Source organism: Myiozetetes cayanensis, unplaced genomic scaffold (assembly GCF_022539395.1).
Source record: "Myiozetetes cayanensis isolate MyiCay16 unplaced genomic scaffold, myiCay2020 scf5-8, whole genome shotgun sequence".
NCBI lineage: Eukaryota > Metazoa > Chordata > Aves > Passeriformes > Tyrannidae > Myiozetetes > Myiozetetes cayanensis.
The window spans coordinates 36,636,727-36,746,358 of NW_026087742.1; the positions used below are offsets into that span (position 1 = coordinate 36,636,727).

At 39.5% G+C, this 109,632-nt stretch overlaps 4 protein-coding genes and 9 non-coding genes across 19 annotated transcripts; 4 read left to right on the forward strand and 9 right to left on the reverse strand.

The window, feature by feature from the left end:
• The first annotated feature begins 26,565 nt into the window (after positions 1 to 26,565).
• On the forward strand, positions 26,566 to 70,433 carry CEP295 (centrosomal protein 295). The gene is given in 30 exon segments (XM_050334083.1): positions 26,566 to 26,639; positions 28,214 to 28,347; positions 30,643 to 30,843; positions 32,605 to 32,729; positions 33,546 to 33,639; positions 38,751 to 38,858; positions 39,901 to 40,041; positions 41,170 to 41,353; positions 43,151 to 43,342; positions 44,263 to 44,487; positions 45,671 to 45,819; positions 47,263 to 47,475; positions 48,563 to 48,660; positions 48,782 to 49,841; positions 50,796 to 50,967; positions 51,113 to 51,177; positions 51,179 to 51,266; positions 52,376 to 52,597; positions 56,887 to 56,993; positions 58,530 to 58,644; positions 60,130 to 60,363; positions 61,929 to 62,083; positions 62,319 to 62,478; positions 64,692 to 65,332; positions 66,038 to 66,208; positions 67,296 to 67,413; positions 68,169 to 68,375; positions 68,678 to 68,786; positions 69,299 to 69,398; positions 70,182 to 70,433. Coding segments are annotated over 29 exon segments (5,610 nt in total). The 5' UTR covers positions 26,566 to 26,639; positions 28,214 to 28,239; the 3' UTR covers positions 70,230 to 70,433.
• LOC126649805 (small nucleolar RNA U2-19) lies at positions 58,197 to 58,280 on the forward strand. Its single transcript, XR_007631185.1, has one exon. It is a non-coding gene; the product is annotated as a small nucleolar RNA U2-19 (small nucleolar RNA).
• Positions 70,434 to 70,762: 329 nt separating the features above from the next.
• Positions 70,763 to 84,582, reverse strand: TAF1D (TATA-box binding protein associated factor, RNA polymerase I subunit D). Of its 4 annotated transcripts, none has more exons than XM_050334088.1 (16): positions 84,504 to 84,582; positions 84,094 to 84,166; positions 82,628 to 82,879; positions 82,058 to 82,523; positions 81,677 to 81,852; positions 80,110 to 80,167; positions 79,583 to 79,809; positions 77,893 to 77,950; positions 76,545 to 76,681; positions 76,151 to 76,198; positions 75,265 to 75,302; positions 74,659 to 74,733; positions 74,171 to 74,311; positions 73,876 to 73,932; positions 72,224 to 73,150; positions 70,763 to 71,581 (listed from the first exon to the last, which is right to left on the reverse strand). In XM_050334088.1, exons 3-7 carry the CDS (start codon positions 82,864 to 82,866, stop codon positions 79,654 to 79,656), a joined length of 1,095 nt encoding a protein of 364 aa, XP_050190045.1. In that variant the 5' UTR covers positions 82,867 to 82,879; positions 84,094 to 84,166; positions 84,504 to 84,582; the 3' UTR covers positions 70,763 to 71,581; positions 72,224 to 73,150; positions 73,876 to 73,932; positions 74,171 to 74,311; positions 74,659 to 74,733; positions 75,265 to 75,302; positions 76,151 to 76,198; positions 76,545 to 76,681; positions 77,893 to 77,950; positions 79,583 to 79,653. The 4 variants fall into 4 exon arrangements, with proteins under 4 accessions (XP_050190045.1, XP_050190043.1, XP_050190044.1 ...); XM_050334086.1 differs by having other exon boundaries at positions 79,535 to 79,809; positions 84,504 to 84,581; XM_050334087.1 differs by lacking the exon at positions 73,876 to 73,932 and having other exon boundaries at positions 79,535 to 79,809; positions 84,504 to 84,581.
• Positions 72,052 to 72,180, reverse strand: LOC126649798 (small nucleolar RNA SNORA25). The gene has a single exon (XR_007631179.1). It is a non-coding gene; the product is annotated as a small nucleolar RNA SNORA25 (small nucleolar RNA).
• Positions 73,266 to 73,404, reverse strand: LOC126649797 (small nucleolar RNA SNORA8). Its single transcript, XR_007631178.1, has one exon. It is a non-coding gene; the product is annotated as a small nucleolar RNA SNORA8 (small nucleolar RNA).
• LOC126649803 (small nucleolar RNA SNORA18) lies at positions 73,981 to 74,112 on the reverse strand. Its single transcript, XR_007631183.1, has one exon. It is a non-coding gene; the product is annotated as a small nucleolar RNA SNORA18 (small nucleolar RNA).
• Positions 75,027 to 75,099, reverse strand: LOC126649795 (small nucleolar RNA Z40). The gene has a single exon (XR_007631176.1). It is a non-coding gene; the product is annotated as a small nucleolar RNA Z40 (small nucleolar RNA).
• LOC126649799 (small nucleolar RNA SNORA1) lies at positions 75,799 to 75,930 on the reverse strand. The gene has a single exon (XR_007631180.1). It is a non-coding gene; the product is annotated as a small nucleolar RNA SNORA1 (small nucleolar RNA).
• LOC126649796 (small nucleolar RNA SNORA8) lies at positions 76,316 to 76,454 on the reverse strand. The gene has a single exon (XR_007631177.1). It is a non-coding gene; the product is annotated as a small nucleolar RNA SNORA8 (small nucleolar RNA).
• On the reverse strand, positions 76,773 to 76,899 carry LOC126649806 (small nucleolar RNA SNORA40). Its single transcript, XR_007631186.1, has one exon. It is a non-coding gene; the product is annotated as a small nucleolar RNA SNORA40 (small nucleolar RNA).
• Positions 78,070 to 78,141, reverse strand: LOC126649810 (small nucleolar RNA SNORD5). Its single transcript, XR_007631189.1, has one exon. It is a non-coding gene; the product is annotated as a small nucleolar RNA SNORD5 (small nucleolar RNA).
• A 151-nt stretch (positions 84,583 to 84,733) lies between the features above and the next one.
• Positions 84,734 to 95,728, forward strand: CUNH11orf54 (chromosome unknown C11orf54 homolog). Of its 4 annotated transcripts, none has more exons than XM_050334090.1 (11): positions 84,734 to 84,799; positions 85,636 to 85,721; positions 86,366 to 86,419; positions 87,355 to 87,478; positions 89,504 to 89,602; positions 90,507 to 90,580; positions 91,497 to 91,598; positions 92,546 to 92,722; positions 93,448 to 93,597; positions 94,188 to 94,304; positions 95,448 to 95,728. In XM_050334090.1, the coding sequence occupies exons 4-11, from the start codon at positions 87,421 to 87,423 to the stop codon at positions 95,619 to 95,621; spliced, it is 951 nt and encodes a 316-aa protein (XP_050190047.1). In that variant the 5' UTR covers positions 84,734 to 84,799; positions 85,636 to 85,721; positions 86,366 to 86,419; positions 87,355 to 87,420; the 3' UTR covers positions 95,622 to 95,728. The 4 variants fall into 4 exon arrangements, with proteins under 4 accessions (XP_050190047.1, XP_050190049.1, XP_050190050.1 ...); XM_050334091.1 differs by lacking the exon at positions 84,734 to 84,799 and adding an exon at positions 84,835 to 84,885; XM_050334092.1 differs by lacking the exon at positions 86,366 to 86,419 and having other exon boundaries at positions 84,740 to 84,799; positions 87,354 to 87,478.
• Positions 95,729 to 96,074: 346 nt separating this feature from the next.
• Positions 96,075 to 108,386, forward strand: MED17 (mediator complex subunit 17). The gene is made up of 12 exons (XM_050333160.1): positions 96,075 to 96,327; positions 96,651 to 96,817; positions 97,205 to 97,424; positions 98,768 to 98,904; positions 99,003 to 99,087; positions 99,701 to 99,853; positions 100,683 to 100,813; positions 101,829 to 102,013; positions 102,544 to 102,681; positions 103,636 to 103,753; positions 104,947 to 105,106; positions 107,010 to 108,386. Exons 1-12 carry the CDS (start codon positions 96,096 to 96,098, stop codon positions 107,213 to 107,215), a joined length of 1,932 nt encoding a protein of 643 aa, XP_050189117.1. The 5' UTR covers positions 96,075 to 96,095; the 3' UTR covers positions 107,216 to 108,386.
• The last annotated feature ends 1,246 nt before the right edge of the window (positions 108,387 to 109,632 follow it).

The following is a 109,632-nucleotide window of genomic DNA, read 5'->3' on the forward strand; positions in this document are numbered from 1 at the left end:
GCTTAACCGCGGCGCCCCGGCCGCCGGGACGGAGCGCTCGGAGCCAAAGTCCGCGGGAAGTTGTCCCGCCCTGGAGCAGAGCCCGCTGCCCCCCGCGGCTCCCCCGGGACACCGCGGGCTCGACCCCGCGCCCCGTCACAGCGCTCCCCGCCGCCCCCTTCCCAGCGCCTCCCGCACCCACCGGCCTCTCCCGGGACAGCGGGCGGGAGCGGGGCCGTCGCGCGCCCTTACTTGGAGTTGCGCTCGCCCGAGGGACGGGGAGGGACGGGCAGCGGCGGGAGAGGGGCAGAGTCCGCAGCGCCGGCCGCCGGCAACTTCCCCGCTCCGCCGCCACACGTGGGGCTGAGGCGCGGGGCTGGCTCTCCCCGCCCGCCGCTCGCCGCGGAGGACGTGGCAGCTCCAGCCCTCCCTCCTTCCCTCCGTCCCTCCCCGACCCCGCCGGAGGCTCCTCCCGGCCCCGCGCTGCGGAACGCGGGGCGCCCTCTGCCGCACGCCGAGGGACCCGCGGGCCCCGAGCCGCGCCCCGGCCCGCGTTCCCCCGGCGGGAAGCGCCGCGGGGCTGTGAGCTGGGCCAGGCACACCCGGCCCCCTCGGGCGCCGGCCCGCTGGCTGCGCGGGGCAGGAGCGCAGGAGGGCTTAGGGAGGTTAAAAAGGAGGATGCCAAAATAAGGCGAAATCACAGAGGCTGCCTTCTTGCAGTATCAGCAGGGTGGAAGCGCCTGTTGAGTTGATCAATCTACGATTACGGGACTAAAATAAAAATGTAGAGCAGGCTCCACGTCCTCCACTAAAAGGGACATGCTGCGGAGAGCAGGAGGACTGGGTTTGGTGAAGAGCCCTGTCGAATGCAGCCTGAATTGCTGTTACCTCTGTACCAGCAAGACTCCAAAGCACCTGCAGCTGCTTCCCAGGTCAGGCTCACTCCACCACAGACACACTTTGCTTTCTTACTTAGGAGGAACATCTCACTGTGTACCTAAAACAGACACTAGCTGTAACTGATAGAAAAATAGAAGACCTCAGACATCTATTTGCATTTTCTTCTTGTCAGGATTACACATCTTGAAAATAAAAGACATTACTTGGTCTTCATGGTTGCAGAGTGCCTGACACATGGGTTTTCACTGAAAAGGTCAGTTGGTAGGAGTCTCACCCTTCTTCGAGGTTAATAACAACTACAAAACTGTTTCCAAGCTTAGTGGTTTTCGTCCTTTACGTGTTTCCTGTGAGAGTGTTCATGATAGGCACCTTAGTGTACCCTTAATATACCTTCTAATAGAGTGATATTAGGCTGTTGTGTTGTTAACTCCTATGGCTCTTCTTTCTGCTGAAAACATCCATTTCTTACAGTGCTGGGCAGATTTTTAATCTCGAGGTGCACTGCCAATTTGAGGTTAGAATCTGACTTTGAAGTCGTAAAGAACTGCTGTTGCTGATGTTCAAATAATGCTGAACTGCTTAGGGCTAAAGCAGAGAAGAAATAAAACTGTGTCTTTCTAAAACATCTCTCGCACTGTGGTTATCTCAAAGGGCTTTATGAAGTAATGTCAAGTAAAGGTGCACCTTTAAGCATAGCAGCCATTCCATGCACAAATGTACCTTTGAATGCAGAAAATGTTGGCATTAGAGCTATCTACTCATTTAGTATGGCTATTATGTATGTTTAATGATGACTTGCAGCACCATGACAAATGTCCAATAATGGCCACCGCTTAAAACCATTAAGGAAAGATAAATTATGTGTATATATTAAATTCCTCCTTGGGCTGACTCTAGGTAAAAAATGCAGCCAAGTAGATTTAAAGTGAACGTGTGAATCTTTGCTACATCTTTGCTACATTTCCAGTAAAGCTGCTAAACTTAGAAAGTATGTAATTTGTTGGCTATTAAGTTATGTATGTACGCTAAAATACTCCAATAACAGACTATACCTGAATTCAGGTTTGAGCAACAGATCTGTCTAATGCTAGCTGGCACACAGCTGATTGCTACTGATCACTCCAGCTTCAGTGATGCTCAGCAACAGGATGTTGCCATTTAGGAAACACAATATCATTTCTAAGCTTTAAGCAGAAGGCAATATGTGGACCATGTAGGATTTTCCAATCTGCATCTGTCCAGAATAGATATGATTAAGTGCATTTTTGTTTAGCTATTGATTTATTTCACCTGGCTTCCTCAAACGTCAGATATATGTATGTTTCTTGTTCAAGAAAAATAGGGCTCTTTGGAGTATTGATTGCAGAAGTGGAGTCTGCAGAACACCTTAGTAAAAGGTTTGGTTCACATTTAAGACATTGGACTGTTCTTTAATAAACTGTGGTGCATTGACCTTGGCTGGACACCAGGTGCCCACCCAGCCAGACAGGGGAGAGAGTAAGATGGAAAACAACTTGTGGGTTGGGATAAGACAGTTTAGTTAAAGCAAAAGCAAAGTGGAAGCTCACATGCGCAAAAGCAAAGTGAAAGACAACATGGTTTATTCTCTACTTCCCATCAGCAGTGATGGTTGGCCACTCCCAAGCAGCAGGGCTTCAGCACATGTGATGGTTTCTCAGCAGGCAGCCATTGGAGACAATGAATGCCCCCCTTCCTGCTCCTTACCTTAGCTTTTATACCTGAGCTGATGTCATATGGTATGAATATCCCTTTGGTCAGTTCGGGTCAGCTGGTCTATCTGTGTCCCCTCCCAGGATCTTGCCCTCGATTGAGGAAGGAATGTTACAATGCTGGTGCTATGCTCAGCAGTAGCCAAAACACTGGTTATCAACACCCTACAAAGGTGCTACAAGGCCCTTTCCCTTGAGAATTTTTCCTTCTCTGAGAACTTGGAAGGCAAAACATTCCAGGTTATATCTTTCCCGATTTGCAAAATAGTTCCTAATAATAAGAAACAAATGTTGTTTGCCAAGGCTCTTTAGATTTGTGATTTTCATAAACTCCAGCAGTTCTGGCTTCTTTTTCTCAAACTTGTGCTGGAGCCACAGCACTCTTACCACAAATACTTTCCACCTCTGTGTAGTTGCACCTCTGAGTTTTGCTGGTGTCTTTGCCTATTAGGAACTCCTTTACCTTTCTTTGATTTCTTTTTGGATCTACTTTTTTCAGATTTACTCTGGACTCTTGCTTTCATTATTTTCTTTTCATACTGTACTTCTGTGGGATGTCCCCTAAATCTCATCATCAAATAGAGAGATTTAACATGGAAATCTCATAGGCAGTTACCTCAAACACTCAGAGTAGATGATCTGTCAAGTTTTGGGTGAGGTGGATGTGCCATTTATCTTTTACTGACAAAAAAAGTATATAAAAAGTAGATCAGATTTAGATATTTAAAGCAGGGTGAGATGAATTCCATCTTACAAGACTTCTCAGTTGCCAGTAAAGTCAAAGACAAATTCTGAGTAACTTCAGTACTGAAAGATAAGGCCCAGAAATTTTTATGTCCTGTTAACAATGGTACCTGAGATGATGGACAATGAATGCCTTCTTTTCTAGCTCAGCAGCTACTTCAGAACACAAGTGACAATTAGTTATTACTGTCTGAAAGTAGTTTGGTAGTCTTGGAAAAATGAGAAATCCACTTGGCTCTTAATCTGTGTTCTCAGAGATGGTTTCATGATAGATATCACTTACTCTATGGTCCCAGAGACCATAATATTCTTTCTGTTCTGGAGAGAATATCTTTGGAGCTCAATCTAACTGTGGTAGAGCAAGTGTATCAAAGAAATGCTTTATGGAGCGCATCAGCTATGAACTGGAAGTAACTATGTAGGGAACAAGATCTTAGGAACAGACTGTTTAACTAAAGTTAAAGCTCAACATTTGCACACTAAGAACGAGATAAAAAACATGCAAGCAAATAAAGAAGGAGAGTAATATACATCTGATATGATTTTAAAATTGTCAATACTAATAATGCCTAAGTTGAGACAGGATGCTTTCCTGATTTGGGCCCAGAAATTATGATGACCTCTACATATACAGAAAGCAAGAGTAAATGATCACAGCACTCTTTTCTGACTTTGCAAACTATGGAAAAAGCTCTTCAAACAGAAAGCCATGCCATATTGACAAGGTTAAAAAGTTGGTTTGTACCATCACCATCCTGCAGAACTCTTTTTTTTTTTCTGGATAACAGTTTCGTAGTCGCAACAGTTTGCTCAGGGTAGAGCCTCAAACAAGTGTTAGAAGAAGATGTGATTTTTTATAGAAAGCAAAAGACTGGATTCATCTGCTGCTGTTAACTAGGCATTTGAAACTAAGACTAAAACACACTAAGACACCATCCTTTTTCCTAGTGCTCCAGATCACAGCAGAACTCTTGGACTTCAGAATTCCTTTTTCATCAGGACATGATGTGTAACATTCTGGAAGACATTATAGAAATGCAAACTTTGCTTAATCTTACCTGAAAAATATAAAAATATTATTCAGAAACTCCTGACAGATAATTTACATTGTGTATGTTGGATACACTACAGTAACTATTATATTTTGCAGGCTAATTCTGTAGTGCAAGTTTAGTCTTTTTACATTTCATCCACTGTCACAAGTGATCAAATGACAGATAAAAAATTTACTTGATAATAATTGAGTCTGTCATCTGCTTTCAAAGGCTCACAGTTCCAAAACTGAGAAAGACGGAAAAAGGAGAAATGTACGGTGTGTCATTATACTTTATCTTTCAGGTAGCTAAATATTGTGACTAAAAGTCAGATTAGACGGTTTCATCTAGTGTCATGTTTTGCAGAAGTAGAAAGATAAGTCACAGACGTTGACAAAGCTTTCTTCAGTACAGACTAGTGAAAAAAAATGCTTTAGTAGATCTGCTTGTAATTTTTCACGCTGTGTCCTCTTTTGGCACTGAACCATATGAAATTTACAAAAGCAACACCTGCAGTTCTCTAAATCACAGCCATTTGGAAAGTTGATGTCTACATATAACATTCTCACATTCAATCAACCTAAATATGTTAACAGTTAGGTGATTTACAGTGAATCCCTGAAGACATACACTTGAGAAAAGATTTTCTTTGTTTCAAGATGTCTTTCTCTCTGAAGAACCTGTCATACCAGTCAGACTTTCAAACTCTGCACTATAAACACTGTGGTGTAGTGCTGAGCAACTTCCTGAAAGTTACTAAATGCTTTCAACTCTTATTATCTTTTAGGAATTGAAGGAAGTTGACTATTTACAGGAAGAGCCAAGACCTTTAAAGAATAAAGTGCAAATTAATTCTTTTAGTTTACATGCTCGTAGTTACTTTTAGATATATTTTGACATTTTCTATTTTTTCTTCTTGACATAAAAATATACTTAACTGGCAAACACTTGCTGTCACTTCCTTTAAGATTCTCACACCAGCCATCAACTTTTTCTGTTGCTGTTGATGTTAGAGGACAAAATGTTTTGGAGGAACTTATGTGTAAAAAGCTTTAGTTCTAAAAGTTAATGGGAAGCTCGATGTATTTCAGTAGATAATTTGCCTTCCTTATGCATACAAACGTACTAATGCTGTGAGCTCTTTTATATTTTTCCAAAATCATAGCAGCCAGATATCCAGAGGACCAATTCCATTGTGGACTTTCTCTAAACAATCAACCTATTTCCAGACCAGAGCTGTTGACTGCTCAATGATCTGCTGAAAGATTCAGTAGCTTTTGGCACATAGATGCTTACAGCATGTCCTTTATTCTTTCTGGCACATAATAGAGTCTTCTGCTTCCTCCTGCTTCCCTGATTATCACCTTACAGTGACTGGGGAAGTAAAATAATATAATTAAAGGGAATGTGAGTATCTCCAGGTATCATTAGAAAATCACATGGCAGTATTATCCAGCTCTGTGCTTAGTATGTTTAGCAGAAATAAGGGTCCTGTGCTTTTTTGACATAGATGTCCCTATAATTCTTTGTGATGGGTCTTCACATTTGATGACATTGCAAAAGTAGAGTGGGATAGATTCAACCTTGAAATAAAATGCACTCTGTGAGAATAATTAAACAGTAGAGTGCTTTAAAAAGAAAGTGGTAGATCATTGTAACTTAGCTTTTATCAAAGTGGGAATTAACATCTTTTACAAAATAGGCTTAGATCATCTGGAAGAAATTTACAGCCCCTGTGGCTGAGGTTATCACCTGGAGACACTGCAGCTGCTTTTGGTCTCAGGAACCATGAATCTGTGAGGTGTTTCCTTTCTTTGTGGGTCATGGCATAGAGAGCAAAATTGTGTCCACAGTCCTTTCTTTGCTCATACTACTTGCAGTTCTGTAATAGACCAATGTCTGTAATTAAATGTCATATCTCAGTGTTTCAGATGATTTTCTGAAGTGGTTAGGAAGTTTTCTCTTCCTTGCCTCTCACTTGCCTGGGCAAAACTGGACAGATGTATTTTTATACATATCTTTTCCTCCACCAAAACTATCAGAAGTGAGATGCTGGATAGTGTGGACTGGTGGCTAGAGAGGGTGAAGCTTCTGGGCTGGCTAGTGGAATGTCTTGTTTATGAGCCAGCTTTTGGCCTAGGAAGAGAGATCGGTCAGGCTTGGACCGTAAGGTGGATATATGCGTTTATGTCAGAAGGGAAGGGTTGGGGATTTATGCTTACATTTGGGCGGAGTAGTGGAGTAGATTCTGGCTGTAGATCAGCTGGTTCCAGTTATATCATTAATGATGGCACTATAAAACATTTCCACACATAACATGATAAAAAGAGGATGTTTGTTTCCTGTTTACCTGTCACTGAAAAGAAGTTTGTAAGTTGACTGTAAAGACCTTCTCCACTACCACATTTCTTGAAAGCAGTGTGAGGGTTATACTGCCATGCAAATTGAACTAGACAGTAAAGACCTGTCCCTCATAAAACTATGTAAGTTTAATTCCACCCCCAAACCTTTTTATTTATTAATATCAGACTTGGAGATTTTAGGAGAAGCATAAGGAACTGTCTTGTATAAGCAGCTCTTTCTGGGCTCAGTTCCAAAGTCTTTCTCCACATTCTGTCTCTGAATATAGTATCTAACATTGTATCTGTGGCCATTCTTAATAATTCAGTTCTGCAGATCCTAGAGGCCAAGTTCATAACTTTTATTTCTTTCCCTCAAAGTTCTTTACTTATAATGCAGAGATACACATTGCACTTCTTGTTTTTCAGTGTTGTGAGAAGTGAAGAGGGGAGATACTCTTACCCCCTTTTCCTTCAATCTATTAACTTCCATGAGCAGGTGCTACTCAGCATAAGGGACAACAGGAGCAATCTCACCAAGCTGAGGTGGGCATGAAGTTCTGTTTTGAAACTGGACCCACATGGAAGCCCACACTCAGGGGTGGGGATATTTGAAATAGTACATTTCTAATGGCTTGAGATTTAGAATTTTGGCTTTGGATCTTTTTCCAGTGGAGGTAAACATGATTATGCATCCTAGCAGTTCAAATAATCTCTAGTTACATATGGATTCACTGCTATGTATGTTTCATACTTCCTCTCTTGCAAAATATTAGGGATTAGTTCTCTTCACCTCCATCTATATAGCTGGGGTTTTTTCCTATAAAATTCAATAACAAGAAAAAAACCAATGCATTTATACTCACAGAAAACCAGTTATGCAAAGCATTCATTTATGAAAGAGAGATGGTTACACTGAGTCAATACCAATACAATTACCTACTTGAACATGCTCAGCTACACAATGCATTACCTAATTCTGCCTTTTGAGATTATTGCTGGGGTTTTTTTTCTGTAAGGTTCTCTTTCTGTATTCTCTTATTCTTGTGTTCTCAAGAACCACCAGTAGCTGGAAATGTAGAAATACACACTGTTGTCATGGAAAACCTGACTTACCTAGACAGATACCTTACCATCACTGTAAACAAAAAACAGCTGCAAGATTTGCAAGCTGTATTTACAGCTCTGAGACACAGTAGTCTATTTGGTAGAGCTGGCTGGGAAATATTTTTTTCAGTCTGTGAAAATCTTGAAATAACCTTTTCTTATTCCAAATGGGAAAGAAGTTTTCCTTATTCCTAGTGGGACAAAAGTTTCTTCTTTTCCTGATGAGCAGGGAGATGAGTGGGATGAGAATTGTCTCTGTTAAATTTTTAAATTAAAAAAAATCGTTCTAGATGACTTACCATGTTTTACCTTACTGCATTTCAAATATTTTGTTTCAATTTAATTTTTTCAAATGAGCTTCATCACTAAATGGCATACAGTATTGAAGTCAAACATTTCTAATTTGAAGAATACCAAAAGAGGAAGGTTTTCACTCTTTCCTAATAGAAATTGTTTTCAAATTGATAATTTGCCATATCTTGACATTGTTCCCTAGCAGTGGAACAGGAGCTGATTTAAATGACTGCACAACCCTCTGTGCATCCAAGAAGCGTGGAGTTGCCTGGTTCTTCCCTTTTAGTTGTAGTTCAAGGAAAATGCTCCACTGCGCAACACCTCTGTGGTTGCACTTGCTCCTCCAAAAATGTGCATTACCCCAGAGTATTGCACAGATCACAGTTTGAAGTCACTTCAGAAGGCACCAGAATCCAGTTGTGATCCACGTCAGAGAAGTGAGTGGTAAAGATGCTCCTTTACCACAGCAGTTCACCTTTGAATAGTGTTATGAACAAATTTAAGAGTGTGTCATTGTACATTGCCTGCCTAGCATTCATCTTAAATTTTCAATAACATACTTGCTAAATTAAAGCTCATATACTCCCTGGAGAACAGATAAGAAACCCCATGGTGTCTCTAGTGCTCTCCTTAATCACTAAATTACAAGTCATACTCTCTCAGGTCCCTGTTAATATCAATTATTCTATATACAGTGGAATAGCTTCTGCAAAGGTGGTGAGACAGACATTCAGAGGGCTCTCTGACATTATGGCACTTCCAAGGGAAAATAAGCACAAACCTCTAAGGCAAAAGAAACAGCTGGGGCATTTCTGGCCTTGGCTGCATTCAAACTCAAATCCTTATCAGTGAGCTGTTAGGTAAAGCACTTATCAGGAGCATCCAGCAGGCACAGCAGAGCTTAGCCTTGAACCTAATCTAAAGCAGTTTGTAGCAGTGCAGTTTGTAGCAGTGCAGTCGTCACAAGACCATGGCTGATATTAGCATGCCTTCCTCTGGTGTTAATCGTTATTTAGAAATAATCACTGCAGTGGTTTGTCTTTTATTCACGCAGGAGGAATGAGGGTAGATCAGCCCTAACACTCACTGTGTCTCGAGGGGAACGTGAAGCAGTAGCTCTTTAGGAAAGCATACTGCTGGAATTCTGCATCACCTCAGTCACTCTGCAGCTCACCACGGTGAAATGGCCCGTTTTGTCGAGCTTGTCAGCGATGTGCATCATTCAGTTGACAACACAGAAAGCTGGGGTTGGCTCATGCGCAGAAATTTCCAGATGATGAGTGGGATCAATTGATATATTCACTTTAGGAGATACAGTAGGAATATTCTCAGTTTGAGCAAGGCTACACTGCATGAGTATCTCCCTCATCGAAAACAGAGATGATGTCTGCATACAAGACAAGGCATGATTAGCAGGAGGGAAAGAAAGAGAAGTAATATGCCTTTTGGAGGGAATTGATTCATTCATTATTCGTTGATCTTTTTGAAGGAGATTTTTTTTTCTATTATTGTCATGTATACCCTTTGAAGCCAATGGGAATCTGTGCTTCCACCCTTTTCCTTTTTTCCACATACACTGCATAGACTGCACAGCTATGGGTATAACTTAACAGTTGTGCACAGATTGTGTTTCTTCTCTAAAAAAGAGGGCCCATTACTTTGCAAATATAGAATTAAAGACTTAAGAACTAATGACTCTTTTTGAGAGTAAAAGAAGTGCAGCTGGACGTAGGAGGGGATCAATCCCTATAAGGCTACAGGATACCAAGGGCAAAAGAACAGGAATGATGGATCAGGTGCCTAGCAGTAAGCTTCACTCCACTGCTTAGATTCTGAGCCATCTGGATCAAAACAGGTTGTTTGGGGTTTTTTTAGGGTTGCATGATATAGCATAAATAAGAGCAATTCATGGTTTAGTACTGCACTTCTAGTTGGTATCTAATTTTTTTTGGTACAGGAAAACAGTGAGGTCTTGGCTGGTTTTTTATTTATTTTTATTTATATGATGTGCATAGAAGGAATTCTTCATGTTTTATATATTCAATTGCTGCTAGTTTTTTTCTGCCACTAGCATTCAGTCTTCTTAGTTGTTGCTACATCTGCCACAGGTCTAAATGCATAATAACAATGCAATATCTATTAGCAAAAATATAGTGGCCTGTCACTATATAACTTGCTGCTATAGCTGCTGCAAGAACTTTTCTCTTCCTGTTTCCGCTATGAGGAGAAACCGTTCACTGGGCCCAAGGGCTTGTCCCAGATGTTGTAGCTGATGTCATCTTCCCATTGGGCCAGCTCTTCATCTGTCTTATATTCCCCTTGGGGCAACTCTGGGTCTCTGTTGGCTTCCCACTGGGACAGCTCTTGGACTCTCAATTTCCTCATTGGGACAGCTCTTGGTATCCCTTACCCACATATTGGGACAGTTCTTGGTATCTCTCATCTTCCAGCTGGTACACCTCTTCAACTCTCATTTCTTCCCACTGGGACAACTCTGGGACTCACATCCTCTACTTTGTACAGAGTATATGCCATCAGTAGCCTTGCAATCCTGCAGTATTAATCAAACCACCCAAACAAAGGGCTTATTTTTTTTCCTAGTACAGATACAGATCCTTAATTACTCCAGTATTGTTTTAACTACCTCAGCAAATTCTTATCTGTTTTGCTGCACTTCATTGCATATTACACATTTCCAGTTGGAGACTTGACAGGAGGCAGAAGCAATCAAACCATATTGCCTTGCATAACAGTGGGGAAACTGCCATGTCTCTCATGCAAAAGATTAATCATAGACTGTGTGCTGTCCTTGTAAAACAAAAACATGTCTGGCTTAAACAGCTTAAAAGTTATGACCCGTGTGATGCTGTCAGCGTAGGGACCAAAAGTCAGAGATCTAAAGAAGTCTAATCTTTGAAGGAGCAGCTTTTTATTTTCCTTATAAATCATACCGTAAGTTCCTGCAGTTGATCTCAGAGCACGATGTTTACATGAGACTGTTGCTACAGATAAGAAGGGAAGAGACAAACTGTTGCTGGGCAGATTAGTGGGGAAAGCCACAGGTACCACAGGAGGAGAAGGAATAGCCTGCTATTGCCAGGCGAGGGAGCTGTTTAGGTGCAAGCTTGAATTTTAGATCAGACATTATCTCTGGAATATAAGGAGCCTGATTGCATTACTGCTGCCCTAAAATACCTGTGAGGGCCAGGCACTTAACTGCTATGTCTGACAATAGCTTGGAAAAACCTACATAGGTGCTGTCTCCCTCTTTACTGTGTTTAATCTGAGGAGGTAGGGATATGTCCAGAATTATTAACTGGAAAAAACAGGAGGAGTAGCGATACTTTAAGAACAGGCAGCAGAAGTTTTTTGGGGAGTCCTACTCACAAATCTGTTAAGAAATACTTTGGAAATTCATGAAGTCATTCTAGGGACTGATTTTCAATCCAGGAGTGTAACTACTCCATATTGCATTTACTGTGAACCAGCTTGTCATAAAGATCTGAATTGAAGGTAATGCAGCACAGAAGCACTGGATTTTATTAATATCACCAAAGTACAGGGAAATGGCTAAACATAAAATTTGCAGGTGGTGGGGAGAAGGCAAATAGAAAGTCTCTGGTGCAGGGATTTTTCCTATGCTTGCAGGGAATGTATAATCTTTGTTAAAAAATTCAAAGCCTGTTTGGCGTGCATCCTAGCTGTGTAGCAGTTTGTTTAGAGATGATGGAAAGCTCACTCTACAATAATTCCTAATGGTTTATTACAAAATGTTCTATAATGATGACGTGCTTGAGCTGTTAATTGATTATGAAATGCCTTGAGAGCTTTATGAAAAGCATAAGATAAAATTATTATTGGATCTTGCTGCTCATTAACTTTAAAGAAAATAAATGTGCTGTAATTCCAACTGGCCTAAAAATCTCTTTTGTTTGGAAAGAAATTCACGTCATCCTTCTTTTCCCTGGTAATATCAATGTTTTTTGCTTGTTTGAATGGAAGTACATGCAGGGAGATTAAGGGGCCTGAACCAATCTGACTGAAGTCAACCTGAATTGTTCCCATTGACTACAGAAGGAGTTGGAGGAGTCCTTGTTTGGTCTGTCCAAGTCCAAAATGAAAGTCTATGGAAGAGCACAGCAGCCATGAGAATCTCTGAAGAGAGGGGATGTGAGACTTCTTGTTTCTCAACTGGCAGATTTACTTCATCCTACAGCTGTTGTCCTTTTGTTGTCAAAATAAATTGTCATCTTTTGTTGTGAAAATAAATTCTGCATAAATGGGAGGTGCAGGAGACTTGGACCACGTTTGGAGTGATAGAGCTCCATTCATTTGGAGACTACTGCAAACCACTGTCTTACAGCACTTTACATTTTGTTTTGTAAGGAACTGGTAAAGTAAATCCTGTGAGTAAGCTTAACTTGGCAGCAAGCATTGTCCTCTGTTCCTGGTCTGTGCTTTTGAAAGCTGCAAGGTCAACTAAGAGAGTGCAATTCTGAAGGATTCCAAAGTCTATTCCATTGGTTAAGCACAGGCCTGATCCTGCCATATCCCTGACTGACATTTTATTTTATGACAAGCGTCTTTTAGAAAGCAAGCTTAACAGGAGGCTGAGTGCTTTAGGTGTGGGTGAACGTAACCCCAGGGAAGGTTATTCATGCTGCGGATCTGGTGATACACTGACAATGAAAATGAACAGTCTCTCACCCTGTGTCTCTGTGACAAGTGGGGGGAAGAAGGCAGAGAATGGACAGAAAGTGGGATACTCCACTGATCCCCATAAGATTAAAAATCCAAATGTAAATCATAGGTTTCCCCTAGAAAGACTATATCTCATCATCTGTATCTCTGCTTTTAGCATCTAACCTCCACTGTGTTTTACTAGTGCAATAATTGAAAACAAAAAAGGGGATATGCCTTACCCTGAATAAGCAAAAATCAGCCAATGAAATAGAATTTACTTCCATGGTTATTTGATAATAAATTCTGTGAACTAGTAAATTTATACGTTTTTAATGTATTGTACAGGAGGGATGTTATTGGTGTTTAAAAAGGAAAAGTTTTCCCCACAAAATCTGTTAAACTTGCCAGCATCTCTCATGCTTTCAAGTGCTGCCATGGGAGACAGATAAAAATTACCCCTGATGGGGTAAGCTGTACAATGAAAGAGGCATTTCTGAAAGCTTCTCCATGCTTTTTTAAATGTTGCCTTTGATTTTTGAGATTAGTAGAGTTTTCTCAACCTCTGTGTCTTTGTAGATTTTTGGAAATGGACTACAGCCTCTAGAGTTCAGCTAAAATCTGAATGGATTTAATTTTCTGCCTCAAAGTTGGTCTTGCAAAGACTTTTACATAATGGGTATTCTTATACTCTTACCTTTGGAAGGAGTTCCATGTGAAAAAAACAGTTTGGAAGAAATAAATGTTTTATTTCCTATATAGATGTTCAGATTTTAAAGATTTAATTATTTTAAATTTTTCAGAAGATTATCAAACCCCAATGGAATATTAGTTTTAATTTCAGCAGACCAAATTCTGTAAGAATTTACATTTGTGTACAGTCAGTGTTCTTTTGCTTTCAATTAAAAAAAAAAAAGAGAAGAGAGAAAGAAAAAGTAAGAACACCCCTCCAAATATAATTAAGTATTTGCATACAAAAGACCTTTAATTTACCTTTAATTTACCTTCTTTGCTCATTGGCAGCCTTTGGAAGCCCATTATTCTTTTCTGCTGTTAAATTTACCTAGAAAAAACCCCACACTTTTGGATAATTAGGAGCTAATAAAAAAAAATTTATTGTTGTGAATTTATTTCCATAGGATGCAGACCTTTCTAGACACAACAATCATTTCTAGACACAAGTAGGAGAAAAATGTAAGATTCTGTGGTGTGTGTGGGTTTTTTAAACATCCTAGATAAAGGTTTATAGATGCTGTTTCAGTAGGAAGTCTTATTATAGCAAAGGAAATATGGATGTCATGAGTTTCTCATCTTGAGTGTGCAGCTTTGTGACTGGATAACTCTGAGCAAATGACTTATTCTTTTGAGGACTAATGTTAGTCTTATTTCTACTGATGTAATTCTGGAATAACTCCACAGAAGTCAATGGAGTTACAATACTAATCCAATGTTGCCTCCTCATCTGTAAAAGAGGTTAATGACATTATCCTCTCTTGGGGAATATGTCAAGGATATTTAGTTAATGTTGACTCTGTAAAATGCTAATTAATTTTTAGTGCAAAATTTGTACTGCACAGGTGAAAGAAACAGCGCACAAGGTACTCATGCTTAACCTACTCTGCTAAAGACACATCATGATATATTGGCTTTCATTATAACATTTCAAACAATTTTCCCATTATCACTTTCATTAGTGAGGGAAGACTGCTCTATTCTATTAGGAAAGCAACCAGATGCATGTAAACAAATTAACACCAAAAGATTACCAATGATGACATGTGCATATGTCCTACACTGTGCAGCTTTGCTTATGCACAGGTCAAAAGAGAGCATCGTAAGTTTAAAATAAGCAGTTTTGATTCTGCTGAGTAATTTGTTGTTCCATATAGACTGAGAGAGAATAAAATATACTAAGACAAAATGGTGGACAGATAAATAATTATTGCTTGAAGTGATCTGCAGCTTTCAGGCAATCCTTTTAACATTTTTCTATCTCATTATTTATGTATATGAATGAGAAATGTCTTCATAAAAAGTAGCAAGGATATCAGGCGTGGAAGCTTTGGTATGTGTCTATCCAATGCAAACAGGAACATAACTATTATTCTTAGTAACTCAGAATTAGCAATTTATGAAGTCATCATGGGACACTGTCACAAAGCAAGTAGAAGCATGTAAAACTGCAATAACAATAATTTCCACTCCTGTTCTGAAGTTCATGCTGGTAATTCTTGATGCATTTTTCAAAAATGGGTGCATTATTCTCATTTTGCAGATGTGGAAAGTGATTACACTAGGACAGGTGCCATGCCTAAACAAAACAGCCGCTGAACGAGGTGTGAGGAAGCCGTGCAGCTGAGGGTAGAGAAGACAAGGCTAGGAGCGGGGGCTCCCATTTCCAGCAGCAGCCATCCCATGGATCCATTCCCATGCCTGCTCTAACATTTGGAAGGAGAAACTTGGCCTACCAGCTCCCATCATCTATTCACTAAGATTAAAGGTAGAAGATCAGAAAGATACCACATAAAATAGTATCAGCTTGTTAGAGAACTCTTCCTTGTGAATGACTGTCTCGAGTGTTTGGATCTCCTGTTTTGTTCCAGATGTCACTCTTCTCAACAATGTGTTAGCACTGACTTTTTGCATTCCGCTTTCAACTATCAAGTTAGCAGTCTGTTTTGTTATCCCCTCTACTAGTGCTGCAATGATGAGGAGGCTAATTGAAGTCCTTTCATGTTCTAACCTTTCCAGGGGCTCAGCTGTGGTCTCCTGAATTACAGTACACACCTTTCCACTGTGAACCAGCTCAGGTTTCTGTTCAGCTTGCAAGGACTGGTGAAATCAGACAATAAAGGTTAAAGCTTCCTTCTGTCCTAGCCAGCATGACTGTGTCCAGTGAGATAATTTTCAAGAGAAAAACATTGTTAAACCAGTTCTATATAAACCAAGAATGTTTTTACACTGAACTCTTGAGCTGGCAGTGTAGCTACAGTAGCTTGGCCACCAGCTGCCAAATATTTACATAGGATTTCAAGCTGGCTTGTTCAATCATGCTATGATAGCTATGTTGCTACTGGTTCCTCAGTCATCATGCTACATAGCTTTCTTTTAACAACGTGACATGAGAATATGCTAGACTTACCTTTCTTGACAAAACATTTGCAAGAAAAAACCAAAGACATTACCACAGTCATTGAAAATCACACACTGAGAAAACATTTTATTTCCAAAATTAGGCTTTTGTATATTCACATGCTAAAAGAAAAAGAAGCAACAGTATTTCCTATAAAATTTTAATTTAAGAAAGAAAATAATCAAGTAACTTTTTCCGCAGCCTTTATAAATTAGCAATAGCATTGGTTTGGCCAACTTGTCCTGAAAATGAGTTCATTAAATCTAATTGCACACACTGTATAGCAAAGAATCATATGAAAAAGAAACCTATGAGTTTTATGTCCAATCAGGAAAATACTCTGTGGTGTTCAGCACTGATTCCAATGGATGTCTGCCAAAATAGATTTAGCTAAAATTGACACGTTTTAAGATAGCATAAGTCCTGACAACAGGGAAATCATCTATTAGAGGCAATAACTCAAAGATCATAGCAAAATTGCTTGTTGAAAGAAATCATAAACTAGTGAAAAATATCAATGTTTATTAAAATTTATTATCTCTGATTTAAATAGATGTCTTAGTAGAAGAGATTAGGATATTCTTAAGATCTTGTAACTTGACTATAGTGAATTCAAATGAATGAACACATGCCTTACAGATAGAAAGTAGGGCTCATACCCTCCGCTACAGTCAAAAGGCAAGGGAAAATGCACACTTAAATGATGTGAGGATGCGATCCAGAGTGTCTATTTATACATCACAAAGTCTGGGCTCAGCAGAGTGCCTTAAAGAACTGAAATGATGCATATAAGGTCCATAGTCTCAAAGAAAATAATTTGACGCTTTCCAGAGGAGCCCAGAATGCTGCACAATGGGCTTAGTGGCTGGCTGGTATGAAATACTGAGGATAACGGGTTTCTGAGCACTTCTCTTTCCCTGGATCTTGGAGCTTCTTCCTGCTCAGAATACTCAGTACAGAGCCTTAATCAGGCATTGGAATTGGCTGCCCAGGGAGGTGGAGGATTCTCTGTCCCTGGAGGCATTTAAAAAGAGACTGGGTGTGGCACTTAGTGCCATAGTCTAGTAACTGTGGTGGTAGTGGATCAAGGGTTGGACTTGATGATCTCAGAGGTCCTTTCCAACCCATCTGATTCTATGATTCTATGATTCCCTCCACTGCAGTGGCCTAACTGTGCAGGCTCATTCTTTCTAGGTGAATGTAATGGCTGAAGGACAAACTTAACCTGGAGTCCCTACTCATTCATTAGCTTTGAATGTTCATCTCATGATTGCCTAATGTAAAGTGCAATGACAGATCAGAGCATAGCAGAGAATTCAGTCTTTGCCTGACTTCCAGATCCCCTCACCTTTCTCTCTGTGGGACCACCATCTGCTTTCTTTCCAGTCTCATTCCTGGATTCACAGCAGCCCAGCTGGCACAGGTTGTGACCCTAAGAGACCTTCCTAGCCTGAGACAGGGCATTTGCAAGCTAAAGGTCACCCCAAATCTCCACTGCCCTGGGCAACTGCTTTGACCACTAAGTAACAGCACTGAAGAAGCAATAGAAGCACTACTATTAAATGGGCCAACTGGCTGTCATGCTTTATACTGAGAAAAATACAGTCCTTGTGCAATATATATTTAGGTTTATAGCTCACTTAGTCATTTCTGTTTGCATCATGGTGGACTTCTGTTTTCACAGAGTTGGCACCTACTTTCACAGAGAAGACCAATACACAGAAGTCGCATTTGAAGCATCGAGAGAGCTTCCAAGTCAAGTAGGGGCATGCCATCTCCAAGAGTAGGTTTTCTGAAGAACACAGGATTTTGAAGATTAATTTCTTATGTTCTACCCAACTTCTTGTCTCTAGGCACTGAAGGGATGTCCCTAGAATTCCTCCGAACTGCAAGGCATGAGATGTCCTAACAGTCCAGGATTTGTTTTGCACAGACATTCAGAGTATTGGATAGAAGGAAATGGCTCCTTGAGATCTTGGCACAGGATAAGACACGGTGAAGTAGATCTCTCAAATGGGACAGTTGGTTGTTGTTGAGATGACAACATGAGTTGCCATTGCAAGGAGTCTTTACAACAGCTTCTTAACTGGATCATGCAATCCAGCTTATTAAACCACTATTTTGTTCAGTTCTCAGATGATCTGACTGTCCTGTGATGCAATTTGACCACTCCAGTATATGATCCATTTCTACACATTATGTTAAACTCCATACAAAAGATCTGCTAAGTGTCATTAAGTATCTACAAAGGTCCTATGTGACTGTTTTTATATATGTAGGTAGAGTTTCTACTGCTTATTTACAAATGTCTATGTAAAGACATATCAGTTCTGCAACAAAAACCATGTAAGGGTGTCTCTTGACCAGATTCTCCACTCAGAATGTTAACAAACACACACATATAAATTAATACAGGGACAGCAGGAGCTGTCTGGGAAAATCTCTAGAACTGTCCGAAATTCCTACCTGGAGAGCTGCTGTGAAAGTCAAAATTTTAACTGTGAAGGTGGCTGGAAGTCCAGTCAATTAATCACCTTGTCTCAGGTTGGACCATTGTTTCAAATCAATCTAAATCCTCAGTGCAGGTGACTACCTGGGAAGCTCCTAGGCCACCCAGGAAACTCAGGACTTAAGGGCTCTGGGTGTGCATACAGGTATGACACCCAGCTACAGCGCGGTTGCAACTAAAGGACAAATTTGAGTTTCATACAACTTCGGCTCCATAGCTCTTGTCATATTTCATTAGCTCAGTGCCCAGTCTGTATGGCCAGACATGGACAGTATTCTTCAATATACTTCCCAAATGCCTTCTTTGCTGGATCAGGATTTCTCAAAACAAAACCTCATATTAAATCTTTAGTAGGGGACCCATGTATTTTAGAATAGAGATTAAAATACCATATCCAGTATGGAAGCTAGCAAACAAGTAGGAAATTTACCTTTTCGGTAAATGTAGATACTTGTGCATCTCCTATCACTAGAGTACCTGAAGGATTCATTGCCTTTATATATCATTAGTATTAATCTCATTTTATACTTAGGTAACAGAGATCAGATTTTTTAAGTCCCAGTCCAGTGTCTTCCAGTAGCTCAGGCATTCTGTTTTTACTGGATTGTTTTTTCTACTAGTGTTGCTTTTACAGATAAGAAATCAAAAGCATAAAAGTTGTCTGTCTCCTTCATTCTTAAACCAGTGTTCATTCACATGGCATAAAATTTAACTTTCAGCAGAGGGCTGAGCAGTGTACCAACAAATACTGACAAGCGCTGATTGGCCTTGCACGCATAGAATTTAACCTTGGTCAGTCTTTTCCATCCAAAGAATATCACTGTCTGGCACTGATTCGTGCCTAGCTGTTCTTTGCCATCTGCAGTGGAATAAGATACCTGACCAGCCAACCCAGCCTATTTGTGAGGAAGTTAACAGATAATCTGCAATGGAGCTTTATTGTTACCCCAGTATGTGTTTACTCTGCATCACAGAGAATCCATTTGTCAAATATTAATTGAATTCTCCAACATTTGGCATATTTGCATAACTATTATGAAACGGAGCATTATCTCCCCTGGTATTATACCCATTTCCCTTAGATGGTGTCTCTTTGATCCATTAATCATGTTTCCTGTACCCTCCCACAGAAACTTAATTGCTCACATCCTGCACAGCCCACTCACAAAGAAAGAAATTAGCTCTATGTAAATCTAAGGTTATTACCTTGCCTCTATAAATGTAAAACAATTAAATTATCCTCTAAAAAGGACAGTGATAAAATTCCAGATGAGCACTGAACACCCAAGGAAGCAGATTGAGGCAATTTTATTACACCAGTGGGAAAAAAGTGGTTTTGCTCTACCAAGGACATTACTGGGGCAAATGATACTACTGTCTATGTCTTCCTCCACTCCTGCTGCTGTCCCCTTTACTGACTTCAGTATTACTTTCATATCTGAAACAAAGGGTTAGATTCAAGAGATACCTCCAATTTTAAGGCTGATGTAGGTTTATACTAATGGGTACATCACTTAGGCTTTACTGGAACCTCAAGGTATGACCTAAAGATGTGAGCACACCATTAGGCAACCACGTAAAGTCAAAGTTGCAGCTACCTAGCACTAGCTTATAGGAAATACTGAGAAAAGTAATATATTTTGAATTCCACCTCTCAGATCTATAGGGATAGAATTTTCAGAAAATATATCCTTAGCCTCAAATCTCTACTAAATATAGCAACCCAGGGTAAAAAGGCTGGGTGGAAAACTGGAGACTTGATCTCCAACTGCCTCTTCTCTCCAACCACAGAAGAGAACAGTAACATGTTTTATACAGAACTCTGTGCAGTTGTCGTGTTGCATGTCCTTTGAGTACGCTAAATGTTGACATGCATTTAAAAAAAAAAGTAATTCCTGAATTTCATTCAGGTTTAGATTCTGAACCATTCAGTCCTGTCAATATTAGAACAGCTTAAGCATGTAAAGATCAGAAAATATAAAAGCTTAGGGATCTTAGGGATTAAAAAATTGCAACAACTTCTAGACTTCAGTAGCTTAGTGAGGCTGTTCAGGATCAGGATTCTGGGACTAAGCTCAGTTTATCAGATCAATCCCAAAGAGACTAAGCCAATATCAAAGGGACTAAAATCTGTGATCTTTCAGAAAACTGAAGCCAAGAATCCAATTTACCAAGCTAGCATCTAAGTCATCAATAGCTTCCCTTCCACATTTGTTTTTCTCAGACTTGACTCTAAGTTCACTTCTTAGCAATCATTAAAGACCCTTTGTTCTTTCATTCCTCTTTAGTTTCTATAATAATTAGTAAAATCATGACAGAAATGTCTCCATGTCTTTAGAGAGATTGGTTTCTGTTAAAAGGACAAAATGGGAGCAATAAGAACCAGTATATCACTGTTCCAGGTTCACTGATTTGTTTTAAACTCATTTGTTCACTCTAAAGCTTTTCCTAGTTTCTCCTCTTGATACAGATTCATTCTCTCTTCTTGTAAATCTTCCTTCACCCTCCATTCCTTTCGTAAGGTTCTCTTTGAAACAAATTTCATCCATAAAGCCTTTTAATGACTTCATCTTTATAATCAGTTTTTTTCTACTAAAGAAAACATCAAAGTTAATTTGCAGTATAATTGTAATCTGGTATATCATAGGTCTGTCTGATCATATAGTCTCTTTGATTTAGACTGTGAAGGTCTTGATCAAACCAGGATCCACTCTTTTACAGTGTGAACGTTTTTGCTGGTATTCCTTAAACTATATTAAGATATTAAGAGGTATCCAAGAATAATGGCATGTACTTTTCCAAGAGAAGACCCACATCCTTTATTTTATCCTGTTTGTCACTCACTGTGGAGGTAAGTTGTCAGAGAGATAGCAGAAGCCAGCATTAAGGAAAGGGAGTATCTGACACACATTTTTAGTTGCTTTATATATAAATGATTACTAGGGCAGCAAAAAGGATCCTGAGATTCTATGATTGAATTGGTCATTAAGTTGGCAGGACCTGAACATTTACTTCTTTATGATTTCATCCAGAACCTTAAACCTCTTCTTTGGAGACTTACAGACTTAAAGCCTTACGCTATTCTTCAGGATGATTTTTGCATTGATTTTATTGCTTATGGCATGGTATTTGGATGCTCTTGTATAAGATGTAATAAACATAAGCCACCAAATGGAGGAGGTAAACAACACAAAACAAGCCAAATTATACTGGAGAAAAAGTAATCATTTTAAAATTAAAAAGAAATTAAATTTCTCCTTTCATCTGTACTACAACTGAAAATACAATGCTTACTACTAATACAAGACTTAACTAAAAAAGCATTTTTAATCACATAAGGAGGGCTTTTTCTACAAGGTAAAATTTGAAGCCATTTTAAGCCATTAAGAGATCTTGCTGGAGTAGAATCTGTTATTTAAAGGAAATGTCAGAAAACCCATCACGGTTCTATCTTCTGCTTGAAACTACCTGAAATAAAGAATGTTCAATATAGTTTCTAAAATTGAACAAAAGTAGCTATTACAAGAAGAAACACGGGAAGGGTAGCCAAACAAGATATGGCACAGTAGTTGAGAAAAGCTGGCAAAGACCAGCTGTAAACTCACTGAACTGAGCATAATTGGCCTATTAGTGCACATAGTTACTAGGCATATTTTTTAACAATTGAAGAAAATTCTATGTGTGGTTCCCATATATTTTAGAAGGCTGAAAGCAGGTTACAAGAATTCTACCAAATTAATGTGCACACACCAAGTCTGTGTTGTAGAATTCTACATACGTTGGCATCACTGAGTAATTAGGCAGACTAGGTTCTGAGGACATGCAACAGCTACACAAGGTTCTTTTTTGTCTGTAAAAACCTGAATCCAGTTCAGTTCTGTTGGCTTCAAGCTTTGGGAGAGTTCATTTTTTTTGAGAGTTTGGGAGCCCATTTAAAATGACCTTAGGCAGCACCGTGGTTCATGCATGAATAATAAGTTCTTAATTACTTGTTTTTGCTCTTACCACCTCAAGGCTGGTTGTTTTCCAGAGACCCAAACCATTAAGCTGGGCTAAGGATGCTGGGAGAAGTCCCAGGAGCATTCGTGACAGAGAATGGGCATTGCTTAGGGTTGCTGTTCATTCCCTAATAAGAGCTTCTGGATTAATGCCATAGGATGGCATGGGTTTTTTTCTGTAAAACAACACCATTTATATCTAAAACCACATCTGAATTTACAGCTATTTCTTTGTCTTTGCAGGACAATAATTTTAGGATGTCCATTGTATTTAATTTAATTACACATAATTATCCTTTTTCCAGCTACATAGCTTTTTATGCCTCATATTTTACTTTCTTTTTTTTTTCAGCTGTAACATCTTTTTTTATTAATAGAATCTGCACATTGAGAATTTATACAGGCACAGTTCCGAATACAGCTGCTTTGGTACTGGAAAGTGTAGCTTAGCAGCTTTCTATTACATGACACAGAGCATAATAACAAAAGCTACCCTTCCACATCTGTCAAGAAAATTTATCTCCAAATCAGTCTCAGGCAGAGGCTATTTCAGGCTGGGCTTGCACAGGCTGACCATAGTAGATTAGTCAGTCTCAAAGATAAAGATTAACCCTTTTTCCTTCTTAGGAAACTCCATCTCTTTTTGCAAAGCTTACACATAAATGCACTTAATGCAAACTATTTAACGAAAGCACTTTGCAGTTTTGAAAATGTATAAGCTGGAGGATTACTAACATTTGTAAAACCACATCCTGTTAGTTCCTGGCAGTCACAATAACTAGACACCAGTGTGTTATGTGACATTGAGGAATGCTGCATGCAGAGAAAGGCCAATTCAAACTGAGATAAGTTCTCATTTCATTCTGATACTTCAGTTATGAGCAAGGAGACGAGAAGCAGAAAACTGCAGTACTGTCTAATGAGGTGTTAGAGGACTCAGGGCAGGGGGGTTTAGTGTCTGAATATGACACTTTCTTTAAAGCTCTTCCTCCACGGTTTTTCAAGGAGAATACTTAATTCATGCAGGATGCCAAGTCCTGCACAAGGGTGAGCTGTCAGGTGTTTGTACTGTTCCATTACTAGATCTCAGAAAACCTATAAAACCAGTGCCTCCCTGCTGAAGATGCAGAAAAGTCTGCAAGGTCATTCTTCCCTTGTGCGAGTAAGAGACATGAGTGGACAGTGAAGAATTTCTAATGAAGAAAGGAGCAAGTGCTTCTCTGTGGCAGTAGGAAATACAGGTTACATATGTTTGACCTGCCCATGAGACAGGGAATCTTTTCTCTCAGGCCACACAAAAGCCAACTCCAGCCTCACTAATCTTATACTCAGGCTAAATGGTCCCACAGAGCACACCAAGGTAACACTCCTGCGCCAAAATCTCTTGTAAAGGGTCATCTGCTGATGGAATAAACATCCTGTGATAGGGAAGTACAGATAGGCCTGCTCTAAAAGGCCACTTTCTGGAACAGCGCAAGGCCGGCACTGCCATTTGAGCTCCTGAGTGCACACTGCAGGCCAACTCAGCAGCAGGCTTCACAGTCACACGACCCCTCTTAAATTTCAAATGCACGAAACTAAAATGATTTCTTCCAAATCTGTGTTTTCACGTAGATTCACTCTGTGAGATGTTTTTTATGTATGGAAGGCATTCTGTTCCCCCAAAAAATTCAGATTTTCCACCTGCTATCTTGGGACTTTGTAGATAACTGCTGCAAGTATAATTCTTTTTCCCCAGGAGAAAGGTGACCAGCAATTGAAGTTCAGGGGAGCCAATACCTTCATTTTTACACATGCCTAACTAGATGCACTGATACTGCTGCATCAATATTCACCTTTTTATAAAAAGAACACTGTCTACTTCACAAGGGGAAGGAATTAATGCAGGCTTGTAATACTGTAATTCTAATGGGTGTAGTAAAAAGTAGAAAACATTACAGTATTAAAATCCCTGTTTTTCAATATATGAATGTAAATTATGTGGTAGCAGAAATAATTCTGCAAGACAATGACAGAAAACATCCTTGAAACAAAATTCTTACCCAGAACATGTAGATTTCATAATATCCCTTTTATCCAATAGTATAATTAAGGAGCACATATTTGACCTCTTTCACATTTTATAAGTAGAGGATTCTAAAATCCATAATCTCAATTACTCTTTTAATGGGCTATCTTCAATTTTTTTTTTTTTTTATCTGTTGACCTGCAGGATAAAGCTATTTAGAAGAGATGTTATTGTGGAGAGCGCTGCCATAATGAAAATGCTGAAGGACAAAAAAATCCAATAAGGAGACTGGAAAACAATTTGAAAGTGCACTCCTCAAGTTTAATTTATTCAATATGCATACTGTGAAACATCTGGGTGTCTAATGTACAATCAGGTATTAACTTGGTACCAGCTATTACAACCAGTAGTTTGCAGCAAGTTGCAAGTCTGTGAACAAGGAGGCAGTTTAGCAGTGAAATGCAAAAGGTGGGGAAGAAAGCACATAAAGCTGCTGTGTTACCTCTTCTCCCTATGCTCACTTTTTTTTTTTTCTTTAATAAATCTGTATTTTTTTAGCCTATTTCCTGTGTGGCCATGCATCTGCATGCACCAAACCACTAAGTTTTACCAAGCAATCTCATCCCTCCTGGTTTCAATCCTGTAGGGCACAATTTAGTAGGTTACTATGAGAGGTAGCTCCTAATACAAAATTTGTTTTTTCCTTTTTCTATAAGAAAGAAAGGAGCCATAGAAAGGAGCTACATTTTGCACTCAAGTTTCAGCATGAGACAACTAATTATCTCTTTGTGCCTGGTTGGTTATGATTACAAAACATTTCTTCTACTTTTGCAGCAGTAGCTCAGAGCCTGGGAAGGTGCTCTATGCAAAGAAACAGTTTAGCACAGCCTCTCTGTCTTCATCTATACGTGTGGCAGAATTATTTCTCTCAGTGTGAGTAAAATTTACATTCTTCATAAATCAAGGACATCACATGACTCCACTTTCAAATCCCAACTGTTGCAACTCTCACACATATGATAAATGGTCTCTTCTAGCAAGAAAAGTAATTCGTGAGGAAGAATCATAAGATTCATAGAATAGTTTGGGCTGGAAAGGGCCTTAAAGACCGTCTAGTTCCAAGCCCCCTGCCACGGGCAGGGACACCTTCCACTAGACTAGGATGCTCAAAGCACCACCCAACTTGGCCTTGAACACTTCCAGGGATGGGGCATCCACAACTTCTCTGGGCAGTCTGTTCCAGTGCCTCACCACCCTCACAGCAAAGAACTTCCTCCTATTATCTGATCTAAACCTACTCTCTCTCAGTTTGAATCCATTCCTGCTTGTCCTGTCACTATATAATCTTGTAAAAAGTCCCTCTCCAAAACAAAGAAGTACGCACAAAAGCAAGCATCAAATTTATAAGGAGCATACTCAGTTGAAGTTACATTTATAATGGTAATATCAGCGCTAGTTACAAGGTTGAGACAGCAGCAAAGATCTGCTCATTGTAGAAGTCATATGCAAGCCTAGAAGATGAGCAAAGCAGCACTGCAAGTCCAGGGGCACTGCCATGACCTAAACAGGTTTGGAAACAGGTGATCTTCAAGGTCTGCTTCCAACCCAAACCATTCTATGAATCCATGATACTCCTTCTACTGATGCAATGCATCCAAAGAGCGTTGAACAGGGAAGCTACACGGAGGTAAGATCAGTGAGGTAGAACTAGCAGGTTCAGTATTATTATGCTCCCTCAGCACCTCAAGCTTAGCCAGTGCTCCTCCCACGCGAACCCTTGGAAACTCCGTCTGCGAGCTGCTGGTGCAGTGCTGTGAGACAGCTGGGGTGACAAACCCTTTCAGGTACGTATCGAGGTTGCACGATTAGGGGAGCAAGGCATTGCCCCGGTTTAGTTCTATCCCAGGATGGAGCTGGCAGAGAACAAACCGCACAGACAGGAGGCACAGAGCTCAAACGCCTCCCTCGCCCACAGCGCCCGTTTTATATTCGGCGCGCGCGGCCCCGCCACCGCCTAGGGCCCCCATTGGCCACTGGGGGAGGGGGCGGGGCTCAGGCCGCCGGGGGTGGGCGGGGCGGGCGGGCCCGCATGCGCCCTTGGCTGCTCTCGGCGGGCGCGGGCTCACGTGGTGGGGCTGGCGGCCGTTGGCCCCACGGCGGCCGGGAGGGCCCAGGCGGCGGCGGGTACGTGCGCGCGGCTCCGCTCCGTCCCTCTGTCCCTCCCTTCCTTCCTTCACCGCTCCCGCCTTCCCGTCCGCGGCCGCTTCCTCTCTGCTCCCTCCGTGCTGTCCTCCCTCGCCTCTGGCGGACCCAGCTGCGGCCCCGGCGGGGGCTCCCGTGACCGAGCGGGCCCTGGGCTTCCCGCGTGCTCCGTCCCCCGCGTTGTGCCGCGGCCGAGCCCGGCCGAGCGCGGCGTTTGCGCTGTGCTCTGGCTCTGCTCCTTTCGGTGTTGGATCTCGGCTTTGTGCTCCTCAGCCAAGACGTTTTTCCTCTCTTTGGGACTGTGTGCGCGCGAGAATCTGGTTTGCTGCGTAGTTACCTTGAGAAAGTTCTGCTTTGTGGCTGAGGGGCTGAGTGAGTTTGTGCCCCTCTATGCTGTAACAAGCTTGGGATTCATTGCATTGATAGCCCTCTACCAACAGTACCTTATGGATTATTACTTCGACCTTACACCTCACCCGATTTCTTTAGAGTTTTGCTCTTTTATCTGTGATATCGTATCTGTGTCTAAATATACACTTATCTTAGTACATTTCGACGTAGGTGCAATATACATGACACTGAAAATAAATCTTCCCAGGTGTCACATGTGGGTTAAATCGTTAGTGCAGTATGACTTATTCATTAGTAAAAACCTTCTGTTTTTTAGAATTAAACAGTGGCTTTTGAAAGTGTTTGTCACAACCAAAGACTTTCAAAAGTCTTGGGTTTGTTTTGTAAAAGTATTTTCAGGGTTATAAATATTTAAAGATACAATAAAGATATTGGGGAGGGGGTGTGAAATTTTGGAGTAGACTGCATATCAGATGAAGTCCTTTTTTGTTGTTGTTGTGGAGATGAAAATTATGATAGCAAGGAAAATGGGAGGCAATCCGTAGAACCAGCAGATTCTGGTCTCACAGTGAAATCTACAGGGAAACAGAATTTGAAATGGCTGCGTAAGACAGCTTGAATAAAAAGATTGTCAGTAAGCAATCTCAGCTTTCTAGCAGACTGTTGTTAGAGTTTCACAGTCTTCAAAGCAGAAAACCTTGGACTGCAGCCAGAAACATTAACAAACTCTATATAGGGGCTGTTGAGAGTATTTCAGTACAAATCACCTAGGTGACCAGTCTGCTTTACTCTGTGGTGTGCTTCTCAGTAGTTTGTGGGTTTGTTTTTTATATCTTGCCAGGAATGGATATGGTGTTCACTGTTCACTTTGCAAATGTGCATGGCTGGTCCACAGAGTAGAATGTGATACTGCTGCAGTTTGGTACATAGCTCAAAATAGTTCAGAAAACGTACCTTTTGTGACTGTGACAAAGACAGTGCCAATGTTGGTGATTATAATTAGAATCACAGAATTGTTAAGGTTGGAGAAAACCTCTAAGATCATCAAGTCCAACTACCAGTTGGAACAGATGTGAATAGTTGTAACTCAAACTCTTAGGTACCATGATAGATTTGGCAACATAATGGCAATGTCTGTTTTTTGTAGCTGGTTTATCTATGTAATTTATACACAATTTCTGTTTTTCTTTGTGTTGTTCTCATAGAAACTGTTTATTCAGCATATCCAAAGATGAAGAGGAAAGTTACAACAGCTGGAAAATTGAGGCACAGTCCTAATGAAGAAGCCATGCTTCTGAAAGAAGAATATGAAAGAAGAAGAAAACTGAGGCTACAGCAAGTATGTCTGTATTTTTCAATGTTTTGTATTTCATTTAATGCCGTAACAAATAATTTAGAAATCATCTGAAAAGGTCATTTAATATAAACTAAATTTCAGGGTAATAGTATTGTAGAATCATGGAATTGTTTTGGTTGGGAAGGACCTTCCAGATCATCAAGCCAACCATTAACCCAGCACTGCCAAGTCCACCACTAAAATGTGTCAGTAAGCGCCACATCTACACGTGGCAATTTCCTTTCATCTTGATACCTTGGAGTTTTGATGTTTTAATTTTTTTTGTTTTTGTAGACCTTAGAAGTAGTTATATAGTAAATGTAGATTTTAGAGTAGCAGCATATTATCCCTTTACCCTTAACACACCAGCTCAAACCCCTGTTACCCATTCCCATATCAATTCCCTAAATTCCATAGCCTGTTTAGTCTCTTTTTCAAGGTAGAATTGTAGAAGAACACCCTAACCCTACGGAACAAGATATAGCCATAGACCCAACAACCTTCAGGTCTAGAATTCTGGAAGGCCTCCAAGGACATTACGTGCTCTGAGGAAGATGAAGATGAAGAAGAGGGGGTCCCGAAACGCCCCCAGACCCAATTCCCAAGAGGCGTGGCGGGGGCAGAACCTGGGTGGTAACAGGACGGGGATTGGGCAAAAATCATTATAAAAACTGTGGACATCTGTATTTCGGGAGCGCGCGCTGGGGGTATTCCAGAAAGCCTGGGGGCTCATTAAAACTTTTGTATCCTTATCTTATCTCCTACCTAATTTGGCTTGGAGTCTTTTTTTCCCACAGCCATTTAGGCAACAATCTTATTTCTTGTTATTTAGAAAAAGAGGCCAACCCCTACCTAGCTACAACTTCCTTTCGGGAGGTTGTAGAGATCAATAAGGTCCCCTCCCTGAGCTTCCTTTTCTCCAAACTAAACACCCCCAGCTCCCTCAGCCACTCCTCGTCAGACTTGTGCTCCAGATCCTTCACCAGCTCTGTTGCCCTTCTCTGGATGTGCTCCAGCACCTCAGTGTCATGGAGTGAGGAGCCCAAAACTGAAAACAGGACTTGAGGTGTGGCCTCACCAGTGCTGAGCACAGAAGGACAATCACTGCCCTGGTCCTGCTGGCCACACTAGTGCTGATACAGGCCAGGATGCCATTGACCTTCTTGGCCGCCTGGGCACGCTGCTGGATCATGTTCAGACCCCATTGACCGGTATCCCCAGGTCCAGGTCCTTTTCCACTGGGCAACTTTCCAGACACTTCCCCAAGAACCCCAATAATGCAATTTGTGAATGATTTTAATATTTTTGTGTTTATTTACCACTAAGTGCGTATTTTGCTGGTGATACCTTCTCTGTTTGTTAGTTTCACTGGGATACCTGTTTCAGAAACTTTTGCCCTACCATTTTTATTTGGCTGTGAACACACAATTGTCTTTCTTCTGCTGATGTGTCATTTGTGTTAAAGATTCCTACCCGTTAAGAGTGTTACAGGTGTCTTCTCAGTGACTATACAGAAGAAATAAGATAACTACTATTAATATAGAACTTCACAGCATTCTGCTAGACAAACTGAATTCCTACAATATGTCATAGCTCTAAATGCTTTAGGTCCTGCTTCTTTTTAAAGAATATCTGAGCAAAGTGAGTACCTTTGCATGGTTCAGAACATGTCTGTTGATCATTTCGTTTTTCTTCCATTTCTCTTCTGTCCTGCAGTTAGGCCACAGGGCTATTTCTCCAGGGTTTTTTCTTGTTTTTCTTAACCTTCTTCTGCTTAGCCCTACACAATCTGTTAAGGCCTTTCACATCTTTGAAACATACCTGTCTCCAAAACATTTATTATGTACTAATCTTTAACTCCTCTTGGGCTGTTTTCCCATGTGCTCTTGTCTTTAGCAAAGAGAATTTTACTGTCAAAGTGGAAAATAAAAACTTAATAGACAGACTTTTATTTATCAGTGTAGTTGTTGATTTTCTGTGTTGCATTGTAAATAGGAGTCTTTCATTAATTACTGTGTTGTAGTTTTGGAGGGAAGGATATTCCAGGCAGATTTCGCAATTTATTTATCAGTTGTGTGTTGCTCTTTGTATTTGAACTGAAGCATTTAACTACGATTACATTTATTATATGTTATATTAATTTTTGAAAAAGAGAACAGAAACTTTAAAGTATTTTCCAGGAATAGTAGATGAGATGGAAAGCTGGAAGGAGGGTAGACTTATGTTGTGGAAAGTCTTGCTGCAAAAAGTATTGTGTTTTTTTGAGTTGCTGACAAAGCATAAATGCTATTTCTACAGGTTAGAGAGCAGCAGAAGTATATTGCCTTGCAGATAAGGCAGAAGGTGAAGCAAAGGAGAGAAGAACAACTGCATCAGTTAGAGGAGGCACTGAGAGCTCAATGGCAGAAAGCACAGGATCAAAAGATGAAAGCCCTGGAAGAACTGTATTTATCAAACTTAAGAGCAATTGGTGAGGGTCACCGACAGGCCAAGGAGAATGTAAGTAAATACAGTATTAAATTATTGTGTTGTGGTTTAACCCCAACCAGTAACCAAGCATCACACAGCTCACTCCCCCACCAGTGGGGCAGAGGAGAGAACTGAAAAGGGAAAAAGGTAGAAAACTTGTGGGTTGAGATAAAGACAGTTTAACTGGGAAAACAAAAGCTGTGCACATGGGCAAAGTAAAGCAAAGAAGAAACTAATTCACTGCTTCCTATGGGCAGGCAGGTGTTCAGCCACATCCAGGAGTGCAGGGCCCCATTACATGTAATGGTGACTTGGGAAAGACAAACACCATCACTCCAAACATCCTCATCTTCCTTCTCCTTCCCCGAACTTTATGTACTGATCATGGTGTCATGTGGTGTGGAATATCCCTTCTGTCAGTTTGTGTCACCTGTCCCATCTGTGTTTCTTCCCACTTGCTTACCAGTGTGGTAGTACAAAAAGCAGAAAAGGTCTTGGCTCTGTGCAAGCACTGCTCAGCAATGACAAAAACATCACTGTTATCAACCCTGTGTTCATAACAAATCCAAAACACATCCCCATACCTCTCCCAAAACCAGCACATATTGTCAGAGGAATTTTTTATGTTCTTAAAATAGCAAGATTACTGTTTGGTCTTGGTTTTTTTATAGTCTTAGTCTTGGAATTCTAATACCTAAACAGACAACTTTTTTAAGAATGGAAACTTTTTAGAAGTGGTTATGTAGTTTTTGCAGATGCCTTTTCACAAGACTGCTATGCAGACCTGTCTGCAAAGACTTTGGCTGTGCAGACTTTAAAGGTTATTTTTTTTGCATTAGGTTGTATACATATTAATTGTAGTGTAATTATAATAGTGTAATAAATTATAGTGTATGCTTGTGCTTGACTAAATTGCACATGGTGACTCCTTGTCTCAGTTTTTCTCTAACTTATGTCTTGTCTGTGGTTAAGATAATACACTTAACATTTTTTTCCCTTCAGTGCTCAAGTGACATGGAAAGCCTTGGTAAGAGCTTCAGAGGTCTTTGCCTAGACTACAAACTGAATGTCACTTTCTTTAAAATCCTGTAACTTGTGTAGGCTCTGTTTGAGAGATCATTGTGGCTGTTGGGTAGAAACTTTGTACAGATTCGACTCTGAATCAAATTTATAGAAATCAGCCAGTGGTCCCACATATTTCTTACATGAATTTTGCGGAGTAGCTTACGTCCTAAATTGGTCAGGATCTTTAACACAAGTAAAATAGCATTATGCTTTTCCATATCTGTGTCTTTAAATCAACTTCTTTGTAAGGTGCTTTCCAATGCTAGGATGGGTGAGTTTGTGAAAGACTGTGGAAGCAATGTCATAAAAACAAAATTAATGATAAAGAAATGTTTCTGTTGATACATGATTGTAGCAGTTAATGACTGAAAGGTAGTAACACACTTTTTCTACACAGTTTAATCTGCATTTGCTAAGCTGTGTATATATGTAGCTATATTTATATTATCCTCTTTATCAAACAGATGCAGAGAGAAACTAAGGTCTCTACATCAATATTTGGTTAAATTGGCTTAGGAACGTGGCAGGTTCACTGTTGCTGGTGGTAGAGAGAAAGAGAATAAAGACGGCAGAGAAGGAAAAGTTATTATTTTTACCCTAATACAGTTAGAAAGTCATTTCTAGCTTGTGCTTCTTATCAGCAATATGTAATTTGAAATATTACACTGACAGTATGAGAAGTGAGTAAAATCCTGTATTAAGTGCTTACAATATTTTATTGTTAAGGAACCTGACTTAGAAGCTCTGGCAAAGCAAGCAGAAGAAAGGAAACAAAGAGCAGAGACAAGACACAGAAAAGCTCTGAAAGAACAGAAGTACCAGAAAGAAAAATTACTTCATGAGCAAGCCCGGTATGCAATAGTTATTTAGTTTTATTAAGAATGTGTTTTACAGTGTCACAAGGTGAAAGGCAAAAATTTTGATGCTTAGAGCTTTTTCATACTTGAAATTTTATGGATTAGAGAATTAATGCTCATGGACAATGCTTGTGGATTTTGAGAAGAACTGTAGCTATAAAACCAAGACAAAAAATGTATTGTATACAAGCTGGCCTTATAAACTCTTCATGAGTGGGGGAGCTTTCATCCCTGTGTCACTATTTTCAGTCCAGCTTGTTGGCTGACAGCTGTTCAGTGACATGAAGTCAAATGTTCTCAGGCCAGTTGAAGAAAGACCTAGTGCATTAGTCATGATCTTCCTCGTTAGGGTTTTTTTATGGAGCAGATTGGACCAAAATTGAGCTGGCATGAAAAATTATCTATGTCCTCTTGGGTATAGTTGTGCTTGAGTAGAGCTGTTGATTACATAGTTAGTTTTGTCTACACTTGAGCATTTAGAATATGGTGAAGTGACATGAGTACTTCCTGTAAAAGTGGGAAACAGGGATTTTGCACTGTTCTTTAGAAGTTTGTGTGTAGTAACGTTTTTGCATTACTTGAAATTAATTTTTAGTGGTGCCTTCCAGCCTAAGTTCTGTTGACTTTTCATTATGCTTTTCTTTATGTCTCAAACATTCAGTGCAGGTACATGGAAATCTGTTTGGTTTTAGGTTTGCTTTTTATTTTGGACTGTGCTCTCACTGTTGCTTGAATAATTTTACTTCTTTTGTTTGTTTGTTTGTTTTATTTTGTTTTGTTTTGGTGGGGTGTTTGTTTTTTTCCCCCAAGACGAACAGATGCACGTAAACATGCTCTGGAAGTGGAAAGACAAAGAGCAGCCAAAATTGCAAGCCTGCCACCCCCTCCACCACATCCTTTTGAGGTATGTATCCATGATGCAATAGTGATCACAATTTCAGGGTACCACGTAATGTAACGATTTATTACTGGTCTGACTCCTCACAACAGGTTATCTAAAATTGGTATTTGTATACTATAAGGAAAGTGATTCAGCAAAAACAAAAAAGAGAACTAATGAATTATGTATTAACAGACTTTTTACTGCTAGGTTTTGGTATTTTATTTCTGATCACTTGTTATATGTGATTTTTATTTCTTGTCATCTGAGATCTTATTTTTGTGGTTAATGTGTTTTTTTTAAACTTTTATCATTGCCTCATTTTCACTTAATAGCCACAGTGGTATTAAACTCTGCAATGATCTCTCTCAGCATGTACACACCTCCTCAGCTTTCTGTCACAATGATGCAATAATAGCTTTTTGTTTAGTTCTGTAATAAAGACATTTCCACCTTTTTAGCTGTGGGGGTTTTGTTCGGTTTTTTTGCCTCCAATTTCTTTGGTTCTAGTAGGGAATGCTAAATATAGGGTAAGGTGTTAAATTTTGATAGGAAGCCAGCACCCAAGGCTGTTGGGGACGCTGTAGCCTCTTTAGGGGTGACTTTGTACCTCCTTCATGCTGCTTTGATTTCACAGAGATTCTACATAGGTGTAGAAGCTCCTGTAGGGTTGCAGATCGATACTGCAGAAGGAATACTACTTGCTTTTTTACTTTAGGGTTAACTTTTAAAAAGTTTAATTTAACAGAACTAAATTAATGCAGAGTTTTAAGTTGCCTTTGCTGCTCTGCCCTTTCAGACTGTTGGACTCAGGAATTTTCAGACCACTGAAAAGGAAAGGAAAGAAAGGATTGAAGTATAGTTCTGCCTCTCACAGGCAGTGAAGTTACCAAAACTTTTTCCAGTGACATCCAGCACTATGTACAGGTTAGGGTGTGGCATATTAGGAAGCTGGTATTGTATTTTGAAGAACTGATTAAGGTTTGATACTCAGTTTTCAGAATGTCTAGAAGGAGTACCTGTATACTTTCATTTGCATCCCTCAGTACTTGCTTGCTTGTAGGTCTCCTTACTGTCTGCCCAAGGATTTTCATGTTGTGGAAGTTGGATATGAGCGAGGATTAAAGCAAGTGTTGGAGTGGTAAAGTTTGGGGTTATTTCTGCTGAATTAAGTACATGCAATATTGAAATTTAGAACATCTGGAATAAGAACCTGTATGATACAGTTCAGGTAAATTCACACACTCTTTCATGCTGCTGTTCTCCTGTACATTGTTCCACGTGTAGAGGAACATTCTCCTCTACATTGTTCCTGTTGTAGTGCAGCTGAAGTCTGTATCAGTCCAAACTTTATTTCCTGTGTTTCAAATGTTTCTGTTGCTCAGTTTGGCATTGCTGGAAAAGCGTGAGGTGCTTCAGCATTGCTTTCTAGAAACTTTTGCAGTTTAGGATATGCCTTCTGTTGCATTCTATTTTAAAAAAACCCACAGGTAGTCACTTCCATATTTGTAGATGATGTAACAGCTAAAATGACATGGTAGTTACTATTTAATACTTTTTATCTAGCAACATCAATGATGCATCTCTGCTTCTGTTTTATAAACACAGAATTTTCTCCTAATTCTTTAGTCTCTTTTCACAACGGTAGCATTAGACTTTGTTTTCAGGTTTCTCCAGGTTCTGGTACAATTGAATTTGTGATTGTGTTGGATGACAGGTCTGAGTCAGGACTCTGTTTAAGTATTGCAAATTCATAACTGCCTTTCCTAAAATGAACGTGAGAAAAATAATGCATTTCCACCGATGAGCAAATGTCCTTTACTTGCCTTTTCAACAAATGTGATTTTAACTGGTTGTAGCAGAGTTGCAAACATCTGGATTTTCTACAATGTGTGGGTTTTGTTTCTTTTATGAAGTTCATGCTCTGATAAGGGCAAATTGAATCAGTAATTCTGCAAACATGTTTTGTTGAGGAAAGAGATTGCTCTGTTTTGATATATCACAGTGTGTCAATTTGTTTCATTTAAAGACTGGCTGACTGGGAACCTTTTTCCTAGTTATTGTATCTGTGTGGATTTTAATCCTTTTGTTGTGGGCTTGTGTTGCTGGGAGGGCAGAGGGTGAAGAATAAAGTTATTTTCTTCAAAGAGTTATTGGGTGCCTTGTACTTCATAGGATAAAATGCTAAGTAATTGAAAGATGAGAGATTTTATTCCTGTTTCTGTTTTGAGAGAGAGAGAGAAAACAAAAGAAATTGACTGTCAGTTTGGGAGAAGGTAAATCTGGGGCTTTATCTTGTAGATGCATTACTGAAAAGGCAGTGAATTTGAATTGCTTAACTTTACTCTAAATCCTGTGAATTGCAGCAAATTACAGGGTCATCTGCATAAGCACACTTGTTTTCTTGAATCAGTTTGCATAAGGAGCTTATTAAATATAACTATAATCATAATCTGATGCTTTGTTGCAAGAAAATTGACTAAAATTTTGTAAAATGGAGCTAAGGCAGTGCTGTTCACTGGATGATTACGTGGAATATAAGAAACACTTTCTGAAGATACTCCTATTATTGTTACTTTACCCAGTTACAAAAGAAGTATTTTTACTCTGTTGTCATTAACAATTTTAGTTCTCAGAAAAATGGATTTCAGGAATTAAGGCCATATTTGTTCAGACTAAATGAGGAGTTACTTAATTGAAGTTAAGCTGTAAACACCACTTTATTAACAAGTGTCATATAGTTCTTGTAAACTTTTTAGTATGATCTATTACATTTTTATGTAATGGAAATAAAACCTAAAAAGTGTCACTATACTCTTCTTGAGTATCAGTAGCATATGTGGACTTGGGGTTGTGGCTTTTTTGTTGGGTTTTTTTCCCCATTTCATGATACATTGCTGCTCCGGTTTTGCCAGATTTGAGTATGGGATTCCTTGCTTTTTTGGGGGAGTGAGGGGAATGGAGGGAGAACTTACAAAACCTTGATTCAAAGTATGGTATTGCATTTGACATTAACTGGAAAATTGCAGCCTTCAACATAATTCTCAAGTCTTCTTAGCTTTTGAATAAAATTCTGGAGATTTGATTGATTACATGTAATTATTAATTATTGATTTGTTAATTTTACATTTTTTAGATAATTCAGAAGACAGGTTTAATTGTACATTCTGAAAGTAACACAGTACAGGGCAAGCATGTGGTGATCTGGCTAATGAGGCCTAGGCATGGGACTTTTCTGTTTTCAGAGCTGTAGTCAGTATCTAGAAGTGTTTTGATTAATGTAGAACTGCTAAAATTCTATGGTTTTTATTGATTAAGAAAGTTAGCAATTTTTTTTTCCTGCTAAAGTAACGTGCATTTGCTAAAGGACCGTAAAATAAGTTACTGGAATTCTTTTGTGAAGGCAAAAAAACCCTAGTTTTACGAGTTGAGGGCCCCTACTCAAAGAAAGACATTGAGGTGCTGGAGCATGTCCAGAGAAAGGCAGCGGAACTGGTGAGGGATCTGGAGCTCAAGTCTGATGAAGAGCAGCTGAGGAAGCTGTGATTATTTAGCCTGGAGTAAAGGAGTTTCAAGGGGACCTTCTTACTCTCCACAGCTGCCTAAAGGGATGTTGTAGCCAGGTGGGAGTTGTTTTTTTCCCCCAGGTAACAAGTGACAGGACAAGAGAAAATGGCCTCAAGTTGCACCAGGGGAAGTTTAGACTGAATATTTAGGAGAAATACTTTTATAGAAAGAATTGTCAACCACTGCAACAGGCTGCTCAGGCAAGTGGTGGAGTCACCATTCATGGAATCATAGAATTATAGAATTAACTGGGTTGGAAGAGACCTTCGAGATCATCAAGTCCAACCCTTGATCCAACCCCACTGTGATTACTAGATCATGGCACTCAGTGCCACAGCCAGCCTCATCTTAAAAACCTCCAGGGACGGTGAATCCACCACCTCTCTGGGCAGGCCATTCCAATGCCTGATCACTCTCTCTGTAAAGAACTTCTTTCTAATATCCAACCTAAACCTTCCCTGACAGAGCTTAAGCCCGTGCTTGTCCTGAGGTATTTAAAAGGTGTGGTGCTCAGGGACGTGGTTTGGCAGTGGACTTGGTAGTGCTAGTTGGACTTTATCATCTAAGTTTTTTTCCAACCTAAATGATTCTATGATTCTTTGATTTTAATTTAAAGACTTTATTTTCTACAGTCTTTTTAAAATAGTAAGTGATCATCAATACAAAAATTTGTATGCCTCATCTTATGCAGAGATAAGTTTAAGATATTCCTGAGACTTACTGCTGCTCTTTGTGTGTATGCATTTGTTTACAGTCATGTTAGTTTTAAACCACTCAGGCTATGAAACTCCCTGTTTTGGTTAATGTGGACCAGAATCCATTTTAGGGGAAAATCTAAGGAAGAGGAAGCTGAGAGAAAATTAATGGAGGGGATGTTCAGAAGTACAGTGGCAGGTCCAACAGAATACTGAGAATATCTAACTAGCTATCTCACTACTGAGAACATGAGGCTGAGCCAAAGCTAATAGGGAGGGTCTCACCCATTGTTCAGACTTTCAGAGGAGTTGAAATGTGTACCCAAAACTTTAAAAAAACACCAGCAACTTAGCATTATATCAATTGACACTTTGCAGTGAAGTTACAGAAAATGCTCTTTGTTCAACTAATAATTGGACATAATGGCTCTTGTGTTTCCTAAAGCAAGTCTGAACTTGAGAACGGTTACTTTGCTGTTAGGTGTAATTACATTGTGGGTCAGTGGTTGCCTTGCTCTTTGGTGAGTGTGACAGGTGTTGTAAGTGGGATTTCTATTAGTGCATTAAACTCAAATGCTTTCGAGTTAGTGCTATTGAAACATGGCACTGATGAGTGTTAGTTTGTGTGGAGGGATATACCTAGGACTTTTAAATGCTCTCAGTTGTTAAAACCCTCTAGACATACCTTGTGCTGATGTGGTTTATTAATTATTACATGTATAAGTTTTAAACAAAAATATTTTCAGGAGAGAATTTGGGGGTGTGGATTTCTTTTAATAATAATCTAACTTTACAGATCACTTATTTTGTGTTTAGTTGCTTTTCTAGAGATACTGTTCTGTGATACAGCTGTAGTTGTACTTTTCTTTGTAGACAGTGAAAAAGATTCCTCTGGTGAAGCCCTGTGGTGCTGGCAACTTTTCTGTTACACGTTACCATATTTCTGGACCTTATGTGGACAGAGAAGTGGATGAAGAGCAGGTGATTAACTCCAAGTGTTTGTGCTACAGGCTTCCTTATATGTTTCTCTATATTGCCTATATTGGATATCACCTATTTGGTTTTCTAGAACTTGTTTAAAGCTATGAAGTTATTATATAAAGCAGCCACTATGCAATTTACTAAACAGAATCTTAGGGCAAACTTGTAAAGCCTGGAGTTTACAGTACACTCAGACAAAGGCTAAAGTCTAATCAGATGAAGGGGAGGACCTGGAAGAATGAGAGATGGAGCAAGAGCTTAGCTTTTAGAGGTGATTTTTGAAAAGTAAACCAAATAACAGTTTGTTTTATTAGCGATGTGAAACCACATTCTAAGTTCCTGTTCTTGATGAGCCTGTTTTAGACTAGAAAAGCTATCAATTTTTTTTTAATATATATTCAGTGCTTTCATGAATTTTTCATTCATAAACTTTTAGATTTTCTTGATATTTGAAGGACTAGGTCTAAGCAATAACAGGGGATACTGTAGTTTGCTCAGCTTTGTCATGGAAAATTCCAAAATGGTAATCTTTTTAGCCTTGCTTATGTGGTATGGTTTTTTTTTTTTCTTAAGTGTTTTTTAGTTTTCATGTTAGTTAAGATTTTCCTCCTTTAAAAATTGCAGATAGTTTCTGGTCTCCAAAAAGTGTTTGAAAATGCTTCTGGATTTTTTTTTCCCTTATTTAAAACAAAACTGTGAGGATAGAAGTACTCAATCTGTGTTATTGACTGTATTATTCATATTTACCATGAGGGAAAATAACCACTCTAGTATAACAAATAGTACAAATGGTCATCCCCAGTATAGCTTGAAACTGGAACACTTGGACACCTAAACTTATGAAGTATATAAATACACATTTTTTTCCAAGGGTAAAATATTAGTTCAGTCCTGCTTTCAACTGAGAGTTACAAACATTCAAGGGTGGCATTGTATGTCTTTTCTAAAGTGCTTTTGCTGCAGAATTATTCATTTATTTATTGTTACATATGCTTTAAACTATCAAAGAACTTCGTGGACTAAACTATTGATTGACTGCCAGCCAGATGCTCATTTAGCTGCTGAAGAAGAAGGGAAACGTTTGGAGGAACTACACAGGGAGGCAGAGAGGGAGCGAAGAGAGCAGCTTGAAAAGGCTCATCTTAGAGGAAGTCATGCCTTGAGGAAGGTCCACTTGGCCAAGGTAGGCAAAGTAGTTATGCCTCGTTTTAATATCAGAATGACTTCTGTTAAGTTGTATGTACATGTAATAAAGGAATACATTTACAGGATGAGAATTAAAGGATTAAATGAAGTTTGCAGAATATCTTAGAAAAAAATCAAATACTGTTTGCTTCTTTTGGCATCTGGAAGGAGTGAGAATGAAAGAACTCTAATTTTTGTTATCTGAATGTTTGACCAGCTGTTAACCAATAGGTAATAATCAAGCTAAACTTTCTTAATAGCTGATGAGTTCTGCTTTTCTACATCTGTTTTAGTTGGAGTTGGTTGTTCTGTACTTCAGGGAAAAAATAGTTTATTACTAAGGAGGTAACAGACTTTTTTATTTTTCAAAAACTTCTCAAAGTTTTTAGTTAAAGACTGAAGTTCTGTTAATATGCAAGTCTGGAAATGTTGAAATTGTTTCCTTTAAGAAGGAAAAATTAAACGGTTGGGAAAGATCTTTGTACTGAGAACTACACTCAAAAGTTGTTTGTTATCTTCTCACATGTTTTTGGTGTCATGAAATAGCAAAAGTTTCTTGTTTTATCACTTGAAATATGATTGACCCTGAATGAGTAACCGAACTAAAATGGAGAACTGTGGAAATACTACTGATGCTCCTGAAGTTAACAGAAAAGAAACAAAACAAAATCCCACCAAACTTCACATACAGCTTTTTTTTTTAAAAAAGCTCTCATATATCATCATAGTGTGCCAAAGAATACTTAGTTCACATCTTAAAAAGTAGCAATTGCTGAAGTATATACTAACAAAAGTAATTTGTCAAAAGAACTATTTGCTTACCTTGTAAAGCAGGAGATGTACTTTTGTTGAGGAAAGTTGGCCTACAGGTGTACAGTCTGATCCTTTATTTAACATTAGATATTCTAGGTATTGATTAGACACAGGAGTCATCAACACTAGAATCAAAGGTCAGATACAGCCTTTTCCTGACGAACCACCTTCTCACTAGAGTAAGATTAACTTTGAACATTAAGGATTAAACAGACATCGTGGTAACCAAAGGGATGCATTTTGTCAGTCCTGATATATGACTGTCTGATTGTGAACACTAAAGGTTTATTTTATCCCTTCTTTATACTTGAAGGACAGGAAAAGGCTACTGGAAGAACTGGAACAAATGCAGAGTATGGATCGCATGCGCAGAAGGCAGGTTGTCGCACAGATGCCACCTCAGCTTTTAGTGCCAGCATACAAACGTATGGAAATAAAAGAAGAATGGCAGAGAGAACTGGAGTTTGCATTTGAAGAAATGTACAGTGAAGACAGGAGTAAGTAATTTGTTGGAGGTTGCTCAATCTGGTAACCCAGTAGAGGAGAGGCTGCTGCAGCTGCCTGTTCCCAGGTCCAGCTGGTAGCAAGGTCGTGTGTGCATTACAGTTGGCACACACACAAACAGGCTTGCAGTACACGTACAGACAGCTGGCCATGCAGGCCAGCATAGATAACACAGCATTCATATTAAACACAAACAGCACAAATGGCCTCTTTCTGTTTACTGCTCTGGCTGATCAGGATGAAAGACTCTTAAGGGATATATGTCTGTACATGCAATATGGATCCCTCCAGCACTTAGTCTTAGACCCTCAGTGTATCCAGTAATTGTCCCTTGCATCCCAGATCTCTATCTGCTGCACTGTTGATCCTTCCAGTAACAGGTCTTAGACACCCAGTCTGTCCAGTAGTTCATCCCGGACCCTGTAGCCTTCCAGTTACCTCTCACATCCACATACGCACTCAAATGCACGTGTTCAAATATGTGCTGTGGATCACTCAGTGAGTAGCTTTTGACACTGCCTAGCAACTGGCCCTTGATCCTTAGTCTCCCAAGCTGCCAGCTCCCGGGGACATGAATCCCCAAGGTCTGCTGCTCCACTCCTGTTGCTGCTGCACAGGCCCAGTTGGGCATGTGAGCAAATGCACAGACATGCACATGCTATGAATCCCTGTGGGAACTGACTGTAAAAACTTGGTCTACCCAGTAGCTGACCCTGGATCATCTTCTTGTTTCGCAGAAGCACACACCTCTGCTGACAGGTTTCTTAGGATCTCACAGTCTCCCCGGTAGCTGGCTTGAATGCTGGGATCTCCTGATCCTTGCCAACCCATAGATCCCCTGGCCTCTCCAGTATATAGCCCAGTCTTATAGGTGCTTGATACATAGCTCATAAGCCTCTTACCATTCTTTCTGGCTGGTCTGGCTAGTGATTTGCTAGTCACTACATGATGATACTCATGCCTACATAACATGCCCTCATTATGGCCTCTGCAGCTAGCAGTGCTCTGGATGCAGATGTGCCTGTGACTTTTGGTCCCCACTCCAGTTGCTGACCCTTTTACATCCATGCACATGCATACAAAATACAGGGTTCCTCACCCAGCTAAGAGTGGAATTTAAGGAGAAGACAGCATAGACTGTCAGGCGCAGTGCACAGACAAGTGCACTGATTGTCTCATTTTATCTCCTTATTCTTATATTTTTTCACACATTTTTTCTTCCCCAGACTAATCTGATCCTTTCTTTTCCTGCCTTTAGTTCCTCCCCTAAGTATGTATAAGCATGTAATCCTAAGGTGATCTTCCCATGTATCCCACATGCCTTGTAGGCAGTAGCACCCTTAGTTGGTAAGGTAATCATGGGAGAATTTCTGTTGTGTATTCTGGGATTTCACACCTGGGCTATCTGATCACTCTCCAGTGCCAGCCTTGTGAGCAGCTAGGTCAGGATGTGTCTTTTCCTTGATAAAGATACTGGGGTCCTGTGTAATTTTTCCTGTGAGCCGTTTTTTGTGTAAAGATGAGCCTTCTTTCACATCAACTTTTGTTTTGAAATACAGCATACTCCAGTGGAAACCCCTATGGAATTTCTGAATGAATAGATGGCTAATGATCTAAACAGTTTTGAATCTTCTACTTTGGGGAAGACAAAAAAAGGTGGATTAAATCTGTTGTGAAAGAAGATAATGATACTTGAACTTCTTGGGGATATGTATATGAGCATAGTGTTGCAGTGTTGTTTGCTTTGTATTCCAGTTGGTCATTCTGTGTCATTGTGTTCTTTTAATTAGACATGAAAGGAGACCTGATTTTGCGTTTTGAGCCACAACCTTTGCCACCCCCTTCTGACAGAGCTCAAGATAATGATCTTGATATCTCTTTGGAGCAAGAATCTGCTTGTCACAGTCAACCAGAGCCTGCTTGTGATATTCAACGAGAATCAGAGCATGTAATAGAAGAGGAGGTCCCTAGTGAATCAGAAAGTAAATCTTCTAAACTTCATATTTAATTTAAACTTTTCATTTTATATTAGAAGATATTTAGTTCAATATATTAAATAAATTATAGTATTAACTAAAATGTCTTAAAGTAGTAAAATTTCTGTGTCTGAAATATTTCAGTATCAAGTGGTTTATGATATTTATCTTGGATGATAATACCCTAATGATGATGAATTTATAATGAAAATGTGTCTACTTTTTAAAATATTTTTCAATTTGTTAGTATACTGAGAATAACTTTTAATTGTTCTAAGAACTAAACAGCTAGTAACCATAAATATTCCAGTATAATTAACATAAATTATGGAATGATCCTGGTGTGTGAATTTAAATAACTATTTTCTCTTTTGTGTTGTGAAATATTTCAAAGTTTAAGCTTGACTTTGTATGAAAGTCTACCTATGTCCTTTATGTTCAGGTTTGTGATTGAGTTGCTCCATATTGTGAGTAGGCTGCAACAGATGCATGTGTGTGTACTGTTTGCTTGTGGCATGTGCAGAGTAACGTGATGTGAACAAGAAGTGTGTTACTGAACTTTGCTGCTTGGCCAAGCATTTCTGCCATGTGCCTTTGTTGGCACAGTCTGGTTTATGGTCTGTGGTGCATTGTGTTGCCAGTGCTACTACAAAGGAGAGGGCAGGATCGTGAATGCAGGTGGGGGGATAGTACTGCTTATTTCTGCAGTAGTCTGACTGTGAAACCCTGCAACTGGCTTAGCACTTCTTTTATAGCTTGCAGAGACAAATTACTGCTTCTCTCTTGCAGGTAAGAGAAAACATTGTTAAGCTTTTAAAAATATACCTGAGCTATTTGTCTGACTGTGTAAGCAATAAAAAAAAGTTGGGTTTTTTAAATGAAAATATTCATTACCTAAAACTCTTAATAGTGTATATTCTTAATAGATCAAGAAGAGGCAAAAACTTGCCAACCTCGGTCAAAACATGCTTTAAAGAAATTGCTGAACAAGATTAGAAGCCAAAAAGAGGAATGGACATCAAAATGTGAGAAGGAGAATCAAAGTGAATTTGAGACTATCGAATCAGGCACAATTGCTAGTGAAGAGAGACCATTACATGATTTAGAACTTGACAGTGAGCAACAGAAAAATACAGTATGTAAAGCCAAAGGTACGTAGTACATACTTAAGGGGGGACTATGACAATACTGTTTAATGAATTTCTGGTGTTAGTGTTTTGGCACATTGGCTGAAAATACAGTTTTCCTGTTTGTGCCCACAAAGCATTGTGGATTTGTTGAAACCACAAATAGGAGAGGTCTTATGTCCAACTTGCCCTTTAAGATCTTGTGGAGAACAAATGTCCAAAATACCTTTCTGTCTTTTAAGTCTCACCCAAATTGTTGTCACAGTTGGTGTTGCCATGCTTTAATAGGTGCTTGCCTCCAGGAATAGGATTCTTAGTTCAAAACTGGGCATTGAAGTTCTGTACCTGTTGAACTAGAAAAGCCAGATTCTTTGGAGAGATTCACAGCTAGAAATGCATAAGATAATCATGAGCTGATGTGTGGGGGTTTTTCTGCTTCTAGGCACCAATCTGAAAAGGCTTTTTGTAAAATTGGAATTCATAGCAATTAGATGTTCCAATTTGTTTGGCAGCCAGATCATCTTGGAGTTACTTCCCATTTCTATCCTTTGTGCTTTTCTGGTTAGGCTAGTGCTGAGGTTGGTGATCTTGTATGCCAAGTGGGATTTCTGAAGTGATCAAGTTGTAACATGTTTTTTTTGCCTTTTTTTTGCTTTCATAGTGTGCTTGTTTTGTAAAACACTCCAGAGAGATTTAGTTAAATCATGTACATGGATATGCCAGCATAATACCTGGGGATTGGAGAGTGCAGCATGAGTGAAAACATGCCTTGGAGGAAAGCATGCTGCTATTTGAAGCTAATAATACAAGATTAAGACTTGCTTTTTGTGCAATAGCGAAATGTTGGATAATTTATCCAGAGAGTGCCAGTTTTAGACCCTCTTTGTTCCAAGAGGGTAATATGTGGCTTTTGATTCTTAGGATGCTCTTGCTACCTGGGCTCCCAAGTAATATGTTAGAAGTCATCTTCAATCCCACTGTAGCTGGGCCATTACTGTATATTCAAGAAAGACACATGATAAAGGACCATTAAAACTTAAATAATATAATTTCTAGCTTGTGGAGACAGGTAGAGTAGTGGGATGGAGATATTTTTGAGAGCAGCTTATGCATTTTGTTTAGAGATAACTGGGAAACTGTGAAGCAAGATGTAAAGAAGGTCTAAGGCTCTTTCTTGACTGCCGTTACTGTTAAATGTGTATTTTAGACTCTGTGTTGGAAAATATAGTTGCAGATGAAAATTCAGTTCTAACTCATCCTCAAGAACAAGCAGCTAAAATCAGAATGGAAGAGGCAGCTAAAATCAGAATGGAAGAGGCAGCTAAAATTAGAATGGAAGAGGAGAGACGGAAGTGGGTAAGTGTGTCTGTACCTACTACTATCTCAGCTATGGTGTAAAAAACATGATTTACAGAAGACTTTAAAATGCTTCAGGTTATACAGCAGTGATAGGTGCTTTTAACACTTAAACTTTTACTGTAACTTTTGGTATACTTTTTAAAAATTACAAAGCTGTAGCTGGAATTTAGAATACAGTGGAAAACCCCAGTTTCTTAAAATCTAGCAAGTGCTATAGGCAAGGGATGTAACCTTGTGGTTAAGTGAGAATTTCAATTGCACGTTAATACCTCTGGTTTATAAAGGAGGATATGGTAAACAATACACAACTGCAAACTGCACTGACCCTGTGTAATACTGCAGGAAGGTCTAAGGAATTGTGTTTAGAATAGCAGGAAAAACATACAAACCTTGAGTCATTTTTTAAAAATTAACTAGGAAACGAATGCAGAAAGCTTTTTGTGTCTCTGGAAATGCGATATTTATTATATTTAGAAAATAATAACTTTGTGTATTACTTCATTATATGTATTGTGTATGTGTTTCATTGTATTTTCATTTTTGTTATATCCCTAGAGACCTACCAGCTGCTATGTGGTGGTTTATCAATTAAAAGTTGAAATTCGGGTCTTAGTGCAGAGTTAACTTGTAGAGTTTTAAGTTCAGAAATAAAGGAAATGAAAACTTAACAAAATATTAATATTTTGGAAAAAAAATGCAACAGCAGATCCTCTATGAAAGTGTGGCTACTTTCTTAAACATCCATTTGCTCCCCTTTGCACCTGACTTGGTGTCTTACTGTGTCCACATTAACTGTTCTCAGGTCCAGCTTTTCCCGCGTTGCTCTTCCTGATGTCCCCATTCAGACTGGCTCATTAAAGGCTGTTGTCCTCTTCATCTTTGCCAGTGCTTTGAAATTTCTCTTTACTTCCATTCTAAAAGCATATGTGCTGTTGCTGTGCGTGGATCTAAGTGAATTGTAGCTGATAGGTACATGGAAAGAGAATAAACAACACTCAAAACAAACTACTTCAGAGATTTATGGAGTGCTCTCAAAGCTATTTCAGAAGTTTTGTAAGGCTTGAATTAACACATTTAAATGTGATGAGAAGCTCTGTACAATGCAAAATAGATTTCTGAAAGTCAGTTTTAGAGAAGGACTTCTTTTGTAGTCTCTGGAAAATCATAATGTATTTTGAATGGTGAGATTCTGATTTTATCCATTCTGTTAATATGAGGATCCAGGGACTGTTAAAAATATTGAACCAGTAAAATAAAATCATTCTTGTAAACTTCTGAACTACTTTTAAAGGCCTCTTGTAATTTGGAAATGCCTATCACAAGCAATAGGATTTCTGTTGTAATTTGGAACAAAGTTTTGTGTGTGATGGGTGTGTATGAGGAGTCTGATTTCTTTGTCATTCAGTTCTAGAGATTCACCCTCATTTTTCTTTTCAATAGAATGAGGAAATAGAGCAACAGAAACAGGAGCAGCTGGCCTTGCTTAAGCAAATTGAAGAAGAGAAAGCACGCTTGGAGGCCGATTTTCTGAAGATCCAAATGCAATCCTGCTTGGAGGAAGCTAAGAAAAAAAAAGAAGAGGAAGAGCAAGGTCAGCTGGTACAAAGCCACAGTCTTCCTTCTACAGATCAGCAAAACCAAGTGGAACATGAGGTGAAGAGTTGTAGAAAATTGTTTGTAGGTTCTTAATTATTATTATTATTATTATAAAAATCAAGAACACTATTTGTCAATTTTAAATTATATCAGTTAAGACAGTTTTTATTTCTCAGGCTGTGACAGAAATTTGTACATATTAAAACTTCTTTTTCTAATGTAGAGCCTTGTATTTCACATGGTATCACTGGACCTGAGGGAATGGCATGAATCTGTGTCAGAGAAGGTTTAGGTTATATAGTATGAGAAAAGTTCTTCACCCAGAGGGTAGTTGGACACTGGAACAGGCTCCCATAGAAGTGGTCACAGCACCAAGGCTGACAGAGTTCAAGAAGCGTTTGGACAACGCTCTCAGGCACGTCTTGGGGCTGTCCTGTGCAGGGCCAGGGGCTAGACTTTGATGACCTTGTGGGTCCCTTCCACTCAGGGTATTCTATGATTCTGTGACTTTGACTATTGTATTACCTATGCATAGTCCCAGGGACAGCATGTGTGTTTAATATACTTGTTAATAAAATCTGATTAGAGTCACATAATAATTATGCATGTAGTCATAATCTTTTTCAAGAAGGAAAAAAGAAATTATAATAAAAGGACCAAAAAGATCCATCTCTGTGTTTTTGTCTGTCTAAATCTCAAGCAGATACTTAAAGGAGAGGAATTTATGGAGGATGTTGAAGGAAGGTAATTTTTTTTAATAGAAAATCTTGGATCATTTGCACAACCTGCTCTCCTCTGAGAACCTGATTGCCCTCGAAGTGCAGCTCTGTTGGATTGTTGCTCCCTGAGTTTGCTGGATACATTTACTTCTGTAAGCTAAGCTGCTGCAAGCACCGTTGGCTTTGATGGTGTATGCTCTAGTTGCCAAGAGAGACAGTAGCTGTAGGCCATCTGTTCCAGGAACTCATTTAGCTTCATTGCCTCAGGCTGAAATCTCACTGATTTCAAGTGATAGTACAGAGTGGCTTCTGTAAACTTAGGAGAAAGAACATACAGCTTAAGACTGTTCCTGTAATAAACTTTTGTTAGATAGTTTTGTATGTGCAAAATTAAATTAAAATTATAATTACTTTATTTTGATTAGACTGGAAATACTACTGTATCAGAAATTAGGAGTTCTAGAGAAGACAACCATTTACAGATGATTCGTAATTTTCAGCAACGCCTTCTACAGCAAAATAGGTAAATAAATGCTGTTATGAAATGTAAACCTGTTTCAAAGTAATTTGAATTTCTTTGGTTATTAAAATTAATGTTTCTTTTTGCATCACTCTGAAAAGATTCATGTTGTGTTTTTATTGAGGCTGCACAACCAGACTGTTGAAGAAGCTAGAAGGCATCTGCAGGAATATCAGAATACACTGAAGCACAGATACTTGTCTCCTTCTGCAACACCTTCGAGCTCAATGGAAACAAAACCAATTAATTTAAAGCCTGTCTCAGAACCACTCCTACAGAGGCAAAGAGTGCCACCAACACAATACCAGGCATTGGAACAAGTTAATGCCCAAGAATATGCACAGTCATTACCAGCACTTTCAGGAACATTGCATGTGTCAGAAAAACCATCTTCACTGAAACAGGAAGTGCATAATACTTGTCCTGGCAAACCTGTGCAGTTTTCAGAAGCATCGAAATTGAAGCACGGAGAGTTTCGCTTGCCACGTTACTGCCCTTCACAGGAACAAGTGGGAATGTTCGAAACCTCCAATAATCGCCTCACAGAACCATCTCAGTTCCCGTTGCCTCCAGGGTCAGTCACGAACGATGGCAGTGCAATCAGAACGCAACATGTTAGATTTTTGTTGCCTGCAGAAGGTTCCTCTGAGTCTTCAGAAACAGTACCCTTTAAAGAGTCTTCTCAGAAGATATCTTACCATCAAACAGAGGTAGAAGCTGGAGAAAAGCCTCCACTTAAGGTACCCCTCATACCAACAACAAAGGGATCTTGTATAGTTAAGACAGCCTCAGCTGATTCTTTGGCCTATCAGCAGGGATCTGTAGAGAGCACCAGCAAAACAAGCCCTGAACAACCCCTCAGTCTTTCTGAACCCATGACTTTAGTGCATGATGAATCTAAAGCCCAAGGTGTTGAGGAATTCTTGATACCAAAATCAGGAGATGCATCTTTGTTAAATTATTCTGGTATATTGAATTTAAGGGACAGAGTGTTGGCGTCATCAGAAAGCATCCAAGCTCAGCAAAAGTATTTGAAAGACTTGCAAGAGAAGCTAAATGCACAAAGAGAAGCTCTTCTTTCTAGGCAGAAAATACAAGAACAACTACTTTTACAGAAGCAAGATGAATTGAAGGAACAGATGCAGAGACAGCAAGAGGCTTTGAAAGAATTTTTGAACAAGCAGGTAAACTTTATAAATGCTTTGCATGGGGAATTGTGCAGTAGGTGATCAAGCTTAGGAGGGAATGCTAGCAATTAGCAAAGTATCCCATAGAGTGTTGATAGTTTTAGGTGATTTACCATAATGAAAATTTTAATTAGGACTTGTGATTTGTAATCAGTAGTTCTTCTCTGTAAGCCCCAAGAGCGCAGTTTTGCTCAGTCTAACAAATACTGTGAATGCCCGTGCTTGGTCTCTAAACATAATGCTTGTTAAAATTGTTAGATTGTCTGAATTATCTGCAGGTACAGTCTTCATCTCTATAAATGCAGCTCTATGTGAAAGGCAGCTCTTATATTAAAAATACTAAAGCAGTACCTGAAAGGATATCATAAGCATCTTGAATAAATTATTTTTAAAGCTTGTCTTCATCTGTACTCGCTAGGAAATGGGTTTGGCAGCTGCAGTCTCGACTTGTAATTTATTTTTTTTTCTCAGTAACTGAAGAAAAATTGAAGTTTATTTTTGAACTTCTAGAGAGCCTCCTTTTGCCTCCCCATCTTTTTTTTTTTTTTTTAAGGAATCTTAGAAAAATAATTGTTCCCTGTACTTCCTGTCTTTTGATTTTGCAGTCTCTAAGCAGCTAAAATTCCGGAATTCAGGAGCTGAAAAACTAAAAGCAGACTTTTCAGAAATTGTTTCTGTTAAAAATGCTGAGTATTCTGATCTAACCTGATAAAGGCCTTGAACATGTAAATAATTGTGTTTTAGCACATGGAGGTTGTAGAGCCAAGTAAAATACCTATACATCCAAATGTTTCTGTTAGCTAAGCAAATCTGTCTGGTACCTTGCATACTTGAACTACTTTCTCGACATGTTCAGTATTATTCTGCATGAAATACACACACAAGAAAATTTGTGTTTGATAAATGAATATAAATATAATCTTACATACATTTGTCTCCTCCTCTTCTAAGGTGAGACATATATGCCCAAGTGAAGAAATGACAGAGGCACAAAAGCCTGACTGGATTAATAGAACTGACTTTTTCCAAGTCTCAGAAAACTACCAGCAAGAAAATGGCAGCAGGAGTAAATTTCATGGAAGTGAAATGATTTCGCAGTGCAATGGTCCAGTTGAGCAAACTGGTAAGGCTGTATGTTACATTCCACTATAATTTTTATTGCTTTACAGCTCAGATGGAGTTCTCTTCCATCTCCCCAAGTTAATTTTATATACACACACACACACACATATATATATTATTACAACATACAAAACTTTGTTTTACAGAACAGTCTGAGAAGATTCTCTGTAGAGAACAGAAATGGAGATCTTCCAAACCACCTGTGACAAAGAGTCAAGTTAGGGCTTGGTTTGGAACAACATGAACTTAGTATTATACCAGAGATAGACACACCGAAGAGTTGCAACCTTTCTTTTGCAGGTAATATACAAAATATGTAATAAATGCTACTGTTACAAGAAGTAGATTGGAGGAATTTAATCTTTCTTGAAGAATCTGTGAGATGATTATGAAATAATAGCTGAAGTTGATAGATAGCATTTAAACATTTAGCTTTAGAGCATACTAAGAAAGTGACTGTGAAGTTTTTCAAATGAGGAGTTAGTATCAAGTTTCTACATAAATTTTTATACCATCTTTTTTGGGTGGTTTTTGTTATTATTGTTGTTTTGTGGTTTATTTTGGTTGGTTGGGGAGTTTAGGGGTTTTTTTGTGAGTGGGTTTCTTTGTGTGCTTTGTTTTGTTTTGGGTTGTTTTTTTTTTTAATTACAAAACACTATAAAAAATTTTGGAGAGCAACTACACAAGCACTTATCATTTTATAAATATATTTGTCACAGTCTACATGCAATGCTTTGTAAGTGTGTATAAGGAACATTAATTAACAGGTACTGCCAACTGATGTTTTCTAAATGTATACATTTATTTCTTGTTGGACCAATTTGGTATCTTGATTAGACAGCAAGTTTTGTTGGTGAAGGTTTTGATTGAAGAATATATTTTCTTAAAAGCACTTGGTTTAGTAATCTACTCTTAGCTGTATAATCCCATTATCACAATCCACAGGTGATGAATTCCTGTATTATCAAACCATTAGTCATGATAGGTCATGAGATTTTTATTGGATGTGCTGTTGTATGGGCTGGGTTGGGGAGAAAATAAGTCTTTAAACCAGAGCAAGTGTACAACCAAAAGCTGTAATACCTCTGAATATGGAGAAATTGCTGAAAGTTTTGGTGGATTGGCTCTGTGGAAAAATTGGTTTTAATTTTTTTGGAAGAAATAATTTGGAGGAGCTATAAATTATTTTTTGAGAAGTCTATGACCTGTATAATCTTTCAGCCTGTATAATTCTTAGATTGTGATGCAAAAGTGTTTACTGACCTGATGGGGCTAATTTAATTAAAATGGAGAATGTACAAATTCAGCAGGTTGTTTCTGTAGCATAGAATGTGCATTTTAATGTTCCTCATTAATTGCAAAACACTTCCTTTCTATTCCTAAACTGATTACAAATATTTTAAATCCAGATAAAGCAGATTCTGGTGGTGGAGAACCTTCCCCCATTTCAACTGTTGGGGAGTTTGCTTGCCTGAAATGCTGCAGTCCCACCCTTTGTGAGGGCAGTTTACCCTCGAGTATAACAAACTATGAAGAACAAACATCTAATGGAAGTCCAAGGCAAACTAAACCATCAGGGAGATTATTACAAGAGTTGCTAATGATGGCAGCTGAAACTTCGTATGATTCAGGTGAGGAAATCCTCTTCATTCAAGGGATTATATGAATTCCTTTCAGCAGTGCTGATTTTACTGCTGTTTATTTGTAGAATATGACCTGACTTATTAAAGGACATGCAGTGCTGTTTAAATGCTGTTGAATTTTAAGTGTAAAAAAGGGTGTTTCAATAAGCACATCTCAGAACGAATGAGTTTTTGTCTGTTTTTACCATCCCAGTAAAAAGTCTGCACTGCACTACTGTTCATTGCTAGCCAACAGTTTCTTGTCCAAGGCATGTGCTTTTTATCTTTGATTTGTAGAATTGTCTGTAAAGGTTTGCAGGTGGGAGCAGATTCAGTACCCAGTGATTCTCTGTATTGACAAAAAGGAAATTAAAGCTTAAAAAGAACTCTGAATGTTAATGTGATGATGTAGATGTCCACTAAAAGATTAGTGCATATAAGAAATTACTTAAAAATACAGTTGAGACAAAAAATAAAAGGCTGAGGTCATCATCAAGCTCAAAAAACAGCTTTGAAAGAATGATCTGTTAGGTTTGACAGACATGAAAATTGAGAATTGTAGAGTATCTCAAGTTGAGAGGGACCCATAAGGATCATTGAGTCCAACTCCCTGTTCCTCATAGGATTACCTAAAACTAAACCATTGCTCCTTGAACTCTGTTGGGCTTAGTGCTGTGATCCCTTCCCTGGGGAACCTGTACTGGTGACTGGCCACCCTCTAAATGGAAAACCTTTTCCTAATGTCTAGTCTGAATGCGCTGGTGCAGCTTCATTCCATTTCCTTGTGTCCTATGGCCCTGCTTAGTGAGAGGTAATTATTTTGTATATGCAGTTCTTGTTTTATTGGGAAGTTCTGTCTACCAACTTACAATGCATTAGCCTTGACTGTCAGCTTGTGAGACTAGCACAGTGCTGGAGTTGAGCCAGACACCTGGAATTTTCAAGGGTCTAGTCTACCTGAATTCCAGACAGGTCAATTCTGCTTTGGCTTTTTTAGTAGCCACTATACCTTTTTTACATGTTCTGCTGAGTATGTCAAAAAGAAAGATACTGCAATAATGTAATGATTACTTCAACTCTGTTCTTGTCCCTTTGTCCATTAAGAGCTCTTATGGGACATCACACCTTTGAGGATAGCCTGTATTCACCTGTGACAAAGTCTGATTCCATGAAATAAAACAATTTGTTCAGTTATCAAGAAAAAAGCTTTTGTTAAAGTGGTTTGGGAATGTTCAAAATAATTTTGTTACAGGGATGTTGAAACCTACTAAACATGCTACGGGTAACTTGACTGGCTTTATAAAGGGACAAAGATGATTAGTCTTAAGTAAACGAAGAAAGCAGGTTACTAAGTTTGTCAAGAGATTGGACTAACAAGTGGATATTAGAGTTTTTATTTCCTACTGGTTTTTTCCCTATTTATAACAATCTAGTTTGTCTCTCCAGTCTTTTAATTCAAAGGCTCCAGTACTTTCAATTGCAATGCACTTGCTTCTCTTCGAGTTTACTGCATATTGAAATGCAGTTTATTGTCACTATAACTGAAAAATACTATGCCTGACTTGCTGGGAACTGTTAGACAAAATTTGTAAAACACCAACTAAAGGAATTTGAAGCTGATTACAAGGTGACAGCGTTGCATGGTCCAGGACAGTTTTCAGTATCCATTTAAAATGAATGAATACATTACTAGAGATGCAGAGGAGTTTTCAGAAACTTGGCAGCATTTATATGCACACTCTTACAAGCAGTTACAGCTATGTAGTACATATCTGGTTTTGCTAGAGATTTCACCACTGCCCCTGATCTTTAACTGTTCATTTAGTTTGTATTCAGACATCCATTTCCAATTCAATCTGAGTTTGCTTGGAATTGAAGTTGTTTTGAATAAGAACATATAAGCTCATTTTCTTTCAGCTGCTTTTTTTGTTTCTCAGAACAGTCCTTTTGAAGTATATCTATATTTAAATTTAAATTACCATTGAAGAATTTTGTCCTTTGACAATATTTGAAGAAAAGGCTTGTAATTTTCTGAGTAAGTTGTAGATGCATTGCTAGAGCCACTGGTATTGAATTAATATAAAATATCTTGGTGTAGTGTATTTTTACGTTAGAGCATATTATATATGACCAGTGCAATGGTTTATGTAAGAGGATTAGGAAACTTTATTTGAACATCTGTATTAAATGCTTTCTGTGATTTTGTGTAAGAGGATTGTCCTCTTGAGCAGTTCAACAACCAAACTACCAGTAATATCTGTATAATTTGTAGGCTGTGAGACTCCCTGTGGTACTTTCAGTAACTAGTGTGGTATTTCAGCAAGAAAATCTACAGTCCCTTGTGCTTTAAATCTAAAGTTTCTGAAGGAAAAACTTAAGGTGCATTTTAGGTTGTTGTTTATGATAGTAACTTTGATTACTTTTTAATTTGGTTTTTTTTGAACATTTTTTTGCTACTTGTTTCTAACCAGGACGTGTTTGCAGTTTTCCCATGTTTTCAAGGTGTAATTGTGTCTCTAAAGGTGAGAGCAAATGAGTGCTTTGTGTGTGTGACCTTTGATTTTATTCTTTGAAGTTATATTCTTGGTGGTTTCTAGCTTTCACCAAATAACGTGGGGCTCTACAACTTAGGAGTTGTACTGCTTTTGTGATTACAGAACCAATAGATGAACACAAATCCTATTAATCACTGCTCATATGTTTTTTCAAAGTAAACATTAAAGATAAAAAGGTAAAATTGGCAAATCTTCTTGGATGCTTTGCTAGCACAGGTGACTTTGCTTTGATATGAGACTTGTCCTTGGGTAACAGGCATTTTTTAAAGAAACTTCTATAATTAACTGTATTTCTTTCTTCCAGGAAGAAAGATAACTTCAGCCCTCTAAAATTTAGATGCAGATATGTCTGAATGTAAAATGTCTTAAGGACTTTACTGTGAGGATGGTGAGACACTAGAACAGGTTTTTCCAGAAGAGCTGTGGATGCTCCATTCCTGGAAGTGTTCAAGGCCAGGTTGCATGGGGCTTTGAGCAGCCTGGTCTAGTGGGAGGTGTCCCTGCTCATGACAGGGGGATTTGGAACTAGATGATCTTGAAGGTCCGTTCCAGCCCCTTAGCATTCTGTGATTCTATGCTTCTGTGGTTAGGGAAGGACGAATCCCTGTGCCCAGTACTGAGTGGTTGCGAAGTGGTCAGCTGGCTGCAGACAGAGAGGGCAGGTAACTGCTGAAGTGATGTTGCCATAAGTGACACCAGCGAGACCAAGATCCAAACTGCTCTCTTGTACTGTGCCCCTAATGCATGATAAAATGAGTTGGGAACTTTGGACACTTGATATTCTTTCCAATCCAGTTTGTTAGAACTGGCTAATAGAGTCGAAATTGTAACTGGAAATTACAGAGTAACCCTGCAGATGAAATGGACAGTTTGATGGCAGAATCCTAATTTCCTTAGGAAGTAAGCTGGAAACTAGTGACTAGGTTTGATACATACATCTCTCGCAGTTCTCCTTCATTACATATCAATATGCTGGTCTGTCCTTATTCATCCTTAGCAGTTCCCTTAAGCAGTGTTCCAGATGTGATTATCTTCATATCTCTGTGACCCTTTTGGAGTTCAGAGAAAATACTTCAGTTTCATTTCAGTTTCATACTTAGCACTTCTTTCTTGAAAATTCTTCCTGGAAATAAGAATACATATTTTAGAGTTTTTGTGGCAATCTACAGTCATAGAATTGTCAAACTTTGAAGGTGCTTGTCAGCACTGAATGCAGAAATTGCATTTTGGGGTGCTACTGTGGTGCTTTTTTGCACAGATACTGATATACTTATTTTTATGTGTAAGAGTATTACAGCAAAGGTGATTCAGTTCTGTGGTAATAGTCATGCTGTAGTTCAGTAGTTCAGTGTTTCTGATTTCACTGATTTACTTGGGAGTGTCTGCTTTCCTTTGTAATCACTGTAATGGTAGATTGTAAAAGTTCCCCCCACCCTAATGAAATTAACTGCATGAATTTTGAGCTTTTCCTGCCTGCTCTTCAGAGAGCAGTCCGAGGAGTTAGAAATTTTAGGAAGGCTGGTCAAGGAGAACTACAGATTGCTGATGAAATTGGTGATGCAGTGGAGCTAAAAGCGTTGTAGGTGAGAAGAAGGTGGTTAATGATGGGCCAAATTTGTGCCCAAAAGGTGAGACAAGCAGCAGTGGAGTGTTACTGCCCTCTGGTGTGCCACAAAATATTGCTCACTATGAACTCAAAACCTGCTTTTTGTTCCTTATTGCTTCTGTTACATTTGTGTTCAGCCCAGTCCCAGGATTCTCAAGTGTCTCAAGATTCACCAGTGCTTGCTGCTGAAGTTGGAGAGGGAGTTACAGCATGTTCTGGACCATCATTCAGACTTGCTAATACGGTTGGTCATATCAAAATAATCATATAACATAACCCACTCTTTATTTCGTGATGTAATCTTTCTTTCTCGTGTTGGGGGGATAAGATCGGATGCACTGCTCTAGGTGCAGCAGCATAACAAACACCAAGTAAAGAGAGGTAATCACTGTGATGGATCTGCTGGCTCTGTTTCTGCTCATACAGCACAAGATGCCATCTGTTACCCCTCTGCTGTCAGGGCACACCATGAGCTTACACTCAGCTTGCTATCTGAGGAGGCTCCTGGGCCCTTTTTCACAGAGCTGCTCCCTAGGCAGATCCCAGCTGGGACTGGTGCATGGGCTTCTTCCTTCCAGGTGCTGGACTTTGCATTTGCCCTTGCTGAGATTCACACCATTCCTGTAGGTCCAGCCTCACGAGGTGCTTCTGGATGCCAGCCCTGCTGTTCAGTGTATGGCTTGGTCCTCCCACCTTAGTGTGTCTGGAGACCTGATTAAAGTATGGTGTCATCTCCTCTGGGTCACTGCCCAGGGTGTTAAAGAGGACAGGTCCTAGGACAGAGCCCTGTGTGCTCCATTTGCTCCCCACCTCCATGTAGAGTGTAACCCTTTAATCGCTGACCTCCGAGCCTGATTACCCAACCAGTTTTCATTGTCTATCCATTCAGGTTGTGACATCCAAACTGGGATCATACAATATTGTGAGTGTTAAAAGCCTTGCCAAAATCAACACCAATCTCCTTCTGTTCCCTCGCCCAAAGATCCTGTCATTTTGTCAGGAAATAAAAACAGTATTTAAAAAATGCCATGTGTATATAGAAGTACTTTAAAATGTGCATGTTTCATATGTAATATATTTTGTATAAGGTAGTATAAAATGAAAAATGTAGAAGGGTTTCTTAGATTTTTATTTTCTTAGTCCACATTTGAAGTCAGAATTTGAGAAGAACTGTTCATATCTAATTCTTCACATTTTGAAGTTTTGAAGAATTTTTTTTAAATACAAGAACTCTCATTCTCTGCTTTGTGACTTTGTAGAGCTTACCTTAAAATTAAGGAAGGTGATGTTTTAGGGTATTTTGTACATTTTTAGTGTAATTTCACAGAATTAAATTTTTAGTCAGTAACTTGTATGCAAAAGGCTCAGTATTGCAAGTACTTGTAAAATTCTTGTTTTTGATGTTTTGCATATATGTTCCTCTGAGATCTACAATTCTGCTGAAGTGGGTCTGTGATGAGAAATAGCCAAATCTGATCACCAGAAGATAAAACAATCTTCCAGGTGTCATGATTTGTATGCAGTTCTGAGAGGCTTTATAATTTTGTGTGTGTGTGTGTGTGTGTGTGTGTGTTGAGGGGAGGGGGCTGGTGGGGAGTGAGGTATCTGGGACGTGGGGTGTGAATGTGTTGTACTGAGCAAGGATGAACCTTTATTTGCCTGACTGTTCAAAACATGAGGGCTTCTACACTTGAACTGAGCTCAGAATAAAATGTGTGGGTTTAAAGCTTTAATTCTGGACATCTGAGTACTTTGTAATAGTTGTGTTATTTCATCCCAGGAAGTACTAGTTTCAGAGGCTTTCATGCAAGGAATACCCTGTGATTTAACTTCAACAATTTCCACTGGGAGCTTTTCAACTAGTGAAATGTTGGATGCAAGCCCTGTTGGCCCTGGTAAGTGTTTGGGGTTTGTTGTTGTTCTTGTAGAAGGAAAATTGTGGTTTCTCTTTATTTTATGGCAGAATGGGTCTAACTCACTGAATGTAAATTCTTCTGAAATAGGCTAGTGTCAAACTTCATTTAAGGTTTATTAATGTGTCCTACAGAGTTGAATGTTTTGTTAAGTGCTTACAATTTTTTACTTTTATCATAGTTTAACATGATAATACATCTGCTTTGGCAAATTAGATTTTGAGTTTTATTAAGCAGCTGTAACACAGTTTTCTAGTGGCAGTTTTTATTTTAAAATGATCTTCAAATGATACACTGATAGAAGTTTACTAATCAATACATATCATGGATTCTTACAGAGCTATGACTTCTGTCTTGCTGTTAAGAGAATTGTTCCAGTATCTGCTTGTCACCATAGTAATTCTTAATCACTTATTTGTGAAAATATCACTTAAATGCCATATTGACCTGTAATAGTTTTCTGAAAAATACATGATCTTACCCCTTTTTATTTGCAGTCTGCCTCTTGATCTTGTTAGCTTGTTGTAAGATCAAAAATAATTCCTTTATAATAAATATATAGGTGCTCCTGACATTATTACTTGTGAACATGGAAGTGAGCTTCAAAGTGATTAGATAGTGACCTGTAGATTTATTTACACTAAGGCCTAACATTGTATTTCTTAAGCAACCTACCTGTATATGAGTTATTCTATGCTTATAAATCAGATTTGAAGACTGCAGTTTTTACAGCCTGAGATTTCAGTGGCTTCTTTGAACCCTAATGATATAACATAAACTTCATAACTCACGTGACAAATCTGTGTTTTATTGATGTAAGAAAGCTAAAGCAAATTCTAAGATCATTTGCTTGTAGCTTTTCTTCTCTATTATATCTTAGTTGTGGAAGAAAAATATCAGAAGTTTTGGTTATTCAGCTGCATGAATAAATTTTACAAGTCCAGCTATGTCTTCAGCATACACTCAGTGCTCAGTAAGGACCTTTTCTGATAGCTTTGTGCAATTCTTCTGTAAGCATATAGACAAAGAAGGGTTGGGGCACTAACTAGGAACATGATTTTGGTTGCCTTGATCCCTTGGATTTCTTGTGTTGGTATTAAGCAATTTCTCTTTAATCATGAATAAAACTCTTGCACGGTGTCATAAAGATACTCAAGATCACATTAAAGGATTGACATATTTATATGCAGTAGGAGGTAAAGATATTCTAGCTAGCATAAAATAACAGTATTAATTCTTTTCTGATTTTATAATTTCAGTATTTCCAAATTCTGTAAAAGCGCTGAGCTGTACTGGCTGCTACCTAATTAGATCAACTTGTATTTGTGAAAGTGTTTGGTAAGATTTATAGGAGCAGTGACAGGAGACAATTAAAAACAAAACCGCAGAACTCTTTATGAATATTTCAGATGATGTAATGTCAGTGATTTATATGCAAAACTGTGAACATCTAATTTAATATTTCAGGATTGTCTTCTAATGGTACAGAAGGTGGAATTTTGAGAGAAACAGCAAGCCATCCTTGGAACTCCTCGCTGTCTTTTACCTTGCAACAGAGGCAAGAGAATTTGTCTGGAGCATCTGAAACTCCACTGCCTGAAGGAGAGATGCACCTCTATAAAGAAAGTCAGACACAGCAGATCTTGGGGAGACATACTGGGAACTTGAACTCTTACTCAGATGACAACACCTGTTTCCAAGGTATTTGCTATTTTATAGTATTTATGTGCTATGCTTTCATCATACAGAATGAGGAGTTAACTCGATGTTACATACTGGTCTCTGCTCTTTATAGCTTACATTTTAAAATTAATTAGGATTCTGTGTGCAAGAATTTAATACTCTGATGTTCTTCATCCTTTGTGTTAGATATATATTAATGAAGCATCATCTAGTGCAGAAAAAAAAGACAGTCTGATCAGGTGTCTGTCAGTTTTGTGCTGTCTCCTGCCACCATTGCTCAGCTCTTTGCTACCTTTGCCATTTTTATTATTTGTTTATGCACAACTTTCACTTCAGGAAGATAGAAAAATAGTATATAATACTGCATTATTTACATGGAGTAACATAGTTGATGAAACACTCACTGATTAACAGATTGGTGGGGGTTTTGTACTGTCTAGAAAAATGTAACAATTCATCAAAATTAGGAACATCATAATTAGCTATCATGACGATAATGTTAGTGTTTTAATTCAAATTGTTTCCTCCTGGAATGTTTGAACACCTGGAATCACAGAATTATAGATTAATCTAGACCAGAAGTACTTGTGTTTATGGGGCCCAAATTCTCCTTGCTCATAACAGAGCCAGCTTAGGTTGCTTAAGGCCTTGTCCAGACAAGTTCTCAATATTGAGAGCCTAGGACAGAGATTCTACACCCCCTGGGCAACATTCTAATAAATGTTCTTTTCCTCCTTTTTTTAAAATTTTTTTATTGTATCCAACCAAAATTCCCTGTGTCTGTCTCTTTCTGTTTCACTGAACATGTTCAAGCACACTGACTGCATTTTCCCTAAACTGAAGGAGGATAAGTTTAGTTAGATATTAGGAAGAAATTCATCACTCTGAGGGTGATGAGGCACTGGAACTGGTTGACCAGAGAAGTTGTGGATGCCCCATCCTTGGAAGTGTTCAGGGCCAGGTTGGATGGGACCCTGAGCAGCCTGTGTAGTAGAAGATGTCCCTGCTTATGGAAGGGGGATTGGAACTAGGTGATCCAGCCCAAATGATTTTAGGATTCTCTGTATTGTCTCTTAGGAGGTAGTAGGCAGCAGATATTTTTGTGCCATTTCCCCGAATTCTTCTCTTGAGATTGAACAAACTCAGTTATTCAGCTTGTCTTTGAACATCACGTGGTAACCATTTGATCATCCTTGTGGCTCTTCATTGGTCTTGCTCTGCTGTGTCACTGATTTTTGTTCTGAAAAGCCCACACTACTTCTGATGCAGTCTCACATGTGCTGAACAGAGAACTTAAGGACTTCATCTTTTGATTGGAAAAGAAAACCAACATTGAATCAGTGTAGCACTTTCTTACTGCTTTTTACACCTGCATTGTATAAGAGTGGAAGAATTGAATGCTGTAAAGATTTTGGTTTTAGCAGCTAGTATTTGTATACCTGCAGAATTCTAAATACTTTATTTACTGCATATAGAAAGAATGTGTGATATGACTATGACTGTTGTTTAGGTTCTTTTTTTGAGGAGGGTTGTTTTGGGGGTGTGTGTGATGTTTATTTTTAAAATAACCTCTTTTCTTACAGCTCTAGCAGCTGAGCTTTGTTTTCCAGAAAGAGAGGGACCTTTTCCAAACTTCCATCACCATCTCTTTCAACCTTTGGAACCAAGTGTTGACTTTGATACGTCATCATCATGTTCTCAATACGAAATTTCACAAGACAGTAGAGAATTTAGCAAGGTACTACACAAAAACTCTGGTGTAGGAAATACTCTAGCATAAGATTTTTGTAAGATTTAAATATATAATCCCCATGCTGTTTTTTATCTAGAAGAAACACAACAGTGTATTTTGATATGCATAGAGCTGGAAGTGTTTTTGCTGGTTGTAGCAGAAATGTGATCCAAAAATCAAATCCTGCCTTCAACTTTTTATTCTTCACATTTCTGATAATTTTTTTTTTTAATGCCACTAGACTTCAAAATTTTCAGCAGAAAGTCCAGACATGCTTACATTTCTAGAAGTGGGAAACTCTGGTCTGAATGTGCAAAGCAGCAGTCTGCCTTCTCATCTTGAAGCAAACAGGCAAAACAACATTCCATCAGAAGAGTCCATTACAGAAAACCTTATTCCAGGTATGTACAATGTAGTCAAATCTGTGCTTTCAAATTCAGCCTATTGCCAGTATGTAAATACCAACCCTTAGGATGGGTTTGCCGTGTTGAAATGAGGACAGATCTCTTTGCTGCTCTCAGTCCTGCTTTGAAATGTTTTTAACTCTGCTGTTTCTCTCTCACACGGTCTGCTCCACCACCTTTAATGGGTAGAACTGCTAAATTCTGTGAAGTTTATTTCCTCAGCAGTTATGACTTTGGTACAAAAGCAGACCTGCTTATTCAAGTCACTGTAATGGATATTCTGTTACTTATTCCTTCTGCAGTAATTATGTTGGTGAAGCAATATCAACTCTGGCTGAAACTGTCAGTTTAAGTCCTTTTCCAGATTTTTTTATGCATATCCATTACTTTTTTAAGTTTGAGTAAGTTAAGGAAGTTCCAAAAGTGGATAAAAATTTTATGAGGTGCATGTATTTGAGTCTCTGAACTTACTCGTTTGTCTTTTATATACATTGTGTTCTTCAAGGAACAGTTCAATTTTCTTTTCCCACTGTTAAGTCACAGCAATGTACTGCACACTGATATTTGGTCTGATTATAGAATTGCTTAATCTCTCTATAAAGTAAGGGGGAGGGACAAGAGAAGAAGAAAGGAACTTTTAAATTACAATGTTGTAATTAACTTAGTAGATTAGAAGTTTATGACTGTACAGCAGCATTACATTAACTGTGGCTCATAGGAGGAGAAATATGTTTTAATGTTTTGCAGTTGAATTTAACTTGGTATTTCATGTATTCTAAAGAAAAGGACCAATCTGAAATTCAGTGTTTTAAGGTACTCCAACAGAAAGCTGAAAAGTAACAGGAAATGCAGCATGATATCTTAAGTAATAGATAGATGTATTTACAATGTAAACATTCCTGGTCAATTATGTTTGTGATTTGCATATGTATACACTTAAAATTTTTGGACACACATTATTCATGTTTAAAGCTGCAACCAAATACTCAGTGGCTATTATGCTTTTCTTTATCTCTACAAGAAAAAAAGGAAAGTAATAACAGATACTAGAATAGGTTTACACTTTACCCTTTGTGACTGTGGTCACAGCAACGAGGATTTAGGAAGCTCCCTTCGAACTTCAAAACACTCTATTTCTAAATTCCTTATAGAAACAATCTTTGTGCCTTGAGTCTTTACTGCGGTATCTCCCCATGTCTTAAGTGTTTTTATAATCCCAAACTAATTACTGTTGTGCTTTAAAAGGATGGAAAAAAATAACATAAGCAACAGGCTAAGCAAGTAAAAACTATTTTGAGTTTTCAGCTCAAGGAAGGTTGTGATAAGCAAGTGCATCATCTGGAAAATTCTCTGTTGATGGCTGATGTTGCAATGCAGTTCTTCCCTCCCCATCAATAGCTATGTATCAGGAGATAATACTCTTTACACATGTAAAACTAGATATTTTGTGTTAAAGAATGCAAAAAATGTGTAAAGGAAACCATTAAAGGTTTCTGTGGTACATTCTGGTGTGTATAAAAAGCCTAGTGATAACATGATGCTGGAGTCTGTGTAACTAACTTTATCAAACTTAGGTCAGAGGCATGTTTTAACAAAAAAAAAATAAAATTAAGCAGCCCTGTTGTTTGTTTGGCAGTGATTAAAATGTTAATACCAAATTTTTATCTTTTCCCAGCCTCTTCTGGGGGAAAAAAGGTAACTTGACTTGTATGTGCAGATCCTAAGGGAAAGATAGTTTAGGGTGCAGTGCTGTAACTTGTAGGAACAACAGTTGTTATTCCAATTTGAGTGTTGTCTTCTACTGTGAAGAATTTCTGTAATGGTGTTTTGGATTGTCTTCATTGTGGTTTAGAGACTTTGTTGGAGGTGCCACAGGGACTCAGAGGACTTCATTTACAGAGTGTAAGTTGTAAAATGTATGGCTGTCATTATGTCACCACCATCACCAAGTCCATCCCTAAACATATTCTGAGAAGCAACAAAAAGTGTTGTTTCTCAAAATCTTGTGTACAGTGATGGAACCATTTTCTCTAACATTAATGGTACTGTGTTTAAGGAAACTTAAGCAGACTTTTTAAAACAAAATGTTTCTTCCTATTTACTAGACTTTTTGTTATTCATTACTGAAAAGTGTTATTATGAGGAGACTTTTAAAGTGAAAATTCTGTTTTGTTAGCAAGCAGTTTGACTTGTGACAATTTTTGAAACAGGATCTGAAGAATCTTTTCAGCCACTTCAATTAGAATCTGCACTAAGTGATACCTCTCAGAATACGGATCAGCCAGTGGATCATAATGCTGCGTTACAGACATCTTTTGAGCAAGCCCCTGGAATTGAAGACAGGGGCCATGAGAACTGTGTTTCACCTGCAAGAGAATATGAAGAACTGTCAAGAAGTGTGGAAGGTATTAGTCTCCAGTGTTCAGTGGAAGGTCTGCGAAATGAAAGTCTGATTCCACTGGAAGAGCAGAAATCATTTTATCAAGTAGATACCACACCAGTTACAGTGGAGGAAATTTATTCTCCACACTTACTAAAAGAGACTGTGTCTTTGGAAAAATTACCTTTGGAGGAATTTGATAAGAAGTATGTGAAGCTTCCTGAAAAATCCGTTCCTGTACGTGAAGTAAATAATGCTGAGGAGCTGGATTCTCAGTGCAATATGAACATAAAGGAGCCAGAGCAAAGCTTTCCAGAAGGACAGGAATGTTTGAGGGTTCTCAGAGAAACCAGCTTGGAAGACTCAGACATCCATTTGCATGCTGTTGTACAACAAAACAGTTCTTTCCTGGAAAGACATGGAAAACATTCTCGTTCTGTGCCCAGAAGCTCATGTTGTATTCCAGTCTGGGTGAGTAAAACAGATTTCCAAAAGCAGGGGTTTTCGCGGTTGCACTAAGTTATTTTAGACCTTTAGTATCTAAAAGCTTGGCAAATATTGATTTTACAGTTCTGGTTCCTGTTTTCTGGACTTCTGCCCTACTCCTTCTTTCAGATCATAGCACTGAAATAATTAGCAGTAGCTAAAATGAGCTGAGTTCCCACAATGGTTTGAGGAGCTATTTCATCTCCCTCTCTTGCTGTCAGTTGGTAGAGCACATGCAGCTGGGTTTCATGTCACTGTTACCTCACTGTCCCCATTTAGAAGCCTGAAGGAGGTAAATAAATTAAACAAAGTGTAAGCACACTTCAGGAAATAGCTTTGATGTGTAGCATTAAAAAAAAATTTGCCCTACAACTAAGTAACTTAAACTTGAGGAGAGTGAAGGAGTTTTTGTTGTTGTTTGCCTGCTTTGGGTTATTTGTTTCAGGTTTTTGAACTCTGATATACATGCATTCTTTCTGTATTTCATGTATTGCTTGGGGCAGGTTTTCTTTCTTCTTCCTCTTTAATGAGCCTCTTCTTTCTAACAACAGCTGTTCCTATTGCTGGAAAATTTTTTTTATTTTTAGGTTTGGTTTTGTTTTTGGGTTTTTTGTGTGTTTTTTGTTGTTGTTTTTTTGTTTGTTTGTTTTTCTGTTTTTACACATTTGTTGTGTATATTTTATTTTCTAGGAGACTGAATCAGGGCGTGGTATTATGGAAGAACCAGAACTCACTCTGATAAGCTCAAATGACATCAGTATTGCAGAATCAGACATTGGACATATTAACCAAGAGAAAATTGAGGATAAAATCGATAACCTGGCACGTGTGGATCAGTCGGAATGTAATGATTTTACTGAGGTGAGCATTATAATGTAATTCTAACTTAGTATTAATCATAATAAAGAGAGGCCCCACTGTAGCAGGTAATCCACTGTTGCAAAACAAGAGAATGTTGGGTTATCTGATATTAGTAATTGCTTGGATCATCCTAGTTTGATGTTAGGCTTTCTGGACAGATCTAATAGATCTTAAATTTGGGCTATTCTATGAAATTAGTACCTTGTCATATTGGCCTAGACAGGGTTTGGAAGACTTACTGCAAGAAACAAACCATCTTGGTGGTGTTTGCAGGACTAAATTGTATCCCACTAGTTGAAAACTTGAACAGGATGAGAACGTAGGACAAAAAACAAAAAAAGAAAAATTCCCCTACCTAGCAGATGGAGCCATAGCAGGCTCACACAGCAGTTTGAGCTTTATGGGGAAAACATAACCAGCTTGTCATTCTGCCACACTTAATTAGCCTGTGGTGTGCTTTTTGCTGTTTGCTTCTATAAAGCAAAGGCTGTAAATTACAGAAGGGCTGGGTTTTAATGAGACAATAATTTGGGTGCTGAAGCAATAATGTAGAATCAAATAATCTGTGTCAGTTAGATGAACAGATTAGATGAAATCATGCTTTATTGCAGGAGGCATCTACAGAGGATCCTAAAAGTGTCTAAGGATGGGTCTTTGTAAAGTAATTGATACGAGGGAGAGGTGGAGGTTGACAGCTGGAGGCTGTACTGCTGCAGTGGGTGTCACCTGCCACTGAGAAAGAGACGAAGAGATGAGTGGGGTGAGAGTAATGGGGGAGAACTAGAGAGAACAGCAGGAAATGAAAGCAGATGGAATTATGCTGCCCTGTATTAAGAACAAGCAATTGAACCTGGTGGGCAAAAAACTCTTCAATGGATTTTTTTTTTAAGCTTTAAAATGTTTTTAGAAAGTAGATTTTTCATAATTATTACCAAGATCCATTTCTGATTTTTCTTTGCATCTGCTATAAAGGCAAAAGAATGTTTATTTATTTATTTATTTATATACTAGTGGTACAGTAGTACCGCTTCACTCAAATTGGTGATATATTTTAAGCATTTCCAGCCACTGATTCTTTATGAAACAGGAGAGAGAACTTTTACCACTAGCTCCAGGTGCAGATTATTCGGTGTTCACAAGGCCTGACAGCTCTCCCAAAGCCCAGAGTCCCAACAACAGTCACTGTCCGTCGCATCGGACTGCAGGTAATTATGTGTAACTTGAATATACTGAAGTTGAGATATAGTAAATTGTTTTTAGTATTAAAATAATCAGTAAAATGCACCTCTCATCTTGAACGTTTTTTAGAGCTGCTTTTACTTTGGCAAATACATCTTTCTGTTCAGGCTTGGTTTGTTGTACATTTGACCTGGGTTTAGTGTGTGTTGTATTGCTTGTCTCTTCCTGTCCCAAGTTATGACAGTTCGTAATATCTACACTACACTTGGTTTTTTTGAAAAATTGTGGCGTTTTGTGATTTGTCGTCACAGTTGCACGTTCATTTATTTCTCATTTCTTGTTAGTCTCCCAAGCCCTGTAGCCAAAGAATGGCTTTTTTTGGGTTTTTTTTTCCTATTCTGATAATAGCGTGGAACAAAAGTAAAATACTGAAATATTTTTTTGTCTAAGATGAACCACAATAACATGAAAGACAGGACTTGTCAGAACTTAACTGTGTTAGGGACTTGTCAGGTCTTTGATATGTTTTGAGGCATCAAGATGCTTTTGATGCAGTTTTTGTCACAGCATTTGTCTCAGCAGACCTGCTGACCATGACTGGATTTCATAGGTCTGAACTGCTGCCTATTTTGCAAGATGCCTCATAACTCACAGTGCCATTCTCCTCGTGCCACTTACGAAAGTGGTCAACCTCAGCATTTTAGGAGAAGTACATTGCAATGCATGACTTACTGCTCATTGTTAACAGTGAGAAATGTTAAGACTTCCCTTTCCTTCACAGTAATGCTGCTGGAGTTTGCAGCTACATCTGGAAGTTTGCAAAAATCTTTTTTTGAAAAAAAGCAGAACTTCATCCAGGAATCTCTGAAAAGAGTAGAAGAAATAAAAACTAGAGAGAGAGAAAATAAAAAGCCAGAAGCCAGAAAGCTTCGAAGAGGAAAGTCTGAGGAGTTAAGAAGCAGACAAAAGGAGTTTCATTCTCTCTCTGGTAGGTTTATCTGGGGACAAGACACATCATTAGGTACCCTTTTAATTGCTGTTTTGTATCAAATTACTGGGGACTTGGAGGTCAGCTGTTTAGAGCCATGGCTGGCTCAAAGCACAGGCAGCAGCCTAAGGAGTGAGACTGTGAATATTTTAACACAAGACATCCTCTCCATTGTGCCCATTCTGCTACCTTCTTTTTTTGTCATGTCATTTAAAAATCTTTGAAAACCTCTCATGCTTTTGGGTTAGCTAAACTAGAGAGTTAAATTTAAGATATGTTTGGCTTTTTTCTTTTCTCTCTAGGAAAAAACGGTGCAGTTGCCAGTCAGTTGAAAAAAGTAGGAGAAGTGAGAGTATCTTCTCCAGAGGACAGGAAGGCTGGAGAAATTGAAATGCACCAGCGTACATCCAGGTAATGCATGAACACAGGTGCGAAAAATTTGAATTAAAACCAACAGAAGTAGTTAATCTGTGTCTTGTGAAAGCTGTGATCTTCCAGTTGGACCCTGTGCTGCTTAACACAGAACAGTTGGGAGAGAGGAGCCAAGAGTGGTGCAGGTACCTGCTGGGAGAGGCCATTGCACAGGTGGCAGTGAGGAACACAATGTCAGCCTGCTGGTTTCACCAGGCTGAGGCTGCTGTGCCACTGAATGCCTGACAGTAGATAAAATTTGAAGCAAAGCTGGCAGTTGCACTCAAGGACTTATGAGCAGTACCATGAACCAAGTACAGCTCCTGAATGTGGAGGGGGTTTGTTTAATACAGCTGAAGAATTTGAAGTGATTCTAGATTACTAGAGAGATGAGCCAAATTTTCTTAATTGCTAGCAAGTGAGCCAGTGTAAACCTTTAAGCTTGTTAACTTATTCCAGCTTTGCCACTTCCTTTCTGCCAAGGCATAAATTTTTTCCTACTGTTTCCACAGACTTTATAATCAACTTGAAGAAGTAAAAATCAGAAAGGAAGAAAAAACAAGGCAAGAAACTTATGCTAAAAACAGAGAAAAAGCTAAAGAGTTTCAAAAGGTAATAGTTTGTTATACTGTCCTGGCTGGCGACTCTCATGACTTCACTGAGCTTCTAATCAGTCACTGAAGCATAGTTTGAGTGCAGCTGAAATGGAGACCATCCAACCAGTCTGGATTTTAAGTGATGGCATTGGTACATCCTACATAGAAATTTCCTTGTCAACACTATGACCGAGCTGAAACTTTGTCTAAAAAGCATGACTGCCTCAGGCTGAATTTTTCTGGTGACTTTTCAGTAGTTCAAACTAGACTGAATTACCATTATAGGGCAACTTCTGGGTTTGGGCTGCTTTGGCTATTTGAGGTTATGGTAACATTTGGAACATGCCTTAACTTCAGGTTTCACAAAATCTTGTTTGGGTTTTCCTCCAGTTGCTGTAGAAGAGGGGTTGAACTAGAGGACTGGAGTCATTAATTCCCTGTCCTCTTGTGCTTCAGAAAACTGGAAGAAAATGCTTGAGAATCCTGAGAGGCTGTGACTACTCTGGGGGCTTCAAGCCCAAATTCTGCCTTTAGCGCAGACCACCCCACCTTCTTTCTGGTGGAATAAATTGGTGCTCTTGTTGCATTGCTTTAGATTCCATATTTAACATAAAATAAATAAGCACACCTTCCCTCCCACCCTGCAATCTGTGGCCTTTCTGAAGCCAGGACAGTCACTGAACTCATTGGTCTATTACTGATGTTCAGGTCAAACAGATAGGGCAGTACATACCAGTTGTGGGTGGTTTTAGTGTAGTCACTTAAGCTGCACTAGTCTCATGGTTTGTTTTATTTGCAGAAAATGCTGGAAAAACTACGAGCCAAGAGGTCTTGGAAAGCACTGTGACAGGCAGCAGACTTTGAGCAACAGCCTCACTATGGTATTGGTACAACCCAGACTTAATGGTTAACTGTAAAGCCATTAGGAATCCTCAGCTTTAAGCTGCAGGAAAACAGTGAGTAGCCCAAAACCCCTGTACTACCCTCCTGTTTAGGGAGATCACTACAGAAGCAGACGGTGTGCTGCTTTTCAGCATGGTTTGTCTCAGAGTAGACAGGCATGAAAGGCCTTTCCAGATGTGCATTAATGTTTTAAAGGGAGATACTAACTTTTGTAATATACATGTATAAAACATTTTCAAATAAAAGTTTTTTTAAGGTTACTTGAATCCTTTGGAGGCAAAAAATTTCTTCTGTAAAGCTGGAGTTTTATTCTTTGCACTATGTAAGAAGTGTGGGTTCCTGCACAAATACAGTACCTCTTTCAAGCACTTGAATGAATAAAAATTTTACTGTTGCTATGTCCATATTTTTCTGTCCATGTTTTATGAATGCCAATTCATAGCTAAGTAGTTAAAGCAGCAGGGCAAATTACAGCAAAAGTTGAGCTTTAAAATTTGGAACTTGGTTATCAACAGGTGCAACAGAAGAGATGTTTCATTAAATCCGATCAGGGTTAGAATTTATCAGTAAATCATGAAATAGCTGGGGTTGGGACATTTAGAGGTCATCTAGTCAAATCCCCTGGCAATGATGAAGGTGCTATAAAGGTCTCCCTGGAGCCTTCTTTCTTCAGGCTGAAGCCCAATTCTCTGAGCCTGTTTTAACAGGAGAGATGCTCCAATCCTGTGACTTTTATGGACTCCTCTGGACTTGTTCCACCAGAAATCTGAGCTCAGTTTTAGATGAATACATCTAAATTAAATCTAGATTAACTACACTTTACAGGTGCTTTCACTGATTTGAGTCTGGTGCAGTTTTCCTTTTTCAGAACATGATCAGAAGGGAAGAGACCAAGGCCCAGGAGATGAGCTGCAATGATTTTCTCACCCTTCTTTGAAAGCCTCAGTGTAGCAACAGGAAATAATCCCACAGAGACAGTTTTTATTTAAATGCTGTGACATTCGATACAGAATAAATACTTATCCAGGGCTTCAGTACAGTGTGAATTCAGTGACAGGGAAGTTAGTTAGGGAAAACAGGAAAACACCTGATTAAGCCATTTTCAGTCAAATTACAACACACTATACTCAGCTGGGTCTTGTCTAACACACATCTCCCAGGGGGGCAAGAGGCAAGTCACAATATGTGCTACTTTTAATGCCAAGTAACTGCAATAAACACTCTAGGTAAGATCTTTCTCCATTTGGAAGAGCTGTGTAGCTCACTGCAACAGACTTTCAGCAGTACCACCCGAGCCTGAGAGAAAAAAAAAAAATCTATTAGCACTTTTACTCCAAAAAAATAAAAGGGCAATTTTCCCACTATCCAATATAAATTCCCCCTGGCACAACTTAAGGCCACTTCTTCTCATCCCACAGCTTCTTAATTGGCAGACTGACCCCAACCACACTACAGGTAATTGTAGAGAGCAAGAAGGGCCTCCCTGAGCTACCTCTTCTCCAGCCTCAAAACCTCCAGCTCCCTCAGCTGCTCCAAAATAAACTCATGCTCTAGACCCTTCACCAGCTTAGTTGCCCTCCTCTCAACACCCAAGCAGCAGCTGGGCTACAAGACTGCTCATTCCACAACCCTGTTGTTCTCTAACTGTCTATGTCAGCTGGTTTCAGAATGAAACTGAGCAGCCTCTCCTCTATATCAGCATCACAAAAACCCAATGGCAGAAGATTAACATCCTTTTTCACCTCAAGAGGCTTAAGGACATAAGGTGTATCTCCTCATAAATAGACCATAGCACACACTATGTGTCCACGGCATCCTGTAGAGGATTTCAATTTGCGGTCACCGCGTTAAGAGCTGCTGGTTTTCAGCCATGCAAACCCTCTTTGAAGTGACCTTGAATCTCTTTATAGTACCAGCCATTTTGGTAAGTGCTCTTACCTTCACACTGGCTTTGGCAGCACCCAGGTGGAGTTTCTCATCCCTTTGACATGCAGCAACTTGGTAGCAGACACTGGGAGTTAAACAGTCAGGTTTGGTTAGTGTAAGGGAAGAGTTAACAACACACAAGTTGGATGTAAATTGCATGGAGCAGCCTTTGTCTCCCTTTTTTGCTTCTGTTCAAAAGCACCACTTTCTCAATAGCAGCTCTGGAGCCTAATCTACAAAAGTTTCAACAAGAACTACACCTCAGCAGCAAAGGGAGCGTTGTGTCCATTCCATGACCTACAGTGAAGCTTTATTCCCAGCAGACTCGGTGCCACATTGTGTGGCAATACAAGAGCCTGATGGACTTGCTTTACGGTCATGTCCACAGCTCACCAGAAACAGTAACATCCCAGCAGCCTTGGTAATGACCAGACACTCCTCTCGCTGCCCTTACTGTGACTTCACTCAGTAATCAAGCTGCCCATCCTTTCCAGTGAAGGACCAATCCATGCTGCCAACATTACAGCCAAGTTGTGTACCAATAAGCCTAAAATCTGTTAAAATTTCAATGTAAACAGGAGATTGGTTCCTCACAACCAACAGCAGTCTAAGACATTAGTAGTACAAACCACTGCACAACTGTGACAGCCACTATACACACACACAAGAACAACTCATAGACAAGTGACCTGGCCAGATACTGCCAAAATCTGGAGTGATCACGACCCAGTAATCTCTGCTACTGTACGACCATTTCTATACTTCTTTTTAAAACAGTTTACTGAACTCTGAATATTCTAGAATCATACCAACTTGACACACAAACTGCATAGTGTGAGACTAGTAACTCAGTGCTTACCCATAAACAGGTTGCTTTCATCTTCCCCAGCTCATCCATTTAACACAGGAAGGTTCCCTTTGTTCAGTATCCTAAAGCACCTGTTAGAAAGAAGACACTGAATGTACTTGCTGAGTTCCAGAGGCCAACACCCAGCTCTCACACTGGAACATGAAAATAGAACACAAGTACACTGAAACCACTGAAGAGGTCAAAGACTGTTCCAAAAGAAATAGCAGGTTTAACAGACACGGGGGAACAAAAACTACTGCTGCCAAACGCTGCACTGCTGTAGCAGAGCTTGTTGAACACCTCATGAGGACGATGCTGCTGGGTGGAAACACCAGACAGAGCAACAGCTGCATTTCTCCATCCACAAACAGCTCATTTTAACATTCAGCCTTCTTCCATGCACTAGTTAGTGTCTGGGAATAAGAGGTACTCTTCATTTCACAAAAGCTGCCATGCAACTGGAGAGGGAAAACAAGACTTTATGAATTTCAGCTAATGCTCCTTTCACTCGAACAGCAGCTGCTCAGTGTGAAACTGTGGAGCATCTCTTGACACAAAGCAGATATGCAGTAAGTTACTTTAAGACAGACACCACACTGCTGTCTCTTCTTGCCTACAGCTACCACAAGAATAATTACTCCATGACTGAAGGGGCAACTGACTGTTTCAAGCCATCCAGAACACTCAAGCAGCAAAAAATAGTGTTAAGTCAGGTATCTACACAAAAACCTAGGTGAAGAATAAGTTCAGCCCATGTAATTCAGTATGTTAGTTGCACCTGAAGTCCCAGAACACTCTGTATTTTGACTCTTACCAAGCTTTTCCACTTGAATCACTTTTTTCATTTGTATCAAAGCATGTCACAGTACACCTAAAGGAGAACATGGTGCATTATTACAGTTCCTAGGATGCTACATGAAGATGTCTTGCAGTTTTATCCCACAGAGCTAACAGGTAGTTCAGTGGGTAAAGCGAAACCACAAGTTTATTCTGTGAGGCATTTCCAACGACACGAACCTACAGAGAAGATCCTATCGGGATAGACCTCAGCATTCCTAGTACTATGTATTAACATGACAGGAAAAAAATCAAGCAGACTGGAAACGTACCTGGGATATATCCCGCTTTTAGAAGTTGTTTCAAGGTATTCTGGGGAAGGAGAAGGGTAAATGATTTCAACAGCTGGCATCTGGAGAAGGTGAAGTAACTCCTTCATATTAGCAACAGTTTTAACACTAAAAGTTAGTTACCTGAAAAGCAAACATCAAAGGCAGTTAATTACAAATATGTACAGAATCCTCCCTATAAATGTACTGTAAAGTACAACTCACTTGTCCAAGCAAAACTGTCAGTTTAAGCAGTTAACCTGATCACCTCCTTTTTGAATGAGAAATTTGTATGAATGCTTTTTAGGTAAAGTTACAATAAATTGTTCACCTAACAGAGGGAATGCTACATTAAAATACAGTAATGAAGTGTTGAAACCAGTTACTAAAACCTTCCCAAAACAGTAAACTTGGTTTGATATGACTTCCAGCCACCAGAGTCCTTCAGTCATTAAGGACAGTCACTGCCAAACTTCTTATGTCATACTAACCCTAGACAGAGCTTGAGACTTCTGTGAAATGGCATCCTGCATTTCTTCTTTATTTTTTCTCTAAATACAAGCCACCTGAAAAAGCAAACTAATGTTACAAACCAGCATGTTTGTGCCTACAAATCAGCAGAACCTACATCAGTACTTAGTATGTAAGTGGTTCATTTTAACTACCACAAGCATTACTGAGAGCCTCTATTTGGAATCACATTTCAAGCTACTACAGTGTCTGAATATTATCCTATTTGACAGCTCCTTGTAATTTCCTGTTTATTTTTAAAACAAAGTCACATTCATGATCTTTCCTCACTGAGACAAGACACTTGCATGTAAAAATAAAGTGACATGAAAAGGACACTCCTGTAGTAATTTGTTCAGAAAGGCCATTCTCGCTCACTCTCTTCAGAGCAGTTGAACATTTTGCCAATCATCACAACAATTTTCTCACAGCATTCTCAAGTTTGGGGTTAGATAAACTCGTATTTTCTGAAACAACACTGCATTTTCTCAGTAAGAAAAGAACATCACTACAACCAGCTCACTAAGTAAAAGATGGGCAGCTGACCTGCAACAGGCAAGTGTTAAAAACCAGTCACACACACTTACCAAGATGGTAGTTCAGACTGGACTATCACATGGACTTCCTAAAACAAAGTAAATTGTTGCATCTGATCAATATAGCCAAGATTCTTCAGCATTTCAGTAATTTGTTAGGACCTGGGTACTCTTAAACTCAATATAAAGCAGGCAGACTGTGGTCCAGTTACACTGCCAGAATGCTAATGACAAAACCAAGCATTTCAATTGAAATCGAAGCCATGGCCCAATTTACCACACAACTACCAACAAGGTCTATCTGCAATTTAATTTAAAAACTGGAGCACTACGGCAAGAAGGCACAACTAAGGGAGTTACCTCACAAAGAAAATGTGTGGGGACACCATCTTAAAACAGCTTAAAAATATGCTCTAATAAACCACGTACAAGAATTCATCACTGCAAGTATTTTTTTCCCCTCTACCTGCTGATTCTACTTCCTTTAGTAGGTAGGATGCAGAATTCAAGCACATCAAAACAAACAAATTTTTAGATTTTACAGTAGCTGCATTAAGTATGTTTGCAGAATTGTCCCACTAAGTAAACTGTTACAGGTCTCATTGTCACCACTGCAATTAACTTTACAGTGAGGAAAGCATAACCTGTTACTCTTCTAGCCACGTTTTTCAATTCAGACACATAGCAGGTTGTGCCCATTTGCTGAAGAACGAGGCATAACAACTCCACAAGGTCTGTGGAATAGACTGTTTCTTAAGCCCAGCCAGTTAACTTTGAAAGAAACCTGTTCAGTGGTCACCTGCTACTTAGGTTTGTGTTTCAAAATACTTTTTTTTTTCTCAGAAAAAAGCAGCCAAAAACCTAAGACTTGAGGTTTTATGATCCTCATCCAAATACCTCCACCAAGAAAAAAGTCAGCTATCTCCTTAATACTTACACTTAAGCAGAGGCTTTTCACTGTGTTCCAGACATCACAGGAAGGCCCCTTGAAGAAGAAATATTTTGGAACAAAGTCACTTATTTAACTATAAGCTCATGCTGTAACATTTTAACAGTTTTTTAATGTATTTGACAAGCCTCCCAGTTTGGAAACACTAAACCTACTTGTTTCAACAGAAATACCAAGTTTAACAAGCACATCTGCATGAAAACCAACGATGCCAGCTGTTGAAATACTGTAGCACTGCTTTTTGAACACCCCATCAGGAAGACACTGCTGGGTGCAGATACCATACAGTGCACAAATTAGTCTGATTAACTTGCTGTGGAAACAGCATGTCTAAAAAATCCAAGACTCTAACACTGAAGCTCAAATGAAACTCAAAGCTTACCTCTTTCACTCACTACCACGTTGCACAGAAATACACTGAACTGACAGAGTTGTGAATCAGTGGGCCAGCAAACAGTCCATAATAAATGCTTCCCAAAAAATTAAATCTGCTCACTGCTGCATCATTGGTGTTCTCATCTGCAAAGAAAGAGATACAACTGAGCTACACTTCTACAAATCTGGAACATTAAACTCATACCCAAGATTGATCAGTGGAGTTCACGCAAATATTGTCCCTTCATATACGTAACACAACTAATATGTTCATCAGCTGTGGGTTGCAAAAGAAGGGTTTTTTCTAAGCACTAGGTTCCAGGTTTTTGTCTACAGCAACAGACAAAACCTGATCAAGTGCTAGAACAGACTGAATATTTTTTTTAAAACAGCATTTGAAACTATTTCCCAATTCACTGTATACTTACTGTTAAAAACTGTCACCTTCCACTACTACCGTGTTTTCTCATTCTAAAGACAGGTAGGTTGAACCAAAAAGCAACTGTGGAAGGAGTTCAGTATCAGACATGCCGTCCTAAGAACAATCTGCTGTGTTAAACTGGTATGTTACTCAGCACAGTACTCATAACTACACCACTGGCCAAGTAAGGTGCCCTGTTCCTATCTTTAACTAAAGAATATTCTTGTAAGGTTTCATTACTTGAACACCTTTAGCTCAGGGCTTCCCATGTTACAAGTGTTTTCTTGTGCAGTAACCTTACATGGTGCTTTCTTCCATGCTATTTCCTACACTACCCTGAAGCCACACAAACCTGGGAGCATCCTACAGTAAGAAGCTTTCACAGCTATGTACATGCAAGACTACCAGCTCCTCTCTGCTGTCCCTCCTGTTCTTGCATGGGACATGATTTAAGATGGAATTTTACCACAGGGAAGCCATCAGAAGCAGCAGCTGCATGATTCACCCTGGTACAGAAAGCATGCGTGAGGCACCACGACGGGACTAAGTGTAAAGGAGTTCCTCAACATCTTCAGCAGAGACAATCCCAGGCAGTATTGGTCCAAACCAGATAAAGCTGCCCTGCAGCATTCGACATCAGGTAAAAACAAAGTATTTCTATACATAACTTCTAAAAAAAACTGCACTTAAGAGATATTCAAGAACTCAAGTTTTTGTTTTCATTCCAAGAGACCACAGACTAATTTTGTTCAGACTGGTGAAAGAGATGTTGCATTGAACTCTAGACCTTGGAAGTTTCACACACAAAAGCTGCACAGCTGTGAAGAGCTGTAATGCATTAACTTTAAATATGGAGCACTGTTTTTTCAAAAGCTCTTGTGAAGTAAAGCAAAAAAGCTACCTGAAGTAAACAAAATTGAAACCAACAGCTTACCTTGTGCAGCAAGAAAACTGAGTAGTATTTCATCTTCAAAAATGTCAAATGCGACAAACTAGAAGAAAAAGCAAAGTAATAAGAACTGTCATATATGGTCAAGTAAACTCAAAGCTAGGTTTCAGCAATCAATGTAACAGTCGTAATAAGCTTGATTTGCATGTGTACTTATCCAGTTCTAATCAGAATTGAAATTTAGTTCATTTCTGAGTCACTCAGCAGTTGAACAACAAAATTCATCACATGAACTGCAGAATGAGCAGGACTCTACATACCCCTTCACTATGCCTTAGCAAGCAAGAACCCCACTCCTAGATCCAGGGTGAGTCTTTCAAGCCATTGAGTATTTCTCAAGTAGATGCCTAAAAGAGTTACATTTGGCCATTAATTTTGAACTAATATGAAATGTGATCTTCAAATACTGAAGACTAATTTTGCACTCCTAGACCTACCAAGTTGCAATTGGGAAACCTCCTTTACAAAGGTTTAGGACCTTAGTTCAAGCATGTAAATAAATAATGCAGCTTGACTTGCTCTCAATACTGAGCACCTACTGCCAATCTCCTTAGACTGCCATTAAACCAGCAGATAAAACCTTTCCTGGGCAACATCCTTGTTCAACACAAACTACTTCTACCTGCTGAACAGCTATAGCTTGCTGACAGCAATTTGGTTACGAGCTTCTGAGGCAGGCAGATGACTGTTTGGCCTCTAAATCTTGTTCATTGACAAGGAAACTTTTTAAACTTTTTTTTTTTTTTCATATTTTCAGCTACCACACACAGTAGGACTTGGCTGTATTCAGACCATTCCTAAATGCTTACTGGTCAGGTTTCCTACTGACTAAAACACCTTCAAGAAAGTTATTTTCAGCTGGGGCAATGCCTGTTAAGAACTGTCATTATGAAGAGCTTTTATCTTCTGCTAAGTCATGTTCACATCAGAACCCATTCTGGACAGCAGAGGGCAAGAGGGGAAAAAGAATTTTTAACCCAAGATTCACTATGCTGCTACAGTTATCTTTAAGGTAATTTACAACTTCAGATTATTGTATTAGATTCAGGAGCAGAGAATTAGTTTTCCGAAAAGTTATTCCAACATGGAATAGACAACCTCAATCATACAAAATCAGTATCATCATTTGAATGCATTAACCATATTTTGCAATAGACTTCTGTTGAAGTTGACCAACCACTTCTGCATTTTTGTTGTTGGCACTTGTTTGCATCAAGCTTCAATTCTGTCTTCAACCTCTCAATTCTTTAAGTATTTCAAACCTGCACCTCTAAAACAGACCATTCACAAGGAAGTCAGCTATGAAAACTCAAGAAAGGCATTTAAACTGCCCTTTCAACTTGAGCATATAGGTGTATGCATGCAAATGCATACTATTCTATACAGCTGCTGCTGCTACATTACGATATTTGGAACTTGTTTGCCCGTTTAATTACCGAAGTTCTATGATCCACTAGTTAACAGAGGTCAAGTTGCAGAAGTCAGAACTTCAGCAAGATTATTAGCCACTGAACCAAGGATGTTATAGTCTTGATAGAGAGTAGCACAAAACATACTTAAAAGCTTAAGAAAACAACAGATTATACTTGCTTTGTAACTGTCTCAGACACAAGCCCAATATACTCACAGTACACCAGATGTGACTGGGTAGCTTGGTGGATAGCTCGACATTGACTTCAGACCAATGCTTTAAAGGAAGCAGGCCATGAAAAATGACCACTGACACCTCATTTGTCCATCTGTTGTTCACAGAGGTGAACCTTGCACAGGCACAGAGTTCTCCCCAGCACTGTCTTCATCATCCTCTATTTCAATCACTTCAGTTGATTTTGCACGTTTTGTTTCTGGCTTTGATTTTTTCTTACTGGGAATTGTGCTGCTTATAATGAAAGAGCTGTTCTCCTAAGAAAATGGAAGACAAGTATTCACAAGTCTGGTTTTGAGATACTTAAAAGACAAGGTTTTAGTAATAAATTTGCAAACATCAGTAACTCTTGAGAGAACTGCAGAATTCCTATACATTCCAGCATTTTATTTAAGAGGAGAGTGTGGACTCTCCATTACAGACTGAGACTCACAGGTATCACATAGTTAACTCTGGATCTAAGCTCAAGAGCTAAGTACTGAAAACATTATTATCTACTAATTCCTTAGCTTTAGCAGAGAAAGGTTAGAGAGTTTCTGAAGTTAAGTATTACTTACCACTACTCTGGCATCATATTGCTCTTGATTATGAGAATTCAAGCCGTCCTCATCATCACTGAAATAATAAATGATTCAAATCAAACTGTACTTTTATAGTAGCTTAAAATGTGTAAACTATTTTCGTACTACAAGCCCTGGTGTTTCTCTTAGTGTCTTCTAAAGTACTACAGCTTGTAGGTTTAAGATACTTTTAAATAAGGTCATTCTCAAATGAGTTTTTGACAACAGAATGACATCCTAACTTATAACAGTGGCAGGACAGAAGGAATGCTTAGAACACAGATTTAGCAGCAGATTTTAACAGCAGTATTAAGATAATTTGGATTACACTGCCAAAAAGGCTAGAAAGCCAGCAACTTGGAAAGGAAGCAGAATGTAATCACAAGTAACAACATAAGTGGATAAGCCTCAGCTATTAAGGGTATACAGCTTTCTTCCTGACATTGTAACAAAAGTTTCTCTACAGCGCCATGAAACACCAGTATGAACTTAATTCCACTCTCATCCACAAGTTTTCTCTCAAAATAGAAAGGACTCCCCAAAGAGGTGAAATCATTATAGTACTGTTGTTTCAGTAAGAGGCACAGGGAGGACTGGTTCCAGAACCTAGAAAGTATTCTGGTACTCATTTCATATAAATAATTGAGTGTCTGGATGAGCTGGCTTTTATTCTACAGAGATTTGTTCTTCTGTTCTTTTGTACAAAAGCAAACAAATTATTATTACTCATTCTACAGGCCCACCCTAATACTTTGACTCACACTAATTAGCAGTGTGAAGTGACTGCTAAAATTAACAGTGGCTAAAAGACAGCTTCGTATCTTTACACTGTCTTTTAAACTTTCTAGTTTTAGTGTTGACTATATTTACAACAGTAAGTATTCTTCCTAATTTACTGATTTTTTATTGCACTAAGATAACTGCTTGACCATAAAGATCTAAGATGACACTTCAATATTTTAATAATGTAAAAAGGAAATTAAAAATTATTCTGTAGTCTTTGCTATAGAACACTCCCATTTATTTGAGGTAGCTATTGAGGAATTAATTTTAGAAAGCACTTTTTTTAAATTTATACCATATCATTTTAATCAGACATTACAAGTCACCAGAACAATCATCAGTCTCCAGATCAGATGAGAAGTATTTCCTCCTATGAGAACTTCCAAGTCACATTTACAAACACAAAACCCCAAGTGGCAGTGTTTTGTTCCCAAAATAAACAATGCTTTCACAGGTTAAAAGGACAGGAAAAGAACTGAATGTGATACACCTACAACTCTTGTCACAGAATCACACGCTACTACAAGCAACTGTACTACCTCCCAAATTCCTGAACTATGTAGAGTGGCAGACTGTACTGGTCTGGAGTTAAGTCAGCTCTCCTCACAGCACCCTGTGCCATGCTTTTTTTGGATTTGTGACTAAGTGTTGAAGCCCTAACCATGTCAGCAAACAGACTGGGGGCAGTGCAGGCTGTCATGCACCTACCTGTACACACACATTTATATTTTGGTCAAGAACAGAAGTTTTACATCATCTACAAACATAAAGACAAACTTACTTTGTTTCCTGAATAGGGGAAATGGGGCCTTCGTCATCTAGGTATTTGTGTTTCCGTACCACCACACATTCTTTTTCTAAGTCTTCACTAGCCTGAAGGGCTTTTAAAGCTTTTTTAAGATGTTCTTCATATTTAAGCACTTCAATGTACTTGAAATATCCCTTTGCAGCTGCTTGCTGAAAACAGAAATTTACCAGGTAAGACCTTACAAACACCACTAAAAGCATTTATATTATGAACTGAACTTGTAATACTACATTGACACCCATAAATATTCTTTCTGTTTGCCTTAAAAGGTATTAGACAACATTACATACACGAAATAAAACCTGTTTGTTATATTCAAGCACACCAGACAGAAGCACAAAACGGAAGACTTACCTCATAGCCAAGAACCATCTTTAAGGGAATATGTTTCTCCCCATAATGTTTTTCGATAAAAGGGAACTGAAAACCTCTGTCCAGCAGCCTCCTCTTTTGCTCCTGAGGTGAGGCTGTCAGTGGTGGCCTCCCTGTGGGCATCCTTGTGCCCTCATACTTTTTCTTCTTCCTTTTTTTGCCTGAGCCAGCTTTGAATTTTCGGTGCGCAGCTGCTTTAAACTTCTTTCCCCTGAAGTGATAGGCAAAAATGGCTTTCAAATTGAGTTTTGATTTCTGCTGCTTGGGAACTTCGGATGATTTCACTGGACTTTGGGGAGACAGTGAAGAATCTGACGAGCTTTCATTGTCGGTCACTTCTGCAACAGATTCAGCTTGTTGCCTTGATGACTGACACCTCCTTTTTGGCTCTGAAGGTGCAATGGAGCACCCAGGACGGCACTCGTTGCCATGAGCAACAGGGACATCACTGAAGAAAAAGAAAATATTTACTTTCAAAAGAATGATTACTTTTACGATATATGACACAGGTTCTTCACAGGAAAAATTCTCAACTAGAAGGTAAAAACTCACATTTCGGAATCGCTGCTGATAAGTAAAACCTCAGTTGAAGCAGCTGGCGATTCACAGATACTATTAAGTCGATCTGAAGATTCCCCAGGAGCAGCATTCTTTTGCCTTGACTGTGAACACTCCTTTCTTGTATCTGTCTGCCATGCATACTCCTTAGACGGGTCCTCATGACAGTGTATCAGCTCTTGGGCACCATGGTAATCAGAGCCAGAAGCCTGGGGCTCATCTAGATCAGTCATGTTTCAGTTTGCCCTAAGAATCAATGAGAGTTAAAGAAATTAGAGAAAAATATATGTTAAGAGGTAACAAGCTTCCCACTGCTCCACTCTTACTCACAGGGTAAATTTAAAAGAACAATGTCAAGCAAACTTCAGTATATATTTTCCTATGAACCAGGAGCATATAAATTAAGCTAGAAAAAATTTTTACAGCTCTTTTGGACACCAGTGGAGTTCCCCAGGGCTCAAGATTGGGGATCAAGTGCACCCTCAGTCACTTTGCAGACCACCAAGTTGGGCAGGAAGGATCTCCAGAAGGATCTGGACAGGCTGCCATCTCTGGGCTGAGGCCAACCGATATGAGGTTCAACAAGGCCAAGTGCTGGGTCCTTAATTTGGGTCACAACAACCCCAGACAGTGTTGGAAAACTGCCCCACAGAAAAGGACCTGGGGGTGCTGGTCAACAGCAGCTGAACATGAGCAAGCAGCGTGCCCAGGTGGCCAAGGACATCCTGGCCTGTATGAGCAACAGCGTGTCCAGCAGCACCAGGGCAGTCATCATCCGCCTGTACTTGGTCCTGGTGATTCCAGCACCTCCGAATCCTGTGCCTGGGTCTGTGCCCCTCACCACAAAACACACCGAGGTGCTGGAGTGTCCAGAGAAGGGCAACAAAGCTAGTGAAGGATCTGAAACATAAGCCTTATGAGGAGCAGCTGATGGAGCTGGGGATGCTAGCCTGGAGAAAAGGAGGCTCAGGTGGATCTTCTCACTCTCTACAACTACCTGAAAGGAGGTTGTAGCCAGGTGAGGGGCAGTCTCTTCTTGTAAGTAGTAACAAATGACAGGACAAGAGAAAATGGCATCAGGTTGCACTGGGGAAGTTTATATCATGGGAACACGCTGGCCAGGAAAGTGGCTAAGTCGCCATCCCCAGAGATGTTCAAATGTATAAATGCAGTGCTTTGAGACTAATGGATTCATGTTGGACTCGTCAATACTAGGTTAATGCCTAGATGACTTTAAACACCTTTTCAAACCTAAAAGACTCTTTGATGTTATGGAAGGTAATTCTGGATAGCAATCTGCACCTATGCCCCAGCCACACTATGCCTTATGTGAGCATACTGATAACAGGGGTTCACCCACGGCCTGACAAACACAATACAGAGACAGAACGGCCCAACATCAGAGCCAGGACACAGGCAGCAGTGTCACTCTGACCACACCGGCTGTGGCTCGTACTCACAGATCGCAGTTCAGCATCCTTTGAGGCCTCTCCTGCAGCTCCGTCCTGGACAGCTGGCACAGCGTGCAGAGCCCTTAGGGAGAAAAACCACCAACATCTAAATTTGCTGACTATTATACGGAGCCGCAGTATCTCCTCCCAGAATAACCTCAGGCTGAACGGCGCCGGGCACACCGCTCGGCCCCCCGCCAGGCTCCACTGCCGGGGCAGGCATTTGGAACGCGGGCCCCCACCGGGACACCATGGCCGAGGACACACCGCGGCACCGAGGCCCCTCGTAGGCGCCCCAGCCCTCGGGGGACAACTCAACACCGCCGGGACTGGCCCCCACCCCCCGGTCCCTATGCCCCCCGGGTCCCCGCACGACGGATGGTGGCGGATGGCGGTGGATGCGCCGCGTCCCGACCCACCTCCCGCTCCGCCGCCGCTCCGCCGCAAAGGGCGCGAAATGGCCGCCCCGCGGCTTAAATAGCGCCGGGGGCTCGCGAGAGGCGCGCGGGCCGACGGGAGGGAGGAGGGAAGGGGAGGGAGGGGAAGGGAAGGAGGGGCGGAGGGAGGGAGGGAGGGATGGATGGAGGGACGCTAGCTAGGCGTGGCAGCAGGGTGGGCGGTCCCGGGACTGAGGCGGGGCGGGGCGGGGCGGGCCGAGCCGAGCCGAGCCGAGCCGAGCCGAGCCGAGCCGAGCCGAGCCCGGACAGCAGGGCAGGTAGGTGCGGTCTGCGCGGAGCAGGGATCGGGCAGTTCCCGGCTGCCTTCTCCCGCCTCGCCCGGGACGTCCCGGCTTCCCGCTCGGTGAGAGGCTCTCGTTACTGCTGTCCGGTTTCTCTCCAGCTTCCTCCGAGCTGGCGGCTCCAGCCGAAGCAACACCTTACTGCCTCTCGCAAGCGAGCCAAGCGTGCTGCCAGCTTTAGTGCTTCCTCGCTCAAGCGCTCCTCTCTGCCTTTGCCTGCCGGGGATGCTCTCTCTCCCTAAGGACTCGAGCCTCGGCTGGCACGCCTGTTCCTGTCCCGCAGTGTCCTGTTCTTCCCCAAATCCCAGCCGCACAAGAAGCCGCTCTGCTGTCCCGCAGCCTTCCTCTGCCCCGTACGGGATCTCCTCGCATCGCTCCAGCCGAGGAATACGGCCTCTGCCTCTATACATGCTTTGCTCCTCTTGATGTCTTTGCTAAGTTTCTCCTCTCTCACTGACTTCCATCTTCAATTTTTTTTTCTTCCTTCCCCAGTCCCCCTCCTCGACTCATCTCTACCTGCCTATAACCTCTTCCTTTTGGCTTCAACCCTCCAAACTAGTTTTAATTCAGGTTTTGAGAATAGACCCACACACACACATCATTAATATAACGGTTCACATTCCATCTGCATTCTCCTGGCACTTAGCTACTCTCTCCGATGTTTTCTTCCTGCTTCAAAGGTAGGCTTTCAGTCTTTACATGCTTGTTCTCTCCATTCTTGTTGCACTTTCTTTGAAAGTCTTCTGTAGTAATTCAGTGACTGTGCACCCCTCTGTGATGGATCTTAATTATCTGCTGTTGTCTCCTTTCAGGTTCACCCTGTCGCACACCACACAATTCACTCCCCTGTTAGTGCTTGCAGTGGTGGCTCACGGATCTACTCTTTTGTGTGTTTCCTGCTAAGGACTACTGTCTAGCAATCAGATCTGGTTTTACTATGGTACAACAAGTTTTTCCACAGCCTTTCTGTCCTTTCTTGATTGCAGGGAGCTAACTACTGTCCGTACAGTAGATGATGGTCTAAGTGTTATATCCAAGCCTATTTATTTGAATTGTGTCCAAGTCTTGCCTCTGCCTTTTGCACAACAACAGTTCTAGGTTGTCTGCTCAGTCTTAGGTCAACCAGTGTGTTGAGTGATGGCACAGCCTCCTTCTGGATGTGGCAAAAGGTTCCTGAGGGGATGAGGATCATCTAAAACAATGCTGCCAAAGCCATCTTGTCACTTTGTTTCTCTAGCTAATAACTCCCTTTCTTGGTGCACACTGAAAGCCTTGGGGTGTGATTTATTCCATCTGACAGTAGGCTTTTACCAGAGGCACCAAATCCAACCTGTTACTTTCTCCTCTGCAGCCTGAGAAGGGAAGGAGTCACCTGTGGAGATGGATAAGACCAACTGCAGGTTGCAGTGTTTCTTCTTTTCTCTGCTGCTTGCTACAGCAGTAATTTGGGTGGCTGAACATTTTGCTCAAACACTTCAGTTAGGTGACTCCTATAATATCCCCACTCTTCTTATTTCTTTTTTTTTTTTTTTCCTTTATACAGGCTTGAGAGGCTGGTGGTATAAGGACAGTTACAATTTTTGACAATCATAAAAGGTGGGACTTTTTTAAAAATAGAAGCTAGAACTAGCTAGCTCATACCATAGTCCTTCCTAACAAAGGCTCTGTCATGTCTGGGAATGTAGTTACGGTTTTGGCATTTTCCTCCAACACCTGAGACCTAGTGTTTCCTCCAACACCATAAGTGGGACCCATTTTGTTGGGTGGTTGTGTTTTTTTTTGCTGTGCACAACAAGCATGTGCCTAAGGAATTAATAATTGCAATAGCTTATTTTTAGGTAGTGTACAATCAGCTGTTTCTGCCCTGAGCTAGTGGTTTGCCCTAATTACTCACTTTGCTGTTGCAAGGCTGACTGAAGTACAGTTCATTTGTGAAGGCATTCTTAAACTTATATTCAAACAAAACTTTTTGTTCCAAGCTCAGTACCCATACAGAGGCAGATAGCGCAGAACTTGCTGCTGTTGTTTTCTATTTTACTTCTTGTCTTTTCTCCCTGGAAGGGGAAACGCATGCCCAGAGTAAATTGGAGACCATATCACAGCTAGGGTTGAAAGTCCACTGTAGCCAATGCTGGAAAAGTAAACATTAAGGTTGGGAAAGCCTGAGGAGGCAGCTAATGTGTCAGAAAAGCCCAGTTTTCTATCAAAACCAAATTGTGATTCCAGGCTTACAAAGGACACACAAATCTCCTGACCTGTCCCTTGAACTGAATTCAGCATTGGATGTGTTGCCTACACCAGCTGCAAGCTTGAAGACTAGCATATGTAATGTTCTGAGCCAGCTATAGGTCTGACAGACATGCCTTTCAAAATCTATAAAAACTTTAATGTTACTATTGAAGCCATTAGTCTTTCCTGATGGCAGAACTACAATTCTACTGTTGTCTGTGCATTCTTGAGTGAAATTGAAAAATAATTCCCATATTGAAAGGAGACTGTTTTAATTGTTAAACTATTATCCTTGTTGGCAGATCAGTTGCTCCTACAGTGTGCTGTACTGTAATTTCTTACCTCAAGAAATCAGCACAAGTTAAGAAATGGCCAAAGTCGAAAGGTTTGCTTTTCACGTTCCAAGTCTGGAGGAGCTTGCTGGGGGTAAGTTATACAGCTTGTAACTTTTTACGAACTTATAATGTACTCTTCGAACTTACATTAAAGCTCATACCAAAACCTTTCTACAGACAGTACATGGAGAATTCCTGCTCTTAACACACTGAGATGTAAAGAACAGCACTATTTCTCTATATGCTGCGATTTTTGTAGCACAAACAATGACTCCTCCCCCAAGCCCCCTTGATATTTAAGCACACAGGCAGGCTCTCAAATCCTTTAAAACTGTCTGCTGTATTTGCAAATTTGTGCATGAGCTGTGAAAGTTTGACAACTAAAGAGCAAACCTCTCTATGGATACAGGATCATCCACCCTCCTCTACCCTCCAGTATTTCTTTCTTTTTCAGGACTACTCAAAACACAGCTGGCAAGATGCAGTGTAGCATGGCAGATCCTCTTGCTTGAACCTAGCTGGCTCCTCTTTCAGTGATTACCTTAGAACAGGGCTGCAGGAAGCATCTTTTTTAGTTTGTTTCTTTCCAAAGCCTTCCCAAAAAGTGCTCAGAATAACAGAATGGTTGAAGTTGGAAGGGTCCAACGCACTTGCTCATGAGCTTCTTTCCTTGCACTAGCAGAAAGGTAGTCTCTCCCCTGCAGCAGATCTACTAAAGGTTGTTGTCTTTCACATTGATCCTCAAGTTCAGTTTGCTGCTTTCCCAAATCTGTGTCAGTTTTGTGTTTCCATGCGTTAAGAAAGTGTGGTCCCAAGATTACCCTGGGTGGTTCTCAGTGCTCTTCTCACTCAGTCAGACTAGGGCAGTAGGACACAGCTGCTGTAGACTCTGTGCAGAGAACACCATGTACTCGCAGTATAACAGCTTGAAAGAGTAGAAGAAAAATTTCATCAGAAAGCAGAATTTTCCATTTTTCCCCCCTGAGGACCTCCTGTAAGCTGTGAATTTTGTTGCTGTTCAGCTTTTGGGTATAACTGAGGAGTGCCTTTTTATTGTCCTTGTCCGCTTACCAGAAGGTACTGAGATATATTTAGAAATGTGCCAAGTACCTTCTACTGACCCTTGTGGTCAATACCTTTGTAAATCTGCTCTTGAGAAGTAAGGTATGGCTGAAATCCTAATTGGAGGAAATAAAAACTCAGGGAAGTCTTCTGAGCAAATAAGAAACTGCCTGATTTGAGAACAGACTTGATCTTCTGTTCTTTAGTTTGAGAAATCTGTCAAAGCAGACCCCCAGGTGTGAAAGAACCTGGACCTTTTAACATGGTATTTGAAGCAGTGTATGTGAAGACAATCCCTCACTCAATTTAGGCTTGGAAGTTGTTTCCCAACAGTGCACTCATCTAATCATCCCTGTTGTTTGAGTGACTTTGCAGGTTCTGAGCCTAAAAACCACTGATGTGAAGCAAAACCAAAATTTTAGATTTGGTTCATTATCATGAGCACCATTTATTAGCTGTCTTGTACTGACAGTGGCAGTTGCCAGAAAATCTCCACAAGAGCATAAACATGATAGGCAATATCCTGTGGCAGAAGAAATTTTCAGACAGCAGAGACAGTTTGAGATTATAATCAAGCTATTTCAAACAGTCTGGTTAATGTATTTAAAGAACCGATTGTCCCTTCAGCTAAAACTTGCTTCCTCCTTTGCTCTTGCATCATATTTGACTTGTGATCATAATTGTCTGCTCTTTGAAACAAACCCACTGCTGAATGTGATTTAAGTTTACCCATGTTACTTCACATTGTGTTGCTCCTAGTGCTAGTAGGAGCAGTCAGTTATTATATTTCAATGAAAATGTTTTTAAAATACTCCAAATGAATTGATGTGGCAGACAGCAATTACCTGAACAAACTTTTGCTCTTCTCTGAAGCTTTGATGCATGAAACAAGTGCCTACAGACAATTAAATCAATGGAGTTACTTAGGGTAAGCATAAGTAATGTATCTTGCTGAAATAAATCTAAACAGATATTTATAGTTGTTAGTAACTTGTCAAACAAACTCTTGGTAATTTTTCATTGTCAATAACTTTGCCATTATTCTTTATAACAGTTTTGCAGAAAGGGCTTAAAGAGAACTTTGCTGATGCTCAAGTCTCTGTTGTAGACTGTCCTGATCTGACTCAGGAGCCCTTCAAATTTCCTGCTAAAGGTAATCTAGCATTCCCTTCTTCCACTAAGTCTTCTCCTTTCTTTCTACCTGATTCTGCTTGGTTTTGATCTTCTAAAGATGTTGGGAGAGTTTAAATTGTTTTTCAGATAAAGAATATACGTGAGAGGAGAGCTAAATTTTACATCTCTGTATTTTCTTCCTAGTATGAACAAGGACAAGTCATTGCTAAGTACTTGTCATAATTTTTTTTTCTTAATCTGTCACTGCAATACCTACTTATTTCTTAAGATTTAGTTAGTGTACTGAAAAGGTTTTGAAATTAAGTTGTTTTCTTCCAGATGGGGAAATTTTTTAGATCCATGCCAATGACTATTTGAACCTAAGGTGTTGCGCTTCCATTAGTTTTTAAATTCCTGCCATTCACGTATGTCAGTGAAGTGAAACTATCTTATTTTGAATGGGATTCATCTTCTTTGAATTAGCTGTCTGGAAGACAGACATGTCATCTGTGCTACTCATCTGAGTAGTTCCCTCTGGCATCAATGTAGGAAAGAAACACTTCAGAAGGTGATTCATCCCTTCTTAAAATACATGTCCAAGTAAGTGTGATGAATTGTCCTGAGACTCAGACAGCTTCCAGCTTTGCTAAAATTTTGCAAGGGAGCCCCAGCAGAGATATCCACTGTGTGGTGGAGAACTGGCAAATAGATGTTGCCCGCTCTATTAATTTCCTTGTGTTTAGAGAATGTTAATTTTACAACAGGTTGCACAGCACTAAATCCTACTGTGGATCATTTTAGGGCTTGGACTTCTTAATAGTGCAACACTTTATCTAAGTATTTAGAAGTTTGAGGAACCAGTTCTTTGGTGGGTTAGACTGTATGCTCATTTAGGATTAGTAGGAAAAAATACTTTACCAAGCTAACTGGCTGTATTCTTACAGGAATCTGTGGAAAGCCTAGGATAGCAGATGTGGGAGGTGTTCCTTATCTCATACCTCTGGTACAGAAAGAAAAAGTGAGTTTTTCCTGTAACTGTGGGGTTTAACACATATATGTAAAAAAGCGCAGTATCTTGTTGAAATATAAACAAAACTAACAACTAAGAGATACTATAAGATTCCTCTTGTGAAAGGGACTTTTCAGTGTTTTACAAGTGATTCTGACCTGTGTTAAACATAGACCATGTGACAAAATCTTACACATTGTAGCAAAAATAGTGCATTGTGGTTGATGGTTCATCTACTTCCATTCTCAAATACAAGTTAGTTTTGGAAACATATCATCTGTGGCAGGAACCATGGAAGGAACTACTGAACAAGGGGCTTGTGTGCATATTAGTATATGGCTTGTTGCATGCCTGCAATTTCAAGTGACAGCCATGCTTCTTTGTAAAAACTGGCTGTATTTGCGTTCTCAGGCCAACACTGGATTTGCATTACCCTTCTTTTCCAAGAATGTCATGCCTCCTTGCTGACACCTCATCCAATCTGTCTCTATATGATATTCCCTTCCATTTTTTCCATAGACATTTCAACGAGAACAATAATTCAGTTTTTGAGTATAATGACAGGGGAACATACAGGCAAAATCCACCTGTCAGAAAACAAATGGACATCTAACAAATTTTTTACTACCAAATCTTTTGTTGTGTTCAGAAAATGTGTTCAGCCTAATCATCCAAAGTATTAATGAGAGCCTTGTGAATTAAATGCATCCAGAGATTACAGTGAACAAAATGACAATTCCAGCTCAGAGCACCACACTAAAATCATAGAATCATAGAAAGGCTTGGGTTAGAAGGAACCTTAAAGATCATGTAGTTCCAAGCTCCCCTGCTATGGGCAGGGATGTCACCCACTAGATCAGGTTGCTCAGGGCCCCATCCAGCCTAGCCTTGGACACTTCCAGGGATGGTTGTTTCTGTTTTGCAGGTTTACGATCTCAATACAGTTGCAAAAGACATAGAGCTGCCCGGAGCATTCATTCTTGGAGCTGGAGCTGTTTCATCTAAGATTCTTGGAGTAAATGCTGAGGTCAGTAAATAAGTTCTCCATGAATTCATGGGAGTATCATAACAATAGACCAGTGTCATACAGGGTATTCCTCACTTAGCACAAAATACTTAATAAATACTTTTCATGCCACAAGCACAAAAAACACATTAGAAGGAATTCAGATGAGGGCCATCCACTGAGGTGTACACTACTGAGGTAATAAAGATTAATTTTTAACTCGTAATTCTTCAGGAAGCATGTGATTACCTAGGAGCATGCAAGAAACATGATTTATTTTTGAAACTGATTGACAAAGACCTGACCAGAGGTTTTAACTCCAAGATTTAGAAAAGCTTTTTAAACTTACTGCTAAATGCCTTTAAAATACTCCCTGTATTTTACCCTCTCGGATGGCTTTACCGTTGTAAATTTTAAAGATGCCACATACAAAATGGTGAACTGCAAAAGAGGTAGGAGGTAAAAACTACTGTCTATGGAGACTGGTTAATCAGAATTTTTTTCAGGCATAAACCTCTGGTCTTGCCATCTCCTTTTAATGGATTTATTGGCAGGTGAGATAGTGCATTTCAACATTTAATTTGAGCCACTATAATAGTGGTTGTTTCTGTACCCTGAGAAAGTATTACATAGAATTCCAGTACTTGAATTGGACCTCAGATACTTTTTTTCTTCTTTTTTTTTTTTAAATTTATTTTTTTAACACTAGCATTCATCTTCACGACATTAAATTTAATTGTCCAGAAAAAGAATATCTCTTGTCTGGATCTTTCATTACATTACAGTATTAGTGCATTTTTCTTACCAGTTCAAATGTCATCCTGAGAGACAGAGCTATGTGATGAAGAGAATTATTTCTTGGTTTCATGGTCCAAAGCTTAAACAGTGTTTAAGTGAATTCAGTTCATTTAACTGGCTCTTACATGTTCTAATTGACTTACTTAACTTTTATATGTTCTTTTTCTCAGCTTATCCCTATTGTTCAAACTAAGAGTGAAAAAAAGCCTGCTGTAAATGGGAGCTATGTTGCTCAGATAAATCCTGCAGACAAAGGGTGCCTGCTTGAGAAGTACAGCAGTAAATATACTGACTGTGAGTTTGGACTGTTGGCCAATCTTTATGCCAGTGAGGGCCAACCTGGTAAGGTGTGTACTTGGATCAAAGGTGACTTGTTTGTAGAGCTTTGTGACTGAAAAGCTTTAACGTTTTACTATCGGTTTTCTGTGGTAATAGTAAAGTTGTAATTCCATGAGAGAAACACACAACCATAACAGACGGATGCCAATGAACAAGAGGAAAAATAGGTGGAGACAGAGGCGTTTGAATTTTTGAGGCATAAGTATTAGCTTAATAAAACCTTTCCATCATCATAAATCATTCACCCAAATCTAGTCCAAACTAGCAGTGATTTAAGGTAATGGTTGTGCAATGTACTTATGTAAATCAGATGGCGGACACTTGCCTAGCTTTTTGTAGAAGTGCTTTCCCTGACACAGCCAGCACAAAGACATGTTGGCAGAGCAGTCAAAAACTGACTGTTGCATGGAAACTGAAAAGTCTTCTCTAGTACCAACAGTTTCTTTGTAGCAGAGTGGAAGCCAGCTGATAGAAAGAGGGTGCTCATATCACTGTCTCATGTATTGAGTAAATCTCTTGCTGCCCAGCGCCCTTCACAGGCAAAGCTAGCATTGAACAGAAGTCAGGAAAAGAAAGTTGGTCAGGTACTGGAAGGAGCAGCACTTGCAGGGAATTGCATTTTCAGAAGGTAATTTTGGGTTATCAGCTTCAGAGAATTTCAGAACAGCTTTTACAGACCTTTGCAGACTGTTGCAGCAGGAGACAGCAGTGACCAATTAACTTTATTTTCCAGGTCATTGAAGTGAAAGCCAATGGAAGAACTGGGGAACTTAACTTCGTTTCCTGCCTGAGACAAACTTTAGAGAAACACTATGGAGAAAAGCCAGTTGGGATGGGTGGGACATTTATCATTCAGAAGGGGAAAGCAAAGATTCACATTATGGTATGTTGTTCTCAATTCATGTAGCTTTCAATGTCCTCCTGAGAACAGAAGTATAAATCAGCATGTAACATCTTAGTGCCTTGACTTTGTATTTTTAAATGTATACATAAACTATTAGGATAAGAACTGCATTAAAGCAAGGAGCTGACATTACAAAATCAGTGTTACAAACTAGTGATGCTGTTTTACTTGGCCTTAATACCATCATCTCTTGAAATCCTTGGGCAGCTAAAGAATTGGAGAGCTATTGTAAAACGAATTGAAATGAAACACATGACCTGAGATGATACTTACAAGAAGCATTAGACTTTTTTAAAAATAACTGAGCTTCTAAAATGTACCAGGAGCAGGAGAATCCTCGCCTCAGTAGTTCTTCCACTACCTGTGCTATGAAAGAAGCAATATTCTGGTCACTTCTATTTCTGGCAGAAACACAGTGATGGGCACTGGTGAGCTTCTTTTGGTCAAGAAGGAAAAGGAACAGAATAGCAGGAAGGGAAAAAGTGAAAGAAAGCTGCTAAAGAAAAGGTATCTTGATGCAAGTGTCTTCCTTTTACTTAGAAAGCTTTTTTTTTTTTTTTTTGCTGTAGCCTCCAGAATTTTCTACCTGTCCCCTGAATACTGATGAGGATGTGAATAACTGGCTCAAATTCTTTGAAATGAAGGCTCCACTGATTTGTCAGCCAGTAATAGTTTCCAGAGATCCGGTGAGTTTTCTTTTTCATTTCTAAGTGTAAACTGAGATTTGTAATGAATTTTGTCTTGGCTGTGATCTTCCTTTTAAGAACAGGAGTGTGTAAGTATTGTGTTAGACTCTTCCAGAGGTGGTGTAGTGAAATAGAAGTTTCTCGTTTCTGTGACTTATTTGAACTGAATCTAGGTCAGTCTGTTCTGAAATCCAGTTGTTGTTCATAGTGGATTGAACTTAATAGTTCAGTTCCAATTGCAAGTGTGCAAGTGTTTGCATCCCAAATCCAACAGCACAGTTTGCATTCACTGCTGGCCACGCTGGGAGGAATGCCAAGAGCATGGAAGCTGGTTCAGCTGTGTGTTTATGTAGTTCACTTTCATAAGAACTCTTTCTGCTAATGCTGTGTTGAAATACATGAAGCATGTGTCTTGTTGATGATGGAAATTCAAGTCTGCAAAGCCTTATGCTGGAAAGTTATCTAGCATCTTTCACAAGCACTAAATTCAAGAGCAAATAATTCAGTATTAAAACTTAATCTGGTTTCAAAAAACATTAAGATGCTCATCATTAGGAAAATTATTTCTTTAAAGATAACCAGGAAACCATAGATGAAAATGACCATTTTATAAATAACAATGCAGTCATAAGTAATATTAAAGCATTTTTCCAGAGTTAAATGAGACATACTGTAGGCTTAATATGTTCATCAACTGATATGTACTGTTCATCAGTATCTTCCTGCAGCCCAGACAATTCCTGGACCACATCAAACAAAGCATGGCCAGGTCAAGGGGTGTGATTCTCTCCTTTATGAGACCCCACCTGGAGTGCCACATCCAACCCTGGGGCCCCAAGAAACACGTGGACCTGTTGGCGAGGGTCCACAGGAGGGTCATGAAAATGATCAGAGGGCTGGAGCGCCTCTCCTGTGAAGACAGACTGAGAGAGCTGGGGTTTACCATGGAGAAGAGAAGGCTCCAGGAAGACCTTATTGCAGCCTTCCAGTACCTAGAAGGAGACTTTTAGGAAAAGTGGAGAGAAACTTTTTAGCAGGGCATGTAGTGACAGGAGAAAGGGCAAGAGTTTAAAATTGAAACACTTTTTAAAATGCTGTTCACGTGAATGCCTTGTTGATGGACCTTTCTTTCTCTGGTGACAGCGCTTTGATCTGCGTGTGGAGCACACCCACTGTTTCAGCCACCACGGAGAAGGAGGGCACTACCACCAGGACACCAGCCCGGACAGCGTGCAGTACCTGGGGTACTTCCAGCCCGCCGAGCTGCTCTTCCGCATCGACAGGCCCCAGGAGACGCACCTGGTCGGGAGAGACTGAGCCTCCCGCTGGGCGATTTAATCCTCCCGAAGTACAAACGCTGATTTTTGTAACGCTTGTAATTATGCACACTTATCAGATTTAAGAATAAATACGAGAGCAGTAAACTGCCGACTTCTTAACTGTGTTAAAGGGTGGAACGCGGAGTGTACGCGTTATTGGAGTTGTTATGGCCCAATTCAAACTGTAATTTCGTTGCAACGTTATTGTATATTTTCCTGCTGCTTTGGTTGTGCTTCCTGCGTGTCCATAGCTAACGAGGGGGAAACAGAGGTGGTGAAATTATGTGTAGAACGCGTCGTTAATCCAACTTCGGGTCAAACAGAGAAGCTGCAGCAGCTCAGAGCGGGGACGCCCCGCACCCTTCCCTCACAACGCTGGCCCCGCCCCTTCCCGAGCGTCTCCGGAAAGTGCCGAGCCCTGCCGGCGCTGGCCCCGCCCCCCGCTGCCGCTGCGGGCGGGGGTCGCTCCAAGATGGCGGGCGTGCCGGCCGTGCGCATCAGCATCGAGTCGGCGTGCGAGAAGCAGGTGCAGGAGGTGGGGCTGGATGGCAGCGAAACCTACCTCCAGCCGCTTTCCATGTCCCAGAACCTGGCGCGCCTGGCCCAGCGCATCGACTTCAGCCAGGGCTCCGGCTCCGAGGAGGACGAGCCCGGCTCGGCGGGCCGCGCCTGGGCTGAGCCGGGCGAGGCGGAGGATGAAGAAGGTGAGGAGGGGCGGCGGGGCCCACGGCCCGGGCTTTCCCACCGGCATGGAGCTGGTGGAGGCCCGCCCAGGGGTGGCGGTGCCCGGCCTGCAGCCCCGCAGGTGCTTGGGCCTGGCCTGCCTTCCCCTTAGGATTGCCACGGTTGGCTGTGGATGAGGTTAGGATAATCATGACCGCAGTCCCTGCATGTTATAGTGGGAAAGGATAGCTCCGGATACGTCGTTATATTTCATGCCGTTGTGATCTCTCCGTGGTTTAAGAATGAGTCTTAAACCATATCTTTTTAAAGTCCTTTGTTTTCCCTTCCTTTGTTTTATTTTTAGGGTTGGTAAAGTTTCAGCCATCTCTCTGGCCTTGGGATTCAGTGAGGAACAACTTAAGAAGTGCCCTGACTGAGATGTGTGTGTTGTATGACGTTCTTAGCATTGTGAAGGATAAAAAGTTCATGACTCTAGATCCAGTTGTGCAGGATCCCCTTCCTCCAAAGCAGGTATGTTATACCTAAGTTATGCACTTTGTATGCACTTAAGCTTGATGCTAAAGACTTTATTTTGGTGGAATTTTTTCATTTGTGATGTGTACAAGATTTAGTAAAACTTTCTTTGTGCTAGGACAGTGCTTTGTGAGTCACGATAAGGCTGGGAATGGGAGGTGAGCCCAATTTCAGAGGCCTCTTTGCTGAAGTTGTAAATCAAAATGCTACCTGTGACTGTATAATGCCGATGAAAATAATTCCAAATGTTAGTGGACATCCAGCAATAACAACTTATCAATTGCTGTCAGTTAGTTTCCATAATAACAAAGAATGATTTTTTGAAAATTGAGGTGTCAAATATCTCTGCCTCTTTTTTTTTTTTTTTTTTGGTGTTGTTACCAGAATCCTCAGTTTCTACAGTTGATTTCAAAAAAGAAGTCATTAGCTGGAGCAGCTCAAATCCTATTGAAAGGTGCAGAAAGATTATCCAAATCAGTTGCAGAAAACCAGGAAAACAAGCGACAAAGAGACTTCAACTCTGAACTGCTGAGACTGAGACAACACTGGAAGCTGAGAAAAGTGGGAGACAAAATTCTTGGCGATCTGAGCTACAGAAGTGCAGGTAAACAGTAGGGTCTTTTTCACAAGAATGGATACATTATGAAATTTGCTTTTTGTAACTGGAAAAAACAGATGGAATATCTAATAATAGATTATTTTAATATAAGTTCATTATAATTTTGAGACAGGATTATAAAGCTCCTGTTTTGTTATCAGGAAAAATATATTGCCATCCTCAACCTAGACAGTACTTTTAAAGGCTCATTGTGTAGGATTTTAGGAAAGATTTCTTTATGGAAACAATTCTGCATTGATAATGTAGTTGATCAGTTGACAGGGAGACTTTGTAAGTCTTTGGCTTTTATCTAACATTTGGTCTGTAAAACATTTAAAAAAGGTAAGAAGTGTGTGTTACATTTTCGTCTGAGTGAAGATCATAGAATATCTCAAGTTGGAAGAGATTATCAAGTCTAACTCCCTGCTCCTCAGAATTCAGACTAAGTAAAACTTAACCATGTGACTAAAGGTTATCATCAAAGACAGATTTATTATACCTATTATTCCTACACTTGAGAGAAATGATGCTGAGAATATGCCTTATTTCATGGATAAGAGAGTAAGAGAGAGTGACCAACCTGGGGTTCTAAAGACCATGGTGGAGTGACAATACAGAATCTCGTGGAATTTAAGATACAGGTACAAAGCAGGCGTCAGAACTGGGTACGTTGGGTTCCTGTTGTCATCAGTGAAGGAGGAGAAGGACAAATTTCGGGTTGTTCATGAAGAAGCTGTAGATGTACACCAGGCTATGACTCTTTTTAGATGATTTATTCTAAACTAAATTAACTGTGCCCTGGATGTAAAAGGGATGCAGCTATGACAGATGTGGATATCTGCTTTTATCAGTCCCTGAATGACTGGCTATACAGCTGTTTTTACAGTCAGAACACGGTTTAATTTTAAGACTGATGGCCAAACATCATCAGAATTCCTTTAAATCAGTAAGGGTGTTGCACCTTAAACTACTTACTTGTAAAACTTCAGACAGTTACTTTTTGTCTTGTTTTAACCCAGTACCTTTCTTTTTATTTTTCTCTTCCCTTGCATCTCGACACCATTTTGAAACAGTTGGTTTTCCCTCATAATTATTAAATACTCCATGATAATTTACTGTAAAACATTGCATCTTTCACACTGGAGGACTGAGATGCTGATGTGCTGAAATGAGCTTTCTAATTTATCTGGGTTTTTTTAAGAAGTCATTGAGAAATATGAGTCAAGTGCACCTCTAGAGGTTTGGAGTCTTGGGAATACATATTCTTCCAAAGTAGAGGAACGAGGTTTTTCTTATTTGCAGAAGGTACTTTATGTTTAGTATGTATGTCTTTGCCCTTCTTTTCTCAGGCTCTCTTTTTCTTCATCATGGCACGTTTGAGGTGATAAAGAACACTGACATTGACCTGGATAAAAAGATACCTGAGGATTACTGTCCTTTAGATGTTCAAATTCCAAGTGATTTAGAGGGATCAGCGTATATCAAGGTTTGTCAGAGAAACTGTAATAATGTAGCGTGAGTTTTGTTTCAATATGCATATGCTTGCAACAGAACAAACACCAAATAATGTTCTCTCTTGCCTAGGTTTCTATTCAGAAACAAGCTCCAGACATTGGTGACCTTGGGACAGTCAATCTCTTTAAAAGACCCTTACCAAAATCAAAACCAGGTATAGCTATATGTTGTTTTATGAGCATGTTCTCAAGAAATGGGTTTGCATATGATGCTTGTTTGAAAATCATAATCTTCTTAGAAGAAGAGTGAACAAGAATACCTTTAATTAAAAACTGAAATTTTCTGTTCAGGTGCTGCTTGGGCTTTGAAAACACAGTGCTTTCAAAGCATGCTCCTTCAGTTTTTCAAGTGTTTATTCAGTTCTGAAACAAAAGTATGAGAGTTGTATTTCAAGTATTCTGGAGCACCTTCTGTTAGTCTTTAAAAGTTTGAGCACATCACCAAAATCAATCCAAGGTGCTGTGTTTCAGCCAGTTACATCCCATTAGTTCAGCTCAGCTGTCTGTGGCTCATATGTTTTATCTGGACCTGAAACTGTGCTGGCATTCTGTGCGTTAATTATCGACAACCCACCTGGCAGAGAGCAGATTGATTCATTTGATGTGTGCTGGTATTTGAAGTTGTAAACTATTGGGATTGAAAATTCATCCTTTACTCTTCTTTATATTAGCATTTGTGCCTCGCCACTGCGCAGTGTCTGGTGTCTGAACAAAAATGTAGCTTCTCTTTACTCTTTCCTTCTGCAAACATTGATTTGTACTTTTCAGGTTCTCCACACTGGCAGACAAAGTTGGAGACTGCACAGAATGTTCTTTTGTGTAAAGAAATTTTTGCTCAGCTGTCACGAGAAGCTGTTCAAATTAAATCACAGATTCCTCATATTGTTGTGAAAAATCAGATAATCTCCCAGCCTTTCCCAGGTAGGAAACTGTACAAGACTTCTTAGCAATTATTTGCTTAAACATGAACTGAAATTCCTGATTGATGTGACCTTTTTTAATGCTCTGTTCTTAAAAAATAAAAAAACTCCTTGGTTTTCTGAGGTTTTGAAAAACAGAATTTCACAGAGCTAGAATTTTGGTTACTAATTACAGAAAAATTCAACTGATGCATTTTAGTTTCTAATTTACTCTGTTTTCCTTTGCAGTTATGTTTTTTTGTCAGCAGTACTTAAAACTGTCAACTGTAATGCCATGAGCACATGGCACTTTGGAGCTGTGCATGGGTCATTGCTCCTGGATTGCACACAAGTGAAATTTAAGGCTTGGGTTAATGGGTCTTCAGAAGAACAAAGGCTAAAGCTCTTCAGTGAGGATAATTAAACAACATGAGGGTGGCTCTGAGTCAGCTGCTGAATCCTCTGTTCTTACAGAGGGTACACAACTGATTGTAGCATGTGAAGAATATATTTCTGGATTGCTTAAAATGTGCATGATGGCAAATCATTTTTCCTTTGGGGAAAGAATGGGGTCCTGAGGAGTTTTCTTTCTGTGTGGAATTGAGTCATAGAAATTGTTGTGAAATGCACCTAGTGAGTTCATAGCTGGCCTATCAACACTTCAGGGAGTAGGAAGTCTTACTTGCCTTTGGTGCTATGCTCTCCACCATCGTTCTTTGATTTTTCTGTAATATGGTGGATTCTCATTGTTAAACTACTGCTATAAAACGTGAAGAAAAGTACTTCTCAGTAGCAACCTTGACAATTGTCAGTGCTCTCTTATGTTTTTTTTCGTCCTGTCCTTTATACAGGTTTGCAGTTGTCTATTTCTCTGTGCCACTCTTCCAATGACAAAAAGTCACAAAAGGCTGCTTCTGAAAAACAGAATCCAGAGGATCATCTCTATGTTCTGGAACATAATTTGCATCAGCTTATCAGAGAGGTAATACATGCATTTATGGTCAAACACTGAACAATTTTGGGGCTTTTGTTCAGTCTTTTGCCTGGTGTGTGGCACTGTTGTAACAGCCGAGTGCCACTAGAGGCCAGTCGCTTCCCATCCATTTGTATAAGGCAACTCGGTTTCAATAGGCATGGGTGGTTCAGGAGTTCCAGTTCATGCTTTCATGGAATGCTAGTTCCTTACATAACCTCAGGCCTGGCTGCTCACTTCAGAATAGCCATGCAAAGCTTTTCCAGTAGAGCTCATCAGTCTCCCTGTTTGCGTTGTGTCTGATTCATGCTTGGCAAGCTCTGTGAGGGAGCATCTAGTCAGACTGTATCCCCATGAAGGAAGAACAATCAATTATTGTAATAGCTTTGCTTCTTTTAAGGTCCACTTCTCTGCTTCAGCATTTAAGATTCTTGTATAATCTAGCAGAATGACGTGGGGTAGAAGGTTGAGGTTGCGTCTGTTCAGGAAAGGAGCGCAATTTTGCATGTCTGAGCAGAGTTGAAACCATATTCCAGTGAGTGTTCATCTCTTAGAGCATGGCTGTGCAAGTCATGCAGCCATGTGGAATAGTCCATATTTTAAACACTGATTTAGGTTTCATGGAGCTTTGGCTCAATGCCCAGCTCTGCTATGAATTTCCTTTCTTTACTTTGGACAGGTTGCTAAAACTTTTGTACCTCAGGTCTTTGTCCTCTAAAATGCTTTCTTTATTTTTATTTGACCATTCTTTCTGTCTCCAGAGATGTATTAAAGGCATGGTTCCAAATTTTGGGTAGCTAGCACTTTTCAAAAAGAAAAAAACACAACACTTTCCATAGGGTTTGAAAGACACACATAAAGTTGGCTTTAAAAAGCTGTCAGGTTTCTACAGTTATAGTGTTCCACTTTTTGAAAGTACGTAAACTTAAAAAACCTGATGTGAAGCAGCATATTGTATATATAGTATTTCTTGCAGGTACATTATTTGGTCACTTCCTTTTATAACATCTGTTGTTTGTTTCAGTGTCACAAGCAAACCCTGAGCTCAACAGTAATGCCACATCCAGCTAGTGCACCTTTTGGCCATAAGAGAATGCGACTTGCAGGACCCCAGGCTTTTGATAAAAATGATATCAGTTCTCTACAGTCGAATGAAGGACTTCTGGAAAAGATAATAAAACAGGCAAAACATATCTTTTTGAGACGCAGGTAGGTCATATGCTATTCTTGTTTAAAGTTACAATAAAATGTACCATTAAGTAGAATACAACTGATCTTTTTTAAGTGTTCTTAAAATCAACCACTGTTTCCTTCACAGTTAAAGTAGTCTTTATTTGCAAGTACTAAGAAACAAAAATATATGATAAAATATGAGCAAGCAACACTCAGCTAGTTAAAAAAAAAATTAAAATTCAAATTTTTTTGAGATTGCTGTGACAGTTAGGACATAAGCTGCTGATAATTGTCCCTACTTATCTTAAACTGCATAAAATATCTTTTTCCATATTCTTTGCAATGTGGGAGCTGATAACTGAGTAATACCACTTCAGTACGGTTGCTGAGTGCATGAGAAATGTACATAATAAACAAGTGGGCTTCATTAGCACCAGAATGGTGCTGAAATAGAACTTTGATCCACATGGTTCCCTTAAATGGAATAACCTGCTCAGTTCCTTTAAAGAAGAGAACAGCACAAACTGTCTAGATCATTGTGTGTGGAATATGGCTTTATCTTCTAGAACTGCTCGAACCATTGACAGTCTGGCGAGTCGTATTGAGGATCCTCAGATTCAGGCTCACTGGTCCAATATAAATGATGTTTATGAATCCAGTGTTAAAGTTCTAATAACTTCTCAAGGATATGAGCAGATCTGCAAGTAAGTATGAGAATGCATGTCCTTTTTTACTGGTAGAAGCATGCAGCAGAGAATGTGTATCCAAGTTGTGCTTTAAAGGTTTAGATTCTCCTCAGACAGACAAGGAGGAGTCCATTATTTGTGTGTGTCTATTTGTCTGAGTTGTGGGGTGAGCAACCACTCTAAGAAAACTCTTCACACACTTTGCACTTTAATGAAGAAATGTATTACATTTTTAATTAGCACATTTCTATTTTCTTCTTTCAAAGAAGAAAATAGAAATGAGAGCCGCCATTTAAGGGGGGGATTTACTGTGGTAGAGATGACTGAATACAAAGTATCATTTGATATGCTGGATTCTAAACTTCCAGGCTCCGAATGGAAAGCTGATCAGTGCTCAGTCCTAGCTTGGTCATAGAGGTACTAAAATGTGGAACTCATGTAATTCATGCAATTAGTTATGCACATGGGTATCAAAATAAGTAATGTCATGTTCTAGAAACAAATTTCTGGATGCTGACCAGCAGTAGATTAACTAATGCATTGACAGTGGTTTTTTACCTTTGGAGCAGTGCTCTATGTCCGTGGTGTGGGGCAAACTGCTGTCATAGGTGCAATTGCCAGTCTTGGTTCCAGAATGCATATGCTGCCCAAGTCTTGGCTGTAGTGCAGAACACACCATTTTCCCTGCACCTCTGGAAGGAAACTTGGGCAACAGTGGCAGGCAGGGAACTGAACAAGCAGTGGGCCAGGTCTGGGAACACGCCACAGAATATTGTCCCTTGGAGTACAGAGGGAGCTGTTGTGGTGAGTGATGAAACTGAAACGGTTGGAGTAGTTGTCACGTTCCGTAGGCTTTGCACCATCCATCTTAAGAGTTCTTGTCAATGACTGGGAAGGATTCTGTGTTCTTAGTTTCCTGTTTTCTTTGGTGTTGTAGTGCATTTTGAATAAATGTGCCTCTTATCTTCAAAGATCCATTCAACTACAGCTGAACATTGGAGTTGAACAAATCAGAGTTGTGCACAGAGATGGAAGAGTTATTACATTGTCCCATCAAGAGCAAGAACTGCAGGATTTCCTTTTATCTCAGGTAGACTCATACACATTATTCTTCCCTTTCTTGTACTGTTTGGAAAACAGAAGAATCTCACCTTTATCTATATAGAAAATATTAAAAAACTTCAAATTAAGATAATGAACATGGGAAGGTGGATTACTGAATTTTTACTATGTTTGTATAGTGACTTTAGCAACTGTTACTAAAATATAATGCCAGTTTTTACTCATGTCAGTAGTAGTAATGATTTTTCCCTCTCATTTAAAATACATTTCTTTATGCTGCTCATTATGGTAGAAACAAGTCAGTGGGAGTCATAACAAGCAGTAAGGTATCCTATATATGAAACTTACTGTAACCAAGTTCTTAATGAGCCCACAATTACTGTCATTTCAACATTGCTCTTAGTCCTCACTTTGCATCAGCCATTACTAAATCAGCTGATATTTGAATGAACTGTATTTACTTAATTGCTTAGAACAAGCTGCTGGTTTTATTCAGAAGCAACAATCTCCCTACTATGCATTATAAATAGTCAAAATACAGGTCTTTAATAACAGTGGTTGGCCTGTTGCAGTTATATAAAACTCCACGACACAGAAAACAAGTTGGAACAGATTCTGCTGAGGGCATGTCTTTTTGGTCAAGTGTTGTCAGACTTGTTCACAGAGAACTGCTGAACAGTGCTAGATAGTTCCTTGTTACAGGTGTTAAGTCATGATACAGAAAACCAGTAGCAGTTAAACTCCTAAGCTGTTAAAGCTCAGTGCTTACACTTGAGAATTAATGGAGATAATCATGGATATGAGAACCTCAGCTTTTTTTTCTGAATTTTTCCTCTTGATAATTTAAAGATTTTTACATATTTTACAGCAGAAATCTTGTTTTTATTCACAGACAAGATTGTTTAAAAATCCTGTTTGAATCCCTTGAATTAGTTTTTGAGACCTAAATACAGATATTTGTAAATTGAAAGCAATACTTAAATAAAATGCATAAACTCATATAACTATGAAAAATTCATCTAATTGTGTAATACAGTGGTCTCCTCTATCTGAAGAGGACCTAGTCTGAATTCAAATAACACAAAACTCTACCAGCATACATGTAAAAAATCAAGTTCCTCTAAACTAGAGAACAAGAAAAAGGCTTGGTAAACCCAGTAAGCAATTCTTTCTGTGGTGTGCAAATACTGAACAGAAGGTGAACCTCTTGTTATCTTTCAGATGTCACAGCACCAAGTACATGCAGTTCAGCAGCTTGCAAAAGTTATGGGATGGCACGTTCTGAGTTTCAGTAATCACGTTGGTCTGGGGCCAGTGGAGAGTATTGGCAATGCATCAGCAATAACTGTAGCATCACCAAATGGAGACTATGCCATTTCAGGTAGTGTTTTCTACTGCAAATGCATGCAAAGTTGTAAAATTCTTCAGTGAGATCTACAGGCTTTACAAATCTCTTTCTGAGATTTTTTTTGTGGAACATTTTGCTATAAATTGATACTATTCTGTACAAGTGTAGAGACTATTTCTTTTGTGAATTGACATCTGAATAGAATCAATACTTTGCCCAGGAATATACTTAATATAAACTTCATTTACTTTACACAAGTTTGAAAATATTTCTTACAATTAGCATAAAAACAGGAGATTACAGAAGCCATCAAGATCCTGAGGGAAGGGAACAAGGTAAACAACAAGATCACAACTCTGGACTTAAAGAGAAGCGAGTTTGGTCTCTTCAGGGATCTTTGTGGAAGAATCTTATGGGATGTGGTCCTGTGGGATGGAAAGGAGTCCAAGAGAGCTGGTTGTTTATTTTTTTCAAGGATTACTTCTTTCAGGATCACTTCTTTCAGGCTCAAGAATGGTCATGCCTATGTTCTGGAAGTTTTGCAAAGGTGACAGAAAATCTGTGTGTATGAACAGGGAGCTCATGAGTGAACTCGTGACAGTAGAATAGAAGCTGCAAGAGATTATAAGCATGACCAGTTGATCTGGGAGAGAGAAAGAGAGGCTGTCCAAGCATGCATTGAGGAGGACAGGAAAGCTAAGGTCCTGAGGGGTGTACAGGGCAACAAGAAGAGTTTGAGCAGGTATGACAGCAGCAAAGGGAAGATTAGGAAAAATGTGGGACTCTTCTTAAATGGTCAAAGGACCTGGTGGCACAGGACACAAAGAAGGCCAAGGTACTCAGTACCTTCTTTACTTTGGTCTTAAGACTGGCCTTCAGGAATGGGTCCATGAGACCCATGGGAAATTTTGGAGCAAAGAGAGCCTCAGTAGCAGAGGAGCAAGTTAGAGAACCTTTGAACAAATTTAGACATTGGCAAGTTCATGGGACAAGGTGGGATATATCCCTGAGTGCTGAGGGAGCTGATTAATGTCGTTTGTAAGGCCACTCCTGATCATCTTTAAAAGGCTGTGGTGATCAGGAAGGATTCCTGAGGACTGGAAGAAGGCAGATGTCATATCTTATACTCAAGAAGGAGAATGTGGGGAACTACAGTCTGATCAGTCTCATTGCAATTACTGGGAAGGTAAGGGGAGAAAAAACAGTCCTAGAAGAAGTTTCCAAACATATTCCAGAGAAGGTGGTGACAAAAGGTAACTGGCATTGATTTATGAAGGAGAAATTATGTTCAATCAACCTGACAGTCGTCTGTAGAAGGCTGGTTTGGCAGGTGAGGGGAAAGCTAAGTGTTGCCTCCCTCACTGCTACTTAAAAAGCCAACACACACCACTACCCAGAATCAAAACACAGAAATGCACCCAACCAACAAAACACCGCCACCCTTCCACCAGTCTTGCAGCATTTTGAGATTAAAAGCAGCAGCTATGCTAGTGACTTTGTCCCTGTCCGTTTGAGATAAATGCACTAGAAACAATACCTTTTTTATTACATTTTTCAAAGAATAGTGGGAGATACATCCAAGGAAAGAATAAGCAAAATAACCTTTGCCCTTCCTGGCATCATTAGGGAAAAAGAAATGTGTTTGTAAGGTGTATGTGTGGGATTTTTATCAAGTGTATCTCTGGTTTGATCTAGCCAGAGTTAGATCCAGTTAAACAGTTTGTGCTAAAGCAACAAAATCATAGAGAACTGGGAGATGAGAGACAGAAAATTAAAAGAAAAAGCTTTAAAAAAAAATAAAAATAATTTCCCTTGTTTGCTTTCAGCATGCTTGTAATTGAGTAGGAGTGATGTATAGTATACAACAAGAAAGAATATTTAATAGGAGGAATTCGTAGAGTGTAAAAATGCTCATTAAAATCTCTGTTCGTTGCAGTACGTAACGGCCCGGAAAGTGGCAGCAAAGTTATGGTTCAGTTCCCACGGAGCCAGTGCAAGGATCTCCCCAAAGGCGATGTACTGCAAGACAGCAAGTGGAATCATCTCCGAGGGCCATTCAAGGAAGTTCAGTGGAATAAAATGGAAGGGCGTAACTTTGTGTATAAAATGGAACTGCTCATGGCTGCCCTAACTCCCTGCTAATGAGGCGTCGGCCTCTCTGTGGGGGCTTTGCATAGTCTCTGTGCAACAATCACCGCCCCTGCAGCAAAGGGAAATGGAAGCTATGGGCCAATACAAGAAAGCAAAACCAAATTTATTTCCTGTACAGATATGTCTATTGTGGAGTTTGTAATAAAACTTTTTTCAATGGCATATAAAAATAGATACAATTTTTTGAAAAAGTTCCTCTCAGCTGTACCTTTGCAGATTGCTCTGTCCAGAGTAACATAGCTGAGTAACTAACGTATTTTTGTTTTATAAAATTAAATTCAGTATTCCTTTTACTACATGAAAGGTGTCTGCTTGCATCATTCCCTTTCCTCTCACGCCCTTATTTTTTTCAATAGATCTTTGCAAGTATTTCTGAAAGATTAAAAATATTAGAACTGAATTGGGCTCTCAGCCTTTTAGTGATTTATACCACAGGACCTGGCTATCCCTGTGGATGCTAATGGCCTTGTTTGATGAGAATTGGGACAACAGTCGAAGCAGAGCTCCTGTGTCAAGAATTGAAGCTAAACAAAACTTAAGAATTAAGGAATGTCTTCACTGCCTGACATTCTTGAGTTGGATTGTGTTTGTACATTGATGGGGATTCTGGGTGACCCATTTATTTTTGAGAAATATATTTACTTGGCAGTTTGTTTAATTTGAGAGTGTTACAAAGTGACAGCATGTGTTTTCTGTCTCTTTTTTCCAAGAATATAGAGGAAAGGTCTTACTCTGCTTGCAAAATTCTGACAATTTGAGTTTGTGAGTGACTTGTGTAAATTAATGTCTGGGTAGAAGGTGGTAACTCTCATGCAGTAAACCTTGGATCTCCACACTTGTGCTTCTGGGTTTTTATCTTGCACTCTCAACAATTATCATCCAGGGAAACAATAATATCCTCCTGAATATCGGCTCTTTTGAGGTCTTTCAAAATGAAGTCATGTTTTTGATGGTTTTGGTTTGGTAACTGTAGCCTCCTTGAAGCTTCTAGTAAGGTGTTTAACAAAGCTTTTATTTTCTTTGGTACTTAATTGCTCAAGGTCTTTTTGAAACTTGTCTGTATGAACTGGTTCACATGTCCACGTTGTGTTATGAGGTGTGTTTATATGTATATATATATGAGAAGTTCTTGCACATAAACATGTTTGAATTGAACATCATACTTCTACGATGACAGTTGTTATTTTGTTGTATTCTCAAGTCATAAATAATAGTTTTGGGAAATACATATTAAGAAATTGCTTGTGGCAAGCTGCGGCTCAGTATGTATCCAGAGCAGCTCTTGTAGTTCTGTTGATGTTTGCCAGCATGGAGCATCTTGTTTCAGTTCCTCTAAGTTCCTTCTAAGTAGCTTAATCTATGAGAGAGAAAGGGGTTTCCTTTCAGGTTCTGGTAAGTCGCCCAAGACAACTGATGAAAATGAAAAATACTAGTTGAAAATAGTCTCCAGATCTTCTTGAAAAATGGGTGAATCTTATTTAACACCCATGATGTCAGGTCCTGTATTGGTGGGCTAACAGACGCTGTACCACTGCAGGCAGGGAGGGATTTTGTTCGTTGGTGAACAGTTCAGCCAACAGCCTAATGCATCTGACTGTATGAGGCTGTTTTGACTCCTGCCAACACAATAAATCTTCCCTTACTAATAATTAGAAGATCAGTCTATGAAACTTGAACATGTCTTTACACTTCACTGTTCTTAACCTAAATTGACAGGTCTACATGTAGTGATAGCCTTTTCATTAGGTAAGTTCTTCATTACCATGTAATCAGATCACTGTGGAGCTATTAGAATCTCACGGTTGCAGGACTTGTCTCCTGAAAAGAAATAATGGATGCAAGAGGACATCTAATGTGGAAGTGCAAGCACTGCATGTTAGCAGTGAAAACATTTGTCAAGACTTCCATGTCTAGCTGAAAAAAAAATAATAATAACAACAAAAGAATTCTTAGAGACCTGGAGAGTCTGTATTTTAGTGCTAAATACACAGGGATTCCTAATTTTAATGGAAAACAGACTGATTAGGCTTCTAATAGAGGGACAGTCTTGAAAATTGGTAGTGCATCTTTGAAGATGAGATGAAGACACGGAATGATCAGGATCTTTACAACTGATTGCCGAAACAATCTTGTGAACTTGGACATCTCTTTAGTTTAAAATGCCTTAACCCCTTTGATCATCTCGAATGCTCTAAATATTAAATTTGCTGCTGTTCTGCAGGGAATTTACAAGTGGAGTAAAAATAGCTATTAGTTTCTGAACTTCCACTGTAGCAACTTGCCATAAGGCTTTAGATGCTCCAGGGTAGCAAGAAACTTCTACAGACAGCTTAGCCTCGCCTTCTGTATATAAAATATTACTGACATTAATAATGCATATTAGCAAACATAATTTTCAGAAAAATGTT

Bases quoted from the DNA above. Each gene is read 5' to 3' on its own strand.
- TAF1D (XM_050334088.1), bottom strand. From the start codon at position 82,866: ATGACTGATCTAGATGAGCCCCAGGCTTCTGGCTCTGATTACCATGGT. The intron at 82,524-82,627 runs GTGAGTTTTTAC...CTTTTTCTTCAG, and splicing joins ATCAGCAGCGATTCCGAAAT to TGATGTCCCTGTTGCTCATG. The intron at 81,853-82,057 runs GTAAGTCTTCCG...TTCTGTTTTCAG, and splicing joins AGATGGTTCTTGGCTATGAG to CAAGCAGCTGCAAAGGGATA.
- CUNH11orf54 (XM_050334090.1), top strand. From the start codon at position 87,421: ATGGCCAAAGTCGAAAGGTTTGCTTTTCACGTTCCAAGTCTGGAGGAG. The intron at 92,723-93,447 runs GTGTGTACTTGG...TTTATTTTCCAG, and splicing joins GTGAGGGCCAACCTGGTAAG to GTCATTGAAGTGAAAGCCAA. The intron at 94,305-95,447 runs GTGAGTTTTCTT...CTCTGGTGACAG, and splicing joins TAATAGTTTCCAGAGATCCG to CGCTTTGATCTGCGTGTGGA.
- MED17 (XM_050333160.1), top strand. From the start codon at position 96,096: ATGGCGGGCGTGCCGGCCGTGCGCATCAGCATCGAGTCGGCGTGCGAG. The intron at 102,014-102,543 runs GTAGGTCATATG...TTTATCTTCTAG, and splicing joins CATATCTTTTTGAGACGCAG to AACTGCTCGAACCATTGACA. The intron at 102,682-103,635 runs GTAAGTATGAGA...TTATCTTCAAAG, and splicing joins GGATATGAGCAGATCTGCAA to ATCCATTCAACTACAGCTGA.